The sequence below is a fragment of the Cupressus sempervirens genome, chromosome 10 (assembly GCF_028749045.1).
Source record: "Cupressus sempervirens isolate cs-2001-9-10 chromosome 10, ASM2874904v1, whole genome shotgun sequence".
NCBI classification, from domain to species: domain Eukaryota; kingdom Viridiplantae; phylum Streptophyta; class Pinopsida; order Cupressales; family Cupressaceae; genus Cupressus; species Cupressus sempervirens.
In genome coordinates, this window is record NC_143127.1 from 723,613,884 (window position 1) to 723,758,062 (window position 144,179).

The window sequence follows — 144,179 nt, forward strand, 5'->3', positions numbered from 1 at the left end:
GTGAGATTGACAAGTTTTGTAGTAACGTCCAAGATAGTTGTATTACATCCACTAGAGGTATGGATTATTAATTAGGCCTTAAAATTAAATTTTAATCTATATAGTGAATTGTCTGAATCATTATCTAAACTTTTCATTCAAGTTTTTTAAGAGAATATTGAGATGACATATTCTTTGAGCTATTTGAGTTAGTTATTGAGAGGTTTGGAGCATGCATTCGATTATAGAAGTGAAGTGTGAGTATTTGTGTTAAGGCTAAGTAATGTTGAAGATTGTGATAAAAGCCAAAAATAAAGGAATGACATCAAGTTCACTTGCAACTAAGAAGAAAATCAAATTTAAGTTTAGTAATCCTTAATTAGTTGAGAACAAACCTTAACCCCTACCTATATTTTAGAGCATATCCATAGATTGTGATGAAGGGTGATTCTTTGGGTGCCTTGTCATTGATTCCACTTATGGTTATATTGATTCATGATGCAACATCACATTACATGTGTAAGATTAGATAGATGGATTATTTTTAATTGAGTAATGCATATCAAATGTTTTATGAGAATGGAAGATTAAAGGATAGATAGATGGGTTGTTTTAAATTGAGGAATACATATCAAATGTTTTATGAGAATGTAAGATTGAAGGAAAAACACAACATTGTTGTTGAGAAAGGGTTAACATGTGCCATAAATTTCCCAAGGGTTTTTAAGGTAGAATGGATAAAGATTGTCCTAATTTAGATCCATGACATGAAAATATGGTTGGAAGATGGACCAATAAGTATTAAGGAGTAGATCATCTATCATATCACGGGTTATCAAGTTATAGATATAGTAAAAACCATTATTTTTCATAGAATAAATGTGATTGAAGTCAATGCACTACAAAAGTGAAATAAAAGATGAATGACAATATCTACCACTAAGGATAGGAAGATTGAATTTAGTTCTAGAGTTATCGTACACAAATTCTATCAGTCTAGCTGGCTTGATAGTGTGTCATGCTTTGTAGTATATTTGACATGGAACACTATTGAGAAAGATTAGAGTTATGACCTCATAGAGAACTTTGGAAGCATAACAAAAGAAAGGAATAGTTTTTGTAAGCTTGGATCTCTATTTGTTTGTATTTTATTCAATGTACAATTTTTTTCCCCATCATTGGTAATGTTGTTTAGGATAGGAAGAGACATGTAACCCAACAAACAAATTATTTTATTAGTCAAATGGGTGATAATTTTGATATCATCATGGATGGGTACTTTGAAGAGTTGAAGACAAAAAGTAAGAATAGAATAAGGATTCCTTAATCCCTTGTTGATCAATTCTACAATGATTACTATTTATTAGTTGGGATAGATTATATTAATGAAAAAGTAATTATACCTAGGGTTGCATGGTTAAGATCTCTTCCATATGGGGTTAACATTTATGAAGTTACAAAAGTAATTACTACTTTTCTAGCTAAGGAGGTGGATAGTGATGATAAGCCATTCAATAGCTATGAGTGAGGACAATTGAAAATTACTATACAACTCAACACTCCAAAGATAGAAAAGAAGAGAAAGAGTATTATTCAAAAGTTGGAGAAAGCTTTATGAGAGGGAGAAGAGAAGGAAAAGCCTCTACATGTAATAGATGATGAAGGTAAAGATTTCAGTAGTGAAGAAGAAGAAAAAATAAAAGGAAAGGGAAAAGAGATCATGGCTACCTAACCACAAAAGAAAAAAGGAAAATAAATTATGATTGTTGAGCCTAAAGTGAAAAAATAGACAAGGATAGCCACCAAGCTTGTAGTCGGAGCTCCAAGAGTTACCATGAAAAGAACTAGAGAATCCACCATTGTAACTATAGTTGAGGAAAATCACGAAGTACTTATGGATACTAAACCTATTCAAAGGAAGATTCTAACAAAGAGAAAGACAAATAGTACTAGTGAAGAGGCAGAGCCATGAAAGCCTACTAAAAATTCTAGGAGGAGGCTTTTGATTAAAATTGACAAAGAGGATGATGAAGAGGAGAAAAAAACAAAATATGTAAGCCAATTCAGGATGACAGTAAACAAGCCCCATTAGAAAATTGATGAGGCATGCCACAACATCAAGAAAAGTGTTGAACTTTCTAGAATTTATTTCATCAAGTATGAAAAGTTGGTTTTTTTTTACAAGAAAAAAGTAGTATGAAGTAGTTCTATATATGATATAAGTTCAAATATATGGAATTGGAGTTAGGAGATGTGATTACTAGTGAATTATATGCAAAATTTGATGAAAGATGGTAATTTCCTTTAACAACTAAAAGACTAATTGGCACTTACTATAGTTATGCCTAAAATGAGTATAAAACAAATTGCAAATGCTATGAAGGATTAAACTAAGAAATTTGTTCCCAAGACAAGAGCCTTTGTTATTATAAAAAATAAAATTGAACATTTAGTAGAAGAAAGAAAAACCATATGTAAAAAGATATATGGACTAATTCATGTAGATGATAAGAAGGGTGAGGAAAAGGAAGATGAACAAGTAGAATTGGATAATCAAGAATTTTTCTTATGTTGATGTGGCTCAACATTGTAGAGTGAAAAGTAAGAAAGTGATAATAGAAGATGAGCTTGAGAAAAATACAATGAAGGTTGAAGATTCTTTACCAGCAAAGACTATGTTGATGGAGCAAGAATAGAAGGAGCAAGCTCAACTATTCTTGTAAGAAAAAGAGGTATTGCAAAATCCAAATCCTATGTTAGCAAAAATAATGTATACTATCCTAAGATAGATGTACAGTTATGTGCACAACTTGTAGACTTCATACTAGTTATCCCTACTGTTGGTGTTTTAAAATGTTACTGGGTTTTCAATTATGCCAATGAGAATATGACATATCTAGGGGCAGCTAACTTCTATTTTCAACATGTTCTTTCAAACATCAGGCCAAATATAAGGCTTTGACCCTTTTTCACTCCAGGCTCTACAAAACCTAGGTAGGTAGACCTCAGATTCAATCAATATTGTACTAGTGCAAAACATATTCTTGAATCTATTCAAAGTAGATAAAACCCTTATTTCTCCTAAAGAATGATGCAATAACACAGACTTATAGTAGCAAATTGCAATCTATGAAATGTATAAGTTGAGTGAGGGTTAGTTCCTTTTTAGCCCACTACAAGACATGAAAAAGTGAATTTATTTGAATAAAAAATTTTGTGCAAATGCCATTCATATCAGCTTGCATCTGATTTAGTGATCAGTGCCTTATCCATTGAAATATAGAGTCATTACTAGCAGGATGACCTAAATTTGTGCAATCAAGTTTATCAAATGAAATCCCCTAATCCCATACTTATGCAATATCCCCTCCATACATCTAGAAACCCTACAAGAATTATGAAGCATTTACTTGACTGCTTGAGTCAAAAGCAACAAAGATCTGACATATAGCTCATCCAAGCTATCTTAAATCAAATGAACATTATCCATTTAATCACAAAGTTAATGACACATGAGGAATTAGGAGACATAACAAGAGAACTCAGATAAATCATGTAAATCCCCTTTTGTATTTATCCTTGGAAAGACTAAATACACTAACTAGTAACACATAATGAAACTCTAAACAATCCACATGATCTAGCTTCAAATTTCAGTACATCAGAATAACAACACATGACATGAAAATGAAAATCTACATAGGGTGGATGTGTGGCCTTCATTGCTAGAGCTCAGCTCAATAGTTAGGAAGCAAAACCATCTACAATACTTTTTTTCATAGTAATACTAGAACCCTGTTGGTATTAGCCAAAAAAAACTGCTAACCCTTGGTTTCTCAGTGACAAAGACTAGAACCCTTACAATGGATGAAAGAAAGAAAGACATAGACCAAGATGAATTCCTAGATCTGATCTATGCCTGACATGTGTCCACTTGGAATTGAATCTCTAGAGTTTCAAAACCTCTCTCTACCTTCTCCCATCAATTGATAATCATATCGTATCTGTTTTGCCTCTTCAAATGCAAAATATCTCAGCAAAAGACAAAATTTTGCTAACTGAATCTGAATATATGCTAATTTATCAAAGTTTTAGCCAAAACACCACAAATATTAAAATAATTAGATTGAAAGGTCATTGAATGTGTTTTAGATATTTTTCCATTGAATTCTAAAACTGATGACTTGAAACACCTAATTAAACATGCAAACCAGTCTTTGATAGAAAACCCTCTGTAGCATGAACCAGTGGCATTCTGTGCAAAAACAAGCTCCAAAAATGGATAGCTTATCTTTTTTTGATTCCAATGGTATATTGGATTCTATTTTTTGAGTATCAAAAACCCTCAGAATCATAGTTTGAAAATCACTTCTCTGCTATAAGTGTTCAGGTCCGCACTTAAAATATTTTCAAAAATTCAAAAATTCTAAAGTTTAAACTTTAGAAAATAAACTTCTTTTTCAATTAAAACACAAGCATGTCACCTATTCTAAAAATAATTTTAAATTGAAACTTTAAAATCATTTCATTTTTCCACCCACATCAATTTCAGGGTCAACCTCAAGTTTGATTGGCATCATGTGTCATCTTGTGATTGGCCAACTTTGCACACTTGCCACTAAACTACCATGTGGCAACCCCTAATTGGCTACTTGGTTTCTCTATCATCATCTACATGCATGTATGCCATGTCATCATCTGTGGGACCTATTGACACATGTCAGCATCCCACATTTCTGCATTAGTTAACTTGTGAGCACTTTCCTTTTGCGGGCATGTGCCTATCGTTGGATCATGACACGTGTCATGATCTAGTCAATTTATGTCTGAACTTGCTTTGATTTCCATGTCAACACATGCACGACCCGCTGCCATGTGGTAGCATCCCGCATGCTATGCATTGCCACCACATCAGCATATGGGTGCCATCATTTAAAATTTCTCCATGTCAACATGCCATCTAGCGACCACAGCACACAGTCAACTACAGGAGCCCCACACATGTGCCTCGGCTTCCAAAATCCATGAGTCCTTTAAACAACTTATTGCATCTAAACAAATGTATTTAAACATTTAAAAAGCTCAACACATAGACAATGTGGGATATTGGGTCTATAGCCCTACTCACAGTGGCTTCCCTTTTGTTTGTTGCATGAGGCCATTCCCTTTTATATGCATGAAGCTCGTGAGTTACTCACTATTGCAGCCAATCTATTCCCTAAAAATTACCTTTCAATGCCATCAAATTTAAAACAAACTCATGCATTTTCTCCTGCAAGGCGACTCCATGTTTCCCTTTCCTTCTTAAACCTATGAATTCTCTTTGATTTGTTGTTGCTGCTAGTTAATATTTAAAGGAATAAAACAACATTGATATCCCTTTACATAGCGGCTTTGTGCTTGTTAACACCTTCCTCTTTCATTGGTGGAAAATGCAGCTTGTGGTGTCCTCCTCCAGGTCTACATATTTCTCCTTGTGTTTTCCTAGTTGTGGGCTTCTCCTTTTAACCTAAGGCTCTTCTATTCAAGGTGTGGGTTCTTTTTTTTAAAAAAACTATCTTCCATCTACACTTAAGTTGCTCGATGTGAATGCCCACTTTTTAATAGCTACTTCAAAAACAAAACTCCCCTGCTTTATTGTGTGACATGTTTCTGTTACCTTGGCACCTGATGGATGTGTCCCATTATTTCAATTTGTTGTGGTGAGTTTTAACGTGGATATTCCTTAAGACTGGATAGCTTCAGTCATCTGACATGGACATCCCTCATTTGATTTCTTTTGTTGCCTTTAATGGGCCCTTTATATTATGGATTGAAGTGGTAATTTGAATGGTTTGTAATAGTCTTGATAGGGTGTAACACTTGTTGGTTTTTGATTAAAATTTTTATAGTGGAATCTACAAGGAAGGAAGCCTCCAAAAATGTGGTTCCTTTGTCATCTTCCAAGACCCCTGCTTGGCATGGCAGTCTTCCTTACTCCCTAGTGCCCCTTTTTTAATGTCTACAATAGATGCTTTGTTCTTCTCCCTGCTAGTGTCGACTATCAGAAGTTTTAATAGGTTAAGGATGAAGAACACTCATATTGTTAGTGTTCATTACACCATGCATGAAACCAACACCCTGCCACTTTGCAATTAAAACTATTGTACGTTCTACCCATCTCACAAAACCAAGCTGCATATTTGTTACATTTCAAGTCAATAGCAAGCTTTCCAAGTCCTCTTGGTTTCAAAGAAAAGAGCTCACCTTTGCTTGAATGGCTCTTAGTGCATGAATCTAGTAAGATCCAAATCATAGGAAAGATTTAGCTACATAGAAAATAATAGCTCTTGGTTCTTCAACTTTTGGATTACCATCATAAAACATATCACATTCCACACTTTTTCCTATAGTTACAAGACAAAGAGCACCAGTTGTTGGAATACCAAGAGCATCCATGGCTTCACTACATAGAAATTCATGTATGCTACTATGAAGAACTACAAGGCCATCATCAAAGTGACTGTATGGAGTTTTTCCAGCCCCTTTCAACTAAAGTTCTCACCACTCCCCTTAGTTATTCAAAACTTCTCCAAATGTTATGGCTCGGCCATCACCAAGTTGGCCAGCCCACATTCCAAACTGATGACCCCAATAACACTATGTATGAGGGACACTTCCTTTCAAAATTGACACCCCTAAAAATATCAAAGGAAAATTTAGTCATTCAAAGTCTTTGGGGTCTAAATTAAGCAATTCTACAACTGAGTTTGACCAAACAACAAGTTGTGGATTATCAACAAGAACTGAAGGAGAAACCTTTGTATGGAAAACATGTAAAACTTGAATGAGAAGATTGAGATTTTTCATCCTTTGTTAGACCCAAATAAGGAATATTGGAAGGTTTAGGTCCAAATGCACCATATTCATCATTTGCACTTGCAAGCATTGATGATTGAAATCCTTGAGCCCTAGGCATGCCTGTTGCATCAACTGTTGCACTTGAGTTCTTCAATGGTATGTCAGAATAAAAGGGAAACTCATCCAATGTCTGTGCTACTTTATTTAGGACCTTAAGAATGTCCTTGATATTTTTCCTCTAAATTGCTATATCCTCCTACTCTTGCAAAAGTTCTTAACAACCTGGTGATTTAATGAAATTAGTCAAACCCCAAAGTGGGTCCGACTAAAAAAAAATTATGTTTCCAACCAACTAAACTGTAAAAATTACTCACTCACCCTCTGGCACTGATTTGAAACAAATTCAACCACTAGAAACAAAATCAATCATTGCTCTATCAATTAAAACTCACTTTATCACTTATTTGCAAATTATGAATTTTGTGCTAGGAGGTCCTTTGACTGGCTTTAAAAATTGATACAAACACCTAACCAAGATCTACAATCTGACACACTAAATCTCTATTCTGCACACTTGCACCCCATCAAATATCATCTCATGATGAATTCGGGGTCAAAAGATATTCGCTGTCAAAGTTGACCTCTTAAAATTGCCTGTAGATAAACATGTCAGAAAGCAATAAACTAGGTTCGGATTTGCCTTTGAAAGCTGGGAAAATGGTCACTTGGGAAGATGAAAAATGGGTCATTTGTTCCTTGTCATGAGAAAATTAAAAATCTACAATTTAGGCTTATGAAAAATAATAGGACGCAAATGGCGAGCAATCAAAGTGAGCTAGTCAAAATTGCAGACTGGAAACAATGTCTAAGAAGCAATTTTTACAAATGGAATTGACCTGGAAAAGTGTGCAAATAGATTCGTCATGCCTTGCAAACTAACACACTTAAAGAATTTTTAGAGGAAAACATAGGGTTATAATCCATTCAATCAAACCAATCATGGATCTCAATTTATGACATCCCGAACAGGGGTACCAAACGATCTGCAAATGCTAACACCAGTAAAACTTTAGAAATTGCGTTTGGAATCACGTTTGAAAAATAACCAAATGGATTCATCATAAGTTGAAACTTGAAACATAACAAGTCCCTAATATCTAAAATGCAATACAAAATAAATTTCAACATTTTGGTTAACTAGGTCAAAATTATCGCACGTCAAACAAGGCTTCCCAGAAATGTGAACTACACAAAAGCATGAAATAGTAACTGACCAACTTTGAGGGATTCAAAACCTAATCAAACAAATTCAAAACGGTTTGAAATCTGAAACATAGGTACTTAGGTATGGATAATAGACACTCCCAAAGTGGTGAGTCCTAAAACATTTCTGGGTGCAAGTTATTTGATTGCGAACACAACCTCCTATCGTTGTTTAACACTTAAGGGTAAAATGCAGATTTGACAAATGCTTAAAATGAGACCTCACAAAATGGCTCAAAATGGTAATTTAACTTCATGGAATAGGTAGATGCACTAAATGGAAGGTGTTAGAAGCATTGAACACCTCACAGGGCTCAAAAGTACAACTAGGTACAATCTTATCAAAAAGCATTTATAGGGCTTAATTCCACCAACGGTGCTCAAAATTTGGGCTACAATTTTCAGCGCCAACACCTAGTATTCCTAGGATCTTTATAGTAATTCAAGATGTAAACCAAGATGATGCTAAAGATTGTGATGCTGAGAAATGAGGTATGCCAACTAGTAAAGGGAACAATGCACATGAGCTAATCAAAGTAAATGATACTAATGAGAGAAATACTAATATAAGTGTAGAAGGCAAGAAAGAAGTTAGGAGAATCAATGACTAAGAATACCAATCTTCTACAAGTATTAGACCAAATTCGTTAAGACTTCAATAGGAGAGAATAATGGAGTTAGGATAGAAATTGAGTACAAAAGAGGAAATAACAATGGGTGAAGAGATATAGAAGGGTGTAGAGACCAAGTTGGACAAACTAAAGATGAGTCCAATGGTACATGCACAAGAGTTATAATAGATAGTTCTGAGTAGGAGAATCCAAGACTTAAAGGGGGAAAGAATAAAGAAAAATAAAGTGAAGACCCCAATAGGAATTCAAGGTAAACTAGTTACCTAAGATGAAGTGATTGTTACCCCCAATTGGGACACAAATAATTTAACATATGATCAAATGGTAATAATGAGTGATTTATTGGAAAGAAAGACTAAAAAGGCACAAATGAGGAGGGAGAAACAAAAAGGGAAGGTATTCTATGACATCATGGATGTATTTCTTAAAATACTTGTTGTTAATGAATTAGATGAAAAATCTCATATAATTTAACAATTGGGAAAGATGGTGGAGAAATTGAATAACCCTAACATTGACATAGAAGAAAAACTCATCTAGAGGTCAAAAATAAAATTCAAAAATAGAGTATTAGAAAAGGTATCCAAGGACATAGAAATACAATAGGTTAATTTATCTACTCTCATTACTAATTTGAAAAAACTAGTTACTAATGCAAATACACTATTTTCCAAATTATTTAATGATATGCCCTCATACTACAAGAGTATTAGGGAGAGGATGAATAAGATAGATGCTAATATAGAAAAGCATTGAGCATGAATCCAAATTCAAGCTCAGTTTATTATACATAGATCAAATTTTGGCATGGGAAGTAGTCTAAATTGTTACATGAAGAGTGCCATATTAGAGATGAGGTAACTACTATTCAAGCCTAATTACTACCTCATATGGAATTAATGCAAACTAATCTATAGACTAGAAAGCATCTCATAGAGGATCAATACTTATCTTTTGCTAATAACATGGTGAAGCTAGTGCCCAAAATAGATATTAAGAAGTGGGTCCTTAATACCTAGAAGACTATTTGGGACAACACAATGGCCACCATTATTAGATTGTCCCATCCATTTTTGAAGGAGTTTGGTATACTAATTGTGCCCCAATTGAATATTATTTCTAAGCCTAAATGAAAAAAACAAGGGGGAAGTAGTGTTGAGATTTCAATCATGTTTTTTATTAGTGACATACACTTGTCTAGATTGTAAGTATCTACAGACCACATTGTACAGTTAATAGTGTTAACCAATCATTTTAGTATCTACCGAGTTCTATAGTTTCTATTGAGTCCAAGGGATAGTATTCAATTTGTGCCAAGTAGTTACTACAAAGGTGTTGATTAGTAGTATAAACTAAGCATCTCAATATATGTCGAGTTTATGAGTGCAAACTGAGTTGTGTAGTGCTTACTGAGTTTGCAGTTGATGTGATGTGAGTTTAGTGTTAACCAAGACACTTAGTGTTGACCAAGTGACATAGTTTATACCAAGCTCAGAGTGATATCATTGACTAAGATATGCAGTGTGAATCAAGTGATTCAGTTTATATGTAGAGTTCCATAGTATTCACTGAGTCACCAATCTAGACCAAGTTCAAGACTACTTGGAAGCGATCAATATGGACAGAGCTTTTATGTCTACCAAGTGCATGATGATGAAAAGAATTGATAGTGGATGATGAGTATCAAACCTTACTAAGCTAGTCTTCAAAACCTAAGTTCCTATAGTTGGGCTGACTTTTTGGTTGTGTAAACTTGTATTGTGGCTGACTTTGTAATTTGTAAATTGGATTGGTATATATGTAATGTATTGTATCACATCCAAAATGAAGGTATAGAAGTAATGTAATAAGTAGAAGAGAGTAGAAGAGTAAATTACAAATCCTACAACAATAGAAGGAGCAACAAAGATTTATCTATCATAGCAAGGTGATTACTACACTTAGAGGAATCTCATTCAACAAACCAAGTTGTGGATCAGAGATTAGCTACTGCTTCATCCTAAAAGATGGATTAGTCAAATTCTTTCACAAGTAGACATAAAAGTCTTATGTAAATCTCTTTACCGAGTGCATATTTCATTGTATGTTTGTAAATCCTTTTGCAAGGTGGACCTAGTAGTCCTTATTGCTCCCAATAAGGAAGATCATCAGAAGTGATCATTATAAGCCTTAAAAGGCCAACTTTATACTACAGTACTAAAGTTTGTGGGTATCATCCCTACCCCAGTTTTACTTTCTATTTGGAAGGTTTCCGAGTCACCAAATAGTGTGTCAAAGAGTTATGAATGCTTTAATGTTTTTAGTTTCTCATGCATGTAATTAGACCAGAATACACATGAAGGATTAAGTTTTATTGGTTATTGATTCACCCCTCCCCTCTCAGTAACTTAGCCTATCATAATATTTCCAATAGTTGGTTATAGATATTTTTGGTTCTTAGGAAAGAAGTTTAATAGTTTGAGCTAAGATCAAATGCTATGGAAGCATTTAGACTTGACAAGGCTATTGACAATGAGAAGCTAGATTTAGAATTGGCTATTGGACAACTCAAGAAAGAAAAAGAGCAACTCTCTCAATCTCTAAAAAGAAGAAAAGATCTTGAAATCTAGATGAATGGCCAACTCTACATTAAAGAAAGAATTGAAGACATCCATTCAAGCAATTTAGATGAAACTAATGAAGCAATCAAATAACTATTTGTAAGCAATAGTACTCTTCAACAAGAAGTAAGAAAACTAAGAAGAGAGCAAGAAATTTAGTCAGTAAGATTGTGTGAAGTCATGGAAGAGAAAAAAAAATATAAAAGAAGAGATAGAAGGAAAGAACAATGAAATTCAACACCTATCCCTTCAACATAAAAACTTCATTGATCATCTCACCAGTGCAAATTAAGAAATCATGAATCTAAGGTCATAGAATGAAAGATTGGAGAATGATCTAAACATTGAAAGGGAAACCAATGAGAGGATGATGAAATCCCAAGAAAACATGAATCAATTGAATGAGAAAAGCCATTATAGACAAAAGGGAAAAGAAGGAATTTGATATATAGAAGAAGGTGAATCATCCAAGCAAGGAGCTCAAAAGAATCAAATACTTTCTTCCAGTCAATGTGGTAAGATAGGCCATACATCAAACAAATGTTGGAGTAATAGGGAAGGTAAATTCAATGGAAAGTGCTACAATTTTAGTCAGCATGTTCATGGGAAAATGAATGCAAAGAGAAATCTAAGATTGAAGGAAAATTTCATAAATATAAGAAGCATGGGCACAAATCCTTGGAATGCAAAACTAAGATATTAAATCTAGCAAAATAGATTGTGAAAGCTATATTTGCTTGGGACTATAATACTTGGTGAAAATGTATTTACTATGGAGAATTTGGACACATTGGAATGAATTGTGTAAAACATCACATGAGAACAAGAGACACTACTAGAAGATGTTTATTTTATACAAAACTTGGTCATCTTGCCAAGAACTATATGAATACTGGAAGAATTGAAGATGAAAAGAAGGCAAAAGACAATAACATCAAAAAGAAGATTAGACAACAATGGTTTCTAAAATCTTCTAAGAATACAAGTTCCAACAATGATGATAATTTTACTGAAGAAATTGGTGACTCCACCATTTCCACTTGATCTCTCATAGGAGAATTGGAATTATGATTCTGAAGAAGACATCTCACATTAGTTCTAGTAAGCATAATTAAAGATCCAAGTCAGCATTTAAGATGCAAATGGATCACCTAGTAAAAGATGCAAATAATTACCAAGCATGGTTAGGTTGTAGACCTGACCGAGCGAGGTCAGGTTGTAAGACCCTACCGAGCAAGGTCAAGAGCTACTATATTTGTTGAGTGGTTAGTGAGTCATGGAAGACTTTATTGAGAATTCAATGCAAGTGAAGTGGATGACAACCTATTGTTTGAGAAAAAATTATACCAGGCATTTTTGGTGAAATTTGATGAAAAAGTAGAAATTGAAGTCATTTCTCACTGCAAATTTTTGAGAGCTATATATGCAAGGTGATCTTTAGAGCATTCAAGTGATTTGAGAAAATTGTTATTGAAGAATTTCATATTCTCTCAAACCCTACTAAGTGAAGATGGAATCCACTAGTAGAAAATCAAAGAAAGGTTTAGACATGTTAGTTCAAGGAAAGGAGTGCAAGACACTAGATTTTAAGTTGAGTCCTGCAATTGCAAAAATCCTAGATTCAAGTGGAGAGCAATCAAAAATTCCACAAAAGTTACTATTGATTAATGATATATGATTGCATTTTAAATGTGTTATTCAAGAAATTTGAACATTGGAGATGGATGAATCATTTGAAGGAATTATGCATTAATGGTGTGTTGAAACTGGAACATCAACATCTTCAAACTAAAGATTTAACTCACATTCGGCATATGCCACAAGATTTTAAAATAAAATGGATAAGATATATTCTCCATTATGTACATAATGGTCAACTGTGGTTGGAACAACCTATTTTGATAACTGAGAAGATGATCCACAAGATCATTGGTCTTCCCATGTTGACAAAAGAGAAAATAACCAAAACCCTAAGTTGGGTTGAACTGGAGAAGAAAACCCTTGCCGAGTGGGATGGAAGGGTAATGAAGATTAGCTATATTACTAACATGAAACTCAAGTTAATGATACATGTCATCTCTCACAAGATTTATAGCTCAAACAGACTAAACAATGTGTCATGTGAAGTAGTGGATTTAGCATACAAAGTGGTCAAGAATAATCTATTGCTTGACCTTGTCAAGTTGATGTTGAACCAATTCAACGAGAACATGGAGATTATATCAATTTCCAAGAACAATCCTTGTAAGTTTAGTTCACTTTTGACTTATCTATTTTTCTATGTATAAAAGTTCTTCCAATCTAAAGGTATAGTAGTATGGAGGAAGGATGTACCTATTCTTTATTAGATTAATGAATATTTAGATGAAATGGGAGAGAACTATGTAAGTATTATGGACAACTATTTTGATTCATTCAAAGACAAGATGAATAATTACAAAAAAGATGTTTGTTTCATGGTTGATAGTGACAAAATATATTTTTAGATAGTTAGACCAAGGATAGTAGGGGAATAACCTCTTGGTTATGAGGTAATCATAGATGAAACTAGGGATATTATTGAGGTATTGATTAATGATCCTTTTCACCATAAAGCTACATACTTTGGCACTTATGATGAGGAAAAGATTAGAATTGAACATAAAATCAAACTCCCTTAGGTAGTCAACAAAGGAAAGAAGACAATTGCCAAACTAAAAACTAGTTTCACTCTTCTATTGACTCAAGGTAAGGGAGATGATATTAAGGATGAAGAAGCATAAGATGAAGAGAAATCAAAGGACGAAGAGCCACTGAAGAAGAAAGGTAAGGAAATTATCACCAAGCCTTCCAAGAAATCTACTATTGTGTTTACAAGAAGATAATCTTGGAAGAAAGAAAATAAAGAAGGAGGAGATGTAATCTTCAAGAAGCCTCCACCTACTTTTGAGGAAAGAATGAAAGATTTAGAATCATGATCTAGCATAAAAAATTTCAAGGCACTAAAGTATGAGACTAGGACTGTAGAGGAGAAAAAGTAAATAGAGGACTTGTTAATATCTAAAATGAGTAAATGGAAGTATTCTCCAGACCAGTTTACTCAACAGATTCCTAATATTCTATTGGAAAAGATCAAGCCAAGATGGGAGAATTCCATAAAAACTATAATAGAAATATATGAGCAGACCCTGAGGAAACTCATTTCGAGTTTAGATGACAAGGAGGTAAAGGAATCTCTGAAGAAAAATGAAGAAAATATTACTTTGAGATTCAAAGCTTGTCTTATATTATTGAATGACATTGAACATGTGCTAAGGAATGCTACAAACACATGGAAGAATATTTATCTTCTTCACAAGCTAAGTGATTTTGTTGTCAATGTTAGTGACAAGGATGAAGGTGATGATGAACAAGAAAAAGATGAGAAAATAGATAATGAAGAAGTTACAAATTTTGACAATGTAGATGATGATGAAGAAGAATAGGGGTTGGAAGCTACCAATGAAGATTTTCCAAATGTACAAGATATTGAGGAGATTGACCTTGAGAAAATTATTGCAGAATTCATAGCCTTACTTCCTCATTCTCCAAGAAAAACACTAAAAACATCAAGTCTATAGAAATCTTTAGTGGATTGATTATGAGCAACACTAAAAGCACAAGAACTCAATCAATCTTTGCACCCATTCAACTTAATACTTCATTGACTAAATTGACAAGAACTTCATCTATCAAGAAATAAACACTTCTCTCAACATCAGTTTTGCTAAATCTAGGTATTTCTACTAGAGGTATTGCGGCAATAAGTGTAGTATCTATAGGTAGTCCTAATATTTCTACAATTGTTTCCATTCTTGGCATGCAATTAATAAGTGCAAAGATAGTTGAGACCAATCTCAACCAAGCACAAAGTTTTTGGGTAAAGGGAAAGAGAAAGAAGAAGACATAGATCCTGATGAGGAGATTGTAATTCCAAATTGGGACACCTGAAATCTCAATCTTGATCAGACGCATATTCTTGGAGAGATTCTTTAGAAGAAAGCCAAACAACAAAGGCTTAGAGTAGAAAGGAACAAGGAATTCCAAATAATAGAATATGCAAAGAATATCCTTCCAGAGGCATTAAATATAGAGATTGATACTTATCAACCAATTTTGAACTAGTTAGCAGAGGTAGTCCAAAAATTCAATAATGAATTGAATGGAGAAGAGAAATTGTTGCAAAAAGCTGAGAAGTTTGAGAATAAAGTTGTGGAACTTATTTCTCAACACAGTTCTTTCCATTAGGTAGAATTATCTACTATTCTAGGCTCATCAGAGACCTCTTGCAACAATGTTTCTTCACTATTCAATAAACTCAATGATATCTCAAATTTCACTAGGGAAATAAAAGATAAACTATGAAATATTGATGAATATTTTAAGGAAAGTGCATAGTATTTGCAACTTGACTTGAGCTATAGCTCTATCCATTACAACAAGATCGAATTCCTGACTGATATTTAGGTAGAATTGCTGAGAAAAGAAGCAATAATAAGAGATACATTGATAAATATAGAGGGCATGATTCTCCTAAACATGGATGCATTGCAAAAATACATTGTACATGCTAAAATGCTCATCCATGACAATAACTTCTCCATTGCAGACCACATGACAAAACTATCAACACAAGTGCAAATTACATTACACACATGCAAGGTGTTGCAAGAGAATTAAGACAAGACATTGGCATTAATTTTGAAGGTACATTCAATTTTTTGTGTCACATTTTGGCATTACTGTATAATATATACCATACATCTTTGGCATTAATGTGAAAAAGGGGGAGAAGACGTATATTGTAAAGGGGAGAAGATATACAAAAAAGAGGAGAAAATTTATATATCAGATGTATAGTATATTATATATTATGTATGGGGGAGAATTATAATATTATTCATGTACAGATACTTAGAGTTACATATCTTACAAAACCAAATTTGAAAAATCTCAAAAATCTAGTATTCTCTACTAAGTCAGAAACAAAAGATGTTCTTAAACATTTTGAATTTAGTTTTGACTGATAAGTGCTTTTGTCACTAATGCCAAAGGGGGAGATTGTTGATATTTTAGTCATGTTTTTTATTAATGACATAAGATTTTTTAGATTGTAAGTATCTACTGACCATATTGTATAGTTAACAGTGTTAACCAAGCATTTTAGTATCTACCAAGTTCTAGAGGTGCTATCGAGTCCAAGGGATAGTATTCAGCTTGTGCCAAGCAATTATTACAAAGGTGTTGATCAGTAGTATAAACTGAGCATCTCAATGTATGCCAAGTTTATTAGTGCAAACCAAGTTGTGCGGGGCTTATCGAGTTTGCAATTGATGTGATGTGAGCCTAGTGTTAACTAAGCCACTTAGTGTTAACCAAGTGACTCAGTTTATACTAAGCTCATAGTGATAGCATTGACTGAGCTATGCAGTGTGAATTGAGTGATCTAGTTCATATGCATAATTTCATAGTATTCACCTTGTAACCAGTGTAGACCAAGTTCAAGACTACTTGGAAGTGATTAGTATGGACCGAGCATCTACATTTACTAAGTGCATTGCAATGCCAAGCATTAATAGTGGATGTTGAGTATCACAACCTCACCAAGCTAGTCTTTAGAACCTGAGTTCCTATAGTTGGGTCAACTTTGTAGTTTTGTGTAAACTTGTATTGTGGTCGACTTTGTAATTTGTAAATTGGAATGGTATATATGTAACATATTGTATCACATCCAACATGAAGGTATAGAAGTAATGTAATAAGAAAAAAAGAGAAAAAGAGAGAATTATAAAGGCTACAATAGTATAAGGAGAAATGAAGATTTATCTATTATAGCAAGGTGATTACTATACTCAAAGGAATCTCATTTAGAAAACTAAGTTGTAGATCGAATATTAGTTACTAGTTCATCCTAACAAGTAGATCAATCAAATCTTTTCACAAGGTAGATTTAACAGTCTTATGTAAATCTCTTTACCCAGTGCATACTTCAATGTATGTTTGTAAATCCTTTTGCAAGATTGACGCAATAGTCCTTATTGCTCCTAATAGGGTAGATCATTAGAACTGATCATTATAATTCTTAACAGGCCAACTTTATACTACAACACTAAAGCTTGTGGGTATCATCCCCAACCCAATTTTACTTTCTATTTGGAAAGTTTTTGGGTCATCAAATTGTGTCTCAAAGTATTATGAATGCTTTAATGTTTTTAGTTTCTCATGCATACAATTAGATTAGAATACACATGAAGAATTATTTCTAACTAAGGATTAAGTTTTATTAGTTACTGATTCAGCCCTCCCCTCTCAGTAACTTAGCCTATCATAATATTTCCAAAAAGTAGTGTATGATAAAGTAGGTATGTGTATATATTAGATTTTTTTATGTATGGAGTAATACAAAGTTTTATGGTGTAAAAAAAATATTTTGGAAATTATTTTGAAAAAGAAATTCATAGAAGCATATGTAGACTAAGCTATAGGTATTTTGTACATCCTAAGGGGGAGTACATATTTATGAATTTTTTTGGTATGTCATGTTTTGATCATGACAATTATTTTTTCCACTAATGGAAAAGGGGGAGATTGTTGAGGCTAAAGGAAATCCTAGTATAGTTAGTTAGTGCCAAACTCTTACTCATTTACTAGGTAGAGTTAGTAAATAAATACTATGACCAAGACACTCTATATATGCTGAGCTATGTAAAGGAGAAGTGTACATATTCAATTTTTACCAAGTAGTAGTGACCATCAAGAAAACCCAGTGTCACTAAGTGTATAATGGTTGCCAATATTTACAAGAGGAAACTTAATGGGAAAAGTGATACAGAGTCTAAAAAAATAGTAGAAGCCTAAAATAGTATGACTTGAAGGAAAAAATCAAGACCAAGTAGTATTGAGCATCAAGGATGTATATAATTCGAGGTGAACAATTTTTGTGTATATGTCTGAAATGACACAAAATCCTATGTAAACCTTCTTATCAAGCTAAAACCCTATATTTTGTTAGAATATTTAGAATAACTAAGAGTCGGTGAGGGTATGGTTAATTACTATCTAAGGTCCAAATGTACCAATTGAACAAAAAACACCTAAACTATTTTTGGAGATTTGTGAGCCTGAAAGAAATCCTAGTATAGTTAGTTAGTGCCAAACTCTTACTCATTTACTAGGAAAAGTTGGTAAATAAATACTATGAGCAAGCCACTCTATATAGGATGAGGTATGTAAAGGATAAGTGTACATATTCAATTGTTACCTAGTAGTAGTGATTTTTGAGAACCAAGTGTAAAATAGTTGTTGATATTTACAAGAGGAAACATCTAGGACAAGTAATACAAAGGATGACAAACATAATAAAAGCCCAGAATAGTATGACTTGAAGAACAACATTAGGACCAAGCATGACCTAGCATCAAGGATGTATATAATTTGAGTTGAACAATTTTTGTATACATGTCTAGAATAGAAAAAAATCCTATGTAGACTTTTTTCTCAAGATAAAAACCTATTTTTTGTTAGAATATTTAGAATAACTAAGAGGAGAGGGGGTGAATCAACTATCTAAGGTCTAGATGTACCAATCAAAGAAAAATACTTAAACTACTTCAGATCTTCATAATCATTACCTCGATCTTTATAGTAAACTTTTAGTAAGATCAAAAACTATTCCACTATCATAAATATAATAGACTTGAAAAATGTAAAAATTAACATTAAATCACCACAAATAATATCCACACAAGTTTGACACTAGGATTTAACATAGAACCCTAGTTTGGTAAAAATTGCCAGTACCATGTCACCAATATTTTCACTCTTCTGAAGTGATCTCTATTAGGAGCCAACCCTATTAAAGGTTCCAAAATACACTATTAAATGTGACCTTGTTAAAGGACTTAATCACACTATTAGGAGTGGCTTTGTTAGAGGACTTTAGAAAAATTAAATGGAACTATCACCTTGTTAGAGGATTTACAAATGGCTATTAAACCAACTCTATTAAGAGATTTAGAAATCACTACTACAATAGTGAGAAAGTAACAATGAAATGACTTGAATGAGATGCAACTAAATTGTTGATACAGATCTTTTTTCTGCTTCACTAGATCCTCTCTAATTAAATATTACTTTTCTGCTACAAACAATCAACACACATGCATGCTCGCTCATTACACTTTAGAATTCTCAACTTGACCTTTCATATATAACTTTTAGATTATCAAGTTGGCCCAATTACAATTTACAAATGCCAATAATCATTACCTTAGTTGGCTACAATTAATACTTGAAACAATTAAACTTTATTCCTCAAATTAAAAAAATCCTTCATTAGTCGACCTTGCTTGGTAAACACTATTCTAGAAATGATTTCGTATGTTAACCAACTAAAGCTAGGTTAACACTCCGAGCCCTGCAAAATCCTTTGGAGACCAAGTGAACTTGGCAAACACTAACTTTCCTTCATTAACCATGGGAGCTCGATCAACACTGACTTTTTCCACAAAATCCTTTGACGCTCGAGTGAGCTCGATAGACATTGTTTCCACAAAGTAATTTCCAAGAATGCTCAATAGACTCTAAAATTTTCTTTGCTAACCAACTGAGCTTAGTAGATACTATCTGCCAACTGATATGACATTTGTGTAACATCAAAGACAACACACAATTAGACAATTGTATCTAATAATCTCCCTCTTTGGCATTGATGGCAACACAACATGTCATAGCAGAATGAAATTTGAAAACAAGTCTTTCTCTAATAGAAAATTTTCTCCCTCTTAGAGTTTATGTAACAAACTTCTCTATTGCAGTAATCTTCCTGTATGAAGGAATTGCATAGCTTCTTTTCTAAATAGCAAACTCTCCCTTAAACAAATTTCAAAAAGATATGATAGTAAACTCTACCTCTTTGACAACTCATACCAAATGAGTATCAATGTACCTTGAGTATTGATTCATCTGCAATGTTTGCATGACCATGCTGCATCAACTAAAAGATCTTCAACTTGGTTCCTATTGATGCATCACTAAAACTTTATTTTATTGAGCTTCAAATACGGGAATGACCCCTAACTTACCTCTCAGATACAAGAATGCATCCTTAGGTAAAGGCTTGGTGAATATGTTAGCAATCTATTCTTTTGTATGGTCATAATCTAGTTTGATCTCCTTATCATACACCAATTCTCTGAAAAAGTGGTACTTTATAGAAATGTGTTTCATTTTGGAATGCATCACTAGATTCTTTGATATGTTAATTGCACTTGTATTATAACAATACATAACAACTAGTTCTTTGATTTCAACCTTCATGCCTTCCAACAACTATTTGAACCAAACAATATTAGAGCAGTTCACTGCTACTACAACATACTCTACTTCTGCTATAGATTGGGATGTACAATTTTTCTTTTTTCTTATCCATGATACCAACCTTTTTCCTAGAAAGAATGCTCCACCACTTGTACTCTTTCTATCATCAATGTTTCCTGCCCAATCAGCATCAGTAAACACTTTTAAGTCCAAATTTCCTCCAAATTTATACCACAATCCATCATCTCCAGTGCCTTTCAAGTATCTCAAGATCCCTTTGATTGTCATCATGTGATTTTCTTTGGGTTTTACTAAAAAAGTTGCCACTATGCCAACTACAAGTGAAATATCAAGCCTTGTATGAGCTACATCCTGTAATTTTTAATCATTGATCTTTATAAGGTCTAATCCACCTCTTTCGAATCATCATCTTTGGTAAGATTTAGTCCAGTACACATGGGAGTTCCAACTAGTTTAGAATCTTCCATACCAAACTTCTTGAGTATCTCCTTGATGTATTTAGATTGAGTGATGTAGATACCATTCTTGCTCTGTTGAATTTGAAGACTAATAGAGAATTTAATCTCACCAAACATAGACATTTCAAATTCCTTGTTCATTTGCTCTAAAAATTCTTTGCATAGATCATCATTCCCTATAAACAATGTATCATCCAAAAAGATTTCTACCAAAACAATCTTATTATCTGGTCCTTCCTTGATGTACAAGCTACTATCATCATTAGTTCTCTAGAAACCAATCTAAGTAAGGTAGTTATGCAATCTTTCATACCATGCTCTAGGGGCTTGTTTTAGACCATACAATGCTTTGTGTAATTTGAAAACCATGTTCTTTTTGTTTGGATCAAAAAAACCTTCAAGTTGCTCAATGTACACTTCTTCATCCAAAATACCATTGAGAAATGTAGATTTGACATCCATCTAATATACCTTAAATCCTTTATATGCAGCATATGCAAGTAAGGTCCTGACACCTTCCAATCCTGCAACAGGAGCAAAAGTTTCTCCATAATCAATTCCTTCTTCTTGAGAGTACTATTTACATACCAATCTAGCTTTGTTTCTTGATACCTTACCATATTCATTCAACTTATTCCTAAATATCGATTTTGTTCCAATCACATTTTTATCTTTAAGCCTAGGTACAAGAGTTTAGGTTTTGTTCTTCTCTATTTTCTCTATCTCTTCATTCATAGCATCAATCTAGCTTTCATTTTCCAATGCATCTTTGACATTTCTAGGTTCAAAATTAGCAAGTAAACAAGTACCTTTTAGCTTACTTCTTGTCATAGTACCTTCTGATTTGTCTCTAATAATCTAATCTAGTGCATGGTGTCTCCTAACATAATTGTCCAATATAGGTTACTTTCCTTTTGAATGAATTGCATTGTCATCCTCTTGCACTTAAACTTCAGGTTTTGGCTGCTCAGACTTGATAGGCATTGGCTCGGTAGCTTCAAAATGTGACTTGAGTTCTTGCAACTCAATTTGAACTTCTTGCAACTCAGTAACTGATGAAGACTTGGGAGTAGAAGTCTCCTAATGGACAAATGTGTCTAGCAAAGTATCAGGTTCAATGAAAAAAATCTCTTGTAAGCTTCTAGTTCCTTTTTACTTTCTTCTTCAATTCTTTCTGCAAACTCAATTAACATTCACATGTGCACTTTCTATGATTTTGTGAGTAGACAAATTCAAACATCTATATGCATTACTTTTGCAAGAATATCCCAAAAATATAACTTCATCACCCTACAAATAAAATTTTCCTTTTCTAGATTCTTTCAAAATGTAACATTTACTTCCAAATACTTTCAAGTAACTTACATTAGGTTTATAGCCATACCATAACTCATAGGTGGTTTTGAATGAGTCCTTCTTTAGCTATACTCAGTTCAAGGTATGAACTATAGTGCTAATAGCTTCCTTCCATTATTGATAGCAATGTTATTTTCAATCATTAGAGTCCTTGCACAATCCATGATAGATTTTTTCCTCCTTTTAGCTATTCCATTATGCTCAGGAGTTCTAGGGGTTGATACCTATCTTTTCATCCCTCTTTCAATGCAAAAGTTATTGAATTTATTGGAAATGAATTCACCACCTCTGTCTAATCTCAATTATTTCAATCTTTTCCCTATTTCCTTTTCTACTCTAGCCAAATACCATTTGAATTTCTCAAATGCTTCTAACTTCTCTCTCAGATATATAACAGTCATCATTCTAGAATAGTCATCAACAAAAATAATGAAGAACTTTTCTCTCGTATAGCTCTCAATTCATATAGGTCGACATAAATTAGTATGCAAAATTTCCAAAATATCTTCAAACTAATAGGTTTTAGTTTTAAAGCTAGCCTTTCCCATCTTACCAATCTAACAACTCTTGCATGGACCAACATTAGGTTTCTTTATACTAGGAATGCCTCTTGCTTTTTTGAATTTTCTTATCTTTACCATGTTATCAAAGTTTACATGACATAACCTTATGTTCCATAACTAGCTTTCTTCAACTTGAGAAATAAAACATGAGCACTCACCAAGATCAAGATAAAACAAGTTACCTTTTGTTTGTATGCTTGATCCAATCAGCTTTCCTTTGTCACCTAGCAGTCTTGCCTTTCCATGCATGAATTCTACCTTGAATCCAATATTGATTAGCTATGACACACTCAATAGATTATGTTTTAGTCCTTCAACCCAATAGGAATTATCACATGCAAGTTGTTTGGTTAATGAGATTCTACCTCTTCCTTTTATGCAACAAGGTTCATTATTTCTAAACCTTACACTACCACCATGATAGTCTTCAAAATGTTCAAACTTTGTTTTGTCACCAATCATATGATGTGAAGAAAAAATATCTATGATCCATGTATAATTTTTCTCAAATGAGAGATAAGTGCCATCTTATCTTCCTCATCATTATCAGATCCATCTTTCACAACAATGTAAACAATTTCATCCTCACTATTATTAGAATCCTCAGAGTCAGCCATAGAACATGTTTTCTTACCTTTGTCCTTGAATGATTTGAAATCTTTCTTGCCACTGCACTTATGACCTTTCTTCTCATCCTTGATTTTCTTGTTTGGGCACCTAGTTGCAATATGACTGATTTTCTCACAGGATAAACAAATTAGGGGAACCTTACCTTTATATTTTCCTTTGCCTCTAGAATATTTCCTTGCAAGTAGAGCGTCAACTACTTCGAGATCATTGTCAAACCTTTCTTTTGATTCTTCTTCACTTTCTGATTGAGTGTCCTTTACTTTCTTCCCTTTTTCCTTGAGTGAAAGCTTGGCTTCAAATGTAGATTCAATGTTCTTGGAAGTTGGAACATAATTGTCATAGTTATCTAGCTCAAATGTAGTCAATCTTCCTATGATGGCATCCAAATTTATCTTATGATTTGTTTCACATATTCTTTCTTGTATTGTAGATACTCTAATTGCATAAATGGGAAGCAATGTTCTAAGAACTTTACTTACAACTATTTCTTCCTTGATATCTTCTTTAGAAGCTTTGATTGCACTAACATTTGCTTTGACCCTCTCAACATATTTGGCAATGTTTTCATCCTCTCTCATTCTCATTTGATCAAATTGTCCTCTTAGACTCTCTTCTTTGGGTCTCCTCACATTGTCATCACCTCCATAGATATCCTTTAGCTTGTTCCAAATTGCAAAGGTAGTTTTATAGTACTTGATATCATCAAATTCTTCATAGCTTAGAGTAGATGCAATGTCCATCATCATGGTGTTATGAGTCTTCTTCTTAGCAATGTCATTAATAGATAATGTACTAGAAGGAGTTGTGTATTCTTCATTAAGGCATTTCAATCATGTATCACCAATGGAAGCCAGATGGAGTCTCATGAGACCTTGCCATGCTGAAAATTTATCCCTACTAAGCCTTGGAATTTCCCTCTTGTAAGACATCTTGATCATTAGCTTAGGTCCTTGAAACCCTTCCTGCAAGCACCAAAAGCTCTGATACCAATTGTTGAAAATATAGATGAAGTAACTGAGAGGGGGGGGGGCAGGATGAATTAGTTACCAGAAAAATAAAATCAATAGATCCCTTAGATGTCTAATAAGACTAGTTACTACTGTCACTTGGTAAATATATAGAAAAATGTTGTAACTTGGTAGATGCAGTGTATGTTAAATTTTACAAATCTTAAACATTCACATTGATTAACATGCAACCATAAAATAAATAACATGAACACATGAGATGCCAAATTTAATGTGGATATCCAATACGGGAAAAACCACCAAGTAACTAGCTACTAATTTTTACTCTTTTGAAGTGAGCCCTGTTAGGAGCCAACCTAGTTAAATGCTACAAAACACATTGTTAGGTGTAACCTTGTTAGAGGATTTAATCACCCTATTATGGGTGGCCTTACAAAAGGACTTTAGAAAAATTCAATGGAATTGTCACCTTGTTAGAGGATTTACAAACGGTTGTTAAACCAACTCTGTTAAGAGATTTATAAATCACTACTACAATGGTGAGAAAGTAACAATGAAATGACCTGAATGTGATGCAACTGAATTACTAATACAGATCTCTATTCTACTTCACTAGATCCTCTCTAATCAAATATTAGTTTTCTGCTCCTCAAGGATATCTGATCATCCTTCAAAGTTTGGTCACACTTTCCTCTTCAAACAATCAACACACTTGCATGCTCACTCATTACACTTTAGAATTCTCAACTTGACCTTTCATATATACCTTTCAGATTATCAAGTCAGATCAATTACAATTTACAAATGCCAATAATCATTACCTCAGTCGACTATAATTAATACTTGAAACAATTAAACTTTATTCCTCAAATTAAATAAATCCTTCATTTGCTGACCCTGCTTGATAAACACTATTCTAGAAATGATTTCTTATGTTAACCAACTAAAGCTTGGTTAACACTGAAAACTCTACAAAATCCTTTGGAGACTGAGTGAACTTGGTAAACACTAGCTTTCCTTCGTTACCCATGGGAGCTCGGTTAACACTGACTTCTGCCACAAAATCCTTTGATGTCCAAGTGAGCTCAGTAGACATTGTTTCCATAGAGTAATTTCCAAGAATGTTTGGTAGACTCTAAAATTTTCTTTGTTAATCAATTGAGCTGGGTAGATGCTGTGTACCAACTAATATGACATTTGTGTAACATCAAAGACAACACACAAATAGACAATTGTATCCAACATACACATCATCATAGATCTTAGGGTTAGCTCACATTCATTGAATCCTTTCAACATTTCATCTCCTCCTATTTGTTCTAGAAACTTCTCCAAACTTCTCCAAACTTCTCCATGAATATTTGCATAGAAATGTGCAAACATGGTTTCCCTTGATCTAATTGTCCTAAGTCATACATCCTTATCTTCAACATAATTTAAATATCCAAAGAAATCAACTTTGTTAGCTGGAAATTATGATTTCTCATTAATTGGTAAAATATTGTCCCTCAGATAACATTGTGTTTTGATGCTTAGTCATCATTGGATTACTTGCTTCCTACTAATTTTGTTGTTCATCAAATATAATATCACTCAGTCAATATTGACGCTTATTTAACACTATTTCTTCTTGGCACTTGCTATGGCTTAGTCAACACTAGCATCATATGACATGTATTGCATGTTCCTTAATCTTTTGCTCTATTGTTTGGTCAAGCTTATGTATTTGGTCTATCTTTGATCACTTCTTTAGGATGTTAGTAAAACTATCTTCTTCTCTTCTAGTATGATTAAACAATCACTTTATCTTGTCAAATTATAACTAGTCAAGTGTCCATTCATGGTTTCTACCTCCATAAGTCAATCTTTCCTCAAGGTACTTTTCTTATGACCAACTTCTCAAATCCTCTTTATCAATCAAATAGATATGACCCTCAAATCAAATAGCAAGCTATCTCACCAATAAGGTTTGACATCGATGAAAACATAAAAATTGTTCCAATTATAGTTCAAATTATTTTTAATATTAAGGAGCTAGTCAAGGAGGTAATTATGCCTACAATTACATATCATTAAACTCTATGTAATAAGATTGACCAATCAAAAAATTAGAAGGACTAAGTGATAGAAAGGATGAATTTGGGTCATTTCTTGAGATATAGAAACTTCTAAAATGGCTATTTCACATTAATTCCAAGCCATAATTTTTTTGTTGATAGTTGAAGGATTTCATGTGTGTGAAGCTAAGGTGAATAAGAAAGTTTTAAAGGAAGGAGACCTAGCAGTACAGTGAGAAATTAGTGCAAATCTATCATAGAGAGGTGATTGTAAATTGGAAAGGGGTGGTATGTCCTCAGCATTCAAGTGCAAACTAAAGGATCAAGTTATTGTTTCATTTGAACATGTGTATCAAGGTGAATCTTTTATTAGAGTGGTCTTAATAGGTCTATGTAAAGATCCTAATAGACTGCTCACTTAATTGTGTAGTTTAAATCCTTTTTAATCAAGTTAGAGTTAATAGTCTCGTAAGATCTTAATAGGGAAGAGCCCTCATAGGTGAGATCATCATAAGTGGTCAAAATTTGAAACCATAGTAGGCACAGTTTATTCCTATACTAGTGAATATTTTGTGGCTTTCATCTCCACCATAGTTTTATCTTCACCTTGGAGGATTTCTACATTACCTTATATGGAGTTATCTATTGATTATGTGTTTAAATGTTTTATTCATGCAAGTGGACATAATATTTCATAAAGTTTCATTGTTGATTACATACAACATTAAGGGAATTGAATGGTGAATTAAGTGTGAACATGATTTATGTTTGACAAGCTAAAAAATTTAGTGATTTTGATTCATTCCCCATCTCAGTATCTTACTTTCCCACTTGATTTTAAAAATTTCTTGGTAACAAAAATTAGTGTAGAGGGTGTTCAAAGATATCAAATTAAAAAACTATTCGTGTTTATTAAAAATAAGCATTAAAATTCATAAAAATACCAGTCTATAGTGCAAGAAAAATTTTCATTTCTTATTTAATACGGACAAACATGAGTCTTATTATTTTAGTCTTTATGAAATAAATAAGAATGTTAATTTATCATTATATAGTCTCCATAATTAAATAATTCAAAAAAAATCTAAAATAAATTTATATGTTCTTCTATGCATCTAAATATATTTCATCGAAACATGTTATGAGTATTTTTCAATAAATGAAAAAACATAGTACCTCTTGCAATGCAAAACAAATTAAGGAATGTGGTTTGGCTTCCCATCCTCTAGGAGATGATCTAAAAATGTTGAGAAATTAGTAGACTATGTATGGAACTAGATATTTTTCAAAACTTCTTTAACTAGTAGTGCTTGCACCAAATAATTTCCAACAGTGTAGCCAAAGTGTTGTACACCTAAACATGTTTTATGAGCCAACTGTCTACAAATGGGAAAAGAAATATTAAAATAGTAAAAGAATATTTTTTATCTAATGAAATTTTACAAAAGATTGTCAAGGAACTCATAAAAATCATCAAGTTATTAGTAATGTTCATCTTTGAAGTTTACAAAGGAGATATAGAAATAGTTAATACACTATTATTATTAGTCCCAACTAGTACTTAGATGGGGTTGAATCACTACAGACTTTTCTATTAATTAAATATTCTAACTCAAATTATATTCCTAACACAAGTTGTCTTTAAGGATAACTTTAAGAAACCCCTCCAAAAAATATACCTAAAATGTTGGTGAATCCAATATTTTATGGGCTGGAAAATTTTCATGTTGAGGAAATATTTTTTGTTCCATGTAGGGAAATAAAATATTATATGATGATGATTTTTTTCTTTCCCTAACAAAAATCCTTTTAAATGTGACAAATTACCAAAATTTCTTGCTGACAGATAAATAAATGATGGCTATTGTTTATTTTGCTAAAAAATTGTTTGTAATGTCAAAAGTGAATTACTTATTTTGTGGAAAAATGAATAATAATGGCCTTGGCTAATCTTTAATGGTAAACTAAAAATTTGATTAATTTGAAAGCAAATTTGCCAAGTGTATTGGCCAGGGACATTTAAGGTTTTATAGTTGCCAAGTGTACTGACTAGTGTAATGTCTAATATTAATAATGTCAGTGTTATGATTAAAAAGTTGGACATATAGTTACTTTGGTATAGTTGATATGATAGTTTTATTGACCATTGACTAATTAGATATCAACGTCAGAAGATGTATTTTAGGGCCAGTTGCTTGAAATGACCTAGAGCCACATGAAATTCTCCAGAATGGAGACACATGGAAAGTTTTGCACAACAACCATTAAGTGGAATGTAGTGAACTATTAGAATTCTTTAGAATAGCTTGGGGTGTGAATTAGTTATCCAAGGTCAAGATGTATAATTAAAACTTTTTACAACTTAGTGAACCCATATCCATAAAACATTTTCATCATGCATGCATCCATTAGATTATGCAATCACTTGAACTTGTAGGTTACTGTTAAATCAATTTTTAGATGCATAAATATGAAACATAATGGATTCAATAACAAATTTCACACAATGATTTAATGTGGAAACCCAATTTGGGAAAAACCATCAGTAACATGCAACTCATTCACACTCTTTTGAAGTGATGCATCATTACCAAAGCTTACACTATTTCCATCATAATAATTCAAAGTAATGAACCTACTTTTATCGATGGTCATGTGATGTGAATGCCCATTCTCAATGATCCATATGTCATTCTTGTTCACATAAGACACTAGTGCAATTCTCTCATCTTCATCAAATTCATCCTTTATTAAAACATACACAACTTCATCATCATGATCTTCACATCCATCTTTTCTTTCCTCTTCAGCAATGTAGCAAGACTTCTTGCCATTGTCTTTGTATTCTTTGTTGTCTTCATCTCTTCTACTTTTGTACTTGTGAGCACCTCTATAATTCTTCTTCTCTGGACATCTAGCAGTAATATGACCAACCTCATTGCAATTGAAACATATGATAGGTAGCTTACCTTTAAACTTTCCTTTACCTTTGTGAAATCTCCTTGCTAGTAGTGCTTCAAGTTGATTTACATCGTCCTCATCTATATAACTATCACTAGATACATATTTTAACTTTTCCTTCTTCTCATTGGGTTCCTTCAATGACAAATTGGCTTTAAAAGAAGATTTAATATCTTCAAGTTTTTAATTATCAAAATTAAACAGCTCAAAAGAAATGAGTCTACCTACCAAACCTTCAAGAGTTAGATCATTCCCTAGTATACATCTTAATTCCTGTATTGCATAAACTCTATTAGCATCGATAGGAAATTTTGTTCTCAAAAATTTTCTTAGTACAATATCATCATCTATTTTACCAGTACATCCTCTTATTGCATTAACAACTTAGAAAAATTATGAGCAACATTCTCACATTCTTGCATTCTTATATCATCAAACTTACCTCTTATACTTTCAACTTTTGCTCTTAGAACATTTTTGTTACCTCCTAGATAATGTGTAGAGCATCCCGCATTTTCTTTTTACTATGACAACCCTTGATATCATCAAAATTGACAAAGCTTATAGTAGAAGCAATCTCCAACATTTCCCAGTTGTGTTTTTTCTTCTCTTTTAGATCTTTAGTAGTTAGGGCTCCAGGAAGATTACTATGCTTAACAACAATGGTAGATTATGATGATCTCCAAGACCTCCTAAGTGTAGCTTCATCAAAAATTTCCATGTAGGAAATTTATCTCGATTAAGCTTGGGTACTTCTCATTTTGACATCTTGGTATTTGTTCTTCTAGTACCTTCAAACTAGTCCTCTTAACTAGATGACTTTGATACCAACTATTGGAAATATTTAGAATAATTGAGAGGGGGGTGAATCATATATCTAAGGTCCAAATGTAAAATTAAAACTTTTCACAACTTATTTTCCAATGAAGTCTCTTCTGTCAGGTCACTAAATGAAACAAATGCCCTAGACTCCTTGTCCTCCTTAGGTTCTTTCACATCAACTCTTGCTTCTAACTAGCCATCTCTATAAAGAGATAATTAAGATATTTTTTTGTTACAAATTCCATTGTCCATTTTAGGGTTATATTAGATTAGATAGGATTCAATGAATCTACCCCTCATTTCATTTCATTCCCTTCTAGAAACTTCTTCTTCAATCCTCTTTGAATTCAGGTTAAAAATGGTTGATCTTAAATTTTGTGCTGCTAGCTCATCAACCTTATTTTCCACATGGTTCACACAATCCAAGAAAATAAAATTGTTAGCTTCGATTCATCGAATTCTCAAATTTTCTCATAATGTTGACACTCATCATTAACTAGCTTCTGATGCTTGGCATATACCATGTTGCTCATCATCCACTATCAAAACACTCAACGTGAACTAAAGTTTACTAGTTCCTAGCATCAACTAAACTTTACTCAACTTACACTATTTCATTTGGCCTACATTGAAATTGACTTTTCTAGGCTCCAACTGATTTTTTGCTCAGATTGCTCTAACTTTTCTCAGAACCTACTATCCACTCAATCAAACTTAGTAGACAAACTTCATTTAACTTTTTCTTCTAAATTTACTTAGTGTAACCAACCTTTACAGCCTTAAGTAGATTATCAATTCATACTAATATTGATGTCTTAATATATCCTTACACTCTTTTTTATATGATAACTCAACCTTTCCTCTAGGTTCTATTATTACCTCATGTTATCAAATCCTCTTCATCAATCAAAAAATAATAGTACTTAAATCATATAAGCAATTGTCTTACCAACAAGTAGAAAGTTTGACATCAGTGACAAAACAATGATTGAAACATATTTATCATACTTATATTAGTCTATTTTAAAAAATATCCCTCTTTGGCATTGATGGCAAACCAAACTGACCAATCTTTAATCAATATGACCAGTCAAAATACCAAAAAGAAAATAATTCCTTGTATTGCAATCTCTCCCTCTATCAACAACTTTCATCTTCTAAATAGGTTACAAAAATCATGTTCTGATCAACAGACAATCAAATAATCCTTATGACTTCTTATATCTCCCTCAACATTATCTCTCTCTTACCAGGTAGATGTAATCAGAAGGTAGACTTTCTCCCTCAATAGTTAGAATTTATCCTACAATAGGTAGGCAGATCAGGATTTCTCCTTCATCTCCCTCAACTTTCATAAAACTTAGTACACTTCCTTGTTGGAAATATAATGGAGCAACTGAGAGGGGGGGGGGGGGGGAGGGGGGGGGGGGGGGGGTGAATTAGATACCACAAAAAGATTTTAGATCCCTTGGATGTTAACAATAAAATTTATTGTTGTTGTTATTTGGTAAACACATAGAAAATGTTGTAACTTAGTAAAAGAAATGTGATTTACTTTTAACTAATCTTAAACATTCACAATAACTAAGAATAAAAGAAATAACATGAACACATGAGACACCAGGATTTAATGTGGAAACTCAATATGAGAAAAACCTCCAACGTAACTAGTTACTATTTTTTACTCTTTTGAAGTGAGCCCTATTAGGAGCCAACCTGGTTAAAGGTTACAAAACACACTATTAGGTGTGACATTGTTAGAGGATGTAATCACCCTATTAGGAGTGGCCTTGCAAGATGTCTTAAAACAATTCAATGAAATTGTCACCTTCTTAGAGGATTCACAACTGGCTGCTAAACCAACTCTGTTAAGTGTTAGGATTAAACAACAAATAGAAATAACAATTAATAGCAAATATAACCAATAATAAAAAATAATAGATCACACAAAGAAGAACACAAGACACCAAGATTTAATGTGGTTCACCCAATCCCTGGGCTATGTGAACTAAATAGAAAGTCCAATATTATTACGATCCAATGATTATAAGCTGATTACAATCTATAATCCCTTATAGCTCAATACCTCTACAAGAACCAATTTTGCATCACAACTATTTAACAATCCCTAACCCTAAGCTCTTTTATAAAAGTATTTTTACCATTTTAGGGTTATAATTAATAATTATATGTTGGCCCAAAATCCTAATAAAATAGGGCCCAAATTTATTTATTTTTGGGGCAATGCCTTGAGCCCCAAAGAATTTGTGGAGTATGTACAATAGTTTTCTTATTAGTCACAACAAATCTAACAATCTCCCACTTGGGGGCTGATCAAGCTCCACACTAAACAATAATCTCCCACTTGGAGACTGATCCTATAGCTATATTGCTATTCCATGAGGCTTTCACTAGATCAAACCACCCTGGACTCTACTATTCTTTTATTCATGTTTAGTCTAGAAGACCAATCAAACCTGAAAAGGAGTTTAGCTTCTCCCTTGTTACTACCTTTGTCAACATATTTCCTAGATTATCATTTGTATGTATCTTCTCTATCTTTAATTGTGCAACCTCCAAAACTAACCAAATGAAATGGTACCGCAACTGTATGTGTTTGGTTTTTGAATGTAGAGCTGAATTCTTTGCAAGATGAATGGAACTTTGACTATCTATAAACAAATAATTATCCTTCTAAGGGTGTCCTAATTCTTCCAAGAGGAACTAAATCCATATCATCTCCTTGGCTACCTCTGTAGCAGCTACATACTCTGCCTCTATAGTGGATAAACCATTAACCTTTTGTAACCTAGAAACCCAACTCACGGTTGCTCCACTAATAGTAGAGACATAACCTATAGTAATCCACCTGGTATGAATATCCCCTACCAAATCTTACTCAACATAACCCTTTCAATTAGTAGTAGAGCCCCCAAATTGTAAACACCTATTGGATGTTCCTCTCAAATATCTAAGAATCCATTTGACTGCATTCCAATGCTCAATTCCTAGATGACTCATATACCTGCTAACAACTCCTACTACATGTGTAATATCTGGCATAGTACATACCATAGCATACATCAATATTTCTACAGCTAAAGCATAGTGTACCTTGGACATCTTATCCTCCTCTTCTTGTGTCTTGGGACACATCTCCTTAGTCAACTTGTCAACTTCAAATGACTAGGTAAAGGTGTGCTGATAGCTTTAGCACTCTCCATCGAGAAATGTTGAAACACTTTCTCAACATAATCAGCCTAAGATAGCATCAATGTTCTATTCTTCCTATCTCTATAATTCTTCATACCAAGGATTTGTTTTTCTACCCTCAAATCCTTCATATCAAATGCATGCGCTAACTAGCATTTTAGCCCCTTAATGTGATCCATGTTAGACCTAGCTACAAGAATATCATCAACATATAAAAATAAAATAATGTAGCTATGATCATCCAACCTCTTAAAATAAACACAATGATCTAAATGTCACCTATTGTATCCATGCTGATGCATAAAACTGTCAAATTTTAGATACTATTGCTAAGGTGCTTACTTCAAGCCATATAAAATTTTCTTCAATTTACACACTAAGTTGTCCTTACCTTTGACTTCAAATCCCTATGGCTGAGCCATTTATATCTCTTCATCAAAATTACCATGAAGAAAGATTGTTTTAACATCAAGCTACTCTAAATGCAAACCTTCAGTAGCCACACGACTTAAAACAATACAGATACAAGTCATCTTAACAACAAGAGAAAATATCTCATTAAAATCAATGCCCTTTTTCTATACAAATCCTTTCACAACTAATCTAGCTTTAAATATTTTCTTACCTCCTTCCTCTTCTTTAAACCTATAAACTCACTTATTCTATAAATCTCTTTTACCTATAGGCAACTTGCATAAATCCCATGTTTGATTCTCTAGCAAAGAGTCCATTTCATCTTTCATTGCAAACTCCTAATGAATCTTAGTATCCATCTGCATAGCTTCATCATAACATTTAGGTTCACTAGCATCAATAAGTAAAATTGAATACAAAGAGGGAGAGAATCTTTCTAGAGGTCTAATTTTTTTCGTTGACCATCTAACATTCACCGGTGTGTGTGATATTTATTGTTGTGGTTGTTCCACATTGTGATGAATGGCTAGAACATCAGCTTTTAGAGTATCATACAACACTACATAACCATCTTCTTTCTTCTCATGTTGTTGCAATAGATCTTTTTACAACACTTTCTCATTGAATATGACATCTCTACTTCTTACAATTTTACAATTTTTAAAATCTCAAACCCTATATAATGCCATATCCAAAAAATACACATTTCTTTGACTTAGCTTCCATCTTGGTTCTATTTTTAGAATCTATGTGCACAAATGCTTCATAGCCAAAGGTTTTGAGAAAAGAATAACCCACATTATTACTAGTCCATGCTTCCTCTGGAATACCACAGCCCAAAGGAGTAGAAGGACCTCTATTAATCAAATATATAATAGTATTGAGAACCTCTACTCACATGTGTAAGGGCAACCCAACATGCAACCTCATGCTCCTTGCATGCTCCATTATAGTCATGTTCATGTGTTTAGCCACTCCATTTTGTTATTTAGTCCTTGGAACAATTTTTTGTCTATGAATACCATTAGTGGAGCACTAATCTTCAAATTCATGATTGAAATATTTACCACTATTATCAAATCTGAGACATTTTAATTTCTTACCAATCTCATTTTCAACCAAGCATTTCCATTTCTTAAAAGTTTGAAATACATCAAATTTCTGTCTAAGGAAATAAAACCATAATTTTCTAGTTGCATCATCAATAAATGTAACATAATAATGAGCACCACCAAGGGAAGATACCTAAGTTGGTCCCCATACATCTGTATGTACAAGCTCTAATTTATCCTTTTTGTTTTCCTTCCCAGTCTTTACAAAACTCACTCTCTTTTATTTTCCATACACTCAACTTTCATAGAAATCTATATCAACACATTTCAGACTTGGTAAAACTTTATTTGAATAAAGTACGTTTATATCTTTCTCACTCATGTGCCCAAGTTTTTTATGTCATAGTGTTGTCTTAGAATCTACAGTAGCTATTTATTCTCCCTACTCAATTGCAACAATTATCCCTAAACTTTCATTTTTCTCTGAAACAATTAAAGTAGAAGGAACAATATGACCTATACAAAGCTATAAGGTGTGTACTTTCACACCTTTTTCTACTACAAGGGATCCTTTTGAAACCTTCCAATTTTTATCATTAAAAGTAACTGCACAACCCTCATCATTGAGTTGCCCTAATGAAATTAAATTCGTACTCAACCTTGGAACATGTCTTACCTCATGTAGTAGCCAATGATTCCCATTCTACAACTTAATCTTAATTTTTTCCTTTCCAAAAATTTGAAAAGGTTCATTATCCCCCAAATAAACAAGCTCAAAATCTCCTTAGACATAATCAATGAAATAACCTTTATGAGTTATAGCATGAAATGAAGCACTAGAATCTAAAACCCATGAATCATCAACACTTTCTAAAGATAGAAGAAAAGCATCCTATTTGGATTATTTACTTACCACATTTGCCTCATTTTCTCCATTTGGTTTATCTCCTTCATTTTCCTTTCAATTCTAGCAATATTTCTTTTTATGACCTAGTTTCCCATAGTACCAGTAGTTGTTTGGTCCTCTTGATTGAGACCTCCTCCCTTTTGACTTTCCTCTTAATTTTCCACGATTTCAAGAATCACTTTCTCCCTTAGTTTTTTTGCCCCTACTTTGTGCATTCAAAGCACTTCCTGATATAGATCCACCTAAGGATTTCCTATGAGTTTTTACAGCCATTACCAAGCCATTCCAGCTTTCAGACAAAGAACAAAAAATCAAGAGAGCCCTAATTTTTTCTTCAAAATGGATACACAGAGAAGATAATTGACTAGTAATAGTATTAAACTCATTTAAATGATCTAAAATAGGTCCACCTTCTACTATTTTTATATTAAATAAACACTTCATGAGAAATACCTTGTTTGAAACTAAGGGCTTTTCATATAGTGTCACTAGGGTTTTCATCAACTCTTCTATTTTCTTTGCTTTTGTAATATTAAATGCCACTGATGGTGCCAAGCATAATCAATTGCTTCCAAGTGCCTTTCTGTCCAAAATATTTCATTCATCATTTTACATAGATCCCTAATTCTTGGCTTTTCCTTCTAATGGCTTCCATATATTCTTCTGATAAAGATAGTCTTCCATATGCATCTTCCATATCTGGAAGTTCTGCCCATTAAACCTATCAACCCTCAACTTACCCTAATCTGCCATCGCTCCCACTCAACTATGAGACTCCCACTCAACCATGAGACTTTCCTATAGAGGATAATTGAAAAAAAAATTTGGGCTCTGATACCACTTATTAGGATTAAATCACAGACATAAATAACAATTACATGCTAATATAACCAATAACAAAAAATAATAGATCACATAGAAAAGAACACAAGACACCAAGATTTAATGTGGTTCACCCAATCCCTAGGCTATGTCCACCAAATAGCAAGTTTGATATTATTGCGATCCAATGATTATAACCTGATTACAATTTGTAATGCCTGATAGCTCAATACTGTCGCAAGAACCAATTTGGCATCACAACTATATAACAATCCCTAACCCTAAGCTCTTTTATACAAGTTTTTTTACCACTTTAGGGTTATAATTAATAATTACGTGTCAGCCCAAAAGCTAGATAAAATAGGGCCAAAATTTTTTTCAAGGTGATGCCCTGAGCCCCAAAGAATTTATGATGTATAGTACTTTCATGATCAGTCACCACAATCTAACATTAAGAGATTTTGGATCACTGCTACAATGGTAAAAAAGTAACAATGGAATGACCTAATTGAGATGCAACTAAATTGCTAATTATAGATCTTTGTTTTGCTTCTTACTAGATCCTTCCTAATTGAATATTACTATGCTTCTCCACAATGATATCTGACCATCCTTCTAGTTCACTCACATTTTCTTCTCAATCAATCAATACACTTGCATATATTCACACACATTAGAATCTCAACTTGACCATTTATTTATACCATCCAGATTATCATGTCGGCTCAATTACAAATTACAATGACCAATAAACATTACCATAGTTGTCTAGAATCAATACTTGAAATAATTAAACTTCATATCTCAAATAACCAAAATCCTTTGATAGCCGACCCAACTCAGTAGACAGTTGTTCTGAAATGATTTCTTATGTTAACCAATAGAAGCTTGGTTAACACTATGAACTTGCAAAATCCTTTGGCAACCAAGTGAATTCAGTTAATACTAACTCTATCCAACTTTCTTTCATTAACCATGAGAACTCAGTTAATACTGATTTCTACCATAATTTCTTTTGATGCTCGAGTGAGCTTGGTAGACACTGTCTTCATAGAGTAATCTCTAGGAATGCTTGGTAGACAAGAAAAGTTATCTTGCTGACCAAGTGAGCTTGGCAAGCATAGACTGGTAATTGATATGACATTTGTGTAACATCAAAGACAACACACAATTAGACAATTGTATCCAATAATCTCCCTCTTTGGCATTGATGGCAACACAACATGTCATATCACAATGAAATTTGAGAACAAGAATTTCTCTAATAGAACATTCCTCCCTCTTAGATTTTTATACCAAAAGCTTCTCTTTTATGTAGTAATCACCCTCTATGAAGGAATTACATAGCTTCTTCTCAATTTTTTTTTTAGAAAGATATGATAGTAAACTCTCCCTCTTTGAGAACAAATGCCAAAGAAAATAGATAACAAATGAGTATCAATGTACCTTGAGTACTTATTCATATGCAATGTTCTCTAGATTATGAAACATCAACTAATAGATCTTCAACTAGGTTCCTATTGATGCATCACTAAAACTTTATTTAGCGAGCTTTAGATAGGGGAATAACCCCTAGTTTACCTCTTAGATACAAGAATGCATCCTTAGGTAATGGCTTGGTAAATATGTCTACAATTTGTTCTTTTGTATGGACATATTCCAATCTGATTTCTTTTTCCTGTACAATTTCTCTGACAAAATGATATTTTATGATAATATGCTTGGTTTTGGAGTGCATCACTAGGTTCTTTATTATCACAAAAAATGACAACTAGTTCTTTGATCTCAACCTCCATGCCTTCCAACAACTGTTTAAACCCTAAAATATTAGAACAATTCACTGCTGCTACAACATATTGTGCTTTTATTGTAGATTGGGATGTGCAATTTTTCTTTTTACTTGTCCAAGATACCAACCTTTTACCAAAAAATAATGCTCCACCACTTGTGCTTTTTTTTTTCATTAATATTTCCTACCCAATCAGCATCAATAAACACTTTTAGGTCCAAATTTCTTCCAAGTTTATACCATAAGCTATAGTCTTCAGTAAATTTCAAATATCTCAAGATTCTTTTTATTGCCATCATATAATTTTCTCTAGTTTTTGTTGAGAATCTTGCCACTATACCAACTACAAGAGCAATATTAGGTCTTGTATGAACTACATACTATAATTTTTCAATCATTGACTATATAAGGTCTAATCTACCTCTATTGAATCATCATCTTTGGTAAGCTTTAGTCCAGTACACATGGGGATTCCATCTAGTTTTGAATCTTCCATACCAAACTTCTTGAGTATCTCCTTGATACACTTAGACTAAGTGATCTAGATACTTTTGGGCATTCATCTTGCACGAGGTCAATGGTAGGAATCCATAGTGTAATTCCTCTCTTGAAAAGAAAATATTTTAAGGGTCCACTCCAAGGTTCAGTGTTTGTCTTGTGATGTACCAAAATTCGCTCAGTAGAAGATAAATGTGAGTATTCATGAGGAGGCCTTTGCTGGTTCTAAAAAAAAATCTTGTCTTGGAATCGAAGTAAAATCTATTTGCAGTCTCAAAATATCACACCAAAAGAACAATATTTTTGTATTTTCTATTTTTCAATGAATGCAACTCTAACAATGCAGCTAGTATGAGGTCCTATTCTAACAAGGGGTTAGCAAAGAAAACAAAAAAAATGAAAGCAAATAACATGAAATCAAATAACTTGAAATTGAAATTCTTAAACGAACATAAGCTACAGAACACAACACGCTGCGAGTTAAACCTTTGAAGAAATCGATAGGAAACCAATGAAAATAGGAGTAGTGCTTCTTAGAATCCACTGATGCAATTGTCAGTGAGAATCTTTAACAAATAGAATGATGTTTCACTCTTCATTAAATCACAAGGCCACAGAAAGTGCGCTCATGCAAGATAAAAAGCTCTGTAGACACAATCAAATGATTTCTTCTCAAGCTCGTTACGTCAATGAAATTCATATATCTATAGCAAACACAATAACTAAAAGATCACACAACTAAAAATAATGCAACAAACCTTTGACTCAATCAAAATCTCATGAATAAAATCCACAAAATAATGACACATTCAAGCAAGAATAGCTACACTCCAAATGCTAGCATCGAAAGCATAATTTTATTGCATAATAATGGCGGCCCTTTTTACATTTTACAATGGGGTATTTATAAGAAATCCTCTCCTTAATTTGTGTTGAGAGTGAGAAATATCTTGATGGAATAAAATACTTTTAAAACATTAAAACAAACTAAATATATACAAATTGATAATCTAACTGGTGCTTAGAGGGACTCCATCCATATTTTATTCATTAATTGGATGTATGAGCCCTTTACATGTCAAAAACAATGAAAGCATGAGAGAGAAAGTAAAAGGAAGCCATCAGTCAAAGTAGAAGTGCATGGAGACACCAAAAATAGAAGTTGGCCCTTCACTTGATGTGTGTCGGAGTTAACTTGCCATCAAAATGAGTTTCTAATGCATGGAAAGTGCTATTTTTGGAACTGGCAGTCAATTGTCAGTGCACCTTTGAATTGTGGAGCTACGGATCTACGGACCTGTAGAGTTGCGGACCTGTGGAGTTGCGGAGCTACGGAGCTCAATTTGCCAAAAATTCAAAGTTCTCAATTTTGAAAATAGTTTCTAGGGTTTGCTCAAATGAGGTTTTAGATCACTTTTTTTTATACGCCCCATGCCCCTTTCTAATGATTTACACCCTCTTTATAGCCAATTACTTTCATAAACTTGCACTCCCTCTGCTTCTTCAATCGAAAAATCTCAAGGCACCTGCGTTGAATCTTGTCCCCAATAGCTGCATAAGATGAGGAACTTGATTTTCTTTATGTGTCCAGCCTCTGTATCTTTGACCTTTGTCTTCTCTCCACCTGTCCAATCCTTCTTGATGAGAAACCAAGTGATCTAGATTATCCAAGACAATCAAATGTTCGCAACTTTTTCATATTTTTTCACAAATTTTCTAATAGTTTTTAAATGACTTTTTTGGAGATCTTTTTCTCAAAATTTCAAGTCAAAACCTTCATCGATCCCTAAAATTGGATAGCCAAAGGCTCACTATTTTAGGGACTAAAATTAGATCTTTAGTTCTTCTTTCCAATGGTGTAGGCGGTTCTGAATTTTGAGGCCTGAGTTAAAAGTTATGATCTCGACAAGTTGAGGATGTCATTTTTAGCTATAAAAGAAGCAAACATTAGTCTGTAGAGTTAACAATGCATAGCAAAGACACCAGTGACTCAAACAAAATTGGAGGTAAATCCTAAAATTTGGCTAAGTCAAAAATTTTGAAGCCCCAAAATTTGGCTAAGTCTGAAATCTTGAAGCCCTGAAATTTGGCTAAGTCTGAAATCCTGAAGCCCTGAAATTTGGCTAAGTCTAGATTTTTGAAGCCCTAAAATTTTTTAGAATCTTTACCTTATCTCGGGGAGGTTTGAAACCTATCTCAAAAGATTTTTCGCATATATTAAAATATATCTTAAGTATAAGGAATTAAGAATTAATTAAATATACATCAACTTATACTCAAACGATATATTTTAAACCCCTCTTATGACTACTCAGACAAAACTATAGGTGAAAGGGCAGCTTGGCAAGGGCATATGGTGCTTTGGGAGTGTGCAGCATGAATGCGCATGAGGAGCCTTGATTGTGTGCACACACACACACACGAACCGTGGTGACATGATCGCGTATGCGTGAGTCGCGTAAACCCCTCTTATGACTACTCAGAAAAAACTAGAGGTGAAAGGGTAGCTTGAAAAGGGCACATGGTGCTTTGGGAGCATGCGGCATGAATGTGCATGAGGTGCCTTGATTGTGTGCACACACACATGCATGAACTGCAGTGATATGTTCGCGTGCGCGCGTGAGTCAGAACGGTGGTTAGGCGCACGTGCGCGAGTCATGATGACCTGTAGGTGTGCTCACGTGCGAGTCGTGGTGGCATGCATGCTAGTTGTGATGGCACATAGGTGCTCGCGTGTGAGTCACGGTGACATGGACGCATGACTGTGAACTGCATAGGCACTCATGCGTAAGTCACGACTGCATGAACGTGCGACCGTGAGCTGCAACAATGCGAATGAGTGACCGCATGAGCCACAGCTGCATGAATGCACATAGTGCGAGTTGCAGCGGTGCAAATGTGCCCAATAGGAGCACAGAGCGCAAACGCACTTGGTGGCACAAATGTGATGCTTTTTCAAATTTTTTAAATTTTTTAAATTTTTGGGGTTTTTTTCAATGTTCCAATTTTTTTGTGATTTTTTTGAATATTTGACTTTAGAATCCTAATGTCTAAAAAAAATCTTCTTCTTCTGAATTTCGAACTATGAGTCTAGGAGTCAACAAAAGTAGGGGGTCACCATTCCTAGTAAGGAATGGGGCATGTGTTGTGGACACCACAACAGATACCATTCCTGCTCTATTGTATCTAAAGTCCAAAACAAAATGTAATCTCACCAAACATAGACATTTCAAATTCTTTGTTCATTTTTTCTAAAAATTATTTACATAGATCACCATTCCCTATAAATAAAGTATCATTCACAAATATTTCTACCAATACAATCTTGTTATCTAGTCCTTCCTTGATGTACAAACTATTTTTATAATTAGTTCTCTGAAAACCAATCTTAATAAGGTAGTTGTGCAACCTCTCATACCATGCTCTAGGAGCTTGTTTCAAACCATACAATGCTTTGTGTAATTTGCAAACCATGTCCCTTTTGTCTAGATTAACAAAACCTTCTATTTGTTCAATGTAGACTTCTTCATCAAGAATACCATTTAGAAATGTACATTTAACATCCATTTGATTCACCTTAAATCCTTTATGTTCTATATATGCAAGTATAGTCACGACACCTTCCAATCTTGCAATGGGAGTAAAAGTTTCACCATAATCAATGTGTTCTTCTTGTGAGTATCCTTTACATACCAATCTAGCTTTTTCTCTTGATACCTTACCATCTTCATTCAACTTATTCCTAAATACCCATTTTGTTCCAATAATATTTTTATCTTTAGACCTAGGAACAAGGGTCCAAGTTTTGTTCTTCTCTATTTGCTCTATTTCTTCATTCATAGGCTCAATCCTACTTTCATTTTCTAATGCATCTTTAACATTTATAAGTTCAAAATCAGCAAGTAAACATGTACCTTTTAGCTTACTTCTTTTCATAGTAGCTTCTAATTTATCTCCAATAATATGATCTGGTGCATGATGCCTTCTAACATACTTAGCTAATATAGGTTCTTTTCCTTTTGAATGAATTGTACTGTCCTCACTTTAAACTTCAAATTCTAGGTTTGGTTGCTTAGACTCGGTAGGCATTGTCTTGATAGCTTTAGAATGTGACTCGAGTCCTTATGATTTGATTTGAACTTATTGCAACTCAATAACTAAGGAAGACTCGGGAGTAGAAATCTCCTTATTGATACATGTGTTTTGCAATATATCAAGTTTGATGTAAAGAAATCTCCTTGTATCTTCTGGTTCCTTCTTGCTTTCTTCTTTAGTCCTTTCTGTAAACTCATCAATTCTTACATGTGCACTTTCTATGATTTTATGAGTAGACAAATTTAAACACCTATATGCCTTACTATTACAAGAATATCCTAAGAATATACTTGCATCACCTTTAACATCAAACTTTCCTTTTCTAGATTCTTTCGAGATATTTAACATTTACTTCCAAATACTTTTAGGTAGCTTACATTGGGTTTATAGCCATACCATAACTCATAGGGAGTTTTATACAAGTCCTTCTTCAACTATACTTGATTTAAGGTATGAATTGCATTGTTGATAGCTTCCTTCTAGTATTTGATAATAATGTTATTTTCAATTATTAGAGTTCTTGCATAATCCATGATAGATCTATTCCTTCTTTAACTATACCATTCTACTTGGGAGTTCTAGGGGTTGATATCTATCTTTTGATTCCTCTTTCAATGAAAAAGTTATTGAATTCATTAGAGATGAATTCACCACCTCTGTTTGATCTTAAGAATTTTAGTCTTTTCCTTGTTTCTTTCGTTATTCATGCTAGATACCATTTGAATTTCTCAAATGCTTCTGACTTCTCTCTTAAATACATAACAATCATCATTCTAGAGTAGTCATCAACAAAAAGAATAAAGAATTTTTCTCCACTTTACCTTTCTATTCCAATAGGTCCACACAAATTTGTATGCACAATTTCCAAGATATCTTCAAATTGATAGTTTCTATTTTTAAAACTAGTCTTTCCCATTTTACCAATCTGAAAATTCTTGCATAAACCAACATCTGGTTTCTTCAAACTAGGAATACCTCTTACTTTTTTGAATTTTTTTATTTTCACCATGTTATCAAAATTTGCATGACATAACCTTCTGTGCCATAACCAACTTTATTCAACTTGAGCAATAAAACAAGAACAATCACCAAGATCAAGATAAAATAGGTTACCTTTTATTTGTTTTCTTGATCAAATCAAGTTTCCTTTGTGATCTAGTAGTCTTGTCTTGCCATGCATGAATTCTACCTTGAATCAAATGTTGATTAGTTGTGCCACACTCAGTAGATTATGTTTTAGTCCTTCAAACCAATAAGCATTATCACATACAAGTTTTTTGATTAATGAGATTTAACATCTCCCTTTTATGCAACAAGGTTCATTGTTTCCAAACATTACACTACCACCATCATAGTCTTCAAAGTGTTCAAACTTTTTTTTATCACCATTCATATGATATGAACATCCACTATCTATGATCCATGTATCATTTTTGTTCACATGAGAGATAAGTGCCATCTTATCTTCTTCATCATCAGATTCATCTTTCACAGCAATGTAAACTATTTCATCTTCACTATTATCAGAAAATTTAGCCATAAAATAAGTCTTCTTACCTTTGTCCTTGAATGATTTGAGATTTTTGAAATCCTTTTTTCCATTTCACTTATGACTTTTCTTCTCATCCTTGCTTGCTTTTTTTGGGCACCTAGCTACAATATGACCAATTTCTTCACATGAAAAATATATTAGGGGAATTTTACCTTTGTATTTTTCTCTGCCTCTAAAATATTTCCTTGCAAGTAAAGCTTAAACAACTGCAAGATCACTATCAAAACTTTCCTCTAATTCTTCTTCACTTTCTGATTGAATGTCCTTTATTTTTTTGCCTTTCTCCTTAAGTGAAATCTTAGCCTCAAATGCAAATTCAATATTCTTGGAAGCTGAAACATAATTGTCAAAGTTATCTAGCTCAAAAGATGTCAATCTTCCTACTAAGGTATCAAAAGTTATCTTATGATTGTTTCACACCTCCTTTCTTGAATAAAAAATACTCTAATTTCATAAATATGAAGCAATGTTCTGAGAACTTTACTTACAACATTTTCTTCCTTGATATCTCCTCTAGAGGCTTTAATTGCACTGACACTAGCTTTGATTCTTTCCACATATTTGGCAATATTTTTATCTTCTCTCATTCTCATCTGATCAAATTGTCCTCTAAGGCTCTTTTCTTTGCCTCTTCTCACATTGTCATCACCACCATAGATGTCCTTTAGCTTTTCCCACATTTCAAAAGTGGTTTTGCAATCCTTGATATCATCAAATTCTTCATAGCTAAGAGCAAATGCAATATCCATCATCATGGTGTTATGGTTCTTTTTCTCAGCAATATCTCCAATAGATAATGTACTAGTAGGAGTTGTGTATTCTTCATCATGGTATTTAAATCATGAATCACCAATGGAAGCTAGATGAAGTCTCATGAGTCCTTGCCATGCTGAAAAGTTGTTTATGTTAAGCTTTGAAATTTCTCTCTTGTAAGACATCTTGATCTTTAGCATAGGTCCTTGAAACCTTTCTTGCAAGCACCAAAAGCTTTAATACCAATTTTTGGAAATATAGATGGAGTTACTAAGAGGGGGGGTGAATCAGTTATCACAAAAATATTTTAGATCCCTTGGATGTTAACAATAAAATGTATTGCTGCTATTATTTGGTAAATGCATAGAAAATGTTGTAACTCAGTAAAAGCAGTGTGATTTAATTTTAACTAATCTTAAACATTCATAGTGATTAAGCATAAAAGAAATAACATGAACACATGAGACACCAAGATTTAACATTGAAACCCAATATGGGAAAAACCACCAATGTTAGGAGCCAACCTAGTTAAAAGTTACAAAACACACTATTAGGTGTGACCTTGTGAGAGGATATAATCACCCTATTAGGAGTGGCCTTGCAAGAGGTCTTAAAAAATTTCAATGGAACTATCACCTTTTTAGAGGATTTACAACTAGATATTAAACCAACTCTATTAAGATCTTTTGGATCACTGCTATAATGGTAAGAAAGTAACAATGAAATGACTTGATTGAGATGCAAATGAATTATTGATTATAGATCTCTGTTCTACTTTATACTAGATCTTTCCTAATTGAATATTACTTTGTTGCTCCACAAGGATATCTGACCATCCTTCAAGTTCACTCACACTTTCCTTCACAATCAATAAATATACTTTCATATATTCACATGCATTAGAATCTCAACTTGACCTTTTATTTATACCATCGAGATTATCAAGTCAGCTCAACTACAAATTACAATGACCAATAAACATTACCATAGTCAGCTAGAATCAATACTTGAAATAATTAAACTTCATATCCCAAATCAACAAAATCCTTTGATAGCCAACCCAACTTAGTAAACACTAGTTCTAAAATGATTTCCTGTGTTAACCAACATAAGATTGATTAACACTGTGAACTTGCAAAATCCTTTGGAAACTGAATGAACTTAGTTAATACTACTTTCTACCATAATTTCTTTTGATGCTCAAGTGAGCTCAGTAGACACTGTCTTCGTAGAGTAATCTCTAGGAATGCTTAGTAGACAAGAAAAAATATCTTGCTAACCAAGTGAGCTCAACAAGCATAGACTAATAACTAATATGACATTTGTGTAACATCAAAGACAACACACAATTAGACAATTGTATCCAACATTTCTCACTTTTATTCTCTTATTTCAATTCCTTTATCTCCCTCTTTGAAAAAAATGTCAAAGACTTGTCATCTTCATATGCAAATATGAACATTTTTTAGTTTTTGCCTCTGTTACCTTGCTTGTGAATTATTTGTAGTTCTAGCTCTATGATTACTTTAGGAAGCTCCTAAAGTAAGATCCAATACATCAATGTGTAACATATTTTAATTAGCTTGTTTGATGTAAGGCACTCCTTATGCTTCTTAGATAGCCTTTGATAGGGGTATCACCCCTAGTTTACCTCTTAAATACTCATGAGCATCCTTAGGTAATGCTTTTGTGAAGATATCAAGAATTTTTTCTTTAGTGTTGGCATATTCCATCTTCACCTCTTTATCTTGAACTAATTCTCTAAAGTAATGATACTTGATTACAATGTGCTTAGTCTTTGTATGCATCACAAGATTCTTTGATATATTTATAGCACTTGTATTATCACAATAAAGTATCACAAGTTCGATGATTTCTTTCTTCATACCTCTGAGTAGCTATTTGATTCATACAATGCTTGTATAATTTATCATGGCAGCAATATATTTAGCTTTAGTAGTAGATTGAGAAATGCAGTTTTGTTTCTTGCTAGTTCATGCAACCAACATTTTGCCTAAGAAAAATGCTCCTCCACTAGTGCTCTTTCTATCATCAATATTTCTAGCCCAATCAACATTAGTATAGGATCTCAATTCAAATTTCTCATTTTTCTTGTGGTATAGACCACACTCTTCTATTCCTTTTAGATATCTCATTATTCTCTTCACTTCCATCAAGTGATTCTTCTTGGGATTATCAAAGAATCTTGCAACTATCCCTATATATAATGTAATATTAGGTCTACTATGTACTACATATTGTAATTTATCAATCATATACATGTACATTATTTGATTCATCTTAGTTGAATTAGTATTCTTTGATACTTTATGTCCTATCACCATACATGTACTAACTAGCTTGGAATCTTCCAATCCAAAATTTTTTAGTATCTCCTTAACATAATTTGACTGAGTGATGTATATACCATATTTTATCTGATGTACCTGCAAACCCACAAAGAACTTGATCTCTTCAAACATAAACGTCTCAAATTCTTGCTTTATTTCATTTGAAAAAGCCTTACACAAATTATCTTGACCTCTAAATATGATATCATCAACAAACATTTTAGATAAAAGAATACCTTTTTAAAAAAAATCTATCTTCAAGTACAGATTGTTGTTATCACCAATCCTCTCAAAAATAATCTTTACATGATAATTATGAAGACTCTCATACCATGCTCTTGGTGCTTGCTTCAAACCATAAAGAGCATTATGTAGTCTACATACCATGTTTTCATTGTTAGCATCAACAAATCCTTCTGGTTATTCTATGTAAACCTCTTCCTCCAATATACCATTTAGAAATGTAAACTTAACATCCATTTGATAAAATTTTAAACCTTTGTATGCATAATAAGTAAGCAAAGTTTTTACTCCTTCCAGTCTTGCAATAGGAGCGAATTTTTCTCTTTAGTCTATTCCTTCTTCTTGTGCATATCCTTTATAGACTAATCTTTCCTTGTTTCTTGTGATTTCACCATTTTCATTTAACTTGTTTCTATATACCCACTTGGTACCAATCACATTTTTTTCTTCTAGTCTAGGAGCTAGAGTCCATGTCTTTCTTTTTTCAATTTGTTCAATCTCTTCTTCCATGGCTTTACTCTAGTCCATATATTCTAAGGCATATTTCAATTACTTGGGTTCTTTCATGCTCAATAAACATGTATCATTTCTCAACTTTTTCCTTTTCATGGGTCTAGCATATTTGTCACCAATTATTTATGCAGCAGGATGATGTCTCTTGACATACATAGACAATCTTGGTTCAACTCTATTTTCTACATTTGGTCTCTCAACTTATAGATCACTATGTGCATCTCACTTAGATAGTTCAACATCTCTTTCATGTACACTAATCCCAAAATCAAAATGTGCCCCAACTTCATTTTGTAACTCGACACCTAAATGTAGCTCAATTTCTAAATGCAACTTGACATTCATAGTATGTGACCTGAGAGTCACTGAAACTTGTTTTTGGTTTTCAACATGATTTACAAAATTTTCTTCAGTAGGCATACCTTCATAAAAGTATACAAATGATTTGTATTCTTCTACTTCCTTCATAGGTTCAACCTCATATACTTCTATGTATTCATCAAATTTCACATTTCAGTTTCCACAACTTTCTTAGTGTTAGTATTTAAACATTTATAAGATTTACTTCTTATGGAATAACCAAGAAATATTCCTTCTTCACTTTTTGCATCTAATTTACCATGTCTAAAATCTTTGAGAATATAACATATGCTTCCAAATACCTTAAAATATTTTACATTGGGTGAGTATCCACTCCATAGTTCAAAAGGTGTTGAATGAGTATCTTTCTTGACTTGTACATGATTTAAGGTATAGACAGTTGTACTTATAGCTTCTCTCTAGTATTTTAAATCAACATTTTTCTCCATAATGAGTGTCCTAGCATAGTCCATTATAGATCAGTTCCTCCTTTCAACAATTCCATTTGATGGAGGGGTTCTAGGAGCAGATGTCTATCTTTTGATTCCTCTATCATTAAAAAACATCTCAAACTCATTTGATGTAAATTCTCCTCCTCTGTCAAATCTCAAAAATTTTAAACTTTTACCTATTTCTTTCTCAACTCTTCCTAAGTACCACTTAAAAATTTAGAAAGCATCAGACTTCTATTTTAGAAACATAATTGTCATCATTTTAGAATAATCATCAATAAGTAGCATAATGTACTTATCTACTTTATATCTTTTCATTTCAATTGGTCCACACAAGTAGTATGAGCAATCTCTAATATTACTTTAGAGGTATGATTATTACTCTTAAAACTTGACTTTGTCATTTTTCTTGATTGACATTGTTTGCAAATTATATTGTCAGGCTTTTTTAACTTAGGAAAACCTCTGACTCTTTTCATGTTACCTATACTAACCAAGTTATAAAAATTAACATGACATAACCTCTTGTGTCATATCCACACATCATCAAATTTTACCACTAAACAAGTAGCATCTTCTATATCAAGGTAGAATAGATTACCTCTAGTTTGATCATCTTTTCCAATTAGTTTTCCATCAGTATAATGTATCTTAGCAATTTTGTTCTCAAGCTTAATCTTATAGCCCAAATTATCTAGTTGTGACACACTCAACAAGTTATAGTTAAGTCCTTCAACATAGTAGGCATTGCCACATTAAATCTTTTATTTTAGCTTGATATAACCTTTTTCTTTTATCATACATAGTGCATCATTACCAAAGCTTACCCTATTTCCATCATAATAATTTAAGGTAATGAAATTACTTTTATCTTCAGTCATGTGATGTGAACACCCATTGTCAATGATCCATCTATCATTCTTGTGCACACACTAGTACAGTTGTCTCATCTTCATCAAATTCATCCTTTATTGCAACATACACAACTTCATCATCATGATCTTGACATCCATATTTTGTTTCCTCTTCAACAATGTAGCAAGACTTCTTGCCTTTTTCTTTGTATTCTTTGTTGTCTTCATCTCTTCTACTTTTGTACTTGTGAGAACCTCTATAATTCTTCTTCTCTAGATATCTAGCAACAATATGACCAACCTCATTGAAATTGAAACACATGATAGGTAGCTTGCCTTTAAAATTTCCTTTACCTTTGTGAAATATCCTTGACAATAGCGCTTCAAGTTGATTTACATCTTTCTCATCTATATCACTATCGTTGGACACATATTTTAAATTTTCCTTCTTCTCATTGGGTTCCTTCAATGAAAACTTAGCTTTGAAAGTAGATTCAATATTTTTACGTTTGTAATTATCAAAATTAGATAGCTCAAAAGTAATGAGCCTACCTACAATACCTTCATGAGTCAAATCATTCTCTAGTGTACATCTTAATTCTTGTCTTCCAAAAACTTTAATAGCATAGATGGGCAACAATGTTCTCAAAACTTTTCTTAGTAAAATATCATTATCTATTTTACTAGTAGCTCCTCTTATTGCATTAATAACATCTTCTATCTTAGAAAAACTATGAGCAACATCCTCACTTTCTTGCATTCTCATATCATCAAACTTATCTCTAAGATTTTCAGCTTTGGCTCTTAGAACATTTTGGTCATGTCCTATATAATTTGTAGAGCATCCCACATTTTCTTTGCACTATAAAAAACCTTTATATCATCAAAAAAGACATAGCTTAAGGCAGAGGTAATCTCCAACATTGTCTAGTTGCGTTCTTTCTTCCTTTTTGGATCTTTAATAGTTAGGGCTCTAGGAAGATCACTATGCTCAACAACAATGGTAGATTGTTTATGATCTCCAAGACCTCCTAAGTGTAGCTTCATCAAAATTTTCCATGTAGGAAAGTTATCTCTATTAAGCTTGGGTACTTCTCTTTTTGACATCTTGATATTTGTGCTTCTAGTAGCTTCAAACTAGTCCTCTTAAGAATATGACTCTAATACCAACTATTGGAATTCTTTAGAACAATTAAGAGGGGGATAAATCAGGTATCCAAGGTCCAAATGTACAATTAAAAAATTTCACAACTTAGTGAACCCATATACATAAAACATTTTCATCATGCATGCATCCATTAGATTATGAAATCACTTAAACTTGTAGGTTACTGTTAAATCAATTTGTAGAAATGTAAACATGAAACATAATAGATTCAATAACACATTTGACACAATGATTTAATATGGAAACCCAATTTGGGAAAAACTACTAGTAACTTGCTACCCATTCTCAGTCTTTTGAAGTGATGCCTCATAAAAGGCCAACCTTGTTAATGGTTACAATACACACTGTTATATATGACCCGATTAAAGGATTTCATTCAACCTATTAGGAGTGAGCCTTGTTATAGTACTTTAGATCATTCACTTGGAATGTCACCTGGTTAACGGATTTACAAATGACTATTAGGTCAACCTTAATCCAAAGGATTTACCCTAGAGTGATACAATGATTAGAGAGTAACAGCAGGCTTGATCTGATAACAACTTACAACTCACTTGAAGATTAAAAATCTTTGTTTTAATCCTCCATTATTCTTGGCTTTCACCCTCTTTAGCTCTGATAGCTTGTTCACCCTTCAAACATCCATACCCTTAAGCCTTCTTGCTTTATTTTCCAATGTAGTCTCTTTTCTTAGGTCACTGAATGAAGAAAATACCCTAGAATCCTTGCCTCCCTTAGGTTCTCGCTCATTACCTCTTTCTTCTAACTAGCCATATCTATAAATAGATAATTAAGATTTCTTTTTTGTTTCAACCTCCATCGTCCATTTTATGGTTAGGTTAGATTAGATAGGATTCAATGAATCTGCCCCTCATTTTATTTCATTCCCTTCTAGAAACTTCTTCTTCAAGCCTCTTTGAATTCTCCTCAAAAATTTTTGTCTTGAATTTTGTGCCACCAACTTTTGAATCTTATTTTCCACATGGTTTACATAATTCAAGAAAATAAACTTATCAGCTCAGATTCGTTGAATTCTTGATCCTTTTGATAATGCTAACACTCAACATTAACTGGCTTCTAATGCTTGGCACATACTGCATTGCTCAGTATTCACTATCAAAACACTTAGCAAAACTAAAGTTTACTAGTGCTTGACATCAACTAAACTTTACTTGGCTTACACTATTTCACTTAGTTTACACTAAAATTGGCTTTTCTTTCCTCCAACTAATTTTTTACTTGAGCTGCACTAATGTTTCTTGGCACCTATTGTCCACTCAATCAAGCTTGGTAGACAAACTTCATTTAACTTTTTCTTCTAAACTCACTCATTGTAACCAACCTTTGCAACCTTAAGTAGATTATCAATGCACTATAATATCACTATCTTAATTGATCCTTGTACTCTTTTTTATATTATAACTCAACCTTTCCTGTAGGTGCTATTGTTACCTCATTTGATCAAATCCTCTTCATCAATCATACAAATGATAATACTTTAATCATATAAGAAATCATCTTACCAACAAATAGTAGGTTTGACATTAGTGACAAAACAATGATTGAAACACATTTATCATACTGTTAGTGAATAGATTGTCTTTCTTTCTACACAATGATAATTTTCTCTATGCCCAAGATTTTAGAAAGTACAAAGATGTACACAACAGTTGAGAAAAATTTGTGTTATTTTTTTTCTCTTTGTATTTATAGGTATAGCTTCCTTTGAAATATTTATCAATGAATTCAAACTAATTTTTCACTTTTTCCAAAAAGAGCATAAGGACTCTCACATACTCTTCGGTAGTGAGGTAACAATTCATTCATGCAATAAAGGAAAAATGATTCACAAACTTTCTCCAAAAACACTTATTCAAAGAAAGGAACGATATAACAACTTAATAATAATCATTCAAGAAATTTAACTAAAATCAACCACAACAAAAACAACAATGGATATCTTTAATCAATAAATCAAATTTCACAAAGTAAAAATGATTTAAACACATCGAACACCAAGTTTCAAACTAGGATCTAAGATGATATATATATATACTTTCTTCAAGCATAGGGTCATTCAAAATAAAACATATATATGCTATCTGTCGATTGATGTTAAAGTATCTATTTATCAAACTATTTTCTAGCTATCTATTCTAACCCCTAATTAGTTCAATGCCCCAACATTTATAGTTTCATTACAAATCTGAAAGGCCTCCATTAAAGCCCAACCATTTTAGTTCAAATAGTTAAGATATGAACAAAAAATGGTTATTTAAAATGGTTTCCAAATCATGACTGGAAGTAACTATCTCAATCAAACTTCATCACTAGTCTTTTCTTCTTCACCCATGGTTTGCCTCATCAATTTCTAGCTTCTAAAGGTATTCATGAACTCTTGCATCACATGGGAATGGGGGTTCTTCAAACTCAATATCTTATCCCTACACGTGTCCTTTTTCCATTTAAATTCTTTGACTTTTAGGCTCTGATGTGGCATGAGATTCTTGTTTAGACATAAAATGGATTCAATATTTGCTAGTGTGGTGAAATCACTAGGAGTAGGCGATTCATTATCTTTGATATTTTCAATAGCACCATTGAAGCTCTTTGTTAATGCTTCAAGATCCATGTTCCCATCATCAAATTGTAAAATTCCCATAGGGTTTACTATATTCATGACTTTAAGAAGCTCCTCATGCATCCTAGAAATATTTCTTTCAATGGATTGCATCTCTTTAATTACTTCTTTATAAATCAATTCTTTCTACCCCATGTTTATTTTCATGATGAAAAAAATACAGGAATCCACATTTTTCATCGAATTCTCACTTAGAATCTTAAGCACTCCAAATATTTCAACTTCATTTACCTAAAACATAACTACCTGGCACCGGCTTCATTTAGTTTCCCAACCTAGAATAAGAGTTTGAATCTCTCCTAAGAGTGTTTCTCCTTCAACATACACAATGGTGAATTCTAGGATAAACTTGTTACATTCTTTGATAATAGCTCTCACGCAATCCTAAATTGCATCTGAGAGTAGCTTTCCCTTTTGTATCTATTTTACCAATTGCTGGCTATCCACAGAATTAGGGTCAAAGGAATAAGGATCTTGAACAATTGGTAAGGCTTTGAGATTCATCAAAGAATCAATATAACAAGCCATACTTATAACAAAGGCCATGCTATCCTTTTTAGATTGGGTTAACATATGATCAGTGGAAAACTTAAAGAAATTATTGCCCATATTTCTATTAATGTTTTCAAGTTCAACTGAAGTAACTTTGAAGCCTTTGCTGTTAATTTATCTAAATTTAGACTTTTTCTTATATGTAGCCAACTCTACTGTAGTCTTCCCAGTTACTAGGTCTTTGGTTAAATGGGCATCAATTTTCATCTTTTTAACTTTGGAACCACGCACTGCATATTTTGTTATAATGTCTTTCACAAGTGTACATACTGGCTACAAATTTCTTTTCTTGCTGACTGAGCTTGACAACCAAGATGGAACAACAGGGTTAGTGAAGATTGCTTGGGTATCCTAAGTAGGGTTCATGAATTTAGGTTAGTCTACCCTAGGAGCTTCAATAAACTACACGTCACCATCAAGACTTTTTGAGAAACCAAAACCATCACCCAAATCCTGTCCTTGAGTCAACATATTTTCCTTTTGAACTTCTTGCTACATGAGGGCTTCAAACATAAATTTAGATCTGGTTCAAGGATCATGTTTTGTGTGAGTACTGGCATTTTTTTCTACTTGGTGAGAGTTGGCACACCTACAAAAAAAGATGAAACTTGGATGTTAGAGGTTAGTGGTTCTGAAAAAGAAACCATTTTTGGACACAGTTCATTGACTACTTTCATGCTCTGCCTCCTTGTCCAGTTGTCTATATGAGTAGGAATGGATCTAGTTCTCAGATTTATATCATCTTCCTCTCCTTGATTCTAATCCACTTCCAATTATCTTAACTCACTGGCTTCTTCTCATCAAGGTTGAATAATATCTGAACCATCTTCAATTACTCCAAGTTGAAATTTCAATTTGAGGGAATTGATCTATTAAAGTGTTAATCTTGAATGGTCCTTTTTTAACACTTCTTCATTTTTATAGTCTTTCCATAAATCCTCCAGGTGTTGAATTGTGGATGACTAACCTTTCAAGACAAGAACTCAAGACACAAATCCCTTACCATTAAAATCCCTTCTTCCCTGATAAGACCCAAAACCAAAGCCAACCAAATTACTTCCTATGACTTAAGCATTGATCATGCTGCTACAAGTCAAAGAACCAAGCTTGATAGGGAACAATGACTCCCAAGTTTCTTGTAGGAGAGTATCCTTAATAACAAAGAATAGCTACCTATAGACCTCACCTAAAACAAAATAGTCAAGTGCATAATGTGGCAACCTTATGGGCTCATCTTCAAACCCACATATTCTCAAATAGGTGAACTTTGGAAACTATATGTAATAGCTTCCATAATTTTGAATTAGTTTTTGGGCCTCTAAGGATAGGCTGGGCATGGGTGTCTTTTTTAGAGATAAATGTACACTTTCTATTAATACATTGTGCACCTTTCTAAATTTTTTGAACACCTTATCTTTTTGCAACAGGGGACAATATTGATAGATTGTTATTTTTTCACTCCAAATCTTATGGGGTAGGGAAGTGATATTACTAACACAAGCTATGCAGTATGTAAAATAAGAAGTGATGTATAAATTCTACTTGGTTTCCTCAGCATGTGTAAGTTGTGTTCTTAAAGAGCTAGCAATTATTTCTGCCCAATCCATCTATTTTTCTCCCTTTAAAATAATTTCAACATAATGGAACATCAGCTAAACCCGTAACTCTATGCAACATCAGTACAAGATCATGAATATGGGGCTTTAGGTGATTAGTTGAACCCTTAACTCTATGCAACATCACTACAAGATCATGAATATGGGGCTTTAGGTGATCCTTTGTGATTATCTTGGGTAGTCTTGAACCTCCACCACCTGGTCATTCCTCATTTCAATCAAGAATAAAGAAAAAACAAACAATTAACAACTAACAAAATAAAATAGAAAATAATTGATACAAAATACCATTCAATTGACTCTACAAGATCAAGTAATTTATACCAAAAATTAGCTGGCCTTTTATTAATCTTTCATTATCATACATATAAGATTTTGAGATGACCATTACAATGGAAGTTCAATTGGTTCATCTCCTCCAAAATGAAAAATGGCGAGGAGCTAGTTTCTCTATTACAATCATTACATAAAAAAATGAGAAAGGTAGAATATGAATCACTTCACCTTCTTTCCTTTTTCTACATTTTCCCAATAGGCTTTGGTAGTAACAATGATTGGAATTATCTCTTTGTGTTTATGGACATATACATTAGTGTATCTCAAGAGCCACTTAGAATGATCTTAGGCTAGATCTTTGACGACACCTAACCAGTCTTGTAATTATTTCATGGCCATGTGCACTCATCAACCAAGCCTCTAAAGCTTATAAGTTCTATTCTCATGACAAGATGTCATTCCTATCAAACAATCTATGAAATTAGAGAAATTTTTCTGCATGAAAGCTACTCCAATGATCGCCTTCCCTTTCCCACTAGACTGTGAGTTTGTATGCAAACCTCTCAGTAGTTCATAATATCTATGTTGCTCCTTCTTTACTTTGGCTTTAGTTACTTTAAGTCCCTCCTTTACTACAATGATCATTTCAGACTTGAACTACATGCTCTAAAACCACTCAACTAGGGGCTCGTCTCTTTTAGGTAAAATCTTTTCTTCAACAGCCTTCTTTACCTTCATGTGGATGATCATCTTCAACTACGAAAAACCATCATTGCTCTTGGTTTTCTCTGCAACCAAGGTGGCTCTATTTGATGATATGTTATCTTTCTCTATTTCCAATATTAATATAGAATTACTAGTGTACTCTATAATGGAGAGTCCTTCTACCTTGATCTTCTTGCTCCACTCTCTACTAGTTTGTGCAAAATGCTTATCTTCTTGGAGCTAGGAGATAAGTGCATGAACATCTGTGGTGGTGGGATCTATAGTAATGGGTATCCAAAAGATGTTTTCCAAAGTGGTGACTAATTACCTTATGAAACCATTCAATTCTTGTACTTTTTCTTTCATCTAGACCTTTGACAACTTAAGGCTTTCGAGTTGTCCTTTGATCACCTCATTTGTGGACTTCCACAATCTAACTTTGGTATCATGTTTGGCATCCACAAGTTCCATCTAATGCATGGTGAAATCATCTATAGTCATGTCCTCAATGCTTCCTTCTTTAATAGGTTTTGTTATTTCCATTGTTAAACACCTTGTTTTAGGGTCTTGTCTAAGGATAGAAAAGGTATTTTGTTTCTTAACCTTAGTCAATGCAGATCCATAGCAAACAACAAGGGATAAGGTATCCTTGTTGGGAGCACCTTCATCCTTCCTCTTTCTCTTACTATCTAGAGTATCTTCCAACCATGAATATGTACCTATTACCTTTGAAGTTGTCCCAAGAGAATCTATGCTAAACATGTTCCTTTTGACTGGAGTGATTTCTTTTGTGATCAAGGAGAAGGGATTCTTTTGGGCTTGTGAAATGAGCTTTGAAAAATCTTGGCCTTTCATTATCTCTATGGTATTCTTGGTTTCCTCATCTAATTTTGTGGACTTGCTATCAGTACTTCCTCCATCTCCTAAGTCCACTACCTACACATAAGGCTTTCTTGGTAGTAGAAGTGCAGTGCTTGCTGATAGAACTAGGCTAGTATGAGGTGAGGGAATTTGAGTAACAACACCATCTTTCAATTCATCCACCTTCTTCTCAAGTTTTTTTTGGGCACCAGTTACTGGGAGGGAACCTTCCTAACAAGTCTTAGCCATAGGGATATTTTTGTCAGCAGGTTGATCACCTCTACCTGATGATTGAGTTGGTCCTTTTGTTATGACCAAGGTTACACCTAATGTGCCACCTTGAGAGGAGGAAGCAGTGGCAACTGCTAGAGAAGCTTGAGTGGTTGTGCTTTTACTTTGAATCCTTTTTTCTATAGTCCACTTGACCCACTTCCTAACCCTTTTAGTAATTTGGGCCAACATGACATCTAGCTCTTCTCTAGTATCCTCATAAGGCTCTAAGCTGATAGGAGTATTTTTTAGCTTTTTTAAATAGGTATACTATACATATTCTTCCCATTATCTTCCACTCCCTCTACATTAATATCAACCTTATACATTTTCACTTGATCAAATGTGAGTTTAGTGAAAGCACGATCATAGCTCTCGAATTCATCCTTGCAATCAACCTAGAAGTCTTCAACGATGGTGATGTGTTTGATAACACTTCAAATTTGCAACATGTCTCTTGCATATCCAATTGGATCAAACATAGACATCAAAACCTCATACATCTCCAATTTATATTTCATCTCAAATGCCTTTAACATGGTCTTTGCATTAGAATGAGACTCATAACTAAAAGCTCCCACCTTCATAGGAAACTTGTAACCTTTCTTCTTTTGACTCTTGCTCAACATATTCACTTCAATCACTTGCCTCACAACCTTGATCAACACGATCGTATTGCTTGGATATCACGGTAGCTTCAAGGGGAATCCATCAAAAGCTACAAAACACAAATATCAAAATGATGACAACTAGATAAAATAACTCTCGAATTGACTAATGTCTTCCATAGCTTCAGGACTAAATATCCTCTCTAGGAATCCTTGGAGCTCTCTGCAAATTCTCATGGTAAATGCATCATTGACTCTTGTATACTCTGCATAACTATTTTCCAATTGTAAACATGGGTAAAACTCAAAAGACTTCACATCATTAGGTAAATTTTCTACCCTTGGGAGACTCGGCTATAATTTTTGAGAAGCTAACATGTAAATTTAGAAAGGATGACATATAGAAGGTGTTGTAAAATTTCATAGCACAAAGAGCATTGGACAAAATATCGCTTACCTCATGAGCCAAATCAATATATTGGGTGTTAGAGCTGATAACTTGCACCAAAAAGAAATATTTCTCAAAGAAGTTTAATGTTTCTACCTCACCTTTCAATCTATGCAAGAGAACCAAGATGTTGACAATCTCAGGCTTGAGATTAGTACCAAAAAGAGTCTTAGGAACCTTAATCTTGGCCCTCTGTTATTTTTGAAACCATGATTGCATGATTTACTTTCTACAAACCATTTTCTTTGCAGAAAACTCGGAGATAGCTTCACCAAATGTCAAATCTAAAAACTCCTCCCACTTTGGAACTCAAAGGCAATTTACCACAGTTTGTCTACTAGTGGAGATCAATATTGTGTCATTTGGCAATACAATCTTTCTAGTGTCTAGGTTATAATGATTTATGAATTCATATATCAACTCTAGAGCTTTGATTGCAACTAGAAAGCTCACTACTTTGACTAGCTTGCATCTTCAAAGCTTCTTAATAATGGGATGAATAGGCTCTGATCTCACTCTCTTCTAAAAATCTTGCATGTCATGGAAATGAAGAGATGTGTCTATGAAATTTTGTAGTGAAGAATTCATTCCATTCAATCCCTCAAAACCTAAAAATTTAGTTGCCATTCTGTTTGAAACTAAAATTTGAATCTAGAAAACAAAAGGAATAACAAATGTGCAAGTACTCGCTTGTTGAAAAAGTAAGAGCAATAGTTTTGTAACTATTCATGTTTCTAGCTATATAGGAGCACCAATTCATCTCTTGATCTTCAAAATTTTTGTTACATAAATGAATTGAATGAGAGATCCATTGAAATAGTAAATTAATGGTTTTTAATGGGTATCTAGGTGTCATTTTACTATTCTATTGGCCCAACAGTAACTTTCTATCTTTCGATACTTACTTTTCCATTTTCCATTAAGTTTTACGAAGTTATGAATAGAGTACTTTGTAAGAAAATATCCACTAAATCAAATTCTACTTAAAAGATATTCACTGCAATGGTTAGATTGTTTCCATTATCATCTTGAGATATTTTGTACATGAAATATGGGTTCAATTTACATACAAACTTGATTTTCTTTAAAATTTGAAAAATTGTCCTCATGGGTTGAGAACCCGTGAAGGAGAAGGCAATTTACATTTCTTTGCCTAGGCTTCGCTTTTACCTTTACCTTTGATTATTTTTTCCCTTGAATTCAAAAATGTAGAAAATTAGTGCACAAAATCATTAGGGACCCACCTTTTGCTTCTTTTCCCTCGAAATTACCTTTTGTGAGAAATAGACTTCATGGGTTGAAAACCCACCGAGGAGAAGTCAATTTTTAATTTTTCACCTAGAATGATTATAAGAGCTAAGATGAGTCCTAAATACTTCCTATGATAGATAAATGTAAGAGGAAGATTAATTTTTCATAGGCACCTTGTTATCCTCTTATTTTGACCTATATGCATCATTTGGTGCTCTCCATAGGAAATTGCCTTCGTGGGTTGAAAACCCACTAAAGGAGAAGACAAAATCTAAATATTTGCAAGATTCAAATCTCATGGAAAAAATGATGGGCCATAAGAAAATTGCAAATAATTATTGCATGTTTTGTGAATCTTGATCAATTTAGGTACTAAGCTACCTACTACATCCCTTGACACAAAGGTAGAAAAGAATCATCCCACTATGAAATGTGGAGAAGGGGAAATGAAGAATTTGATGAATATTCCTTCCATCTAAGGGGAATTAGACTTGAATATACCTAGGACCTTACTAAAGCACAAATTTTCACTTTGCAAATTTGTTAAAGGATGAAAAGTGGGGCAATAGCTAGCTCTGACTAGGGACTTGGGTAAGTTATACCCAAGAAAGGAATCCAAAATTTATGGTTTCACAAAATTAAAAGGAGGTTGTACAATAAAACTAAAGTAAGGAAAAAACAAAGAAAAGAAGAAAGCAAGGGAAACCTAACTAGGAAAACACAAACAAGAACTAAATGTGACTATAGCACAATATAGGGGTTACCTTTTTTCAATTTGAAATTTGATAAAGTTTCAGATCTTGACCATTGTATTTCAGGGGTAGCACCTCACCATCTGGATATGCCAATTTAAATGAGTTTTTCTTGAATGCCTGATCAATACTAAATGGGCCTTTCTACAAGGTATCAAATTTCTTATTCACACCTTTTGGTGTTCTTCACTTATCCCATAGTAACAAACTGTCTCCTCTCATGAATTTCCATGGTTTCACCCTTTTATCAAATAGGCTCTTCACACGAATCTAGTGTTGTGTGATATGATCTCTATATTCTTCTCTTTCCTCTTCAAGTTTTCTCAAGTAAAAAATTCTCTTTTCTAAACCATCCCTATAGATATCATCTTCAATTACTATCCTTAGTTGGTTTGTAGCTAATTCCAAGTGTAATGGAAGATTAGCTTCAGTCCCATAGACCAATTCAAAAGGAGATACACATATTTCCCTTTTTGTTATCATCCTATCTACCCATAGTGCCTCATGAACTTTCTTATGCCAAGTCTTTTGATTATTTGACACCAATTTCTTGTTAATATTCATCAAATTTTTGGTATTGGATTCTACTTGACCGATTCCTTGTGAGAAATAGTTAGATGAATAGCTAACTGTGATACCATACTTGAAACAAAAATTGGTGATCTCAATTGAAGAAAAATATGCCATGTTATCCATCACCAATTTAATGGGGACACCAAACCTAACCAGGATTTTTTCTTTAATGAATTCACACACCACTTTACAAGTAGTTTTCTGAGTTACTTTGGCTTCTACCCAATTGGTGAAGTAATCAATTATAATTATAACATACCGATGACTAGCATTGGACATTGGATTGATAGGCCCAATGAAATTGAGACACCATTATTAGAAAGGACCTTCAACTATGATAGGTTTGAGAGGTAGAGCAGTTAACTAAGGTTTTTTGATGAACATCTTACATTTCTAACATTTTCACACACAGGAGTAGGCATCCTTAAATATTCCAGGCCAATAGTAACACTGTCTCAATATTTTGACATTTGTGACTGAGGATAAGAAATGTCCAGTACATGCTTCATCATGAAATATTCTTAACAACTTTTCTTGTTGTTTCTTGTCGATGCATTGGAGGAAAGTACCATCTATAGCTTTTTTAAGCAATTTGTTAGCCCAAATTTCATATTTAGCCACTTCCAACTTGAGATCTCTTCTTTATTTTGCTGTCATGTCTTTTGGACATTCTTGGTATAATAATATGTAAGTAATATACTAAAACCAATAATCTTGCATATTAATTACCAGTACAAGTTGCTTCTCTCCTACTTCCTCTATTTCTTCAACAATTCTATTTTATGCAATTTCTTTGCACAAGGCATTACCTCTTGCTAGCTTAGTAGGCTTGAGTTCAATGTCATACTCTTATTTTTTGCTATCCACATCCCTCTAGCATTACACCCTACATCCTATTGTGTCAACACACTTTTTATTTCTACATTTAGTACGTAGACCACAAAATGCGAGTGCAAGATATAAAACCTAAAATTCTTTAGTGCCTTAACTACTGCAAAGGAATTCTTTTCAATTTGTGAGTATTTCAACTCATGATTTTTTAGAGGTAAACTCATAAAGGCTATAGGGGCTTGTATCACTTCCTTGTTGTGTTGCATCAGGATTGTTATTAAATTGTGTTCAAAGGGATAACAATAAGTGATGAAATCCAATTTATAATATGGACGACATAGTGCTAGAGCATTAGCAATGGCATTCTTTATGTTCTGGAAAGCTTTTCCTCCAACCTCATTGCATTTAAAATTTGAATTTCCTTTCATCATATCTAGAATGCATTTAGTAATCTCTGCAAAATCTAGAATGAATCTTCTGAGGAAATTTACCTTTTTGAAAAATGACTTAACTCCTATTTTATTTACTGGTAGGCTTAACCTTCAAATAGCCTCAACTCGCTCCAAGTTGATTCTGATACCCTCCTGGGAAACTATATGAGCAAGAAGCTTTCCTTCTATAATGAAAAAAATAGATTTTTTTCGGATTTAGGAAGATTTTGTGTTCCTGACACCTTTGCAATACATTCTTCAAATGCTCTATGATTTTTTCTTTTCTTTGAAACTCAGTGAGATCATCCAAGTATATAACAGTAATTTGGTCTTTTAAATCAGCAAAAAAAATTCTCACACATATTTGAAATGTGGTGCTAGTATTAATGAGTCCAAAAGGCATTCTATGGTATGCAAACATACCCCATGGAGTAGTGAAAGTCATTTTTTAGTAATCTTTCTCCTCCATTTCTATTTGATTGTACCTTGAGAAACCATCAAGCATGGACATCATTTCAGCTCCAACTACTATTTATAATAGGTAATCCATGCTAGGAAAAGAAAAATTGTCTTTCAAGGATGCCTAGTTCAAATTCCAAAAGTCAACACATATCCTTATTTCTCCATTCTTCTTCCTAACCAGCACCATATTGGCTACCTAGGTGGAGTGATGAATAGGATAGATAATCCTTGCTTTTAACATCTTGTCCACTTCCTTGAATATACCATCAGCTACTTTAGGATTATAATTCCTTTGTTCTTTTCTAAAGGGAATTACATTAGGCTTTAGGAGAATTTGATGTTTTACCTTCCCACCCCTATAACTTTTAAAATCTTCATAGCTCCAGGTGAATACATCTTGGTATTCTATGAAAAGTTTTCTAGCAACTTCTTTCTCTTTAGGTGAACAACACTTTCCAATGCTAATCATTTTGGGACTATGAGTATCTCCAATATTCACTCCTTCATACTCACCTATATTAGGACCTTTTTCCATTCTCTTTCACTTGATGTAGGCATCATGTTTATTAAACAGTCTTTCCAAAGATATAAAATATGGGGGGATTATATTACCTCGCAATTTGACTTCATCAATTTGATCTTCTCCTTGCCCATGGTTGAGGTCTCCATGGTTGTATTCCTTTGATGAGTGTTTACAAGTAGCTTTGTCATTTTCTAAGAACAATTGTAAACACTTGTCATCTTAAAATACTTGCCAGAATTTTATATTGTCTGTGATAGAGGCTTGATAAAAAATCTCAACCTAGTATTTCTTATCCTTGAATTCAGGATGAGGTAGTAGCAAGGAAGCATAAATGGCTAAGGAATCAACTTTGGTATTCATCTCCCTTTGTACTGCTTCAATAGCAAAAGCATCAAGGTCTTCTATTTCATCCCAAACTCTATCTTTATAGTTTTTCAACTTGCGATTCTTCATAGAGTATTGCCCTTTAATTTGTCTCACAATAATTTCTACATCAACTTGAGCTTTCATGATCTTTATTCCTTTTTCCTTTGCAGCTATTATCCCAAGGAGTAGGGCTTCATACTCTTCAATGTTATTAATATTTCCAAACTCCAATTTAAAAGCCATGGGTTCAGGCTTTCCTTTGGGAGGTATTAACACTACACTTGCACTAGATCTTGACGAGGAACAACTTCCACCAAATTCTAATGTCCATATGGATGAAGACTCTTTTTCTTCACCAAGGATCTTTGGTTTCAAATATTTGATTCCTTTCTCATTTAGATTATCTTTAGTAACTGTCATGTAATTGCCAAACTCTAGTTCTTGATAGAGGACCTATGCTTTAGGTTTGTCTAACTTTAAGACAATATATTTTTCCTTTTCATTAGGTTCCAACTTAAATTTCTTGCTCCCTATGGGAGTAACTACTTAAGACTATTCAATTTTTATTTCTCCCCCAAAATCTCAAAAAGAACTCCTGCTTAAGAGAAGCCCATAGCTTGCTAGAATATCTAAAACCATAATAGTCAAGAATAGTTTCCTCTCTAGATAATAAGCTAGGGCTACTTGAGCATATTTGATTTGTCCAAGAAAGGGGACATGTTTAGCATCCATAGAAAAACACCTTCCATGAAATTTAGTAAGGGTGAGGCCCAAGGCTTTAGCTACTATATAAGGCATCACATTGTCTAACACACTTGAATCTATTATACAGTTACTAAATTTGGATCTATTGATATACATTGAGATGTAGAATGGATTAGGTTTTTTCTTGGGAGAGGTCACTACGATAGTGGAATCTTCTTGGTGAAATAGGTTAGATGAAAAAGATTCATCTTCCTCCTTAATGGTCACATTATGATTCAAATTTGAAGCATTCTCTTTATAATGATCTACTAATGTTTTGAACTCAGAGGGATGAGATTTTAGATAATCTATCAAGGATATTTGAATTTTTGACTCTTCACAAAATTGGATGAAATCAAAAGGGCTCTTGTCCTTGCCTGTTTGAGACATTGATGCTCCTTGATCAATGTGAATATTATTTGATGAAGAGTTGGGGTCACTTCTTGGAGCATGATTGGATTATTGATTTTTGACCTTTTGAGCTTAGGTTAATACTATATAGTCACATAACCTTCACCCTTTGGCTTAGAATTGGATTTATATTCCAAGAATAAGTTTCCAGAGTCTCCATTTGAGTATGAATTTGACTCAAGGAAAGGGCTTGTCATGCTCAACTCTTTAGCGGATAACAACTGCATCATATGAGTAGTTTTTGGGTAGCTTTCACTATCATGATTTGTTGTCAAATGAAAAACACACATGTTTCCTTTCTTTGGTGCCGCTTCAATCATCAATCTTGGTTGTTATCCTGTAAGTTGGGGAAATTTTCCATCATTATTCCTTCTAGGTGGGTTTTCATAGTTTCACTAGTAAAATTTATTTAACTTAGGTAATTATCTTTTAACTACTACTAGTTTGTTTGATAAATTTTGAACCAATTTGTCAAATGAGGTGGTATTGCTAGAACTTACCTTGGTTTGGAGTTCTCTTTTCCACTTCTAGGCAGAGATTAGGTAATCTTCAAATTTGACTGCCTTCTTTTGTGCGTCTACTAAATCTATGGGATGAGACCTTCTTAAATCATAATTGATGTCTAGTGGCATTGCGCTTATAAATAATGTTTTCAAATTGCTAACAATAGGTCTATTAGCTATTGCGATTGTGCTAGTGATCTTATTAAAAGTTGTAAAACAATCCCTCATAATCATGGTGGGTTGTTTATTAATAGATGTGAACTATGTTAACAAGAAATTCTCATCTCCTGTGGTCTTGAACCTTGTTTCAAAGTCCATCCTCATTGTATCCCAATTGATGATTGAGCCATCATCCAGATGATAAAACCAATCTACTACACTTTTCGTCAAGGTTTCTACAAATAGTCTTATAGAAACATCTTCATGAGCAACTCCTAAGATGTGAGCAACTTAAAGGAAGGCCTTAATATGCTCATCTATAGTAACCTTCCCATCACCTAAAAAATTAGTGAAATTCTTCCTTGCAGTAGATGGGAGTGGGTGATAAGCTGTTAGTTCTAATGGACTTGTTGCTGCAGCCCAAGGAGCAGCCATAATTGTTGTAGCAAGGTATGGCAGAAAATTGACAACTAGGGGAGTAGTAACTCTGTGCAAGGGCAATACCTGGCAGGTAGTATGTAAAGAGATTTTATTTCTAATAGGTGAAGGTGGTTTTTTTTTACTTCTCTTTTCACCTTTTTTCTTAGGAATATCTAGGATGGGAAAAGCAAGTTATATAAGCTTGTCAAAAATAGGGTCTTTCCCATCCTGTTCTTTAATACTTTTGAGGAACCTTGTCTATTCCAAGGTGCTAGACTAATTTTTTCTCTAAGATTCACATCCTAGCCATCTTTCTACCCTTCAAATTTCTCTCCTCTTAATAGCTATTTCTAATGCTTTAGCCTTAGATTCTTCTTCTTCCAATATTTGGTTGGCATTCCTATAATGCTCATCTTTCCTCTGATTTCTCCAAACAAATGTATTAAGGGATGAGATTATATCTTCTTGGTCATCTTGAAAGCCAAGATCAGGTTGGAGTACTAGAAATATGTTTCCATGAGGTAATATTATTTTTCCTCATGTTAAAGGCTTATTTAGTCAAGTGACTATTTGTGTCCCCAGCATAGTCACCAAAAATCTATTGGTAAACAGATTTTTCTTTCTAATTTTAATTCTTCAATGCCCTAATTTGTAAGCAACATCTAATTATAATAGTTGGAAAGTTTCTTCTGAAAAATGTTACTTTCCTCTGAATTATTAGGTACAACTCTCTATTGCAAAATTTGCAATGAATTTTTTTTACTCCTAAATCTAAACAGGGTATGTTCTTAACCAGAGAATAGGAGAGGTAAACCAAGTGAAACCTATAGAGGATTTACTTAGGCAAGAAATGATATTTTGAAGGTTGATTAAGTTTATGCACTCACACATCTTATGAACTCATAGTTAATACGTACTAAGGCTAAGTGATCTATCTAGAAACTAAATTGTAGAGAGAGAGAGAGAGAGAGAGAGAGAGAGAGAGAGAGAGAGAGAGAGAGAGAGAGAGAGAGAGAGATTAAATTGAATGAAAACATCTAAGGGATATCTTCTAAGCCTATGATGACACTACTTATAATATTCAACTCACTATTTCAAAATAGGGGAATGAAGCTTTGTTCATTCCTTGTTTCAACCTAGAAGAAAGAGAAAACAAACAACTAACAAGAAATAGAATGGAACAGAAAATAATTGATACAAAATACCACTCAATTGACTCTGCAACATCAAGTACTTCACACCAAAAATTAGCTGACCTTTTTATTAATCTTTCATTATCATACATATAGGATTCCAAGATGACCATTACAATGGAAGTTCAGTTAGTTCATCTCCTAAAAAATGACATATAGCAAAGAGCCAATTTCTCTATTACAATGATTACATAAAAAATGAAAAAGGTAGAATATGAATCACTTCACCTTATTTCCTTTTTCTACCTTTTCTCTATAGGCTTTGGTAGTAACAATGATTGGAATTAGCTCTTCATGTTTATGGATGTGTACATTAGTGTATCTCAAGAGCCATTTAGAATGCTCTTGGGCAAGATCTTTAATGCTGCCCAACTAGTCTTTTAATTCTTCCATGGCTACATGCACACATCCACCAAGCCTTTGAAGCTAAATTTTTTTTCTCTAGTGGCTAGAAATCATTGCTGTCAAACCATCTATGAAATTGGAGAAATTTGTCTACATGACAACTACTCCAATGATTTCCTTCCCTTTCCCACTAGATTGCAAGTCCGTATGTAGACCTCTTAGTAGTTCATAATCTCTATCTTGCTCCTTATTTACTTTGGCTTCAATTTCTTTAAGTCCCACCTCTGCCACCATGATCATTTCAAACTTTAACTACATGCTCTGAAAACCACTTAACTAGGGGCTCATCTCCTTTAGGTAAAATCTTTTCTTCAAAAAACTCCTTTACCTTCATGTGGATGATCATCTTCAACAAGGAAACACAATCATAGCTCTTAGTTTTCTCTATAGTCAAGGTGGCTCTATTTGATGATGTGCTATATTTCTCTATTTCCAATCTTAATGTAGCATTACCAATCTTCTCTATAATGGAGAGTCCTTCTGCCTTGATCTTCTCACTTCACTCTCTACCAATTTTCACAAAATTCTTATCTTGCTAGAGTTGGGAGATAAGTGCTTGACCATTTGTAGTGGTGGGATCTCTAGTAATGGGTATCCTAGAGATACTTGCTAAAGGGGTGACTAATTGCCTTATGAAACCATTCAATTCTTGTATTTCTACTTTCACTCAGACCTTTGACAACTTAAGGCTTTCTAGTTGTCCTTCAATCACCTCATTTGTGGACTTCCACAAGCTAACTTTGGTATTGTGTCTAGCCTTCACAAGATCCACTGAATGCATGGTGAAATCATCTATAGTCATGTCCTCAATCCTTCCTTCTTTAGTAGTTTTTTCTATTCCCATTATCAAATTCCCTATTTTAGGGTCTTTTCTAAGGAAAGACAAAGTCTTTTGTTTCTAAACCTTAGTTAATGTAGATCTAGAGCTAATAGAAATAGATAAGGTATCCTTGTTGGGAGCACCTTCATCCTTCCTCTTTCTCTTCCTATCTAAAGTATCTTCCAACCATGAATCTATGGCTATTACCTTTGAAGCCATCCCAAGAGAATCTATGCTAAACATTTTCCTTTTGATTGAAGTGATTTCTTTTGTGGTCAAGGAGAAGGGATTCTTTTGGGCTTGTGAAATGAGCTTTGAGGAATATTGGCATTTCTCTTCTTTGTAGTCTTCTTGGTTGTCTCATCTGATTCATTGGACTCACTATCACTACTTCCTCCATCTCCAAAGTCCACTACCTACACATGACGGTTGCTTGGTAGGAGAAGTGCAACACTTTCTAATGGAACTAGACTACTATGAGGTGAGGGAACCAAAGTAACAATACTATCTTTTAGTTCATCCACCTTCTTCTTAGATTCTTGTTGGGCACCAATCACTAGGAGAGATTCATCCTAACAAATTTTAGCCATAGGGATATTTTTTTTGGAGGTCGATCACCTCTACCTAATTCTTGAGCTAGTCCTTGAGTTATGGCCAAGGTTACACCTAATGTGACACCTTGAGAGGAGGAAATAGTGGTAGCTACTAGAGAAGCTTGAGTGGGTGTGCTTTTACTTTGACTCATTTTTTATTTAGTCCATGCAACCCACTTCCCAATCCTTTTAATAATTCAAGCCATCATGACATCTAGCTCTTCTCCAGTATTATCATAAGGCTCTAAGATGATAGGAGTATTTCTTAGGTTTTTAAAATAGCTATTACTATACATATTTTTCCCATCATCTTCCACTCCCTCCACATTGATATCAACTTTATACATGTTCACTTGATCTAGAATGAGTCTAGCGAAAGCAAGATCATGACTGTCGAATTCATCCTTGCAATCAGCCCAGTAGTCTTCAATGGTGGTGATTTGTTTGATAACACTTCCAATCTACAACACCTCTCTTGCATATCCATTTGGATTAAACATAGGCCTCAAAACCTCATACATATCCAATTTATATTTCATCTTGAACACCTTTAACATGTTGTTTGATTCAAAATGGAACTCACAACTAAAACCTCTCACCTTCATTGGAAATGTGTAAACTTTCTTCTTTAGACTCTCGCTCAGCATGTTCACTTGAATCACTTGCCTCACAACCTCAATCAACATGATCATATTTCTTGGATATCTCAACAACTTCGAGGGGAATTCATCGAAAGCTGCAAGACACAAATATGAAAATGATGAGAATTGAATAAAATAACTCCTAAACTAACTAATGGCCACCATAGATTGGGGACTAAATATCCTCTCTGGGCATGCTTGAATCTCTCTACAAATTCTCATGGTAAATGCATCATTGACTCTTGTATACTCTGCATAACTATTTTCCAATTGTAAACATGAGTAGAACTCATAAGACTTCACATCATCAGGGAAATTTTCTACCCTAAGGAGACCAAGTCATAATTATAGAGTACCTAACATGTAAGTCATAAAGGAGGACATATAGAAGGTGTTGTAGAATTTCATAGCATAGAGAGCATTGGATAGAATCTCACTTACCTCATGAAGCCAATCAATATATTGGGTGTTAAAGTTTCTTAATGAAGTTTAAAGAAATATTTCTTAATGAAGTTTAAAGCTTCTACCTTACCTTTCAATCTATTCAAGAGAACCAAGATGTCAACAATCTCAGGCTTGAAATTAGTACCAAAAAGAGTCTTAGAACCTTACTCTTGGAACTCTATGTTTTTTGAAAGCATGACTGCATGATTTTATTTCTCTAAATCATTTTCTTCCTAGAAATCTCAAAGATGGATTTTCCAAATGTCAAGTCTAAAAACTCTTCCCACTTTAGAACTTGAAGGAAATTTACTATAGTTTGTCTATCAATGGAGATTAGTACTTTGTCATCTAGAAATACAATCTATCTAGTGCCTAGGTTATAATGATTTATGCATTCATATATCAAATCCATAGCTTGGACTACAACTAGAAAACCTACTACTTTGAATAGCCCACACCCTCAAAGCTTCTCAGTAATGGGATGAATAGGCTCTAATCTCAATCTCTTCTAAAAACCTTGCATGTTATAGAAACAAAGAGAAGTGTCCATGAAATTTTACAGTGAAGACTTGATTCCATTCAATCCATCGAAACCAACAAATCTAGTTACCATTATGTTTGAAATTGAATTTTGAATCTAGAAAATGAAAGGAATAGCAAATGTGTAGATACTAGCTTTTTGAAAAACTAATGCAATATTAATAGAATAAAAGTTCAAGAAAGAGTGGTAGTTTTGTAACTGTTCATGTTTCCACCTATATAGGAGCTTCAATTGATCTGTTGATTTTCAAAACTTGCACCACATGAATGAATTTAATGAGAGATCCATTGAAATAGTAAATGCATGGTTTTTAATGGGTATCTAGGTGTCTTTTCACTATTCTATTGGCCCAATAGTAACTTTCTATCTTCCCATACTTACTTTTTCATTTTCCATTAAGTTTCGGGAAGCTATGAATAGAGTACTCTATAAGAAAATGTTTACTAAATCAAATTGTACTTAACAGATCTTTCCCACAATAATTCTATTATTTCCATTATCATCTTTAAATGTTTTTCACATGAAATATGGGTTCAATTCGCTTACAAACTTGATTTTCCTCATGTCCTCATGGGTTGAAAGCTCACCAAGGAGAAGACAATTTTCATTTCTCTGCCTAGGCTTTGCTTTTAACTTTACCTTTGATTATGTTTTCCCTTGAGTTTAGAAATGTAGAAAAGTAGTGTGCAAAATCATTAGGGACCCACCTTTTGTTTATTTTCCCTTGGAATTACCTTTTGCAGGAAATAGACTTCATGGGTTAAAAACTCGTTGAGGAGAAGTCAGTTTCTAGTTTGTGGCCTAGAATAATTATAAGAGCTAAGATGAATCATGAATACTTCCTGAGATAGATAATTATAAGAGGAACATTAATTTTTCATAGGGCACCTTTTTATTCTCTTATTTTGACTTGTATGCATCATTTGGTACTCTCCATGGGAAATCACCTTCATGGGTTGAAAATCTGCCGAGAAGAAGGCAAAGTCCAAATTTTTGCAAGCTTCTCTTTTCTTGGAGAAAATGATCGACCACAAGAAAATTGTAAAATATCTTTGCATGTTTCTTGAATCTCCATTGGATTAGGTACTAAGATACAACCAACATCCCTCGAGACAAAGGAAAAAAAGACCATCCGGTTATGAAATGTGGAGAAAGGGAAAACGAAAAATTCAATGAAGTTTCCATCCACCTAAGGGGACTTAGACTTGAATATAATTGGGACCTTACTAAAGAACAAATTTCCACTTTATAAATTGGTTAGAGGATGAAAAGTGGGGTGAAACTTCTACAATTTGCAAGTTATTCAAATTCAAAATTGGTGAAAACATGGGATCAAAACAACAAAGAAAGAAGAAAATATGAGTTCTAATAAATGAGAAAATCGTAACAAACAAAGAGAATGAAGCACAACACCAATGAGTGAGAAGACAAAGAATTAGAGAGTTGAGCAATGTTTCAGAGGAGAAAGACATTGAGGATACTAGGATAGATGAAGAAGCTAAAGAAGAGAACCCTATACAAGGAAATTTGGGTTCACATTCAAATCAAACATTCAATACAAGTGTGTCTCTAAATTCTCGAGTTTTTTCTAATGAAGAAATTGGTGATTTTTTGGAAGGTTACAATTCAAATGATTTTAAAGATTTTCTTCATGAGAATAAATTGCCAAATGATCACGCACAAAAAACTCCAATGAAAATGCATGCCCCAAAAGAAATACCAAGAAAAAATGAAAATGAGATTAAATTTCCAAATAACATTGAAAATAAAATGCCAATTGAAACTAAAAATAGTATGAATGTAGACATGGAAACACCAAGTACTAAACAAATATGTCTAAATAATACTGAAGAGCATGAACATTATTTTTATTTTTCTAATGATGTGCTAGATAATCTTCATCGATTAATTTTATGGAGACAAATTAGGACACATGCTAATAGATTATATAGACATTTTTTTATAATAAGAAATTTGGGTTTCAATGTAAATTGATGTTGCAACTAATTAAAATGTTTAAGATGTGAAAAGAAATGAAAAGGTTAGGAATGTATGAAAAACCCAAGGATAAAAATGAGTCTTTAAAATAAGTTTTATCCACTATTGCTAGTGCCTTTGATGTTATCAGAAAGAGAAGTCGCTCTAAAGATAAGAATGTAGCACAATGAGTAATAATAATAGCTTTAGCTCACAAATCAACTACTAAAGAAATATTAATTAGTAACATAAGTGGATACCTTAATGTGAAATATAAGACTTCAGAAACAGTTGTAAAGAGAAGAGTTTGCTAGAAATATTCAACACTATGCTAGGTTACTGAGAGGGGAGGGGTGAATCAGTAACCTCAAAAACTTTACCAAATTCAGATCTTAATTGCAATAATCTAATAACCATTTAATTCTTTAAATCATATCTAACTACATGCATGAGAAATTGAAAACATAAAATATTAATAACACTTGAACACAATAATTTGGTGACCTAGAAACCTTATAAATAGAAAGTAAAATTGGGGAGGGGATGATACCCACAAAACTTCAATACTATAGCATAAAGTTGGCCTATTAAGGCTTACAATGATCACTTCTGATGATATTCCCTATTAGGAGCAATTAGGACTACTCAGTCCACCTTGTTAGAGGTTTTACAAACACACAATGAAGTATGCACCTAGTAAAGAGATTTGAAAAAAGACTATTATGTCTACCTTATTAAAGGATTTGGACTAGTTCACCTATTAGGATGAAATAGCATATATCTAACTTACAACTGGATTTCTAATAGACATTCTTTGAATTACTAATCACCTTTACATGATAGATATGGCTCTTCTACTCCTTTACTAATATGGCCTTACAATATAATTTGTCTATTGTTGATAGGCATTCACATGCTTCTTTAGTCTCACACATTCATACTTTTTCATACCTTTTCATACATGGATATGATACAATAAATTACATACATATCAATCCAATTTACAAAATTATAAAGTCGGCCAATATAGAAGTTAACACCAAAATTACAAAGTTGGCCTATGTGTAGATATTCAGGTTCTGAAGACTAACTTGGTGAAGTTCTAATATACTGCATCCACTGTCACTACTTGGTATTGTCCTATATTTAGTAGAAGTAGAAGCTCAGACTATACTAATCATCTCAATGTAGTCTTGAACTTAGTCTGCACTGGTGACTTGGTAGATACTATGTAACTCGATAGAAATTGAATTACTCATTTACTATGACTACACTCGATAAACACTAATATCTATACAACTAAGTTAACACTAACTTCACTTCACATGAACTGCTAGCTCAGTAGAAATTGCAAATCTTGGTAACCACTAAAATGCTCAAGTTGAACTGCTGGACTTCACACTACCTGATTCTGCTCGGTTTGAACTATTGCACTTCACACTAACTAAATTCTCTTGGTAACCACTAGAATTCTCTGTAGGAACTATAGAGCTTAGTGGCTACTAAAATTACATGGAAAACATTATAGACTATTCAATGAGCTTGACATCCATATAGAATCTAAATAAGTGTTGTCACTAAAAACTTGACTAAATGTCAACAATCTCCCCCTTTGGCATTAGTGACAAAAACACTTATCATCCAAAGCTTATCTTAGTGTGATACAGACTCGATAAGGTATAGTACTTTTGAGATTTTTCAAAAAATTTCTTTGTAAGTATATACAGTATACTATATCTGCAAATTCTCTGCTATATACACTTTCTTCAATTTGCATGATTCTCCCCCATATAATATACATAGCATGACTGGTATCTTTCACTATATATGGCATATTAAGTGTCTCTCCCCCTTTTATTGTCTCACCTCATATATAGCATACTAAGTGTCTCTCCCCATATATACGTATTGTCTCTCCCCCTTTTTGACAATAATGCCAGAGATTTATTCAAAACTTATTTACATGGAGATACCACTATAAGAAAGAAAATTTTAATGTACCTTGAGAATAAGTGCTAGATTCTTATCCCAATTTTCTTGAAAAACTTTGCACATATGTAGAGCAATTTCCACTTTTGCAAAGAGTTCTATCATGTGATCTATTGTGGAGAACTTATTGTCATGGATCACTATTTTGGAATAAGCAATATACTTCTGCATTGCATCCATGCTGGGAAGCATCATATTATGAATATCTATTAGTGAAGACCAGATCCTTGCTTCATCTCTCAACAACTCTGCCTATATATTTGACAAAAATCTGATTTTCATATGATGTGTGGAGCCTAAACTAGGGTCAAGTTGCAACTATTGTATGCTAACCTTCAAATCTTCATCAATCTTTGTTGTTTTCTCTTTATTTCCTTTGTGAACTCAGTAACATTACATAACTTTCCAAAAAGTGATGTTACATTTGTGCAAGAGGTTTCAAGATTTGTCAAAATTGAGGAAAGCTCCACTTGCTTAATGGAAACTTGCTAAGCAATGTGCTCAAGCACTTTATTATCAAATTTCTTTTCTACTTTCTCAATCAATTTATCTTGAGCACTAGAGTCCTCATTAAACTTCTAAATTGCCTCTTCTAATTAAAATTGAATGTGTTGAGAATTATCAACTTCAACACCTAATGCCTCAATCAAAAAATTCTTGGCATCATCAATGATTTTATATTCTCTATCTCTGTCCTCTCTCGATTTCTTCTGTAGTGCCTTCTTTTGAAGGAGTTGACCAGCTATATGCATTTGATTTTTAAAGAACACAGAATTGTAGAACATATTGTACTCATTGTTGATGATTCTAACTTAGGAGCTAAAGAAGAGAGAGGTTGTAGCTTGGTAGATGAAGTGGTAGGCACTTCTATCAATGATGTGCTAAGCTGTGAGGGAGCAAAGAGTGATTGTATATTTGATGTATATGTTGTGGTTAAAATCAAAATTGCTGAAGCTATATTTGAGTTTTATGTAGCTGCTAATTCTCTTGGAGAGTGAGGAAGTGAGGCAATGACTGTGGCTACTATCTTTATAGGATTAGTCTCCTCATCATCTTCTTTATCTTCCTCAGTAGCTTCTTACTCTTTGTCTTCTTCAACTTCTTCATTGTCAAAATGTGTTGGCTTAGAGTATGTTTCTTCTTCTTCATCATCACTATCATCATCCTTGACTTCTACTGGGAAGTCACCCTATTTATGCAAGTGATAAAAATTCTTCCACATACTTGTGGCATTCTTAACCACATGCTCTATATCCTTTAACAAAATTAAACAAGTATTGAATCTAAGAGTCGTCTCATCTTCATTTTTCTTTAAAGATTCTTTTACCTCAACATCTGTGATGCTCAATAGCAATTGCCTCAGTGTTTGTGCATAGATATCTTTTTTCCATTTGCATATTTGAGTCCCATCTTGGCTTTAATTTCTCTAATAATTCATTACAGATCTAGGAGGCTATCTAATCAGGGGAATACTTCCATTTTCCCATCTTGGTTAGCACCAATTCTTCAACCTCTTTCTTCTTAGCCTCTGTCTTGGTCTCATACTTCAATAATTTGAAGTTGGTTATGCTAGTACCTTCTTCTAATTGTTTCAATTTTTCTTGGAAGGTGGGAGGAGGTTTTCTAAACACAACTTTACTGCCTTTCTTCCTAGATCTCTTGGTGGACACTCCAATGGATGGCTTGGTGATGATCACCTTTCCTTTCTTCTTCACTAGTTCTTCTTCTTTTTTCAACTCCTTTTCATCCTCTGCTTCATCATCATCCTCTCCCTTACCCTTAGTCAACATAAGAGGTGTGCTTGTTTTGAGTTTTTCAATTCTCCTCTTTCCTTTGTTAACTACTTGTGGAAGCTTGATTTCAATTTCTATTCTTCCCTTGGCCTCATCATATGTTCCTAAGTGTGGTACCTTTGGATCAACAGGTTCATTTATCAAGGCTTCAATAATATCTTTTGCCTCATTTATATTCACCTCATAAGGAAGAGGTTTTACCCATACAACTTTGGGTTTCACTACCTAAATGTATATTTTGTCACTATCTACCTTGAAACAAACATCATCTTTGTAATCTTCAACCAATTTCTTAGGAATCCTGAATCTGTTATTCATTTTCTCCTTGAAGACATCAAAATAATTATCCATTATACTAACAAAATTCTCACCCATTTTTGCAATATACTCATTAATTTGATACAAAACTAGTACATCCTTTCTCCACACTACCATGCCTTTTGAAGATAAAAACTTTTGAACACAGAAAAATAAACATATCAATAATGATCCAAATTTGCAAGGGTTATTTTTGGATGTCCTTATAATTTCCATGTTTTTGTTAAGTTGCTTCAACAACAAGTCTGCAAGATCATATGACAAATTATTCTTCACAACTTTGAATGCCAAGTCTACTACTTCACGTGACACACTGTTTAGATGACTAGAACTGTAGATCTTGTGAGCTATCACATGTATGCAAAATTTCAGTTCTATATCTATTACACTACTAATCTTCATACCTCTGTTATCCCACTTGGCTAGGGTTTTCTTTTCTTACTCCACCCAACCTAGGATTTTTACCTTTGCTCTACCAAAATTTTAAAAATACTTTGAAAGGCTTGCCTAGCTTGAGATGCATATAATATACAAATTATGCTACCAATGCAATACTTTCAAGTTAATAATAGTCTCAATCATCTCCAAACTTGGTCTTTTTTCCTAATCCATTTGATTTGGAAACTTTGGGGCAGGTGGGGAATTCCAAATGTTTATGTTTGGGTTTGAGAACACCATTCACATACAATTTACCTAGGGTATCACCCATCTTTAGGGTTCCAATTTATTGAATTGCACACTTAAAATGAGTTTGGATATCATTAATGAGAAGTAACTTAGGAGGGATTTGTGATTGTGCTCCATTTGGATCTAGGACTGTCGACACAAGTTTGAAATCAAGAGCTTTCCATTTGACTCCTTGGACCAACATTTATGACCCTTTCCTTACCTTGCTACTTAGTAGGTTATGACAAACATTGAAAAAATTTATTGCAAATTTCTCTTGAAGTTGTTTGATCGCTCTACAAATTTCTTGATAGCAATAACACTTAAAATTCTCAGTGCAAATGAATTTGATTTCATACTTTTTTATAAAACTTCAACATTAATGGTCAGTATGAAGGTAGCTATGATGACATCATTATGCATGACAAGCTATCATCCACTATCTATTTGGATTTCTCAGTAAAGGCTTTAGAACTTGGTAATCATGTATGAGTTATTACTCCTGACTTTTCTCGATAGAGTCCATGACCCGCCCTTGCTCGGTAGATAAGTCAACTTGGTGATGACTAATATCAATCTTCCTTGATCATCCTTTTGTATCTTGAATACTCATTTGGATCATTTCTTCCTTTCAATTTTGGAACTATTTGGATGTGATTTTGATAACGTGGTTCCAATTCTTCTTGAAGAACTTAGTTGGTAATGGTGGAGTCACCCACTTCTTGAGTGACATGACCATAATTGCTTGAACTAGCTTCCTTGGTGTATTTAGGAATCCATTACTGCCTCATTTTCTTTCTGATGTTATCTACTTTTTCTTTTTTTTCATCTTCAATTCTACATGTGTTCATGCAATTCTTTGCTAGATGACCAAGTTCTATACAAGTGAAAAATCTTATGGTGGTATCTCTCTTCCTTGTGTGATGTTTAACACAATTCATGTCAATGTGTCAATATTCTCCATAGTAATGACATCTACACCAAGTTTTATAGTTCCAACCAAATATTGCTTTCACAATTTTCTCTACTAGATTGAATGACTTGGTTCTATAGTTTGATGCCTTGTAACCTTGTTTCTTGCATTTATGACACTTGCCTTCAAATTTTGGTTTCTCTTTACATTCATTAGCCTTGTGACCATGTTGATTGCAACTATAGCATTTACCATTGAATTTTGCTTTACCATTTCTCCAACATTTGTTTGATGTATGACCTATCTTACCATAGTGATTATAGGTAGGTCTTTGATTCCTTTGAGAAACTTGTTTGGAGGATTCACATTCTTCTTTGTATCCAATTCCTACTTTTTCCTTTTGTCTATAGAGTTTACCCTCATTCAGTTGATTCAATTAATTCATGTCTACTAGGGGTTTCATCATTCTTTCATTGATTTTATTTTTAGTGTTTAGGTCATTTTTCAATCTTTCAGTGATTTTATTTTTAGATCTCAAATCACTTCTTATTTTTTCATTGATTTGTCCTTCCAAATTTAGATCATTTCTTAATCTTTCATTGATCAGTCTCTAGCTCATGATTTCCTCATTTGCATTGGAGATTTGATCCATAAGATCTGCATGCTAAAGGGATTGGTTTCGGATCTCATTGTTCCTTCCATCCATTTCTTCTTTCATCTTGTTCCTTTGCTCCAAGATTTCACATAGCCTTACTAACTAAATTTCTTGTTCTCTTTTGAGCTTTCTTACTTCTTCTTGTAGGGAACCATTTTTCTCTAAGAGTTCTTTGATTGCATCATTTGTTTCATCTAAACTACTTGAAAGGAAAAAGTCTTCAATCTTTTCTTCAATGTACTGATGATCATTCATTTGATTTGCAAGTTCCTTCCTTCTTTTTAGGGATTGGGAAAGTTTCTCCTTAGCTTTCTTGTGTTGTGCAATGGCCATTTCTAGATCTAGCTTTTCATTGTCAATTGCCTTATCAAGTCTGAATATCTTCATTATCCTTGATCTTTGCTTAAGCTATCAAGCTTTATCCTGAGAAACACAAAACTCTAATACCAATTGTTGGAAATATTCAAGACTATGTTGGGTTACTAAGAGGGGAGGGGTGAATTAGTAACCTCAAAAACTTTACCAAATTCATATCTTAATTGCAATAATCTAATGACCATTTAATTCTTTAAATAAGATCTAACTGCATGTATGAGAAACTAAAAACATAAAACATTCATAACACTTGAACACAATAATTTGGTAACCCAAAAACCTTCCAAATAGAAAGTAAAACTAGGGTAGGGATAATACCCACAAAACTTCAATACTATAGCATAAAGTTGGCTTGATAAGGATTACAATGATTACTTCTAATGATCTATCCTATTAGGAGAAATTAGGACTACTAGGTCCATCTTGCTAGAGGTTTTACAAACACACAATGAAGTAGACATGGTAAAGAGATTTGACAAAAGACTATTAAGTCTACCTTGTTAAAGGATTTGGACTAGTTCACTTGTTAGGATAAAACAATAGATCTTTGACTTACAACTAGATTGTTGATAGAGATTCTTTGAAGTACTGATCACCTTTATATGATAGATATGGCTTTGCTGCTCCTTTACTGATATGGCCTTACAATATACTTTGTTTGCTGATGATTCATATTTGCATGCTTCTTAATTCTCACACATTCATACTTTTTCATACATGCATACATATACATGGATATGATATAATACATTACATATATACCAATCCAATTTACAAAATTACAAAGTTAGCCAATATACAAGTTAACAGCAACATTACAAAGTTGGCCCATGTGTAGATACTTGGGTTCTGAAGATTGACTTGGTGAAGTTCTAATACATGGCATCCACTATCACTACTCAGTGTCGTCATGCATTTGGTAGAAGTAGAAGCTTGCTTCATACTAATCATCTCAATATAGTCTTGAATTTGGTCTACACTAGTGACTTGGTAGATACTATGTAACTTGGTAGAAACTAAATTACTCATTTACCATGACTGCACTCGATAAACACTAATCTCCATTTAGCTTGGTTAACACTAACTTTTCTTCACATGAACTACTAGCTCGATAGAAACTACACATCTTGGTAACTACTAAAATGCTTGGATTGAACTACTGGACTTCATACTACCTGATTCTACTCAGTTTGAACTATTGCACTTCACACTAACTGAATTCCCTTAGTAACCACTAGAATGATCGGTAGGAACTCTGCAGCTTAGTGGCTACTAAAATTACATGGCAAACACTCTAGACTATTCAATGAGCTTAGTAGCCATACAAAATCTGAATAAGTGTTGTCACTAATAACAAATTTGACCAAATGTTAATAGGGTTAACTTTGAATGTGATCTAGCAAATATCAAAAGTTTGGTTGAATTTTTTTGGCAAGATACTACAAGTGTATCACCTAATTCAAGAGATGTTCTTAAATTGAGAGTTGGCTCAAAAATACGTGATCCACATCCTAAACACATTTTGGACATGACTCAAACTGAATTGTTTAGAAAATTTGTAGATGGTAAGGTGTTAACTATTACGACTAGTCAAAGATCTCTTGAAAAGTGTAAACCATGTTATGTAATGATTAACAAGGAAAGAATAATATGTTGTAAAACTCATGTTCAATTTCATTACCATTATTATGTATTTCAATTTATACATGGTACTATACAAAGTAAAGAAATTTTGTAGGAATGTGGTATAAAAATACCACCTCAAACTATAAAGGATTTCATATTAGGTTTGTTTCGTAAGCCACCTAATGACCAATGCTTTCTTTGCAATGTATGTCTTTCTAGTACATGTGATATGTGTGACAATCTCTCTTTGTTAGATGAATGTTTGCACAGAAGTTTTTTGATACTTTTGGACAACAATTAGTTGATGTAAAAATATCCAAAACTATTGAATATCCATTAAAGGATGGGAAGATTGGAAGAGTGTGTGATCTAGTTATAGATAAAGTTAGTTGTCATGCATTTATGGATGAGTTTAAGAGTGTGATCATACCAAAATATGTTAAACATTCTCAATATGTTGGATGGCTTGATGAAAAATTTCTCATATTCAAGAATACATATCCAATTGGTACAATACTTTTAGTTTTTAACTTTACATAGAACTACACACTTTCACTACAAGATGATGTATAGCCACAATATTACAACTCAATGCAAGTAACAATTTATGTTATATATAGTTTCTAGGCATACACCTAATAGTACAAAGGAGGATCAAAAAATATTGAGAGAGTACCATTTTTATTTGAGTGATAGTAAACTTCATTCATTTGAGTTTGTCAAATATTGTTTCAAGGTTTTTTATGATAATTTAAAAGAGAGACAAATTCAAATGACACAACATTGGATATGGTTAGATAATTGTATAGGACAATTCAAGAATGCTAAAATGTTCTATTGGTTGAGTAGAACACATAGGTAAACTAATATCAAAAATCTATGGAGTTTTTTTGAGGTTGGACATGGTAAAGGAGAACGTGATGATGTTGGTGCATGTGTGAAGAGAGCCCTTAGTAGACGACACTTAAAATTTGAGGAAAAAGCCAAATTCAAAAATGCACATGAGATTGTGGAATGGTGTAAGAAATATTTATACATAGGATCAATTCAAAACTCTACAATCAGACATTTCTTCTACCTAGTTGAAGAGAAGAATATCCTTTCAAGATATGACTATGACACAATTAATAAGTAAGCTAAATTGCATTCATTTAGGAGTTCAGATTCTAACACTTTGACTATATAGATTAGGGAGCTTGCTTTTTTTTGTTAGTTTTGTCTTGAAGGTGAATGAGAAGAATGCAAGAATATAGAATGGGTTGAAGATTGGCAACATAAATCATTAGCACCTACAAACACACATTTTCAAGATGATATTGTAAATGAAGGCTAAAATCTTACTTTTGCATCGAAAGACTATGGTCATATTTCAAACCTCATACAACTTGGTATGCACAATTTAATTAAATTTTTTCATAATCATGCTTGAATTTATATTATTTATTTATATATGTGTCATTAATATAATTAAAGTACATGTAATTAATATATTATTTACATATGTACACATGTGATTAAAGTGTTTATGTAGTTTTTCTTATCTTGTAGGACATGCTTATGTTGTTATTCCACCTAATCAAAATGATGAACAGACTGAGTATTGGCTATCTAGATGTGTGGAACCTAAGAAAAAATTGATATGTCATCAAGTAGATGATGATGGTTTTGAGTATCCAATTTAGGTCTGTCGTTGTAGCTAGCACCTAGCTACCTACATACTTAACAAGAAGAAATGGTTTAATAGTATTTGAAGACTACCATCCAAAAAGAAGATTTTACACTATTCTAATTTGGTTGTGGCAAAAAATATCAAATTAGAAAGACACAAAAGGAGACCTACCAATAAGGTATTATGGACAATTTCAATGGATGAGAATGAGACAATCATAGATGTATTGCAAAATAGAGAGGATACAGATGGTATAGTGGGATGACTACATTTAAATCAAATAGATGTAAGTTTTTTCTTTATTTTTCTATTTTTATATATGTACTTATATAATTAAATTATATGTATGTATGCATTGTTAGAAGAAAATTAGTGAACTTATATGTACCTCTTATTCAACTCTCAATTACAATTTATGCAAATTTCAATGTTTAAGGTGGATCAAACATTGATGTCCTATGCAATTACACATAGTGAGTACATACATTACACATATTTACATAATTCAAATAGCTCATATTATTTTAGGCTTTTATTAACACATATTTTTTTTTATAATTTTATTTTGTAGGACCTCATTTGAAGAAATGTGTTGAACCAATTTTATATTTTGAGTTCACTTCTATTTATAACATTCACATTGTCTTACATATATTGTGAGACATTTTGTAAACATTCAAAAACATGAGCCCACTTCTATTTGAAAGTTAAAGGTGTGCACTTGATATTAAAAATTAATTGTCATTTCAAGTAATGACCTCCTATTTTTTGCATTACTTTTACATTCAAACATGTTTAATTTAATGTTGCTTTTTAAAATTATTAGAATTATTAAAATTATTTTTCATGTACCATATAATTACAAAATTTGTCATGACATGAATAAAATATGTCACAAAAAAGAAAACAGTTCATACTTACAACATGATAACATAATAATCTATACTACATACACTACCATGATAAGAAGTCATAAAAATGTAGTATGTGGTCTAACATGTCATAACAAGATCTATGAAGTCAAAAAATACATATAATATAATTAATTTTCCTAATACAAGGTGTATCAAAATAGACAATGTATCATTAAAACACAATCTAACAATGTCAAAAGACCTAATCTATATGATATGTAGTCCTCTTTACTCCACATGAAGAGGACTCAAATGGATCATCTTGTGTAACATGAGGTATCTCATCATGTGGGACACCCTGTGGGGCATCATGTGTTACATCTTGAGAAGACAATATGTACATGCTTAATTGAAATGGGTTTCAAGATCTAGCTTGCAAATAAGTTAAATATTTAGTACATAATAAAATTATTATACCACAAGAGATGGGTGTCCCTCTATAATAGTAGGAGGTGCACTATGAAAGCTACCAAATGTGGTAGTGGTGAGGTCCTGTATTACAATACATAAATTTTAAAAATTTGATAAAGATTACAATGAACTATGTATGTATGTAAATCACAATACCGACCTCAAAGGATGATGTTTATACCTCCATATGGCTTAGTCTCGTAGTCATAGCAACACTCATGGTGACATCATCCTAAAATTATGGATAGATAAACCTTGAGTCAAAATTATATATACATGAATTACAGAGTACATAATTTACACTACAATTTTTTGAAATAAAAACATATATATCATACTTGAGTAGTACTCAATATCAAAAATGTGTCTAAAGATATGCTACCATGATTATCATAGCCATGTCTCAAATGATCAATAGGTGGAGTTGAAAATAAACTATATTGAGGCCTATATGGATAAGTATGATCCATCTCCTATTTATAAAACCAAAATACATAAAATTATACATGAATCAAATTTAAAGGTAAGTTAATAACAATGTGTACATAAAAATAGTACAAATTATTTATCTTCAAAAGTTCATACAATATGTATTTGAGGCTGTACCTTAGTGGTTGATGGATCAGGACCTATACAAACATCAAGCTATGTAACATATGACAATCCTTGCAAAATTAGATAAAAATGACATATGAGCACATGCTATTAAATTTGAGTTCAAATGTATATTATTCATAGTGTAATTCAAAGTGCATATTGTATGAGAGATGCAAACATTTGTATTTCTTGAAAAAGGACTATACTACCTCCTAGGAGGTGTAGGATCATCCATCCTTTGTCAGTTGAAAATCAACATACATTAATATGGTTAATACAATTGTGCATTTATGTAGAAAGTAAATAATTATGTACTTAATAAATTTTAATTAAATTTTTACCTACTACTCCTGACTATATCTCTCTCCATGTAGAAGGTCAAAAAATGATGATAGATCAATATCATCACTACCATCACCATGAGAAATGTATGTGTCATCATCAAAATTAGTGCCCTAGGCATCATGAGCATCATGTGCCACATCAACATCACTTGGGGGGGCTCTATATAAACCTCTACATTACAGTGAGAATGAGATTTTACATCAAGGTTAATACTATGTTTAGGTTTAGTATGTAGTTTTATAAAAAATGATATGGTCATTAAATTATTGAAAATGTTGTTCTAAAATTTATCTTACTAAATAATGAAATGATAAATGGATATGATGACACATAATTTGGAGTATGTGATTTAAAATTACATTTCATTTGGAATGGAAACATTAGTTATTGAAAATCACAAATAGAATTCAAGAGAGTTTACATTTATGTCATAATTAGGACTAAGTTTGTGTTAAGGATTTGGTTACATGATTGTTTAGGATTACAGTTTTAGTTAATGTTAGTATTAAAGAGTTTGCCTTACAATTAGAGTTACCTAAATCTAGGGTTTAGAGTGAAAATTATCATTTTAAGGTAAGAGAGCACATTAAATTACTTAGTTTTATGTTTAGGGTTTAGATTAAATTATTGTAAAGTTATGGTTAGGTTGAGGTTAGACTTAGGAATATAGTTAGTTTTACATTTTTTGTTATAAGGTTTACAAACTAATTTATAATTAATTAAGTTATTTAGTTGAAATAAATCTAAAACATCAATATAATTACATGTTTAAATAATCTAATTTATATCCATGTAATCATTCATCACTAAAAAAATTATTAATTACACTGAAATGTCTAAAATAATAATTTTTAAACGATTGTCTACAGAAATAAAATTAAAATTAATGTAGATACAAAACTATTTAAATTAATAGATATAATAATCTAAATAGACAACTACTAACAATGGAAATTTACAAGTTTACATATTAAAAACTATTAAATGTAAAAAATAATAATAATAAATTGATGGAATTAGAAATCGTAAAACTGAGAACAATGAAATAAAATTCTAACAAAAAAAGTAAAATACTTGGTACACTTAAAAATAACAGTTGGGGCTTAGTAGAAATCCAAAAATGCACTCTCATTTCTAAGCTTAAATTGGGCTTCTATTTCTAAAGCCAATGAAAATGAGCATAAACCCCATCAAAAGTGGGTTTAATATCTTTTAGAAATCGAGTAATTTTTAAAGCACACTTTGGGTACCCAATTCATATTCAAAAATTGAGTACCCGATTTTTAAATATAGATTAGGCACCTGAACCATAATGGGTACTCAATTTGTTAGAATCAGGTACCTATTTCCAAAGAGGTCCATTTTGTGGAATTGACTTTCACAGAATTGGGAACCCAACTTTGTGCATTCACTCGTCTTAGGTTTATAATTTACAAAAAATTTAATTAGGGATTAAAAAAGAAATTTGTGTAATAATTAGTAGTAGGCATGGGCAAAAAAAATTCAAACTAGTCTGAGTGCAGAGAAAATGAAAAGAAAGACATTATAGAACTCAGACAAGTGCTAAAAACCCCAAGCTTTACTGATGAATATCACAATATTTTTTATACTATTATCTATGGAGATTTGGAATCATGGCAATTATACATTCATTGTTTAATAAGTGGAAAGATCTACATAAGGGGAGAAATTATTTCAAATATAACAAAAGTATTGGTGCACATACAAATAAACTAGTCAGTTTGATTAGTGGACTAGCAAACCTCATTGTACCTAAGGTATTCCCTTTCACTAAAATTGTAATGCTATGCACTCAAAATATGATGAAAATAGAAAGACAATTGTAAACCAAAATAATTAGGAGGAAATTTTATGCATAACTAAGAGTGAAATTTTCACTCTATTAGACACAAGGCTAGGGTTTAGAGTAGAAAGCTTTAATGAACACATTGAGTTAGATAATCGAGCACATGCTTATGATAAATTGGATAGTGTTTTTCATGATTCATTTATTAAGGGTTTGATAAAATCAAATTCATCAATGTTACTATTACACTAGACATAGATCCTAAGCCTCCTTGTTAGTATGACATTTTTGTGCCATGGGATCATAATATTATTTCTTTTCTAAAATTTTGTCTAGGATTGGATAGTAAAAATGAAGTGGAGGCTAGTGTTTTTAAAATGATTTATAATATCTATTTTCGAAGTTAGTTATTTGAGAAGGTAGAATTAAGATATAATTATATTCAACACATTTTTGAATCTATGCAAGAACAATTACTAATGATTAAACAAAGTAAAACTATAGGAAAGACAAAGACATTTAAGTTCACAAGTTACTTGTGCTACCTTTTTTAGTAGAATATCACCCAATATTTGAGAATGAGAACAACAAGGTTGATATTGAGGTCTATAAGTTTGATGAGAAAACCCAAAAGAAATTAGAGACTCCAAGTCGAGTATATGAGTGGACACATAAGATGACGATGACTGGTAACAATAATAACTACAATAATTTTTTAGAATTCTTTTTGGAACCTATTCACCAAAAAATTATGAGCATTCTGATGCCTATATTTCTCATATCTTGTAAAGATTGCATTCAATTGGTTACTGGTTCTTCAGGATAAGTACATTGTGCTAAGGTTTTATGGTTTAGCGATTGAACCATGCAAACTTTCAATGCATGTTATAGAAATGCTTTTTGCACCAGAATATATATGATAGATGGAGATGAAAAATAAAAATCTTCAGTGGATGAAAAAAAATGATATTGTCTTTCTTGTCTTCCACAATTGGAGGCCTCACATTTGAGAGAAAGGCTTTCAAAGTGGCAAATGAATTGGTAAATTTTTTCAGCTTTGATTTTCTCAGTCACTAGAATTAGGATCCACTAAACATAACAAAAACAACATTTATTGCCAATGGGAATTATACAGGCAAATATCAACATCAGGAGATGGCATTGATAGAAAAGTTTAAAAACATGGATTTGTGGGATCAGCTTAAGAAAGAGATGGAGAAACATGTAACAAAAAATAATATTTCAATGCAAGAATTTTCATCCCAAATTATGAAATTTCATATATTAGAGTCACACAAATCAAATCCTATGACATATTTCAATTTCTACAAGAAAGCATCTCAATATTCTAAGAGTTCTATACCAAAAGAAATTAAAGAGGCATGCAGATCTAAATTATAATGTCAAACCAAAATGAATGCTTCTTGGGAAATGAGAACAAAATTGCGTAAACTAGAGACATCAACATCTTTTGAGGAAATTGAGGAGGATGAAATTTTTAATAATTATTGGAATAAAGAGCATCCATTTGTAGTATATCAATTTGGGCCTTATAGTGATAGTGATAGTCAAAGACATAAGGACTCTAACTCTGATGAAGATATTTAATATACCTAGGATCTTCGGTCAACCAAGTGTATTGTTAAACTTTAAATGAGTGGTTCTATTTAAAAAAATGTAGTAGAGGGGCAAATATGATACAAAAATGGGTTACTTATGTATAGGGCCCATTGGTGCAAGTGGTGAAGGGATTTGGAATCCAATTGTGATACTAAACCCACCCAAAAATGGAAGTAAACTAGTCATTGGACTCTTTGATAATATCAAAGATGATTCATATAGAAATGTTGGAAATATAAGAGGAGTAATTGAGAGGGGAGGGGTGAATAAATTACCACAAAAAAAAATCCCAAATCCCTTAGATGTCAATACAAATCAAAACCAAACTCTGTTTAAACTAAAAATACTGTTGTAACTCAGTTAGCACTGAATTACTTGGAAAACACTAAGAATTACTGTTACTTGGCAATCACTAAAATAAATCTCTTAATATTTTCAATGAGATTAACCACAACTAACTTAGTAGCATAATTAGAGACCAAATAACATGAACACATATGACACTAAGATTTAACATGGAAACCAAATTTGGGAAAAACCACCAGTTGTAACTAGTTACCATTTTTCACCCTTTTGAACTGATCCCTATTAGGAGCCAAACCTATTAAAGGTTACAAAACACACTATAAGGTGTGACCCTATTAAAGGATTTAATCACCCTATTAGGAGTGGTCTTGTTAGAGGTCTTTAGACACTTTAATCTAGAAATACTACATTGTTAGAAAATTTGGCAAATAGCTATTAAGCTAACTCTATTAAGAGATTTGGTACACTAATACAATTATTAGGGAGTAAAAATGATACATCCTAATTTTTGATGCAACTAAATTTCTAATTTCAAATCTTGCTTCTAGCTTGAATACTTGATCATCCTTAATCATATAATACTTTGCAACTCAGTCAACTTAGGATACTGTAATGCCCCACCTGAAGATCCTTGGAATAAGGATTCAATTCAAGCCAAGATATTTTTTTTACAAGTATGAATGCACATGTCAACATCTTATAGGAATCACAAATATTACAATAGAATAATTAACCACCATCTTGACAACCAATGAATCTCCAAACTCAACTACCCAAACTAACACACTCACAATAGGAAACATAAATCCAAAACGATAGCAATACCAAGAATCTAAGATCTACCAGAGCATGGTAATTTAAGTAAACCTAAATGGTACTAGATTCATCAAAAAATTGATCCTCAAAAACTAGTAGAGATGCCCCTATTTTTTGTAGGAGGACCACAGACTAACGAGTTTTCATGCGAAGATGTTCAACATGCCCCATGAGAAAGTGCATTTTGTGTGAGGATGTACACCATGTAGTGCGATGAAGTGCTTGACCAAATAGCCACACACCGAATACTAGTGTTGGGTTTTTCACAAGGAAGTGCTCTAGCACATGAAGAAACCCAACATGCCATGCGAGTTCTTGCATCCTCGCACAAGGACACATGATTTTGCACAAACTCCCAGAATAACAACCAAGGAACAAAAAGATAATAGATTCAAGGGATAACATTTCCCAAACCTGGGAGTACTGGATCCACATCTCAAGGCAAGGACACTCAAACAATAACTAACAGATAGAACCATAATCTAACCATCTAATAATCAATGAAGTTAAAGTACAAAAGGTAACATTGCAGTGTACTTAAAAAAACATTGCAATAGATGAAAACAACATGGCATGTGGAAAACAACAAAACTAAGCACATAGTTCCTTCCAACTATCGATAACATCATAAGACCATCATAGATCCTAGCCATCCCCTACACGTAATATCCCAAACTATCAACTAGATCACTAGTGTTATCTTATGAGGATGTCACAACTAAAATGTGCTAGAACATAAGATTAAGGAAATCTAACATGCTAACAATAAAGCATTACATAATCCAATAAGTCAACTACATCATCTATCATATGCTAAACATCATATGAATAGGAAATCTAACATGCTAAAACAATAAGCAATATATATGCTAACAAAGCAATTCACATAATCTAATCATATACCGAATATCATAATATAGAAATGCATCAAATAAACTAGCATAATCTAAACATGATATCCAAGCATCCCAATGAGAGTATAAATCACAAGAAAGCATACTCTAGAACCCAAAGTACCAAGTGAAAACATCCAACAATGGTCGCACTGGGATAATAGAACATCTTTATACACTGGTCCCTAGTAGTGATATAAGTAGCTATGTCTCCCAACCATATGGAACCCATAGGTCCACACCCTTCATGCTGATGGAGATAATGATCCAACCACAAACACACAAAAAGCACAACATCCAAGGCTAACACTCATGGCAAGCAGTATGATGAGTAAAACCAAGAAAAGACAATGCAAGTAGAATAGTTCCTAGTTAAACACTCAGTAGTCTACTAAGTAGGGGATGAAATTATGGAGATTCTCTTGGAATCAACAAGCCCAAGCTCAGATCATGCAAATACAACTCTCACAATGAAAAGGCTCTCACACATACATTTTATTATCTTAAGTTTTATTACCACTCACACATTTTATTTATTTATCACTTAATTAAAACTTCTATGCACCATCCCTTAGGAAATAGGCACTGGCATGAGGAAAAGAATCCCCCTCCATATGCTACCCTACCCTACCCATGCTCATCCTATGACAAGTTCTTGTGAACATGCATATTCCCAACCCAACTCCAATGGTCATAGTTTCTAGAAATACCATGAAAAGTCAAGACTCACAAGTCACTCAAAAAATGTATGCACACATACTCATGTGTGGTGCACCACCATCACAAAGATCATAACACAAGGACTGGATGAGAACACAATGCAAAATAACCCTCAACCAAAAACAAGTCGGGAGAATACACTCTACAAAAATCCCAAGAAATAGTAAAACCATACATCTTGAAATCACTCAGCTAGCCTCAATATGGGAGTATGGATTCTACACAAATCTCAATGATGCAACAAGATCAAAAATCATGGACACACTCAACTAGCTTCAATCTAGGAGTATGGATTCTACACAAATCTTAGAGTCCAAAAAATAACAACAAAGGTCTAAAAGAAACAATAACACTAGGTATAAAGTAACTCAACCAAACACAACATTGGGAGTATAGATGTAACATGCATCCTAATGCAAACACAAAAGAAAAATAATTATCTAACTAACATCCTATAGATAATCCAATTCCACAACCAATACCATGCCATGAAAACCCTAGAAAACTGGTGAGCACGTAAAATGAGGTAAGAACCCCAAAAAATTTGGAAAATTTCAAAATTAAAACCCATTTGACCTTTGGGTAAAAAAATACCAAAAATCCAAAAATAATTAAGTTTGAACATTGTATGCAAAAATGGTTAGCATAACAGTACAAAACCCCAAATCCTCATGCCAAAAAATAGGGAAATGCTCATTATCGACCAACTAGGTAGAACCAACAATCAGAAATGGAGGGGAACACTATTTCTTAGCCTCCTAACAAATGGCTACCAAAAAAAAAGTTGAAATGGAGTAAAAATAATAAAATGGGAGAGTCATACCTCATAGCCAAAAGGGAAAAAAAGAAATCTATACTAAAAAAAAAATGCCCATAGAAGTAGCTGAAAATTATGAAAATCCAAGCTCTCCCCAAGCTGGATCTAATGAGATTGATCTTGCGATGATCCAACACCTATAGCTCTCACAATGAAAAAAATAGTATATACTCATGAAGAGGATTTTGGGTTTTACTCTTCAACTTTCTAATTAAAAAGTGAAAAGTGAGGAATTAAATTCCTTTTTGGATATTTATTCACTTTTTGAGTGAATAATTGATTAGAGAAAATAACCAGCCAACCTAGTTAAACCCCGAATTGACCCAAATGAAAATAGACTATTCCTAGTAATAGGAATTAATCTATGTCAAAGCTACTAGAAATTAAAATAAATCAATTAAAATCCTAAAAACCCCAAAAAACAAAACTTTCCTTAACAACTTTCGCAATAATGTGAATCTCTAAATGAATAGACATGCTCACTAGTCTAATCACATAATGCAAATGAGTTTGGATTTAATAATCATCAAAAGAATTAATTAAAAAATTAAACTAAGGATACGTCAACCATACCGGGGTGACATTGGTAAAATATGAATGGTTGAATCACTAACTCCATGTGCCACTGCCAAGGATATAAATCTTGCACACTAAACAACACAATCAAGTGCAAATGCATATAATAGCATAGCCAAAGAAATAAATGCATTAAATCACCTTATTTAACCATTAATATAATTATACTAAAATAATTCATTTACATCACTCATGTTCACATAAAGCATAATGACACATGAATGAAGTAAATAACCATAGCATTAAATTTATCACATAACATAATTAGAGATATGTCCAAATACCCAATAATCAGATATCATCATAAAACACATTGTCATCTCAAAATGGCATCGTCATGCAATATGATCAACTAAACAACATAGTAGTCTAACACCTATGATACTGAAATCAAAGTATAACATCTGACCCTCAGGTCATCTCAAATGTGAACCATATCATGAGAAACAATTATCTCTCGAATCAAAATATAGGAAGGTAAATATCCACAACACATAACCAAAGAATCCAACATGGAAAATCTATTTATAATTATTTAAGCATTTAATAATGGTTTTTTAAACATGGAAAGGCACTTAAAATATATAAGTGAACACAGTCATAAACATGACTAACCACTACTACAAGAACCTAGTCCAATGTAACACAATTATAGTACATAGTGCAATCTCTGCACACATTTTAGGGTAATCATAGAATAACATCATGATACCACATCAATATTGGTAAGCATTGGAACAAACCTTAGTGAACCATAAATCACATCATAATCTCATAAATTAACCAAAGCATAATCAAAGCAACTGATACAGAACATAAATCCAATCACCTCAATGGTGGAGACCACTCATGGTCTAAATAATCATTCCTTCTTAAGGAGAGATCAAAAAGGTTTCATCCATTGGGATGAATTATAAAAGTTAAATTGGAGAGGCACTACATCAACCCCCCCCCAAATACTAGGCTTACTCTTAGAAGCCTACAATCTAAGAATAGAAACCAAGCACACCAAGTGTAAAAATCAAAACTGAGCAATCAGAATGACTCACCGAATTCTCAACAAGTCCTACCAAATCACTCCAACATTCTCAATCCATCACATCAAACCCAAAAAGGTAAACCACAAGAGAAAAGGTGTCACACTGACACAAGGTCCTCCAACAACAAACCTTCTATGCACTAGGAAAAACCCATCTAGCCATAAAGTCAACAATACAAGGTAAGGGAAAAGCCATTGTACCTTGTCCATAGCTGTCCAACTTCAACATGCACATACCAAGTGACCACAAAACTAGGTCAAAACACTATGTGTGGAAAAATCTGATTACATCACTAGATAATTGTATTTAATCATCTCTTAGGACATTACTGATTAAATATTTATTATTTAATTAATTAATCGTCATCCCCTAGTTAATGAATTAATTTAATTAATTATAATCCAATTGATAAAATCAAATGATAACCCAAAATCAACTTATCAATTAAATATCTATTCCTCTATTAAATTAAATAAATTCTCAAATAAATTTAATTTAATCCCATATCCCCATTTTATCAAATAGATCATTTAATAAAATATCTAAACCCCTAAAACATCCCTGAATCCTATCTTTATCCCTAATCCAACCCATCCACCCATACTAACCTCACTTAGCCAACTAACTAACCCATCCCATCAAAGCTAAGCCACTTACCCCCAACTCCCTTTCTAAGCTAAGCCTAATCCCCCTCCTAAACATGTGCACAACTTTAAGCAAGGGTTAAGACTTGCTAACCCAAGCCAAAGTCAACAATCTCATCCTCACCCTCACCCTCAAACATTTATAGCTCTTACACAAGAATTAAAGTTCTTACAAAGCATTTACAAACATTTATGAAGCCCTTATATCTTGAGCCTCCTTTTTTGACTATTCATCTTGCCCCTTCTCTTCATCCAATCACCCTGTAACATATGTCACCTCATGAATGGCTCTAAGCTAGCACAATCCATGTGATTCCTTTTAGGACATCCTAGCTCTCTATAAGCTTCTCCCAATGCTTGCATCTTGACCATTCATCCCTCTACCCCTTAGCCTATAAATGGCATCCTCTCCGTCCACAAATATAATCCATTTTTCATGCAAACTTATAATACTCCACTAACTACTCCATCATAGCCATTTTAGACCATCATAATGTTCAAATCCATCCATACCTCCATTGTTGAAACCCTCACCCATTCATACACTTGATAATCTAGCCATCCATTGGAAGCTTGACAACATCATGAGAACATACCTCCATCCATCAGGGACATATCCACATCATCAAAAGATAATACCATAAGGAGCCTACCATTCTTGGTTTTCCTTCTTTTTTCTAATAATCTTGTCCTATCATAAGTGTTAACTATTTAGATTTGTATATTCTTTCATTATTAGTTAGTATTCCTTTACTACATTAACTAGATTAGGTGATACATTTTGGCACACCTGGTGGAAACCTGCATTCGAGTCACCATAATCATGCTCTTTTGTTTATTTTGTTAAACTAATCCACCTAATAGTTTGTGCTTATTTGTGAAGATAGGTTGTGTTTTTAACATTTTTGGAGGCACCAAGGTCTATTATCAATAATCATGCTCCTGGCCATGAGAGAAAATTCCAACTTAAACCACTTTTTCTCACCTCTTGTTTGCAATCCCATGAATGCCAAATAGCAAACCTGTGGCTATGAGATCATGAACCCACGGCCCCAAGATCACAACCTAAACTCATGAGAATGCGAACCCACAAAGTCAGGATCACTCTCTACTCCAAACCTACCATCCTGTGCTACTATAAATATCCCCCACATCCTTGCCGACCCTATTCCCATAGGAACACCATTTTTTACCAGCATGATTGTTGGAAAAGACCTGTGAGAATGCTTAGCCTAGTTAGTCAACCCTAGTACTCCACTTTTTCCCTCCTTAGTCAACCTATCAACCCATCTATTTGTGAGAATTCTTCTCCAAAAACTTGCGGGATCACTATTTCATGAGATCACTCTATTACTTTCTTCCTGTGGACCATTTTTCTATAGTTTCACTAGTTCTCTATACTACAATCTTTCCACCTCTCAACTGCATTTCCTCACTATAGGATCACTATTAAAACTTATGGGATCTCTATTTTACTTGTAGAATCATTGTTTATTTATGAAATCACTTTTTTCCTCATGGGATTGTTATTTATTTTTTATTTTTGGAGATTTTTGTTTGACTAATCAAACAGGTTCTTTGTAGCATTGTAGATTAGAGCATCTTGAAAAACCTAACCATGTTTTTTGTAGGCTTCTCTTAGAATGAACTTGCATGTTTAAACAAATCTTTTATTGAATGAATCTCACTTGCTCAATCTTGAATGCCAACTAAAATCAAGTTTTTTTCATTAGAATGCATGATTAAAGCAACAAACCCAATCTCACATACCAAGGATCTAATAATCATTTCTATATCTCACACTCCAACTTTGCGGCTTAAAAAGAACTCACTCAATCTTGAATCAATAAATAAATTGACTTGTTAACTCATTCCTTATCAAATTTCTCATGTTGACGATGCTTGAATTTCTTATGTTAACAAATTCTCAATTTTCATTATGTTGATGGTGCTCTCAAGTTGGAAAGAACCTTGTATGACATAAATATTAATCATAGATTACAAAATCTAAATCATCAATTGGAAAAAAACCAATTGTCTATTAAACCCAAGATCACTTATGTGGTTTTGTTTTACACTTTTTAGGAGGCCTTCTTGGGGATTTCATCACCCCTCAAGACAATGTCAACTCTAGCATTATGGTGAAGTATAAATATCAGGAGGTGAATCGAAAGACACCTCTCTTGGAATCATAATGTTTTCACTCTTGGCTAAGCCTCGAAGAACTGTATACCTTTGGGAAGTGAAGCTGGAGATTTGGGTTACCATCTCCTCTTGGCTATGTGACATCATTTTCTTTCATCTACAAAATTGGGCCTCGCATACCTTGCATATATTAAGGACATCTCTAGCTAAGCTTGTATATCCTACTCAACACCTTATAGAATTATTGATGTGTTTGACATGCTTGAGTGTTTTTAACTAAAGAGATCACTTATATGTCCTTTGAGATGGTTATTAGCAAGTCCATTCACAACGCCCCTAGGTCTAGTTCACTCCATCCATTGGTCAATCATTCAACCCAAATGAAAGGCATACTTAGTGTAGTCACTACCTCATTAGAGATTCATCCAAAACTTCACAAAACATTATCATCCTAATCACATCCTTTCTTAAGTCATCGTATATCTTCCATCAATTAATTCCCCACCCCATTTCCATATCCTCAGAGTCAGTCTTTCCTCCTATAACGATCTTAATCCAAATCCAAATTTGATCCCACATACTTATCCTAATATACAATTTTTGTATTCCTCTATATTCATTCTTCATCCCCCAAAGATAATGTCACAATCCTATGATGATGAGTTTGGTAATCCCACCTTTTCTCCCACTCCATCCTACTCTAATGATGATGAAGATCTAGTTAACTATGATGGGTATATTCAAAGCCTTAGAGATATTGCTCGCAACATTCTCTAAAATCCAAACATTCCTCCAAACTACTCCATCATTCCTTCGTGCATACCCACTAGTAATCCTTACCATACCTTTGACAAGGGAAATCCATTATTATCCTCATCCTCACCTCCTTCTTATATTATGCCCTCATATTCATCTTATACATTAGTCATACCTCCATCTTCCTCCACCTTCATATTTCAGTCTCCACCATTTCTAAACAACTCTAGTAGCTACATCCCTAGTTCAAATACTTCAACCAATCCTATCCATACAATGCATCACCCTAATTCCCTTACTCTTCCCAGTTCAACACACACATCTCCAAGGAATTTTACAAGGAAACCCAAACAAAATCCATCTCCCACAACCATCACTCCTCTTACATCATCCTCTCACTACCATCCCTATCTCATCCACCCCACTTATCGAACCCCTTACATCTCCTACCTTCCATCCATCAAATCCCATTCACATATCATCCTCCTAACATTGCCCAAATCCCATATAATGAACCTAATGAGTCCCTCCCCTATCAACTCATCCCCATTCATGAATCTCCCACCTATCCATCTACCTCACTTAAAAAAACCATTCATACTTCTCCTACCATACAATCCACTCCCATCCATTCCTATCAAGATTTTGTCCAAAATCATGTTGAACTATCCCATGAAACAAAAGAAGAACCCACCATCCCACTTATTCCCCTACATGATCCACTTTTACCATTCACCCCATCTAAAGAGCCATCACTATCCCCTCCATATCTGAATTCTACCATCATACCTAATCCATTTCAAGATCCATTCCCATCAACCCACCCAAATCAAGATCCTATCCTTTCATCCCCTTTTCTTCATGATCATACATCTCCTATAATCCATGATAATAGATCCAAGGAAGAGGATGCAACTATCATATCCAAAGCTTTGACTCCTTCAACTAGTAATGGACTCACATCTTGTGTTCCAAATAATGAACATCATATTGAAGAAAGAAATAAAAGTGTATCTCTAGATGTTGGTATCCCCTCTATCCTTTCATGGTCACAAGTCCTTCCATCTCCACCCCAAAGTTCCCATCCAACATATTCCACATCTATTCTAAGCCCTTACCCCACTCCTTATTTCCAACCCTCCATTTTGGGTCTGTATATCCCTTATCTAAATCCCCCACCCTTTTCATCCATTTTGAGTCCTTATATACCTAATATGAATCCTTTCTCTCCTCCATCTATTTTGGGACTTACTCGTTCCTCATTTCCATCTATTTTAGGCCCATATACTTCATTTCCTCCATCAATTTTGGGAAATTATACACCTCCATATCTAGTATTCCAATCCATCATTCCATTCCCTGAAAACCACCAACTAGATCATCAAAGGCACTCATCCTTGAATCCCTTCCAACCTTCAAAACCTATCACTCCATCCACAATCGCTCCATATGCTCTATGCTCTTTTTCTCATACCAAAACTAATAGAACCAAATTGGATGCCAAAATAAAAAAGCATAAATCCAAAAAGCCACAGAAATCCAAGTTTCAACAGGTTCCTTCTAAAATACATGTTCTAAACAAGAAAATTTTAATCCCAATCAAAGAAAAAGTCAAGAGGCCACAAAGGCCCAAGCTACAAAAGTAAAAAATCACACAACTACATAGGATGCTCATAAAAGACATGTGTCTCAAAGAAAAATCTCAAATGACATCCATTCTCACTACTCAAAAAGCCTCATCCATTCATACTTTATCCAAATCCCCATATATACATTCTTTACACCCCCCCCCCCCCCCCCCCCCACCAATCCACTTTTGGTCCCTCTACTTCTTGTCCTAAAATTCTAGTCCCCCATCTTCCAACTTTACTTTTAGTACTTATGTTTCTCCTGCTTTTTTTTCTCCTTAACCTCATTGGAAAACATCTTTCTTGGTACTTCATCACTTTTTAGGGTGTGTGCCAATGATGATCTTTCCATTTTCCTCATCCATTTACCCACAAGCCTTATGTCTTTCGATCCCTTATCTACCAACTCCCACCCACCATTCCACTTATATAATCCAATCCTTTTCCACTCCCTACCTTTCCACCAACATTTATGAGTGAAAATTCATCGAAAAACTCAAACAAAAAAAATCCCAAAAAAGTAAAAAAGAAAAAAGAAAAAAAATGTCCACTAGTGAAAACTTGGCAAATCAAGTGCCTTTAACAAGTGCCATGATGAAAACATGGCAAACAAGCGTCATGCATAATCCCTCCATCCAAATGCTCTGCACACTTGGGGGCACTTTCCATCACCCACCATACCACACACATCTTATCCATTTCACCTACCATCCTCCTTTGGATCTTGATAAAAATAAAATCCATCAGAAAATACATGATTTTGGTCATGATTTTTGACATCCATATCCCCTAAAATTTTGCATCCACCTATCCTTTATCCATCCATTTTTTCATACATATACACCCTCCATCAAACCTCATCCACTGACCATAATTATCCCCTATCTTCCCTGCTTTTTCACCTTTCCCATCCTAGCTTCCATCTATCTCCCTTATCCTCTTATAATCCAACCCTCTATCCTATCGTACCCCCTGTAAAACCTCCTCACATATAACATATAACTGGGGGCAATATATTCCTTGGAGATCATGTCATTTCCATCTTTCCATCCCCCCATTCTAGCCCTATTTTTATCTTGTCATCCGAAAACTAGTTATCCCCTTTTCTTCTATCCTTGCACTTCTCACCATCTCTCCACCTTTCCATGGCCTGGAACATCTCTTGTCATTGGTATCTATCTCTGATCCATTCATATCCTCATGCTCCTAGAAATATACCATCAATTACACCATTCCCTTGCACATCTTTTTAACTCATCCATTCACCTTCTTAATCACTTGCCCATCCTTGTTGCATGCCTTGGTCACACCCCAATCATCATCATTGTGATACATCTTTCTCACTCCTTGTCTACAAGAATATCATTCCCTTATCCACATCACCCTATCCACCCTTAAACCTACTATCTTGTCATCCTAAGCTTTTTACTCACTATCTCCTCATCCTGAGCTTTCACCCACTATCACCTCATCTTGAGTCTTTTATCCACTATCTTCCCATCCCAAGCTTTGCATTCCCTCTATCTCCTTATCTGATGCTATCCTGCTATCTTCTCATCATAAGATTTTCATCCACCATCTCCTCATCTTGAGATTTTATCCACTATCATCTCATATTGAGTTTTTTATCCACTATCTTCCCATCCCAAGCTTTTCATTCCTGCTATCTCCTTATCCTACACTTTATCTATTACCTTCTCATCCCAATCTTTTCATCTACTAACTTGAGCTTTCATTTGCTATCACCTCATCTTGAGATTTTTATCCCCTATCTTCCCATCCCAAGCTTTTCATCCCCTCTATCTCCTTATCCTAAGCTTTCCCTCTATCTCCTCTTCCTGATCTTTTTATCCATTGTCTCCTCATCTTTATCTTTCCTACTAGTATCCTATCATGCTAAGATTTTTGTATAGTGATCCTTTGTAAATACTTTGGTCTACTAGTTGTATATTCCTTATGCATTAGTCATTAGTTTGCTACCATTGTATATCTCTCATCTCTTCATGTCAGTTCATACTTGATCATAAATTGCAATTATCTTGGTTAGATTATCTAGTGCATCCTCATTTGAGATCCCTTGTCATCAAAATGTTGTCCTAAAATGTTATGCTTGCCTGAATCATCCTAGTCCTTGATATTACTAATAGATCCTTATAGGATACATTCTTCCTCTCATTTGATCTTGGTTTGTTAGTATCCAATCCTACTAATCTCTTTGGAAAACGGTTAAATTTTTCATTGATTTACATTTTGTTTTAATTTTTTTTTTTTTTTAGGATTTTAAGTTTGGTTCTTAAAAATATCTATTCCAAGTTATTTCAGTTGTTCACTCCTCAAGGTCACCATGGTCATTTATATCATGGTGTGCTACAAATTGGGAAATTTAAGAGCAAGGTTTTGATCAAGTAACTTTCATCTTCTTTTTCTACTTGTGAGTCATTCATATATGACCCTTGAATATTACAAACATGTTATCACTTGTGATTACATGGTGCACTTGGGAAATATCATTTTCTTATGGGTTAACCAATATCATTTGCACTCTGATTCCTCCAAGATTCATGTGTGATGCTAGGGCAATCCTTGCATGTTTGTTTCATGTCATTCCTATGAAATATTAGTGTAAATGCCTTGATGTTCTTAGTAACCTTGGCATATCTCCAATATTGCTATATCAAAATAAGTGCTCAACTACATGGTTGTGCTCCCCTTTGGAACACCCCTATTCTCAAGCTTTAATGGATTGCTTCACACTCCCATCCTATCCAAGCATCCCATCCTATCAAAACATCCCATCCTATCAAAGAATAATCATATCTAAGCATCCCATCATATCCAAGAATCCCATCCTATCCAAGCATCCCATCCTATCAAAACATCACATCCTATCAAAGCATCCCATCCAATAAATCCTACCATCATGATCTAGCCAATCTATTAATCACATGGCATCTAATCTTGCATTAATCATAATCATAGCTCTTACATCAATCATAATCATAGCTCCTACATCAATCATAATTATAGCTCATGCATCTCATCGTAATCTTAGTCATCACCAATCATAATCCTAGAATCATAATCTCCCCAACCTTACCATCTTCCAAATCATGTCTGTTGGTTCAATTTAAAACAACCAATCACCCTCCCCCCTCCCCCTATAATCAGTGTTCTTAGCCCTCACTTATCCTTGTGCACAAGGTTTTCCTTTGTATCAGTCTCCCATACTGATAGTATGAGCTTCCTTTAACCCCCTCTCTTAGCCACTCTTAGTCCTACTACTCACCTAGATTCTTGTACTTTTCAAGAAGCTGTTGGGCCTTGCCTTCTCTCCCTACCACCTTCTTGATGGGGCATCACACAGTCCATTCTCTCCTCTTCTACTCAAAATTGTAGCAACGATGTTGCTTCAAAAAGTCTTCTTCATATCATTTATATTTGAACTTCTTTGAAATATTGTTATTTTCAACACTATGTCAAAGAGGGGCAAAATGTAGACACCTAAATCTAATTACATTACTAGGTAATCCTATTTAGTCATCTCCTAGGACATTACTAATTAAATATTTATTATTTAATTAATTAATCATCATCCCCTACTTAATTAATTAATTAAATTAATTATAGTGTAAATGATAATCCAAAATCAACTGATCAATTAAATCCCTATTCCTAAATTAAATTAAATAAATTCTTGAATATATTAAATTTAATCCCATATACCCATTTTATCAAATAGATCATTTAATAAAATATTTAAACCCCTAAAACATCCCTAAAGCCTACCTTTATTGAAGGAAACTCAGGTGCAGAAATAGCTTCCTACACTAATCTCTTAAGAGAAGTATGGTGCAAATCCTATTAAAATATTTTACATTTACAGATTCAATATCATGTAAACAATAATATTTCAGCCAAGCAAGCATAAAGAAAATAGACAGAGAAAGAAACACATAACACAAAGATTTTTTGGTGGGGAAAAACCTTTCAGTAAAACAACCCCACCTCTCTAGAACCTGCACAATGTATTATCTTCAACACAAGGTTACAATACACTTGCAATGCAAGTTCAATAGCGACAATAGAAGACTCCAGTAGCAACTCACAGTACCAACAATACACTTTTTTGCATACTCCTCTTCGCAACCCTAAAAATGCTTATAACATGCACTTCACTTTTAGGGTTACTCCCAAAGTTAATTGTATTAGGGTTTTACCATTCTCTGAGAAAATAGGAACTTGAACCCCACTATTGGGGTAGAGTGTACAGTACTCAAATTTATCATTTGCCACATGTCTTCACCTATCAATGAATCTTCCTGACATAGCTCTTACATGTCATAGGAATCCATCATAACTATTTTAGCAATGATCTCCTTATACACAATTCAAGATGCCAACACATCAACATTATTTGCAAGAAATACGTTTTACAAAACAAATAATAAGAATATGAATTATCCAAGGTTGAGACACCTTATTCCTAATATTCTCCCACTTGTTGAACACCTTGTAAGAGCAATAGGAGCATAATAGGAACTAACTGCTATAGGCCAAAAGGCCCATAGACTCTGAACACCATCTGAACTTCTCAGTGCCCACTTTTTTTGTTAATACATCTGCAACATTCTTCACAGTATTTACCTTCTCCAAATGTACCTTTCCATCTTCCACCATATCTCTCACAGAGTGAAACTGCACATCAATCTGCTTTGTTCTAGCATGGAAAGTTGGATTCTTTGCAAGGCAAATAGTGCTCTAACTGTCACACCAAATAGTAATCTGTTCTGCATCAACACCAACATCAGAACACAATCTCTTAATCCAAATGGCTTCCTTACAAGCATGAGTAGCAGCCATGTACTCAACTTCTGTAGTGGATAAAGAAACCACAGGTTATCGCTTGCTCATCCAACTGATGGCACCACCAAACATAAAGAACACATAAGCACTGGTGGATCTCCTGCGGTCAATATCACCTGCCCAATTTGAATCAAAAAACCCACAAATACAAACTGAATGTGTAAATCTAGAAGAATTACCATGATAACATATGGAGTAATCTGATGTACCCCTCAAATATCTGAATACTCGCTTAACTGCATCCCAATGTACCCATCTAGGATTAGCCATAAACTGACTCAGGACTCCCACTACTTGGGCAATGTTTGGTCTAGTACAAACCATAGCATACCTAAGAATACCAACTACACTAGCATAAGGTACTCTACTCATGTCCTCCACCTCACTAGGAGATTTTGGACAATCATCTACAGATAAATTTGTTCCCATAGAAATAGGAACACATAGTGGTCTACAATCTGCCATGCTGAACCTATCCAACACAAAATTCACATACTTACTCTAACTCAACCAAAGTTTTATGTTAGACCTGTCTCTACTAATTTCCATACCCAAGATGTACATAGCTGCCCCAAGATCTTTCATCTCAAACTGTGCTGACAACTAAGATTTAAAATTAGAAATCATAACCTTACCCTTTCCAAACAACAACATATCATAAACATATAATGCAACAATAAGAAAGTGATCATTTTCAACTCTGAAATAAACACAATGATCGAATTTCCATCTTACAAATCCAATTGACAACACAAAGGCATCAAACTTAAGGTACCACATCCTAGGAGATTGCTTCAAACCATATAGAGATTTCTTTAATCTGCATACAAAGGATTCTTTACCTTTAACAATGTATTTCTCAGGCTATGACATATAAATCTCTTCCTCCAAATCACCATGAAGGAAAGCTATCTTCACATCCATCTGTTCTATCTCTAAATCATATGATTTAGCAAGAGATAACATAAATCTAATGGATGTCAACTTTGCAATAGGAGAGAATATTTCACCATAATCTATTCCCTCTACCTATGAATACCCCTTTGCAACCAATCTAGCTTTGTACCTTTCAACACTGTCATCTACACAGAATTTCTTCTTGAACACCCATTTACAGCCAACAAATATTCTCCCTTTAGGCAAAGGTACAAGGTCAAAATTTTTTTTTTTCTCTAATGAAGCCATCTCATCATCCATAGCCTCAATCCAGGAACTTGCATCTTCCATGCCAAAAGCCTCTTTCATAGATCTAGGCTCATTAGTGTTAGTAATCAAAGAAAAAGCACAACTAGAATCTAACATAGAATAACCAAACCTTTCTGGTTGCTTTCTTTCTCTTGTGGATCTCCTCAAGGGCTACAATTGAGGTTGTTCTTCCTCTTCTTCTGAACTATCAAAGTTGCTAGAGCTCTCATCATCATTAGACCCAACATGATCTCTCTATTCAGTCTTCTCAGGGGTAGGAGGCAACTGAACAACATCTTTTTCCTTTTCCTTTTCATCTAGTTGTAGCACAATAGGAGAAGATGTTAGCTCTCTAAAAATAATATTTCTACTATAAAACACCTTACTAGTCACATGATCCCAAAGCTTGTATCCTTTCATGCCAGCACTGTACCAGATGAAAATACATTTAACAACTTTTTTTTCCAACTTAGATCTTTTCTCCTTTGGAACATGTGCATAAGCTTCACAACCAAAAACATGAAGATTTCTAATTGAAGGCTTCTTACCAGACCACACCTCCATGGGTGTCTTACCAACAAGGGTTGATGTAGGAGATCTGTTAACAAGATAGCAGGTAGTGGCCATAGCTTAGGCCCAAAACCTTTGTTCTAAACCAGCTCCACTAAGCATACTCCTAGCCTTCTCCATCAGTGTCCTGTTCATTCTCTCCGCAACTCCATTTTTCTCTGGGGAATAAGGAGTTGTCTTATGCCTCTCAATACCTTGTTCATTATAGAATTGTTCAAACTCTACTGAGAAAAACTCACCACCATTGTCAGTTCTCACACACTTAATCTTCTTACTAGTCTAATTCTCTACAAGGGCTTTAAATTCCTTGAATTGACTAAAGACTTGTGTCTTATTTTTAAGGAAATAAATCCATGTCCTTCTACTGTAATCATCTATGAAAGATACAAAAAATATAGACTTGGAGATTGAAGGAACTTTTATAGGACCAAATACATTAGAATGAATAAGATCCAAAACATCAGAAGATTTGTGAGAACTAGAGTAAAACTGAACATGATTTTTTTTACCATAGACAAAGTGTTTACAAAAGTCAAACTCAAGATTGCAATCATTTAACCCCTCAACAAGATTATTATTTTTCAAGGTTCTGAGACCCTTTTCACCAATGTGACCAAATCTCAAATTCCATAACATTGTCTTTTCTGCAGGAAGCTTATCTTCCAAAATGTTTGCATTGCCATCGGAACCAATAACCACAATATTCTTCATTCCTCATTTAGATGGTGAGGATGAAGAACTATTACATAGAGGAATACATGCATCTAGCTGAAATAAGGTACCTCTCCTAGTACCCCTTGCAAGCACTATTGATCCTCTCATCATCTTGCATCCTTCTTTCAAAAAAACCACTTTCACACCTACATCATTCAGCATACTTAAAAATAATAGGTTTCGTGCCAAACTTGGAATGTGCATAACTCCATTGATTCCCTTTACTCATCCATCAGGAAATTTGATAGTGACCATTCCGCATCCAACTATCTTTAGGTGAGAATCATCACCCAAGTACACCTTTCCACCATTGAACTCTTCATAATTTGAGAGCCAATTTCGATATGAGGTCATATGAAAAGATGCACCTGAGTCAACCAATGACACATCATTAGATGCATGGGCAGCCAAAGCTATGATGAATGCATCGCCATCTTCTTGAGATCTTTCTAAAGCTAAATCTAAACCTTTCTTCTTCTTCTTCTTCGGCTCTTTGCAATCTTTACGAAAGTGCGCAGGTTTATCATAGTTCCAACATTTTGTCTTGGACTTATTGGAAGTCTTGACTTCCCATGGGATTGGGATCTACCCTTATTGTTAGACTTATTATCATTTTTCTTCCCTCTTTCCGTGGATCTCCCACAAATAGCAAGGGCTTCTTTTTCCAAAATGGAAGCCTTTCTCTGCATCTCCTCTGATAGTAGCAAAGACACCACATCATCCATTTTGAAAGTGACTAACGTGCTTTCGAGAGCCATCACAAGATGGTCCCATGAATTTGGTAAAGAACACAAATGTGTGTAGCAATGATCCTCCTCCTCTAACTTAACACTAGCTGATGTCAACTGTGTAGCTAGTAGATTAAATGCATTTAAATGATCCGTTAAGGATCCACCTTCCTCCATTCGTAGAGAGTACAACTTCTTCCTTAGGAAAAACTTGTTCACCAAAGATTTGACCTAATACATGGCCCCAAATCTTTCCCACAAACTATATATGGTTTTCTCATCTAGAAAATTCAGAAGAACTGCATCGGTTAAATAAAGTCTTATGAGACCCTTAGCTTTACGGTCTTTGATATCCCAATCTACTTGAGCTACAGTTGCTGGTCTTGTAGTATTTGAAGTTGTTTCCCATAGGTCACGATCTTCCAACATGTCTTCTATCTTGAGTTTCCACAACTCAAAATTAGTGACATTAAATTTCTCCACCTTCATTCTTCAATTTTGTATATGCTTTCATTATTATTTAGTATTCCTTTATTACACTAACTAGATTAGGTGATACACTATGCACTTCCAACAAGAATAGGAATCATGTGGAATAACCATCCCAAAATTCCCAAGAATACCATCATGTCACACATGAGCATCCTTGAACCCATGTAAACTCACCCTTTGAACAAAGTGGATGATAGTTTACCAAAAAAATTACACACTCGAAAAGGATACTCACTATTACTAACCACCTAGTGTAGGAGCACATAGTCTCTATAGTACAAAAGCTCAATTATTATAGGGAACTCCCAACCAAACAAGGTATATAACCTTTCCATAAGGTTACAAAGAATTCAATAGTGGAAAGAACCATGTAGTGTATACATACCAACTCACAAGATGGTAACATATGTCCAACAATACCATGTCCCTCCAGCACCATGCTAGGAATACCACACACAACCTACCACTAAACTTAATCTCCAGTCTCAAGTCAACGGTCAATGATAAAACTAGATTGAGACAATCCCCTTGAAGAAACAAGCTTAGGGAGAAAGAAAGTATAGAATATTAGGACTGAGAGGGAGTCTCTCTCAACCTCTACACTAAATCAGCCCAAGATGAGTTAGGGAAAATTCAGCAATTCCACCAACCACCAACATACTCAAATGACACTAACTAGGCTAATGGCATAACCATGCTAGCCTACTTTCTCAAGAGAGAAAAGAGTACATAGATGCATCAAACTCAACTTCCAAAAGGAATGCTCACAAACCACACTTCACCTCACAAGGGTGGGTCAGTGCTATAACAACCACACAAACCCAAGCACCAATCCCAAAAAGTACCTAGTAGATTATGAAGATTTGTTAACACTTCCCTAAGAAACATGAAGGGTTGAACTTCTCCAATGGCCATAAATGTGATGTGTCATGATTGAATTGGCCTTTACTCGACAAAGGGTACTTAGAACATCGATCTACACCTTTAGAAGTGTGAATGAGTTGCTTATTATTCCCCAGGAAAATTTTTGCATTAGAACTATCTCACACAAAGTTTCTTATCAAACCAAGTAAGAAACTACAATGAACCAGCTGAGAAAGTACATGATCACCAATTTGTGGCATGAAATTTCAAATTAGCACAAAATTTGCCTTCACTTTGAAGGCCATAACTTTCATGTCCAAACTTGGATTGACTCTATTCAAAAAGTGTTAGAGATATATCAACAAGGCCTAAAACATGATGAATCTTAGAGAGTCCTAAAAACTAAGAGTTTTAATCACCACTTGAGATAAAACATCATAGGCAACTCAGACTATCTCCATTGCCAAGACAAGCAATGGACAAAACATCCTAAGTAACCAAAGAGCACACAAAGGAAAAATGACATAAGAAATGAAAAGAAAGGTAATTATTACATTGAAACAATCATTACTTCTCTTTCATAATTTCATTAATTAATCATAACATAAACATTAATGCACAATGAAATTGAAAGTTTTTCAAAGCAAGGGTTCAAGAGTGACTTTCCATATAACAAGTGCATATCTTTTCAATTTCTTTCCTAAACAACATTAAGTTTAATCACCATTTAAACCATCAAATTAAATTAAAAACTTTATCTCTATCACAAACACACTACTATTTTCTCTATTGTATTATCCCTTGTACATACGAACAAAGGTTCAAGATGAACATGGTAGAGTCACAACACACAACTGAGTAGTAATTAAAACACATTCAGAATAGTCATCATGAACCAAAACAAAAAGCCCATATGAGGACTTGTCAAACTTCAATAGTAAATCATAAAAGAGATAATTTCAACAATAGTTCTAGTGTGACAATACCCACAAGGAGAGTGATAGATAAAATTTGATGACTATTCCAAGAGAGGAAAATACTAAAAACCAATGCTAGCCCAAAAACATGAGGAAAGTATCTCCAAAAAAATAAAATAAGGCATCAATCAAATCACATTACATGTGATGATGGAGAACAATCACATAAGATTGATAAATCACCACACTCACACACATCAAGCAGTATACCATCAATAACCCCATGTATATGTAAACAACAATAATTTCCATGCAATGCAACATTTAGATATTTGTTAATTTAATACAATTTAGATAAGATTTTGAAGCAAGTTAGATTGGGGAAATAAGTCACTAACCCAAAGGATAAAATGAAAATCCTACTTCCTTGCAATGATTCACAATAAGCACTCATTTTCTCAATGAAAGGAACCATTTCATCACTATAATGACATAACACATAATCACAAATAAGATTCATTTATTTACTTATAATTAGGAGAAAATAGGGAGATAATGCACCTTACTCCACAAGGAGAAGAAAGGAGGCACTCAAGCCAATGCATGGATTCCAATTAGTTGTTCCATCCAAAAGGGGTCACACAAGCAACCAACCAAACTAGGCACATTAATTCTACCTACAAAACTAGGAAGACTCACTATACCAAAGCAACAAGCATCATGAGCTCTCACCAAGACTCTCACACTCACACAGAATAGTAACAACCATATGGGCAACATATATGTAGAGATCCCAATGTTTGAACATGGGCTCTGATACTAGATGTAATGCCTCACCTAGAGATCCTTGGAACAAGGATTCTATTCAAGCCAAGACTTGTTTTTTTAAAAGAATGAATGCACATGTCAACATCATATAGGGATCACAAAAATTGTAGTAGAAGACTTAACCACCATACTGACAATCAACGAATCTCCAAACACCACTACCCAAACTGACACTCTCACAACAGGAAACAAAGTCCAAAATGACAACAATACAAAGAATCTAAGATCTGTTAGAGCATGGTAATTTAAGTAAACCCAAAGGGTACTAGATTCACCAAAAATTGATCCCCATAAACTAATAGAGATGCCCCCTATTTTCCACACAAGTACCACAAACTTACAAGTTTTCGTGTGAAGATGTGCAACATGCCTCACAAGAAAGTGCATTCTGCATGAGGATGTGCACCATGTGGTGGGAGGAAGTGCTTGGCCAAACAACCCAAGTACCCAACACTGGTGATGAGATCCAATTATAACCTATTTAATGCCCTATTTTAATCCATTTCATGCACTTTCCCACTCACTTTCCTATTAGATTTCCATTCCATTTCATCTCATTATTACCATTTTTAAGTTACATATGGTTTAATATAAATAAGCAGTATTTAATATTGTTCTAGGATTAAAATATAGAAAATGCATTAATTGATTTCTTTTACTAATCTTTACTACTAGAACATGTTGATTCGTCATTGTAGATCTTACTACTATTTAACAAACCTCCTGTCACCTATCAGTTGGGACTACAACTTCTTGTTCCTTGCCTGCCACCTGTCAGTTAGGACTGCAACTTTCTCTCACCTGTTAGTGGTACTACAACTTCCTATTGCCTTCTTATTGCTTGTCAATTAGGACTACAACTTCCCATCACCTGCTAGATGGGACTATAACTTCCTGTTGCATTTGGACATGAACTATTATTCTTCCAAAATAAAATTTCTACTTTTGTAATCTCATACTATTTGGACACATGCATTAGAATCTATATGGAGTTTAAATTGATTAATATCTACCTTCTTTTCCATCATACAATGACCTCCAGCCATACAAGGGAAATAATAGCAAATAACCAAGGCAAAATTTTGTTGCATATATCCACGTGGGAAACTTTATTAGTATTTAGTTTCCTATTTTTATGTGCAGTTATAAATGTAATTCATGTGGCATTGTTTTGTTATATTTGCTTGGCTATAAGCCAGCCTTGTAGATATCTCATACATATTTTGTTTAGTGTTTGTTTTATAGCAATGGTATATATATATATATATATATATATATATATATATATATATATGTTCAAATATCATAGTAGAAAAAAGGCAGGTTTGAATACATAGATTTCTATAGAAGGGATTATTGTACACATACTATTATTATTATTCTAAAATATAAGTTCCATATTTGCATGATTACAAAGCTGTAAGACTATTATTTTTCTTCACCAAGTAGTTGAGGAGGAAGGGCCCACTCTAAAGTTACGCAGTGATTATTTTCTATGTGTTATGATTGGAATGCATTTAAATTAGTTTTCATTTGTATGTTAATTATCTCAGTATTATATAGTATGGATTTAATCATAGTATATTAGTTTATGTTTTTAATAACTGTATTTGATTATATAATAAAATTTCATATGAATTACATTATGAGTTGATAATTTGTTAAGAGTTGTAGTTATTTTAGCATAGAATATTTCTGTTATACTTAAGTAAGTTTCTACAACTGGAAGTGACAGTTCTAATAGCAGAAGCATTTCAATTTGGTAATATATGCATTCATAATCCCTCATCTCATAGCTACTATCCCTTGACACGTATAGACCAATCAAACTTCATCATAAAATTGTTAATTGTTTATTATTATTTCCCCCAGTGTTGACCTATCATTTTGGCACCATTGCAGGGGAAAGTGTCAAAAGCATGTTAGTTTGCTAATTTGAGTTAGGAACAATGTGTTAGGATTAACACTTTTGCAATTGCTAGCCTTGCTTAAGTAACTAATCTTAATTTGCATTGCATAAATCATATAGATGAATTGCTTTAGAGTTTTGTTTTAGTGTTTGCAAGTAGGCATTAGAAATTAGATTCACTAGTTACTTTAGAAGTTAGTTAAGGTTTACATTATCATAAGTTGTTGTGAGTTATTAGTAAAGACAAGAATATTTTGAAGGAAAATGTTAAAAATGATGCCTTTTCAATATTGTTCAAGTATATCAAGTTTGGTTGAAAAATATTTCAAAAATGCAAAATTTGAAGGTAATGCAAGAGGCACCTTGGGCACTACCATAGGATCCTACAAGGGGTGTTACCCCTTGATCCCACTGGTGGCTGGCACCTCCAGACCCCCGCTTTCAAATTTAAAAACAAATGAAGAAATTGGTGGAGAAATCACGCTAACCAAAGGTGAGATTTTAATACCCTCTCTACTTAATGAATGTATCTTAAAAGATATTGATCTTCCAATATCATAGGTATGCAATAATTCTATCTTTATGGCTGATCAAGAGAACATTATTGATGAATTCTTAGAACAATGTGATTTTGATGATGAAAATCTAACCGCTTGTTCTAATTTCTATAGGAAATATGCCCAATGTATATGCCTGAACAATCATGAGAACATGGTGAATGAGGTGCAAGCTATTTCTGATCCTTACCATGATAAGGATGGAAGTGACCAAATATTCCTTATAATGGATGAACAATCTCAAGCACCAACCCAAGAAGATCAAGGTATGCATTATGTTAGTAACATGTATTGTCACTCTAATTCATTACAAAGCCAACATATTTCTTCAAAACATACTTCTCCACCTAGTATGCACAATGAATGTAATCATGCATGCTCACAACAACCCATATATCTCTCTTATATTCCCTCATATCCATCCTTACCACCTTTATTCCACCCATCCTACTTATTCCCATCTACTTTATCTCCTTCATGCTTCTTACCATATTCATCATCTCATTCACATCATATTCTATCCACTTCTCCATATCCACCAAAGGAAACTAGATTGCCTCATGAAATAATTCATAATAATGTGGTTGGAAACAAATATAATATAGAGCTTTTATGAATCCCTTTACCATACAATGATGTGCTTGAAATTGATAAATCAACATTGGAATATATCGATGCACTTAAGGAATGGGATTTTGGTTTAATTAAATTAGAAGAACAATATTATTTATTGAAATATAATCAAATTTTTTCTTCTTTTCTACTTAGTGAATTCCAAATACCCAAATGAGCCCATACTTCAAATTGCATCAATTTTAATTAATGGAATCATGAGTAGGTGTGTTAATATCAATCTTGCACTAAGTAATATTAACCATATGTATTCTGTATTCCAAAAATGTGTTGCCAGATCCTCCAAGATCTATATTCTATTACTTTTGTACTTACACATATTGATATTTGGAGGCCTATGATTAAACTATGCATTTCTCACATACTTGTTGATCTGGGACCAATAATTGATTAAACATTATCATAAGGGATTATATGCATTAATGGCCAAAATGTTAAAATTGGATGATATTTATTTCTCATTGTTGATTCTTTCCATTGTCCTAAGATGACCAAATACACTTTGGATGATTCATTTATTTAACAAGGACTGAGGTATTACTATCCATATATTTTTCATTCTTGGTTTTTCTCTCCAGATGATCATTCATTGATTACACATGTTGATTTCTTGATTCCTTGGATGATTCAAATTCCCTATGCCTTTATAACAAACAATTAATTTGGGGGTACATTCATTGAATTGTTGAAATATTTGATTTATCTATCATTTTAAAAGATAAAAATAGAAGGCCAACAAAATTGTAGAAGATGCGTTACTCTCTTTGGGTTACCTAATTTTTCTGGTTATCCTAATGATTTCATGACCTTATAGCATGAAGTTAAATTGGGGGGAATCCCTCCAATCTTGTGGTTCTTGGATGATTTCAAATCTAGCTTCATTGATTGTTTTAGTGAACCCCGACATGTGACATCACCACAATTCAAGGTATGTGTTCTAGTGTTAATTAGCATTGCTATTATATGAACACAAGAGTTTATTTGTATTTATTCCATCAAGTATATATTCATAGTAATAACTATATCTATCATTTTAAAAACTAAATAAACTACTTAATAATAGAGTTATTGAATGGATGATATTTCTTTACTATACTTGATATGCTTGGTTTTGAGGATATGGTTACAGGTCCCTTGTTGTGGTGTGATGATCTTAGAAACAATACTAGTACATGATGCTTCTCTACACAAGCCTTGCATAACACACTATGTCAGCTTTTGTGGGCTTGCTAGCTATATGGTAAATATTAGTGGCATAGGGTGTTCACCACTTTGAGATGAGATTTCCTTTCTTTGGTGATTAATCACATGGAGAAATATTTAGCAACACATTTGATGATACTTTGAATATAGTGCAAACTACTACACACCTTCCTTGAGATGTGTATCCTTCTCTCTAAAATATGATGGACACATTGGTGACTACTATTGGTTTTCACTCCATACTCATGTATTTGGTAATATGGTGTGTTACTCGCAACTTTATATTTTTCCTACAATAGATATTTCACATATTTCACAAGAATAGGGCTTCATATCTTCAAGAGATGTCTTCTTATTTAGTCCACATAGAAAAATATGAGAATCATCATCCTTGTGAGTAATACTCTTACCCAAGTGTCCCAGTATGTTTTGAAGCTCTACAACCAATTTTTAGATTCAGTGGTGAGAGATACATAGATCAAAATGTTTCTAGTGTAGTAGTTTGTGGTTCCAGTTCTGATGAGGTATTTCTTGGTGATCATTTCAAGTCCATTAAGCAATCAAGTTTCAATAGTGCCTTCTATGTGGTCATGGTCAAAAATCAAGATTTGGATGGTATCATTTTTCATCATCCATGTTAGGATTTCATTTCTTTGGTCATTCTATGTAGTTATTGAAAAATTGAAAAAAATCCAAAAAAAATGAAACAAGAAAAAGAAAAAAAGAAAAGAACAAAGCAATAAAAGATCCAACAATGAGAACCTTTGGGCATTGTTGGCCAATTAATATTTAAAAACTAGTTTTTGGCAAATGTTAACTACAAAATAAATTCTTAGTATTGAAAACTATTTTTACAGCGCCATTAAGTGGTGAGTGATTGAAAATTGGCTTGCCAACGATTACTTGTCATTATCAAAATGTGAAAAAAGAAACGATTTTTTTTTTTTTTAAAAGAGCGAAAATTGAAAAATGCAATAATTGGTATTCCTGGTTTTTTTGCTAATCATTCTTTTTAGGAACACTCATTGGTTTCAGTGGTTCTTTCATTTTTGGCACCTCCTGTCACTCAGTCTTGCAGATCTACTCCTCTTTAGTGTGATCCTCAAATCTTTGATCACCCCTAATATGTGTTGCGTGATCTGCTAAGGTGTTTTAGTGGATTTTGGTACCTATTGTATGATCTCCAGTACTTCATTTGATAATGGTGGTCCCATAGATTGCCCTCTTTGTCCCATGTTTTATCTTTGCTTCTAGAGGTCTTCTCTTTGATGCTTTCAGTGAGATGGTGGTATTTTGTGGTGTTGTAGTGTAGTTTTGGATGTCTCTCTTTGTTCCTTATTGATGATGCATCACTTTTGGTGGCACAAGTTGTTAAGTTACTCCTTGTTCTAGCTTTGGTCTCTCTACTCATGCATATTGGTAAAACAATGAATTTTGTTTTTCCTTATTTTATCTCTTAACTTTATTTGTATTTCTTATTATATTGATCATTATGCAACACCCTATCCTCTCCTTGTTTCTCATGGACAGTCAACCTTTCAGTTGGGGCAAGGAATGTCACCCTATTATCTTCCATCTATCAACCTTACTAAACCCATTATACTATCCATTATATCCATTGTACAATAGCCTTTGTTTTGTTTCTCATCTCTCCTATTTCAGCCATTTAAACTCCTCTTGTGAAAATTGAGATAAAGTCTCCTATATGAAACCTTTTCTACCATGATGCTTTAAAAAATTGAAATCAAAACCAAAAGAAAAAGAGAATAGAGAAATAACTTATGAAAATTTGAAAGGGATATCCCTATTGAAGAAAAAAATAAGAAGGCTTGTCATGTGAAGCAAAGAAAGTGATTTGTGTTTATATGAGTTATCATGGTTCAGGGTACAAACAAAGCCAAAATCCATTAACTTAAAGTGCTTTCAATTAAAACTAAAGACCTCATGATCATAATGATTGCACGAGGAAATGCAATATGCTAAGTTGGGAGGAATGATGAGAGCCAATTATAACCTATTTAATGCCCTATTTTAATCCATTTCATGCACTTTCCTACTCACTTTCATATTACATTTCCATTCCATTTCATCTCATTATTACCATTTTTACATTGCATATGGTTTAATATAAATAAGTAGTATTTAATATTCTTTTAGGATTTAAATATGAAAAAAGCATTAATTGATTTATTTTACTAATCTTTTCTATTGTAGCATGTTGATTTGTCATTGTAGATCTTACTACTATTTAACAAACCTCTTGTCTCCTGACTGTCACCTATTAGTTAGGACTACAACTTCCTGTCACTTGTCAGTTGGGACTGCAACTCCCTATCGCTTGCCTATTTCCTGTTGGTCAGGACTGAGACTTCCTATCGCCTACTAGTTGGGACTATAACTTCCTATTGCATTTGGAGATGAACTATTATTCTTCCAAAATAAAATGTCTACTGCTGCAATGTCATGCTGGTTCGACACATGTATTACAATCTATATGGAGTTTAAACTGCTTAATACCTATCTTTTTTTCAATCATATGATGACCTCCAACCATGCAAGGGAAACTTTGTTGCATATATCCACATGGAAAACTTTATTAGTATTTAGTTTACTACATTTATGTGCAGTTATAAATATAATTCATGGGGCATTGTTTTATTATATCTACTTGGATGTAAGCCAACCACATAGATATCACATACATATTTTTTTTAGTGTTTGTTTTATAGCAATGGTATATATATATAGTCAAGTATCATAGCAGAAAAAAGGCAGGTTTGAATACATAGATTTCTATAGAAGTGATTATTGTACATAGACTATTATTATTATTCTAAAATATTAGTTCCATATTTGCATGACTACAAAGGTGTAAGACTATTATTTTTCTTCACCAAGTAATTGAGGAGGAAGGGCCCACTCTAAAGTTACCCAGTGATTATTTTCTATGAATTATGTTTGGAGTGCATTTAAATTAGTTTTCATTTGTATGTTAATTATCTCAACATTATATAGTATGGCTTTAATCATAGTATATTATTTTGTGTTTAATATCTATATTTGATTATATAATAACATTTCATATGAATTAGATTATGAGTTGATAATTTGTTAAGAGTTGTAGTTATTTTATCATAGAATATTTCTGTTATACTTCAGTAAGTTTTTGTTGCTAGAAGTGATAGTTCGTGTCATAGAAGCATTTCAATTTGGTTATAGATGCATTCATAAACCCTCATCTCACAACTACCATCCCTTGACAACATATTTCTTGGACACCTTTCACAACCTTATGCTCTCAGATTGACATGTATAGACTAGTTGAACTTCATCATAAAATTGTTAATTGTTTTTTATTATTTGCCCCAGTGTTGGCCTATCAAATGGTGTTAGGTTTCACATGAGGAAGTTCTCAACCACGTGAAGAAACCCAACACACCATGCCAGATATTTCATCCTCATATGAGGATGCACAATTTCGTGTGATATTTCAAAATAAAAAGCAATGAACAAAAAGATAAAAAAGTGAAGGGATAATATTTCTCCACACTAGGCAGTACCAGATCCCCATCTTGAGTCAAGGACACTAAAAAAATAACTTAACAACAAAAAATCAATCTAACCATCTAACAATTAATGAAGGGAAAGTACAAAAGATAACATTGTAGTGTACTTAAAACAACATCGCAATAACTAAAACAACATTGCAATGTGCAAAACAACCAAACTAAGTATTTGATTCCTCCCAACCATCAATAGCATCATAAGACAATCATGGATCCTAGCCATCCCCCGCATGTAAAATTGCAAACTACTAACCAGATAATTAGTGTTATCTTATGAGGACATCACTACTAAAATGTGCTACAACATAAGATTAAGGAAATCTAACATGCTAATAGTAAAGCATAAGATGATCCAATAAGTCAAACACATCATTTATCATATGCTAAACATCATACAAATAGGAAATTTAACATGTTAAAACAATAAGTAATAGATATACTAGCAAAGCAATTCGCATCATCTAATCATATACTAAACATCATAATATAGGAATGTGTCAAATAAACTAGCATCATCTAAACATGATATCCAAGCATCCTAGTGAAAGCATAAATCACAAGAAAGCATACTCTAGAACTCAAAGTACTGAGTGAAAACATCTAGCAATGGTCGTACTAGGACAATAAACTATCTCTTTACACTGGTCCCTAGTAGTGGTGTAGGTAGCTACACCTCCCAATCATGTGGAACCCATAGGTCCACACACATCATGCTAATGGAGATAATGATCCAACAACAAACACAAAAAAAGAACAACATCCAAGACTAGCACTCACGCTAGGTAGTATGATGACCAAAATCAAGAACAAGACAATGCAAGTAGAACAGATCCTAGCCAGACACTTAGCAGGCTACTAAGTAGGGGCTGACATCATGGAGAGACACTTGGAATTAACAAGCCCAAGCTCAGATCCTGCAGATACAACCCCCTCAATATAAAGGCTCTCACACATGTATTTTATTATCTTAAGTTTTATTACCACTCACACAATTTATTTAGTTATCCCTTAATTAAAAATTTTTTGCACCATCTCTTGGGAAATAGACACCGGGATGCAAAAAAGAATCCCCCTCAATATGCTACCATACCCTAACCATGCTCATCCCATGATAAGTGTTTGTGGGCATGCATATTCCCAATGCAAATGCAATGATCATAGCTTCCAGAAATACCATGGAAAGTCAGGACTTGCAAGTCACTTGACAAATGTACATGCACATACTCGTGTGGTGCACTACCATCATGAAGATCATAACACAAGGACTAGATGAGAACACAATGCAAAATAACACTCAACAAAAAATGACTTGAGAGAAAAGATTCTACATGAATCCCAAGAAACAATAAAACCATACATTCTAAAATTGTTCCACTGGCCTCGATTTGGGAATATGGATTCTACATGAATCCCAATGATGCAACAAGACCAAACATCATGAACACACTCAACCAGCCTCAATCTGGGAGTGTGGATTCTACATGAATCCTAGAGTCCACGAAATAATAATAAAGGTCTAAAAAAATAATACTAGGTATAAAGTCACTCAACCAAACACAACATCGAGAATATGGATGTGGAACGTATCCCAATCCAAACATAAAAGAAAAATAATGGTCTAACTAACATCCTATAAATAATCTATGTCCACGACCAACACCATGCCAAAAAAAATTGAAGAAAATTGGGCAGCATGCAAAACAAGGTAAAAGCCCCAAAAAAATAGAAAACTTTGAAATTAAAATCCATTTGGCCTTTAGGTACAAAATCCCCCAAAAAATCAAAAAATAATTAAGTTTAGACATTGTATGCAAAAATAACCAGCATAATGGCATAAAACCCTAAACCCTCATCCTAAAAAATAGGGAAATGCTCATACTTGACCAACTGGGAAAAATCAACAAACAAAAATAGAGGGGAACACTAGTTCTCCACCTCCTAACAAATGGCTACCAAAAAAAAAAAGTTGAAATGGAGTAGAAACAATAAAATGGGAGAGTCATACCTTACAACCAAAAGGAAAAAATAGAAATCTATAACAAAAAAATAAAAAGCCCACAGAAGTAGCTGAAAATTGTGGAAATCCAAGGTCTCCCCAAGATGGATCCAATGAGACCAATCTCACGAAAATCCCACACCCGTAGCTCCTACAATGAACAAAACAATAAATCGTCATGAAGAGGATTTTGGGTTTTACTCTCCAGCTTTCTAATTCAAGAGTGAGAAGTGAGGAATTAAATTCCTTTTTGGATATTTATTCACTTTTTGAGGGAATAATTGATAAAGAAAAATAACTAGCCAACTTAGTTAAACCCTAAATAGACCTAAAGGAAAATAGGCTATTCCTAGTAATATGAATTAATCTATAGCAAAGCTGCCAAAAATTAAAATAAATCAATTAAAATTCCAGAAACCCAAAAACACAAAAATTTCCTTAACAACTTTCACAACAAAGTGAACCTCGAAATGTATAGACATGCTTACTATTCTAATCACATAATGCAATTGAGTTTGGATGTAATAATCACCGAAAGGTTTAATTAAATAATTAAAATAAGGATACATCAACCATATAAGGGAAACATTGGTAAAATATGAATGGTTGAATCACTAACTCCATGTGCCACTACCAAGGATATAAATCTTGCTCACTAAACAACATGATCAAGTGCAATTGCATATAATAACATAGCCAAAGCAATAAATGCATTAAATCACCTAATTTAACCATTTATTTAATTATACTAAAATAATCAATTTACATCACTCACATATGCATAAAGAACAACAAGACAAGAATGAAGTAAATAACCATAGCATTAAATCCATCGCATAACATAATTAGAGATATGTCCAAATACTGAATAACCAGATATCATCATAAAACATATTGTCATGTCAAAATGGCATCATCATGCAATATGATCAACTTAACAACATAGTAGTCTAACATCTATGATATTGAAATAAAAGTATAACATTTGACCCTCAGGTCATCTCAAATGTAAACCATAATATGAGTAACAATTATCTCTCGAATTAAAATATAGCAAGGTAAATATCCACAACACATAACCAAAGAATCCAACATGGACAATCTATTTCTAATTATTTATGTATTTAATAATGGTTGTATAAACAACATGGAAAGGCACTTAATACACATAAGTGAACACAGTCATAAACATGACTAACCACTACTACAGGAACCTAGTCCAATGTAGCATAGTTATACTACATAGTGCAATCTCTACACACATTTCAGGGTAATCACATAATAACATCATGATACCACATCAATCCTGGTAACCACTAGCACAAATCTTAGTGAACCATAAAGCACATCATAATCTCAGAAATCAGCCAAAGCATAATCAAAGCAAGTGATATAGAACATAAATCTAGTCACCTCAATGGTGTAGACCACTCGTGGTCCAAATCATGATCCCTTCTCAAGAGAGATCAACAAGGTTGCATCCATCAGGATGACTTACAAAAGTCAAATGGGACAGGCACTACAAATACTTTGTTATCCTTCCAATTCACTTCCTTGTTTTAATCCCATGCTTCTCATACAATCCCATAACTTGACCTTATATCTTTTTCCATTTCAATTCACCTTGAATACACTTACAAACTTTCAATATTCATCCCTTAATTTAGCTAGACTTAATAAATAGATTCATCAAACCAAATATGCTAACTCAAGGAAATTCTTCATGAGCTAACCCAACTCAGTCAATACTAACTTAGATAAGACTTTCTTCTGACTTCCTTTGGTAACTAAGTGAGCTCTGTTAACATTGGTTTCGTTCCAATTTCTCTTTGGTGCTTGAGTGACCTTGGTAAACATTGTCTTCTTGCAAACTTCCTTTGGTGTCCATGTTAATTTGGTAGATATTGTCTTTGAACTTGAATATCTCTGAAACACTCGATAGACAATGTAAACTATCTTCATTTCATGACTGAGTTCAGTAGACACTGACTTGTAAAGACTTGATATTTTTCTAATATCAAAGACAATATACAATTGAACAATTGTTTTTAATAATCTCCCTCTTTGGCATTGATGGAAACACAACATGTCATAATACAACAAAATTTTAGAGAAAAATAGAAGTAAGGAAAATATCCTTAGTTTCATTTTGATTCTCATCCATGAGAAGTCCCTCCATTAGAGTGAACTCTCTCTAAAATCAATCTCTCCCTCTAGAATGATTCTTTCATTACTTTTATTGTAGTTTCTCCCTCTATCAACAAAATTTCCTTCTTTACTCTTCATTTGACTTGACAAAAAACTCTCCTTTATGCCAAAAGCATAAACAATCATAAAATTTCTTGATATTGACATAAAACTCTCCCTCTTTAACATCTCATGCAAAAGATAGCATCCAATGGACTTCCCATGTACCTGATGTAGTGATTCATAGGCAATCTATCTTTTACAATACTGCATCAACTTGACTAATATTCAACATACTTTGTTGATGCATCACTAAAATCTGATTAGTAAGCTTTAGATAGAGGAATGGCCCCAATATTACCTCTTAGATACAAAAATGCATCCTTAGGTAATATCTTGGTGAATATGTCTACAATCTATTCTTTTGTATTCACATATTCCAATCTTACCTCATTATCTTGTACCAATTCTGTTAAGACATGATACTTAATTGCAATGTGCTTGGTTTTGGTATGCATCACAAGATTCTTGGAAATTTTAATTGCACTAGTCTTATCATAGAAAACAACAACTAGATCATTCATCTCTTCCTTTATACCTATCAATGGTTGTTTAAATCAAGAAATATTTGAACAATTGACTATTGCAATAGCATATTTTTCTTCTACTATTGACTTAGAGATACAATTCATGTTCTTCCTTGTCCAAGATACTAGCCTCCTTCCAATAAAGAATTCTCCACCACTAGTGCTCTTTCTATCATCAATGCTTCCTACCCAATCAACATCAGTGAATTCTTTTGATTCAAATTTTCCTCCTTTATTATACCACAAACCATAATCTTCAGTACCCTTTATATACCACATGATTCTTTTTATTGCCACCATGTGATTTTCTTTTGGATTAGTAGGAAATCTTGCCACAATTACAAATGCTAATGCTATATCAAGTCTTGTATGCATCACATACTAAATTTTTCCAATCATTGATCTATGTGTAGTCTAATCTACCTCTTTTGAATCATCATCTTTGGAAAGCTTATTTCTAATAGTCATAGGTGTTCCAACTAGTCTAGAATTCTCCATTCCAAACTTCCTCAATATCTCCTTCATGTACTTTGATTGAGTAATATAGATACCATCTATTTTCTATTGAATCTACAAGAAAAAAAAGAATTTGATCTCTCTAAATATTGACATCTAAAATTACTTACTCATTTCCTCTAAAAAAAAATGCACAAATCATCATTTCCAGTAAACAATATATCATGCACAATGATTTCAGCCAACACAATCTTCTTATCTAGTCCTTTGATGTATAATTTGTGTCTATCATTAGTTATTTGAAAACAAATCTTGATGAGATAATTATGCAATCTCTCATACCAAACTCTATGGGCTTGTTTGAGACCATACCAAGCCTTTTGTAATCTACCAACCATGTCCCTTTTTCTAGTAACAATAAAACCTTCTGGTTTGTCAATGTAGACTTCCTCTTCTAAGATTTCATTTAGGAATGCTGATTTCACATCCATCTGATATACTTTGAATCCTTTGTGTGCTACACATGAAAGGAGTGTTCTAACACCTTCTAGTATAGCAATAGGAGCAAAAGTTTATCCATAGTCAATACCTTCCTCTTGAGCATAACAATCATCATTGTAGACTAATCATCAATAAATAAAATAAAGTACTTATCTCCTTTGTAACTTTCTCTACCAGTAGGTCCGCAAAGGTTTGTATGAACCAGCTCCAACACTATTTCAAAATGATAATTTAAATTTCTTTTAGAACTTTTCTTTTGCATCTTTGCAATTTGACAATTCTTGCACATGCCCATACCAAGTTTCATCAAGCTTGGAATGCCTCTAACCCTTTTGTTCTTGCTTATGTTTACCGGGTTATCAAAGTTCACATGAAATAACCTTTAATGTCATAACCAACTTTCCTCTACTTCAGCAATAAAATATGAACTTTCATTAAGATCTAGGTAGAATAGATTACCTTTAGCTTGCTTGCGAGTCCCAACCAAATTTCCTTTCTCGTATAGCATATTGGCCTTTCCATTCAAGAATTCTACCTTGAATCCAATATTATTCAATTGAGCCACACTATATAGATTATGATTTAATCCTTCAACCCAATAAGCATTAGCACATTGGAGATCATTGGTTAGTGCAATACAACCTTTACCTTTCACATAACATGGTTCATCATTACCAAATCTGACACTTCCACCATCATAGTTTACCAAGTTCTCAAATTTAGATTTGTCACTAGCCATATGGTGAGAACAATCATTATCAATAATCCATGTTTCATTCTTACTAACATGTGAGATAACTGTCATCTTATCATTCTTGTCATCTAATTCATCCTTAACAATAATGTAGACCATTTCATCTTCTTCTTCACTACTATCAGAATCTTTAGAAATGTAACAAGATTTCTTACCTTTGTCCTTTTACTCCTTGTATAGCTTTCGAAATCCTTCTTGCCTTTGTATTTTTCATGTTTCTTTTCTTCTTTTCCTTCTTTGTTTTGACACCTTGCAGCAATGTGACCAACTTATTCATAAGAAAAGAAGATCAAAGGAATTATACCTTTGTACTTTTCTTTCCATTTGGGAAATCTTCTTGCAAGTAATGCTTCAATGACTTCAAGATCTTCATCAGAACCATCTTTATCCTCACTGTCAAATTGCCTTTTTGATTTTGGATCTTCATGAGTGATAGCTTGTCTTGAAATGCAGACTCGTGGTTGTACTAGAGTTAGGAACATAGTTATCATAGTTATCTAACTCAAATGTTGTTAGCCTTCCCACTATTGCATATATAGGAAGAAGTGTTCTAAGAACCTTGCCTACCACTACCTCATTTTCTATCTTCCTCCTAAGGCTCTGATTGCACACACTAGCTTTGATTCTATCATAGTATTTTGCAATGTTCTCATCTTCTCTCATCCTCATTTGGTCAAATTGACATCTAAGACTTTCATCCTTAGGTCTCCTCACATTATCATTTCCTTTATGGATGGTTGACATATTGATCCATATCTCATAAGTAGTACCATAGTCTTTGACTTCTTCAAATTTGTCATAGTTGATGGTTGAAGCAATATCAATAATCATAATGTTATGATTCTTCTTTTCTGTAATTTATTCAATGGTCATAGTTCTAGTAGATGCCACATAGTTGGTTTCTAGGTACTTTAGGCTTGAGTCTCCAATGATTTTCAAATGAAATCTTATGAGTTCCTACCATGTCTTGAAGTTATCTCTATTCAGCTTAGGGATCTCCCTTCTGTAAGACATCTTAACCTTTAGCTTAGGTCCTTGAAACCTTCTCTACAAGCACCAAAAATTTTGATACCAATTATTGGAAATATAAGAGGACTAACTGAGACGAGACGAGTGAATTATTTACCACAAAAAAAAATCCTAGATCTCTTAGATGTCAATACAAATCAAAACCAAACTCTGCTGAAACTAAAAATACTATTGTAACTTGGTTAGTATTGAATCACTTAGCAAACACTTAGAATTACTATTACTCAAAAATCATTAAAATAAATAGTTCTTAAGATACTTAACATTATTAAACACAATTAACATTGTTGCAAAATAGAAAGAAAATAACATGAACACATATGAAACTAGGATTTAATCTAAAAGCCCAATTTGGGAAAAACCACCAATTGCGAGTAGATACTATTTTTCACTCTTCTAAAGTGAGCCCTATTAGGAGCTAACCATATTATATGACCTTACAAAAGACACTGTTAGGTATGACCCTATTAAAGGATTTAATCGCCCTTTTAGGAGTGGCCTTGTTAGAGGTTTTTAGACACTTCAATCTAGAAATGTTGTCTTGTTAGAGGATTTGGCAAATAATTGTTAAGCTAACTCTGTTAAGAGATTTAATACACTACTAAAATTATTAGAGAGTAACAATGATACAAACTAATTGTTGATGCAATTGAATTTTTAATTTTAGATCTCTGTTCTAGGTTTAATACTTGATCCTCCTTGATTAGTTAATACATTGTCACTCAGTCAACTCAGGATAGTCTGCTATCCTTCCAATTCACTTCCTTTTTTTTCACATGCTTATCTCATACATTCCCACAACTTGACCTTATATTTATATATTTTTCCTTGTTAAGTTAGCTTAAATACACTTAAAAATATTTAATATTCATCCCTTAGGTTAGCTAGACTTAACAAATAAATTCATCAAACCAATATGCCAACTCAAGATAATTCTTTGTTAGTTGACCTAGCTCGGTCAATACTAACTGAAAATACTTTGTTTAGGCTTCCTTTGGTAACCAATTGATCTCAGTTAACACCACATCCTAAATTAAATTATCTTTGGTAATCAAGTGAGCTCAATTAACATTGGTTCCATGCCAACTTCTCCTTGGTGCCTGAGTGAACTCAGTAGACACTGTCTTCCTAGAAACTTTCTTTGGTGCCCGAGTTAACTTGACATATATTGTCCTTAAACTTGATTATCTCTGGAATGCTTGATAGACATTGAAAACTATCTCCGTTGCCCAAGTAACTAAGTAGATATTGATTCCTAATGACTTGACATTTTTTCTGATATCAAAGAGAATATAATATTGAACAATTATTTTCAACAAGAAATGGAAAAAGAAAATTATACTTCTAGTTATGAAAGTTGTTCCAATACAAAATTTATTAAATTATAAAATCTAGTTGAAGTTGATCCCACTAGTACTAGCACTGGCACTGATACTGGCACTAGGCACTAGCATGGGTGAACCTTGTGCAAAAAAGGAAAACATTATTACAATTACAATGAAAGGAATGTTAGTAGTTGCTTCACCAATGTATGCACTAGTAGTTTCTTGAAAAAATCTTTAAAATAGTCCTAAAAAATGATCATCTTCAAGTTATTGGTAGTCCTCAAAAATACAATTACAGGTGGAGTATGTGTAACTAGAGTTGGAGGAGCATACAACAATTCACCTTTTAGATACTCATTTATGTTAGCAAACCCAAATTTTAGTTTAAATGACTTTGCAAATAAAAATTGATTAGACAAGCATATGAAATAGACAAATTATGAAGATGTTAAAAAGTGATGCAATTTCTCAACATTAGGGATCTAATAGTAACAATATATTTCTAAAATATGACCCAAACACCGAAATGATGAACTTCATAGCTACTATGCCCCTAGCTAGAGATAATAATCCACCAAAAAATCTAATGAATCCCAATGATGAACAAATTACTAGTCTTCAAGTGGATCTCTCAAAAGTGAAAAATATTGACAAAATCAATCTATCAAAAGAGACAAACAAAATGGTCTACTCTACACTTCTTAAAGTGGAGAGGGAATAAAAAGGCTTGCAAAGAAAATATAAATTTTATAAGAAGAGCTTGATAATGTGAAGGCCAATGAGAAAATATTAGACAATAGGTTCTAAGAATTGAAAAAATGGATAAAGAATTATTCTTCTTCAAAGGAAATTGTCTAGCAAGAAATCATGAATAAACAACTAAAAAATCTTACTAAAGAATTGGATGAGTGAAAAAATATTTGAGAATGAAAAAACCTCTACTACACAGTTGCTCAAGAATATAGAGAATAGTGCACAATGGAAAATTGACTTGAACTCTATTGTCAAGGAAAATAATAATTTAAAGATTGAATTGGATAATGATGAAAAGGAACTCCTCTATTGAAAATACAATCTGTAATTTGAAGATGGCATTGGAGAATGAAAAGAAAAATGAGGAGTCTAATGCAAGGATAATTCATAATTTTTAGAAGGAATTGGGGAATGAAAAGAAAAAAAGAGGAGTCTAGTAGAAACACAATCCACAATTTGAAGAAGAAATTGGAGAATATGAAGAGAAAAGTGGAGTCAACTGCAAAGAAAATCCTTGATTTGAAGAAGTAATTGGAGAATGGGAAGACAATAGAGTCTAGTGAAAATACAATCCATCATATGAAGAAGGAATTAGAGAATGCAAAGGAAAAAGAGGAGTCAAATGTAAAGAATATCCTTGACTTGAAGAAGGAATTGGAGAACGTGAGGAAAGATGAGTCTAATAACTAAAAACATACTCTATGATTTGAAGAATGAATTGGACAATGTGAAGAAAAAGGAGGAGCCTACTATGAAGCCAATGATTTGAAAAGGGAACTCGATGATGAGAAAAAAAGAACAAGAGGTAACTACTATAAAGACAATCTAAGATTTGAAGAAGGAATTGGAGGATGAGAGGAAAATAGAAACTAATTGGAAAGGGAAAGTAGAGGAAATACATAAAAAGAGTGAAATGGAGATGTCTGAAATGAAGAAAAATACAGAGAATGAAATTACACAAAATATAACTACATTTTCCAAAGACCATCATGTCAAAGATAACATAATAAACATGGTTAAGATTATCAAACAACAAAATTGGGTGAAATTAATGAAGAACACTTCAATAGCTTATTTGAATGGCTTGATTTAAATAGCAATATCAGAGATGTCTTTGAAACTATTCAAAAAGTGTTGAGGATAAAAAAAGTATTTTCACTTGATCCTTATAAAATATTGCAAAATAATTTTTGTATAAAGTAAAGAGATCTAGTGACATGGAACTAGAAAACTAAGAAATAAACAATCACTATGATGCCTCTGTAATGGCCTTAGTTGTTTGTCTAAATTGTGAAAATGTAATGGAAATAAATGAAGCTATGAAATATACAACAAGAGACTTGATGAAAAATTATCACAATATACTTCACATGCTAAATGTCGGATTACCAAATCTAGCTGACTCAGATGAAATATTCATTGGAAAAGAAGATTACATAAAATAGTAGCACACTATCATGAACTCTAATTTGGGTAACTTGCCTAAGGAAAACACTCTAGAAAGAACTGCATCAAAATTGATGTCAATGATGAATGTAGTCATAAATAAATTTCTCAATTGATATAAAAATATATCTTCCAAATATTAATTGTTCATGAGGTTACAAAGTTATTTATGTACAACCTAAAAAAATAGAGTTTCCAAATGATCTAAAATGGAGTGCCATAAAGAACATCCTTGGAGTTGGGTCATCTACTCAATATGTTATTGTCAGTCATAAAACCAACAAGTAACAACCTAGTAAGTGATAGTAGTATAAAAGTTTTGTTACTTTTTGATCTTTAATTTTTTTTAAAAAAAAATTAGTTTCAATTTTTTTTAATGTTAATTGTTACATGAATCAAGAACAAACCTATCAGGATAGTTGGATAGCTTACTAGTACTACCTAGGGTAGATGAAATTTTTTTCCCTATTCCTACTTGAAAAAATTGTACAATTGAAAATGAGTCAATGTGGTTGTACACACGCAATGAAGTATTAATTTGATTATATATATAATTACAGACTAACCTACAACTATTATTTCTCCCTTGTATCGATACAAGGGAATTTAAGGTCATTGACTCATTTGCAAAGGGTTTTAATATTCTACTTCTCTAGGCTCTATAATTGTATAATTGTTTGTAATTGTTAAATATACTATGTTACATGCTGATTTGTAAATTTGTAAATTATAATACAAATTTTTTACAGAAAGTTTATTATGTAAGATTCATTATGTTAAAATCTCTTAATGAAACTAGAGTCAATGAAAATATATAAGTTTATAAATACTAGAATGAATGAAAATCCCAAATTCAACATGTATAGAAACTAGAATCAATGAAAATCTCAACATTTATTAAACTAGAATCAACAAAAATCTTAACATGTAACATCAACATGTTTAAAAAAAAATCAAGCATCTATAATAGGATAGTTAAGGGTATAAATTAACTTCTACAAACATAATTAATTAGTAGATAGAGTCTTAGACATTGGTAAGACTAGAAAACATAAATTAATTTGAATTGAAATTAGTAATTAGTAAGACCAAAGCTACTAGCCTAATACTTGATTCAAAGATAACTTGAGAAGTTGCTATAGTTGTCACTCTAGTTGAACTAGCTTAGCATTACTATCATTAGAATCCTCCTCATTTATTTGTTATAAATTTTGATTATTCATTGTGTTTTCTTTAGATTAACTATCAGTATGCATGCCAAAGTCAATATCATCATCATTGCTTCCAATATTAGCACATTAACCACTATCACCACTACTTCCACTACCACCACTACTACCACTTTCATTTGAAATGATGGCCATCCCTCTTCTTATGACATTTTTTTCTTGAAATGAAAAGAGTCATGTCATAAACTAAAGTATCTACCTTGTACCTAGAATTATAGAGCCTCAAACAATTATCCAATTTTTTTTGTCTAATTTGTTTCTAATCTTTGACTTTAGGAAGCACTTAAACATATCTCATCCTCTACTAATCCAAATATCATTTTCAAACATAAATTGGTAAGCTTGAAATATTCTTGTATTGACTCTCTCAACTAATTTCTCTGACCAAGGTTTTTCCAAATCTTTGTTACCACTCCCTCTTTATTTGGATTATCCATAAGAACATATTGTTCCCTCCTTATGTTTGCAAAAAAATATGCTTGATCTCTTAGTCAAGATTCATCTAAAATTAAATTTATTTTTATTCCATTAATTACTTTAGTTCTACAGAAATATTTAACCAAAGTTGTCATCCTTCTTCAAAAATCACTTAGATAGTTTAGAGAATAATATTGAGGCAAAAAATAGATATTGGTTCAAGTAGTTCCTCTGGAGGGAATCTATATGTAATTTTTGATGGAAGATTGTACAAAACTTGATTGGCCGAGTCAAGCACAGAGCCAAGGATCATCTTGAAGTCTTCACTTTTAACACATGAAAGGACCTTCTCTAGTTCAGAATCTTCTTTGCTTCCCAATTCATTGGGGTTGGACTTAGGGTCAACATGGGCATAGTACAACATTCATATGTCAACTGCATGTACCATGACTCATACCTCATCATTTCCACCAAAATTTAAAAAGTTCCCATGATTGTTCATATCTATGATTTCTATCCACTTTGAAAACTTTGATTCATCTAATGCTATTATATGTCATTTTACACAACTTATTGTATTATCCAATGTACATAACTCTTTGTTGAACCCTTTTCATAATATTTCTCATGTGCTATAGCATGGGGAGAATAGATGCTAAAGTTAAGAGCATTTTAACATTAGTTAGACTTGAATATAGCTGAGGGAATCTATCTCACATAGATTGGATTAGTCCAAGGAATGATGGATAATAAGAGAATAAGCAATGCATTGGTCCATTCAAAGAGATTCATCTAGTATCATAGTCTTTAAGAATATTCCTCCCATCAGCAAGTCCTCAAGAAAAGTGTCAAAATTCCCAGACTTTTTTTGGACTTCAAAAAAAAATTGTAAATCTCTTTGATTAAAGATTCCACTTTATGAACACAACCAAAATCACTAACAATTACAAAAGCTAGATTCATTTGATGAGCCATGCTGTGAATGTGAATGATGTAGGGTGTCAAATCATTCTGGATCATTTTGCTAAAATTTCCTTTATGACCTTGCATAACCAAAGCTCCATTCGCTCCAACAAACACCAAGTTTTTGGCAATCTTCATGGTATCTATATCTCCACACTCAATTAGAGTAGTCTTTAATAAAACATTTAAAAAAAAATTGGTTGTCACACTATAATTCAATTTCACAAGAAATAGTTGAAAGGGTTGGCAGCGAAGATCATTTATAATATAAATGTGTATGTACAAACAGGAAGTATTATCAATTGTTGTAACTTCACCTATAGACAATGAGATGAGATTTTATTGGGTAGTTCAGCATGAGTTGTGTCACCCTTTATAAAGAAATGAGATATTAGAATGTGATAGTTCAACATTAATGACAAAAAAGTGATATCTATTTTTAGAATTTGAAGATGATGTAAAATCATGAAATGTGTATAATTAGATGAATTTTATGCCTATAATTTTTATAATCTTTTTGAGTAAGGATTTATTCATTTTCTTTTATTTTGAAGTCCCTTTTTTACCTATAAAAAATATAAGGTGTAATTCCCATCAAGAAAGTATATGCAAATCATTTTTTTTTGTTCTGATTTGAAAATATCTTATAGATGACATGTATAGCTAGGGAACACAAAAAGAAATAACTATTTTTGATATATATTTTCTTTGTTATAAGTTCTCAAGCTTGACCTTATTAGAATCCAATAGTTTTTTTCTCCTATCAAAACTTCCCTATCAAATTTACACCTTCTTGAAAAAAAAATTACATATTCATGAAGATGACTTTCTCATCTAGAGATAAATATACGTTTTTAATTTTTTTGATATTATTTTTTTTCCTTTTTTGACGGAGCATCTTCTGAAATGTTGAAATATTGACTTATAATATTTTGAAATTTTAACATATTATAACTAATCAAAACACTCAAAAATTTATATAATGATGGCATTGAAGCTGAGATCTATGAAAGGGTATTTTTAGCTTTTTTTTTAAAAAAAATTGATAGAGAAATGAGATTTGACCAAAATAGGTTTTGGTATCATAAACGATGGCACAGATCTATGCTTTTATCCTACTATTTTATTTTTACCTTCATATCTTGTATTTCAACCTGTGCAAGACAACTAGCCCATTGTCATCCGTTGCTTACTGAACAGTGAGTGTTTGGATAGTTTCAAAATTTAGAAAAGTGTAATAAACTAGTAATTCAAGGGTAGTCCATCATAGGATGTCCTCAACACAAAATATAAAAGAAAACATTTAACTGAACAACTTTTCCCATATTTTCCACTTCCATTGCTTTCCTAAGGAAATCTTCAATAGAACCTTTTTACTACAAAACACTTCTCTTGTAATATCTCATGTAACTCATATAATTCAAAATTCCCAATATGTAGATACTTGTCCTTGAATTTCCAAGTTAGCATTGATTTTTCAACTCCATCTATATTTTCCTTTGTGTAAACATTAGTGACATGAGTTTCTATGGTATCAAATTTAAGTTGTAACATCTTTTCCTTTTCCTTTTTCTTTTTTTTCAATCTTTGAGTAAATCTTACATTTGCATTCTATAAGAGGATCACCATCAATTGGATTTGGCACTGGTTCAATGAACCATAACTTTTCCACCCATTCTAATTGAAAATTCCTTTTGGATATATCCTAGTGAGATCAATCTTATTTTATTCCAATTTTCTTTTTTGCTTATTTGTACGATCATTTATGGCATCACTTTTTCTTTTCTCACCCAAGTCTATAATATCATTTTCTAACTCACTACATAAGGGAACTACCTCAAAATCATGTTCAAGTTCATCATTGACTAATATATCACATTCACCAACTTGAACTTCTTCAAAACAGTCTCCAACTTGTGATGAATCTCCTTTTTCAATATGCACTAGAGATGTAACTTGTGATCTTGTAGGTTACCAATATTTTAACCATGACCAAAATATGCTAATAAGGTTATGCATTTTGGTAGCCTCTCTTGGCTTTCAAGGATCCTATCATAATCCCCCTTGTTTGAAATCACAAATGGATAAAGGATGCAAAAAAATATTAAATTGTTGAACAAAAGACTGTGACGATAAACTACTTAGACTGCATATAATAACAATAATATGATATGTTCACATAAAAAGGGTATAACTACTATAGTTTATGGTACTACCCAATAAAATTAGAAAACCTATCTCATCATGTGAGATGTCTAGTGGACAATAAATCATATCCAAATAAAATATAAATTAACAATCACTTACCTTTAACAAAAACCATGGTTCCCAGACATGATTGCTCAATGGGCAATGCACTTAGCACTCTGAAACTTTGACAACAATAAGAAATTTCAAACTAGAAGAGAGGAAATTGTATAGAATAATTGTATCTTATATATATGTATATGTGTATGTATATAGAGAGATATATGTATATGTATATATATAGATATATGTATATACATACATATACACATAGATATATCTCTCTATATATAGACACATACATATGTAGGTATGTATACACACACACACACACCAAACTAGGTTGGTGAATTGCATGGGATTAACAAGTGGGAATGTCAAGTATAGACAAAACAAACCTTCCTATGTAAGCCCAAAATATAAAACATTTGGCGAAATAGGGCTCGTGGGTGACACACATTTAGAAAAATGATAGGCAATGCCCAAGCCAAGGGAAAATTAATTTGTTATACTAATGAGAAATAATGTTGTCCAACGGTATAGGTAGAAGTAAGAAGTTGGGTCTCAAAATTGCCAAAGTTTGCAGATTGAAATCTTACTACATTAGTAACCGATGCCCATTTTTAAAAGTATGGACATCCATTTTAAAAAAAAAAAATAGTTTCCTATTTTTTATTTTCAAAAAATGGGTGCCTTTTTTCAAAAAAAATAAAAAAATATATATATTTTTTGAAAGCAGGCACTCATTTTAAAAATAAAATAATGGGCACTCATTTAAAAAAATAAAAATGGGTGTGCAAATATTTTTTTTAAAAGGGTGTGGATTTTCAATTTTTTTGCTTTTTCTTTTTAGGGGGGGGAGGGCATTTAAAATGCATTTTTAAATGTTGATTTTACTTTTTTAAAATGAGCACCCTTTTTTTGAATTTTCAATAATAGGAACCTATTTCTTATAACATGAGGTGAGATTTTTTTCTCCCACCTTTATTTTCGGTTTGAGTTAGCCTTGGTGGGACCAAGCCTGTGCCTTGACCTCTAAAGATTTTTCTAAGCATTAAATTGGCAAATTTGGGCCTTTTCATAGCTTTTAAAGGGTCTTCCCAATCAAATGTTATGACGAAATGAAAACCCATTAGAGTTCTCATTCTCCTAATTCTAGAAATATAAATTTTATAGTGTCATGAATTTCTTTGTTATATTTGCATTATTTTTGAATCGAAGGTGGAACTTAAATGTAAAATAGTGAGGTTCATTTAGAATTTAATAATGTTTTACTTTATGGTTTTTCTTGAATTAATTTATATGTCATTAGTCTACATACAATTCTTTTGAAGTTGTAATTTTTTGTTTTGAAAAAGCTAAAATTTTGATCAAATTATGGTGTCCATACATGAGAAGTTTTAAAAATTAGGTTAATAGTCAATTAAGATTTAATAAAAAATTAAGAAAAAGTGTTTTCATCAATCTTTAATGTGTTAGGTAACTTTCTATAAAAGAATTTATAAAAATTCATTAATTTGTGTCAAATTATGATATTCATACATAAATCGGGTATGGTTTGGAAACAAGTATTTTGAAAAAGTAGTTTTTAAATATGCATACTAAAAAAAAATTCTATCATATGGGTATAAAAATAAATTACATATTCAAAAAATAGACTCCAAGCACTAAAATTTGTATTACTAAAGTTTTATGATATTCAATCTCCAAGTGCTTCAAATTTGTACATCAATTGACAATAAATTCTAAAAACAAGAAAAACACTTCCATTTTTTGGCCAAAAGTGAGACCCAACTTCTTGCACCTACCTGCAAAGGATGGAATTTTTTTTAAAATAATTGTATCTAAAACATATATTACAGTGGTGATTAGACCAGGATTTTCAACTAATCATGTGAAAACAAATAGGTGACTACCATGAGCTTTGGACCTAAATCTTTTAAATTTTTGGTGATGGGTTTTGACCAACTTTACATACTATATTTTCCAAATGATGATTGACTGATAAGATGGGATCACCAAATGGTGAAGATTCTCTACTAAAATAATCTATGATGACTAACACACACACCGATCAAGAATGATAGCAACATCTTTATGCTAACGCATGCACACACACACACACACCCCAATCAAGAATGAAGATAATAACACATTAGGTCACTGCTCAAATTGATTATAGGATAACATATGTAGAAAATTTCATGGAGTTTAAATTTTTTAGCATTAGAAAACCAAAGATAAATTTGTATGATAAATCAACTGTCACTAGAGGTCACATACTTAGTTTGGTGATATCAAATCCAATAGGAGGACATTCACCCTATATGGTAAATCAACTCCCTTGAGATGACACACACTATGCCCTCAAACTTGATATAGGCCTACCATGGTAGAGTGCTCTTTTATCTTATCAGTAGGTTTTATTATACAATTTGGTTGTCACTTGTTTAAATCTCATCGCGTTACCTTGTCTACCACTTTCAAGCCAATGTATATGAGATAAGCCACTCTACACGTCTACCCTATATACATATTCTCATCATACGATGAGTTCCTAAAGGAAATGAAAGTTCCAAACCCAACCTCCAAATGAAAAATCTATCAACTGACCTATATCCAAAAGTTTGGGTCTTGCAAGACTGCATTAAATGCACATGTGTGTGCTCATGTGTAGGCACAACCAATTTCATGAATGTAATCACATAACACCAAAGAAAGGGTTCGATATGAGAAATGAAACAAATGATACAAGTATGAAAAAATCACTCAAATAACCTATATCTGAAAGTGTGCATTAGACATGAATCCCAATAGGGAAACAAATTGAAAAGCATCATGAACTCACTCAACTGGCGTAAATCTAGTAGTATGGATTCTACATGAATCTCAATGTTGGTAAAGTAAAACTATGGTCAGATTGGAAAACTAACATACATTCCAAATCCATATGAAAAAAACTACCAAGAAATACACAAAAAAATTGGGTGGCATACAAAACAAGGTGATGTAAAAATCTCCTACTTATCAACCTATATCTAAAAGTACATATTTGATATGAATCCAAATAGGGAAACAAATCACAAAACATCATGAATTCACTCAACTAGCCTAAATCTAGGACTATGGATTCTACCTTAATCCCAATGATGGTAATTTAAAACTATCTTTAGATTGGAAACCTAACATACATTCTAAATCCATGACGAAAACAAGTGGCAAGAAATACTCAAGACAATTGGATGGCATGCAGAAGAAGGCGATGTGAAAAATGCTCAAAAATCAACATCCTCAAAAGTTAGTAAATTAAAATCCACTAACCAAAAGGTTTCCAAACTCCCAAAAATCAAATAAGAATCAAGTTCCAAGATTGAATGCAAAAAGAACTAGCATAATGACTAAAAACTTTTAAATTCCAAAGTTGAAAACCCCCAATTTCTTACACATCTACAATCGGTCCAAATAAACATATAAAAATGGAAGGGAACAATAGTTCTCAAGATTCAACCCTAAATAAATGAAGAATAAAGTTTGAAGCAAGCCAAAAATATTAAAATAGAAAAGCCTTACCTCACAACCAAAAGGTCATAAATGTAAATTGATGCCAAAAAATTAAAAAGGGACAAAATTTGATGGAACACTTAGTAAATGAGGAGTTTTCCGCTCCAAATTGAATGAGCCTATTCTCATGGTGATCCCTTGAGCACATCTCACCAAACAAACAAAACACTAAAAAGCTCAAAAAGGGTTTTGGAAGATTTGCTCCAAAAATCATGAATTAAAATGTGTGAACTGAGGGTATCTCATTTTTTAGCCAATAATATAATTAGATTCCTTAGCCTAAATAAAATCAAGCAATTCCAATTATATTAGAATTGAACTATGAAAAATTATCTGACAATAAAATAAATTATATAGTTAAATAAAAATCCTTCTAACTCATTAACCATCATTTAATTTAATCTTTTCCTTGACAATTACATAACCTTAAATACATCAACACATTCACTAGCCTAATCACATAATAAATTATGGATCTAGAGTTACCAATCACCTAAGGGTTCAAATAACATAACAAAGATACATTTCCCATATAGGGATGATTTTGGTTGAACATGATAGGTCTAATCTCTAACTCCATGTGCTAGTGTTGTTGGGGATATAAGTCCTGGATAATAAATGAACACAATCAAGTGTAGATGCATAATAAATAATGGTAGAAGTAACAATTATGCAAAATCATGTAATTAAAGAATCTAATTAGTTTTATTATATAATTATTTTACATAAATTACTAAAATGAACAAGGTAAATATATGTAGCACATAATTCAATGAATCTAATATGGATAGCTCATTTCCAATTATTATAGGCATTTAATAATGGAAATAATAACTAGGTACTCAATAACAATCAAGGCATAATAAACACATAAGTCAACATGGTCAAACATGTTACTAAATATTGTTGCAGGAACCTAGTCGATTCTAACAAGACAAATGATATAGAGTGCAACTAATGTTCACATCTCAAGGTAATCACAAAACAACAACATGATACCATATCAATCCAGGTAACGACTAGTGCAACCTCATTGAAACCATCAAATACATTTTAATATCATAAATCAGGCATAAGTGTAATCAATCAGTTATTGGAGCAATATAAATCTAAACACCCAAAGGGTGTAGGCCACTCATGATCACTCACAAAGTAAGATCAACAAGGTCACATCCATTGGGATGAATTATAGAAATCAAATGGGAGAGGCACTATAGGAAGTTTAGGGCATGAGAGCTTTATTCCCAAGGAGAAAAATCCCACAATGAAAAATCTATTCACTAATAAATATATGTATGATTGTAAAATATTTTGTATATAGATATCTATTATATATTAAATTAAAAAAATGTGCCATACCAACATGCTTGAATTGTTGTACATACCAATACCAATATCTTATGTGTAAATTGTGCCTAAATATGAATATTTACACTTGTCTACCCAAATACCTATAGTTTATTTTGGATATGGAGCACAACATCCTATTCCATCTCAACTTTAGGGTTGAAAAAAATACACGTGTGAGGACATAAGCCAATAATTGTTGCAAAAAGGTGTAAGTGAAAATCTAAGCTTGGGTTCCACTAAATAGACAATAAAGGCATGTAGAGAAATCCAAAAGCAAGCCCATTTTCTAGCACACTTAAGCTTTGTAGTGCCCTGACATGACCTACAAGCCAATGAAGAATGTGACCATCTCTTGTATTTCATTATGTTTCCAATATATCATCTACTTTGTTAACATATAGGCATAAATGTGTAGAGTGACCTATGTGGCAATGAAGTATTATGGTACATCTTCATCATGCATAATTTGGGTAGATTCGACTAGTTTCTTGCAGAGAGAAGCATAAAAAATCATGTGGGTTCACTTAAATGTTATTAAACTACAAAACAAAATTTAATCTAGGTTTGACATGCTCCTTCAATATGAACTCACTCACAAAAACTACCTCGGAGGAATCCTCAACCAAATAAAACATAAAATCCTTACCAATTTCAAACACACACACAGATTTAGGGCCTCTAGAGAAAGAACAATATACTTAGCCAACAAGAAAAAATAGAGACAATAGAATTAGAAAAGAGAAGCGAGGGTGGAGCAAAGATATAGTATTCTGAAGTTCTATAAATTTCCACTAGTAATAGATGCAACAAAAGACCCAAGTGACAACAATTAATAAAAGAACTTTTAGTCAACAAACTATCAGATGTAGAAAAAAACTATATAATTTTGACAATCCATGAATTGAATAACAATATGGCCATTTAGGCCCCTTCAAAACCTATTTTGTTTATTAAAAACTTATGACATTTTGAGTGGCACTTGAAGAGGATATCAAGATAATCATCGTACATGAACAAAGCATCCTTAGTTGGCTTGTAGATAAGTATGATGTTTTCTCAACCCATATGCATTCATAGTTGTTAGAGTAAATAATTAATTTATAAATTATTTATTCTATTTACTTAAGCTTACTTAGATAAATGCATTTATTAATAGTTGTAGTGGTTAGTTGTTGACAACATAGGAGTTTGTTCCCTTCTAGCATGTTATACTTTTTTGTGGATGCTTGGTTGTCAACCTTATCTTCTACCTCCTTCCAGCTTGTTCTACAAGCTTCCTTGAGGCCTTTATAAGTGGTCTCTCTCTCATTGTAAAATCATCCATTCACATAGAAATTTCATTTTCCTATTGTGAAATATTTTCTCTTGCATTGTTTGCTTCAAGCTCTTGCTCCTTTGGTTTCTCTTCAGCAAGCTATTTGCATGCAGGTGATCTTGGGCATCTTTGAAGTTGGCTTTCATCAACTCCAACATGGTATCAAAGCCTCCCTATTGCTGCTTTGTTGAAAGATTTTTGAAGCCATTATTTGGAGTCATAAACCCTAGTTTGTTTGTGCATTTTTTCTTCAAATCAGGGGATCAACGATTTTTTGAAGCACTTTCAGCCCAAACGAACATTGCCATTAGATCCGAAAGGCCGTTTGCAATCAAGATTCATATAAAACTTGTCATTTTTGGAGACAGAGCTCCGAGAGGCAAAAAAAATTTTGCTCACAGGCCCTTCCGTATAGTCATACGGATGGTCTATCCATTAAATTTTTTATAAAAAATAATTTATAGGTGCACTGTCGTGGCACCGCCGAGCGGCCACTACGGGTCCGCCCGCACACCGCTCTTCTAGTGGCTCAGCCTTTTCTACGGCTCACGTGCAACCTACACTCCGCCCTTCCTCCTCCGCAGCAGTTTGCAGGTGGTGCCTCCTGGTTTCCTCTACTTCACCGATACTCTCAGCCCCATCGTCACTCGTCTAAGTCATCGGCCAGTTCAGCATTCTTTTACTACTCGACAGCATGCATGGGTGATACATGGCCTAGGTGCCACGTGGCACTTTGCCACATGGACCTGCCACATCACCCTGCTAACTCAACACCTTGCCATGTGGTGTCATTGTGGCACTGCCATGTGGTAGCCATGTGGCTCTTTTTTGTTGTGATGGGCTATAGGCCATCAAATTGTTTCCAGTGAAATGTTGATGTCAGCATGATGTCAACACTGCATCAGCCTTGCTTGCACATCTCTTGATTATGTTTTGGAGCTACTATTGGTTTTTTGGCCATAACTTGAGTATACAGAGGTATTTTTTCGATTCAAAAGAAGCGTCGAAAAGCTAGTTCTAAGAAAGAGACATTGGTGTAGGTATTTTTAGGTTTTGATGCTTTTTTATTGCCTATTTTTTTAGTCGAAGTCCAAAGTTCTATTTTTGACTCCGGAAAGCTTATCTTTTGCGTCCTATGCCCATTTTTTGAAAACTTTATATTTTTGGAAATTTGGTTCTATCACCTTTTTAAAAATGTGGTCATTTTTCTTAGATTTTGGCCCATGCTCTTTCTATCATAGTTTTGGCATTTTTGCTATATGGTGGATATCTTGAGTATTTTAGGCCCAAGGATCATTTTCCTGGCATGGTTTCCTTTGTTTTGAGCGGTACCTTGTTTTGTTATGACTTGTTTTCAGTTTTGATCATTGTAGCTATCATTTTGAAGCACTTTTATGTATTGCACTGAGATAAAGTGCCAGTGTTGCATTCTGGAGATTATGAACATTGTTTTGAGTCAGTTGCACATGCACTATTTTCATAAAGCACCATGGGGGGGATAGTTGTTTGCTATTTTAGGCTTCTCCCTTTGTCAAGTGAGTATCCCTTCCACGACATTAGCCCATGTAGAGTGCGTTTGATCATGTCTTAATAGGTGTCTGTATCTCTTCCTCTCTTGTCGTTTAAGGTTCATTTGCAGGAGACTTTGGCCCACCTTCTTAGTTGCCTATCATCATACCCTATCTGCATTAAAGGGGGCGGGGGGGGGGGGGTATGATGTTGTTCTAATGCATCCATGGTTCAATGGTTCGATAGTATGAACTATGTATTCAGTGGTTGATCCTATGTACAAGGCAATTACAGTGGCTAGTTATCTATTCATTTCAGTGAGATGGATCATCCACCATATAGACATGCTCGGTTCATGCCTTTTTCTTCCATGGAGGTTCTTTAGATCATCAATTTTTCTTTACTTTGATAGATTTGCAGCTTCTTCTTGCTTTAATGATGCTCTTCATGATCACTCCTTGTTCCTGTTTTAGGGGACATTTCCCTAGTTGGAGGCTTCTTTAGTTATTCACTAGGTTACCTCTTTTTGAGGGAGGTTTCTCTCTTTCCCCATTTTTAGAGGTTGCATTTCTTTTGCATTGTACATGGGTACCTAACATGGCCTCGTTGCTGGGACTCATTCTGCATTCTGGATTTCTTAGTTTTGTGAGCTTAAGGCATTTCCCTAAGTTGCACTTAAGGGGGGGTGTTAGAGTAAATAATTAATTTATCAATTATTTATTCTATTTACTTAAGCTTACTTAGATAAATGCATTTATTAATTAGTTGTAGTCTAGGAGTTAGTTATAAGTTGTTGACAATACGAGAGTTTGTTCTCTCCTAAGTCATACTTATCTTCTCACATTGTTCGAGGACTTTCCACCTTATGTGGATATATGCTTAGTTGTCACACTTATCTCCTAGCATATTCTAGCTTGTTCTAGAAGATTCCTGGAGCTCTTTATATTCAGGCTCCCTCATTGTATTTTACATATCACATTCTCATTGTAAATACATATTTTCTATTGTGTTTGCATATGTGATCTCTCATGTCCATTTAGGATTTTTCCCTTGCTCCTCGCTCTTCTCTCCTTGGCTTCTTTTTGACAAGTTTTCGCATGTAGGTGATCTTGGGTGTCTTCGGAGTTGGCTTTCATCAACTCCAACAATGGTTAACATTGACACAAATGCATGACTAAAGACTGTAGTTAGTTGAATAGTTAGGTGAAATTGTAAAATCGGATGTAAATAGAGAGACTCAAAGTGCAAGTACAAGTGGCTATGTGACAAGATTGACATATCAATCTCTCTCATATAATCATAAGTCATTCCTTACAAAGTAGGTAACCCCAATACTAGATTTTAGATTTATCACTTACTAAATTTTTGTACTATACAATATTAAACTAGTGGTGGAAATATTCGATGCCTTTATGCTCTTTAATTATATTATTCTCCAAAATAGTATCTCACTAGCTACAACAATAATTAAAAATAAGCTATCACCGATAGATTAGCCATGAAACCCCTTCTACCAACAGAAATTTGTCTTCTTGATGAATATGAAGTCTAGAGATTCATTTTTCATATATGTAGTGGCCACCTATAGTTTTATTTTTCGTTATATTTACCAAACTCTTTTATGCCTATTTTAGGGATGTGTTTTCATAAGTTGGACTAGAGATATATCAATGATGATTACTTAGTTGACTATATTGCATGTGTTGTTTAATGATTATGGTTACAAATGCATTAATGGTATTTTAATGATTTGTAGTTGATCAATGTGATTCCTTTCATAGCAATGTCAGATGATGTTTTAATGATGATTACTTCATATTTGTAACAGTGCATTATTTTATCTAAGCATTTGATATTTGACTTATAATTATTATGGCACTTATCCCATACATGCATGTGTATGGTGCATGTGTCTATTTTATTTTTCTATTTATCATGTTTGATGTG